General features: G+C 41.2%; 1 protein-coding gene across 1 annotated transcript; it reads right to left on the bottom strand.

The window, feature by feature from the left end:
• Window positions 1-17,142: 17,142 nt before the first annotated feature.
• Window positions 17,143-118,309, bottom strand: hace1 (HECT domain and ankyrin repeat containing E3 ubiquitin protein ligase 1). The gene is made up of 24 exons (XM_087982643.1): window positions 118,070-118,309; window positions 103,731-103,785; window positions 103,187-103,276; window positions 102,377-102,481; window positions 100,150-100,225; window positions 97,959-98,090; window positions 86,840-86,922; window positions 75,013-75,109; window positions 69,300-69,401; window positions 66,239-66,345; window positions 65,250-65,400; window positions 55,144-55,490; window positions 50,591-50,659; window positions 50,423-50,510; window positions 48,318-48,429; window positions 40,619-40,716; window positions 39,591-39,678; window positions 39,288-39,437; window positions 38,260-38,456; window positions 32,182-32,313; window positions 22,549-22,647; window positions 20,785-20,855; window positions 19,278-19,391; window positions 17,143-18,039 (listed from the first exon to the last, which is right to left on the bottom strand). The coding sequence occupies exons 1-24, from the start codon at window positions 118,146-118,148 to the stop codon at window positions 17,937-17,939; spliced, it is 2,745 nt and encodes a 914-aa protein (XP_087838769.1). The 5' UTR covers window positions 118,149-118,309; the 3' UTR covers window positions 17,143-17,936.
• Between the last annotated feature and the right edge of the window lie 25,870 nt (window positions 118,310-144,179).

Below are 144,179 nucleotides of genomic sequence, written 5' to 3' on the forward strand. Positions count from 1 at the left end.
CAATCACTTTACACCTCCATCGGACATGACCAAGGCCTCCAAGCCCTCCGTTTCTTCCTCTCTCGATGTCCCCAACAGTACCCTTCCACTGACACTCTCATTCGTTTGGCTGGACTGGTTCTCACCCTTAACAATTTCTCCTTCGAATCCTCCCACTTCCTCTAGACCAAAGGGGTAGCCATGGGCACCCGTATGGGCCCCAGCTATGCCTGTCTCTTTGTTGGCTACATAGAACAGTCCATCTTCTGTAGGTACACCGGCACCACTCCCCACCTCTTCCTCCGCTACATTGATGACTGCATTGGCGCCACCTCGTGCTCCCACGAGGAGATTGAGCAGTTCATCAACTTCACCAAGACAATCCACCCTGACCTTAAATTTATATGGACCATCTCTGACACCACCCTCCCCTTCCTGGACCTCTCCATCTCCATTAATGACGACCGACTTGACACCGACATTTTTTACAAACCCACCGATTCCCACAGCTACCTGGATTTCACCTCTTCCCACCCTTCCTCCTGAAAAACTGCCATCCCGTATTCCCAATTCCTCCACCTCCACTGTATCTGCTCCCAGGAAAACCAGTTCTACCACAGAACACACCAGATGGCCTCCTTCTTCAGAGACCACAATTTCCCTTCCCACGTGGTTAAAGATGCCCTCCAACGCATCTCGTCCACATCCCGCACCTCTGCCCTCAGACCCCACCCCTCCAACCGTAACAAGGACAGAACCCCCCCCCCGGTGCTCACCTTCCACCCTACCAATCTTTGCATAAACCAATTCATCTGACGATATTTCTGCCTCCTCCAAACAGACCCCACCATGTGATATATTTCCCTCCCCACCCCTTTCCGCCTTCTGCAAAGACCGTTCCCTCCGTGACTACCCTGTCAGGTCCATGCCCCCCAACAACCCACCCTCCCTTCCTGGCACCCTCCCCTGCCACTGCAGGAATTGCAAAACCTGTGCCCACACCTCCTCCCTCACCTCCATCCAAGGCCCGAAAGGAGCCTTCCACATCCATCAAAGTTTTGCCTGCACATCCACCAATATCATTTGCTCCCGATGCAGTCTCCTCTACACTGGGGAGACTGGACGCCTCCGAGCAGAGCGCTTTAGGAAACATCTCCAGGACACCCGCACCAATCAACCCCACGCCCTGTGGCCCAACATTTCAAGTCCCCCTCCCAACCGCCGCTCCATCACCACCCGACGCCTGGAGGAAGGACGCCTCATCTTCCGCCTCGGAACACTTCAACCCCATGGTATCAATGTGGATTTCACCAGGTTCCTCATCTCACCCCAGCTCCAACCTTCCAGCTCAGCACTGTACCCATGACCGGTCCTACCTGCCTATCTTCCTTTACACCTATCCACTCCACCCTCCTCTCTGACCTATCACCTTCATCCCCACCCCCATTCACCTATTGTACTCTATGCTACTTCCTCCCCACCCCCACCCCCCCTCACTTATCTTTCCACTCTGCAGGTACCCTGCCTCTATTCCTCATGAAGGTCTTTTGCCCGAAACGTCGATTTTCCTGCTCCTCGGATGCTGCCTGACCTGCTGTGCTTTTCCAGCACCACTCTAATCTAGACTCTGGTTTCCAGCATCTGCAGTCCTTGTTTTTACTTGTTTTTACCCATTCCAAACAATCCCAAGTCAGATAGTCTTTTACTTTTCTTTCAAACAGGTGGCGAATCTGGGAGTGACTGTGGACTGTTTCATATAAATACGGTAATCTTGTGGAATGTAGGTTATAATATATAAGGTTGCATTAAAACATTAATTAGGTTTATCTCTTCTGCAGCTTAGAGCATTAGTCACCCATTGCAATATTCAGCTTGTTTGTTCTAACAAAAGATTTTAAACTTGAAATCTTGTCTCATCTTGTTCCTTTCAGTGAGTCGGTGGAATTGAAATATCTTTTTAAAAGTTATCAATCTTTAAAGGGATCGTGACAAAATTAAGCTCTCATAAAGAAATTAGATCAGAATTCAGATTTAACTCCTGGTGATAATTTGACAAGGAATATTTATGTAAGGCTGAATTTTACTAAAAGTGTCAACTCTGGTGAGTCGAATGGAGGGATTTTCACTGAGGGCTAGCGAGATTTCTCATGCAACTCCAAGTGTGGTGGCAACCATTTTCTTTCCCATTGTGCATTTACATCTTGAAGGTGTAATGGACTAGGCCAGACCACTCAAAACATTCTTAAGCAGGCAGCACAGACCATTATTTTGCAATTTGTTTTGGTAAGTGTACAGTGAAAATTACCCGAATTATGTTAGCGAGGTTGACTACGAGGTTTAAAACAGACAAAACATTTATTCACAAAATTACACAATGAAACACTAAGAACAGAATAAAGAACCCTTACAGAACTCAGTCTATCCAAATTAGTCTTAAGTATGCTGTTCCGAATATACACAACAGTCCCAACAAGCAAACTTCCTTTAAAACTCAGTACTAAAAAGGGTCAGATGCTTACAGGTTGAAGTTAGAAGGGCAGAAGAGAGAATTTCCACACAGCTCACTGTTGAATTCCCAACCAGTTCTGGACTGAATTAAACTATTTAGCTAGACAGCTGACCACTCCCCTTTCATTCTACAGGTCACTTCTAAAACATGACCACTTTGGCCTGAAGTCTCATCTGTTTACATATAAACAAAAAGCCTCTCAAAATCCTTTTCAACACTGTATCAAACCAGTCTGATTGGATCCCATCTGGTTTATTACTCCGCTGAAAAAAATCAAGGATACAGTATCCTTGAGCAAAGAAACAGCTTTTAGAAAAAAAAGGACTAGCTTTGTGACAAAGGAAGGAAAGAACAGCCATGCTTCATAGAATGAGTCACAGACTCACAGACTCGGCCTCTCAGTGTTCGTAAACCCCCAAAACCTCTCCCCAGTCCCATCCTGCAAATTTTCAGTTTCCCCTTCTTAAGACCATAAGACATTGGAGCAGAAATTAGACCATTCAGTCCATCGACTTTGCTCCACCTTTCAATCATTCTCCCACTTCCTCCCTGTAACCCTTGATCCCCTTGATACTCAGTCTTACATATGATTAGATCAGATTTCCTACAGTATGGAAACAGGTCCTTCGGCCCAACAAGTCCACACCGACCCTCCGAAGAGCAACCTACCCAGACCTATTCCCCTACATTTACCCCTGACTAATGTACCTAACATTATGGGCAATTTAGCATGGCCAATTCAGCTAACCTGCACATCTTTGGATTGTGGGAGGAAACCCACGCAGACACAGGGAGAATGTGCAAAGTCCACACAGACAGTCGTCCGAGGTGGGAAATGAACCAGGGTCCCTGGCACTGCGAGGCAGCAGTGCTAACCACTGAGCCACTGTGCCGATGACCTGAGCCAATGACCTGACCTCCACAAACTTCTGTAATAATGAATTCCATAGATTCACCACTCTTTGGTTGAAGAAATTTCTCCCAGGCCCTCTGGTCCTCGTCTCTCTTACAAATGGAAACATCTTCTCAACATCTACTCTCTCCAGGCCATTCAGTATTCTGTATGTTTCAATTAGATCCCCCCTCATCCTTCTAAACTTTGTCAAGTATAGACCCAGAGTCCTCAAATGTTCCTCATATGCTAAGCTTTTCATTTTTGGGACCATTCTCGTGAATCTCCTCTGAACACACTCCTGAGATATGGCCCAAAACTGCACACAATACTCCAATTGTGGTCTGACCAGAACCTTATAGAGATGGAAATGTGTTGCTGGAAAAGCGCAGCAGGTCAGGCAGCATCTAGGGAACAGGAGAATCGACATTTCGGGCATTAGCCCTTCTTCAGGAAGATCAGAACCTTATAGAGCCTCATAAGTACATCCCTGCTTTTATATTAAAGTCCTCTCAAAATAAATGCCATCATTGCATTTGCCTTCCTAATTATTGAATCAACCTGCAAGTTTACTTTGAGAGAATCCTGGACTAGAACTCTCAATTTTCTTTGCACTTCAGACTTCTGAATTTTCTCCCCATTTAGAAAATAACCCATCCTTTTATATTTCTGCCAAAGTGTATGACCTTACACTTTCCCACATTGTACTCCATCTGCCATTTCTTTGCCCACTCTCCTAACATGTTCAACTCCTTCTGCAGCCTCCCTGCCTCCTCAATGCTACCTGTTCTTCTGACTATCTTTGTACCATCTGCAAACTTAGTCAAAATGCCCCCAGTTTCTTCATCTAGATCATTAATGCATAAAGTGAAAAGTTGTGGTGCCAACACTAAGCCTTGCATAATGCCACTTGTAGTGCCAACCTGAGAAAGATGCTTTTATCCCCACTCCCTGCTTTCTGCCAGACAGCCAAGCTTCTATCCATGTCAGCACCTTGCCTCTCACACCATGGGCCCTTATCTTACTCAGTAGCCTCTTGTGTGGCACCTTGTCAAAGGCCTTCTTGAAGCACAGGTTAATAATATTGATTGTCTCTCCTTGGTCTAACCTGCTTGTTAATTACTCAAAGAACTCTAGCAGATTTGTCAGGCATGACCTTCCCTTGATGAAACCATGCTGACTTTCCCCTATTTTACCTTACACTTGGATTCCAGGATCTTACCCAAACTGAGGTTAGGCTAATCAGTCTGTAATTTTCCCTCTTTTGCCTTACTCTCTTTTTAAACAGGGTTGTCACGTTAGCAATTTGCCAAGCTTCTGAGACCCTCCCTGAATCTAGCGATTCCTGAAAGATCACCACTGTCTCCACTCTGTCTTCAGCTATCTCCTTTAGAACGATGGGGTGTAGTCCATTTGAGCCAGGTAATTTATCCACCTTCAGGTCATTCAATTTTTCTAGCACCTTCTCCTTGGTGATGGCCACCATACTCATCTCTGTCTCCTCACTCTCTTGAATTTTTATTTTTACTCGTATCTTCCATCATGAAAACTGACACAAGGTTTCTCAGCCATTTCGGCACAAGGTAATTATTCAGGTCCTCAGCTATTTTCTTGTTCCCCACTATTATCTCTCCAATGTCTCTCCAGCAGTCCCATGTCCACATTTGTCTCTCTTTGAATCTTTATATATCTAAAGAAACTCTTACAGTCTTCCTTTATATTCTTGTTTGTCCTTCCTGTTGATGCTGTCAATTTTGATCTACTCCACATTCCCAACCTGCAACTGTGCATCTCCATATGCCAATGAGGCAAGATTAACTAACAATGAAAAGTTAATTACAAATAGGTGCAAGTAGGCTCTCAGGGCTCATGAGTAAGATTCCTGTCTTGCTGTTCACTTAGTTAGACAATGGAACATGTTGCTCTTGATGTCAAGAAACCAACTTTCACATCATTGTCTATGTCATTCAGGGGCTGGAAATCACCTCTAGTGACTAAATTCAGTGAGTAGGAAGTTAAAATGTGTTTGGTGTAGCAATTTTCTTGAATGACAAAACATACAAAAATTAAGAGAACGTTAGGTGTTCTTATTGGAAAGCAGGTGCATGCGGAAAGCATAGAAGTTTTCACCATTTTCAGGTATGCAGTCTAATAATTATGAGACAGTGAAGAATGCTACTTTAAATATGCATGAGTTAGCGCCAGAAGTTTAGACATAAAAAATTATATTCAAAGGAACAGAATCAGTGTGCTATGAAATTTGTTAGAGAAAAGCAAAAGATATTATATAGTTGGTAAAGGGCAATGAAGATTGAGCAAGATTTTGAAAATGTTAAAGATGAAATGCTCAGAGGAATTTGAAAATAGTGTCCCTTTAGAAATAAGTTCCTAACGAGGAGACCAAATGTTTCTAAGTTAAAAGCAGCTGAAAGTAAAGCTGATAACCATGCATTATCACACAAACAAGTGAGTAACTCCAGACCAAATTTTGCAAACCCATAAAGAAACTGAGAAGAGGAGAATATTGGTCATGGTAAGATATCAAACGAAAAGACAACTATATCTCAATGTATTAGGAGTAGGAGATGGCTTTTGGATTTCATCAGGGCTGCTTCACTGTTTGAAGATATTTGATTTTAGCCTTAACCTAACTTTCTCTCCTATCACTGATATTATTTACTCCCTTGATCATTTAGGAGGAGAAAGTGAGGTCTGTAGCATCTATAGATGCTGGAGATCATAGAGGGTTGTTTTTCAGACTGGAGGCCTGCGACCAGTGGAGTGCCACAAGGATTGGTGCTTGGTCCACTCCTCTTCATCATTTATATAAATGATGAAAAGCATGAGGTATAGATAGCAAGTTTGCAGATGACACCAAAATTGGAGGTGTAGTGGACAGCGAAGAAGGTTACCTCAGGAACTTGTTCAGATGAGCCAATGGGCTGAGAAGTGGCAGATGGAGTTTAATTTAGATAAATGTGAGGTGCTGCATTTTGGGAAAGCAGATCTTAGCAGGACTTATACACTTAATGGTAAGGTCCTAGGGAGTGTTGCTGAATAAAGAGATCTTGGAATGCAGGTTCATAGCTCCTTGAATGTGGAGTCACAGGTAGATAGGATAGTGAAGATGTTTGATATGCTTTCCTTTATTGGTCAGAGCATTGAGTACAGTAGTTGGGAGGTCATGTTGTGGTTGTACAGGCCCACTGTTGGAATATTTTATGCAATTCTGGTCTCCTTCCTATCTGAAAGATGTTGTGAAACTTGAAATAGTTCAGAAAAGATTTACAAAGATGCTGTCAGGGTTGGAGGATTTGAGCAATAGGGCGAGGTTGAATAGGCTGGGCCTGTTTTCCCTGGAGCGTCAGAGACTGAGGGGTGACCTTATAGAGTTTTATAAATTATGAGGGGCATGGTTAGGATAAATAGACAAATTCTTTTCCCTGGGGTGGCGGAGTCCAGAACTAGATGGCATAGGTTTAGGGTGAGAGGGGAAAAATATAAAAGAGACTTATGGGTCAACCTTTTTCATGCAGAGGGTGGTACGTGTATGAAATGAGCTGCCAGAGGAAGTGGTGGAGGCTCGTGCAATTGCAACATTAAAAGGCATCTGGATGGGTATATGAATAGGAAGGGTTTGGAGGGATATGGGCTGGATGCAGGCAGGCAGGACTAGGTTGGGTTGGGATATCTGGTCGACATGGACAAGTTGGACCGAAAGGTCTGTTTCCACGCTGGACATCTCTATGACTCTATAACATTGCAGAGTAGCAACTAGTTACAGGCTACTTGAATTGATAAACACTATTAGAGATTTTGAGGAGCATCAGATATTAGGACACTCTCCTTCCAGATCCTGAGCTGGTCTGCTCACCATGTCTATCTGACACTATCGTAGTGGTTGCCGCTAATGGTATTCTTCAGTATTAACCCATTCGATCCATGTATGTATAATTTAAGGTAAACTGAAGGGATGAAGAGAGTTGAGACACTTGCTGTGAGTAAGACGCAAAATGTTCACACCTGTAAATGTGTTAAGAGCAGCTATGCTACCTGAGGATAGATTTTTGGTTTCCAGAGTTTTGGACAGAAAGAGATCCAGACACTCGTCTGCTCAGCAACATGCAGAAGGCAACCATTTAGTGCTACATAATGTAATCAAGCAGATTCAGCATGATTTCATGAAGGAGAAATCATACCTAATAAGTTTAGTAGAAATCTTTGAGAAGATAACAAGCAGTGCGTCTAACAAATTTGTGCTGTTTCCATAGTGTAGTGGTTGTCACGTTTGCCTCACACACGAAAGGTCCCCAGTTTGATCCTGGGTGGGATCATCGCGCTTTATCTTTACTGCAGATTATATCTGCCATAAATGCTGTTGGATGCGAATCTTATCAGATCAAATGGATCGGTTGGAGAGATAGATAGAAGGAATAAGGTATTTGCAACAGCAACAGTATGTGATGGATGGCAGTTATAGGAAGGGGTGGGGGGGGGTGAAGTCTCAGATAAAGTAACATAGATGGGTTAACTCCAGGAAGGGTAAGAGAAGTAGGCAGCTACTGCAGGAGTCTTTTGTGGATAAACCCATTTCAAACAGGTATGCTGTTTTGGAAAATGTAGGGGGTGATGGATTCTCAGGGGAACGTAGCACGAACAGCCAAGTTTCTGGTATTGAGACTGGCTCTAATGCAATGAGGGGTACGTCCAAGAGATCAATTGTGTTAGGGGATTCTGTAGTCAGAGGTACAGACAGACATTTCTGTGGCCAGCAGAGAAAAAGCAAAATGGTGTGTTGTTTCCCTGGTGCCAGGATCAAGGATGTCTCAGAGAAGGTGCAGAATGTTCTCATGGGGGAGAGGGGCCAGCAGGAGATCATTGTCCACATTGGAACCAACGACATTGGAAGGGAAAAGGTTGAGATTCTGAAGGGAGATTACAGAGAGTTAGTCATAAATTTAAAAAGGAGGTCCTCAAGGGTAGTAATATCTGGATTACTCCCAGTTCTACGAGCTAGTGAGGGCAGGAATAGGAGGATAGAGCAGATGAATGCATGGTTGAGGAGCTGGTGTATGGGAGAAGGAATCACATTTTTGGATCATTGGAATCTCTTTTGAGGTAGATGTGACCTGTACAAGAAGGACGGAATGCATCTAAATTGGAAGGGACTAATATACTGGCAGGGAAATTTGCTAGAACTGCTTGGGAGGATTTAAACTCGTAAGGTGAAGGGGTGGGACCCAGGGAATAGTGAGGAAATAGATCGATCTGAGGTGGGTACAGCTGAGAATAGAAGTGAGTCAAACAGTCAGGGCAGGCAGGGACAAGGTAAGACTAATAAATTAAACTGCATTTATTTCAATGCAAGGCAGATGAACTCAGGACATGTTTAGGAACATGGGACTGGGATATCATAGCAATCACAGAAATATGGCTCAGGGATGGGCAAGACTGGCAGCTTAATGTTCCAGGATACAAATGCTACAGGAAGGATAGAAAGCGAGGCAAGAGAGGAGGGAGAGTGGCATTTTTGATAAAGGATAGCATTACAGCTGTGCTGAGGGAGGATATTCCCGGAAATACATCCAGGGAAGTTATTTGGGTCGAACTGAGAAATAAGAAAGGGATGATCACCTTATTGGGATTGTATTATAGACCCCCCCAATAGTCAGAGGGAAAATTGAGAAACAAACTTGTAAGGAGATCTCAGCTATCTGTAAGAATAATAGGGTAGTTATGGCAGGGGATTTTAACTTTCCAAACATCAACTGGGACTGCCATAGTGTTAAAGGTTTAGATGGAGAGGAATTTGTTAAGTGTGTACAAGACAATTTTCTGATTCAGTAAGTGGATGTACCTACTAGAGAAGTTGCAAAACTTGACCTACTCTTGGGAAATAAGGCAGGGCAGGTAATTGAGGTGTCAGTAGGGGAGCACTTTGGGGCCAGCGACCATAATTCCATTCATTTTAAAATAGTGATGGAAAAGGATAAACCAGATCTAAAAGTTGAAGCTCTAAATTGGAGAAAGGCCAATTTTGACAGTATTATGCAAGAACTTTCGAAAGCTGATTGGAGGCAGGTGTTCGCAGGTAAAGGGACGGCTGGAAAATGGGAAGCCTTCAGAAATGAGATAACAAGAATCCAGAGAAAGTATATTCCTGTCAGGGTGAAAGGGAAGTCTGGTAGGTATAGGGAATGCTGGATGACTAAAGAAATTGAGGGTTTGCTAAAGAAAAAGGAAGAAGCATATGTCAGGATAGATCGGGTGATTTCTTTGAAGACGATAAAGAAAGTAGGAGTATACTTAAGAGGGAAATCAGGAGGTCAAAACGGGGACATGAGATAGCTTTGGCAAATAGAATTAAGGAGAATCCAAAGAGTTTTTACAAATATATTAAGGACAAAAGGGTAATTCGGGAGAGAATAGGGCCCTGCAAAGATCAGCAAGGCGGCCTTTGTGTGGAGCCACAGAAAATGGTGGAGATACTAAATGAATATTTTGCATCAGTATTTACTGTGGAAAAGGATATGGAAGATATAGACTGTAGGGAAATAGATGGTGACATCTTGCAAAATGTCCAGATTACAGAGGAGGAAGTGCTGAATGTCTTGAAATGGTTAAAGGTGGATAAATCACCAGGACCTGATCAGGTGTACCCGAGAACTCTGTGGGAAGCTAGAGAAATGATTGCTGGGCCTCTTACTGAGATATTTGTATCATTGACAGTCACAGGGGAGGTGCCAGGAGACTGGAGGTTGGCAAACGTGGTGCCACTGTTTAAGAAGGGCGGTAAAGACAAGCCAGGGAACTGTAGACCGGTGAGCCTGACCTCAGTGGTGGGCAAGTTGTTGGAGGAAATCCTGATGGACAGGATGTACATGTATTTGGAAAGGGAAGGACTGATTCAGGATAGTCAACATGGCTTTGTGCGTGGGAAATCATGTCTCACAAACTTGATTGAGTTTTTTGAAGAAGTAACAAAGAAGATTGATGAGGGTAGAGCTGTAGATGTGATCTATATGGACTTCAGTTCGACAAGGTTCCCCATGGGAGACTGATTAGCAAGGTTAGATCTCATGGAATACAGGGAGAACTAGCCATTTGGATACAGAACTGGCTCAAAGGTAGAAGACAGAGGGTGGTGGTGGAGGGTTGTTTTTCAGACTGGAGGCCTGTGACGAGTGGAGTGCCACCAGGGTTGGTGCTAGGCCCTCTACTTTTTGTTATTTACATAAATGATTTGGATGCAAGCATAAAAGGTACAGTTAGTAAGTTTGCAGACAACACCAAAATTGGAGGTGTAGTGGACAGCAAAGAGGGTTACCTCAGATTACAACAGGATCTGGACCAGATGGGCCAATGGGCTGAGAAGTAGCAGATGGAATTTAATTCAGATAAATGTGAGGAAAGCAACTCTTAGCAGGACTTGTACACTTAATGATAAGGTCCTAGGGAGTGTTCCTGAACAAAGAGACCTTGGAGTGCAGGTTCATAGCTCCTTGAAAGTGGAGTCGCAGGTGGATAGGACAGGGAAGAAGGCATTTGGTATGCTTTCCTTTATTGGTCAGAGTATTGAGTACAGGAGTTGGAAGGTCATGTTGCGGCTGTACAGGACATTGGTTAGGCCACTGTTAGAATATTACGTGCAATTCTGGTCTCCTTCCTATCGGAAAGGTGTTGTAAAACTTGAAAGGGTTCAGAAAAGATTTACGAGGATGTTGCCAGGGTTGGAGGATCTGAGCTACAGGGAGAGGCTGAATAGGCTGGGGCTGTTTTCCATGAAGCGTCGGAAGCTGAGGGGTGACCTTGTAGAGGTTTACAAAATTATGAGGGGCATGGATAGGATAAATAGACAAAGTCTTTTCTCAGGGGTAGGGGAGTCCAGAACTAGAGGGCATAGTTTTAGGGTGAGAGGGGAAAGATATAAAAGAGACCTAAGGGGCAACTTTTTCACGCAGAAGGTGGTACGTGTATGGAAAGAGCTACCAGAGGATGTGGTGGAGGCTGGTACAATTGCAACATTCAAGAGGCATTTGGATGGGTATATGAATAGGAAGGGTTTGGAGGGATATGGGCCAGGTACTGGCAGGTGGGACAAGATCGGGTTGGGATATCTAGATAAAAACAATGACTGCAGATGCTGGAAACTAGAGTCATAGTAGAGTGGTGCTGGTAAAGCACAGCAGTTCAGGCAGCATCCAAGGAGCAGTAAAATCGACGTTTTAGGCAAAAAACCCTTCATCAGGAATATAGCTGGGTTGGGATATCTGGTTGGTATGTACAGATTGGACCGAAGGGTCTGCTTCCATGCTGTACATCTGTATGACAATCCACCAATCCTGAGTTTGCATCAAAGATAAACTTCATCCCAGTTAATGAGTATTTCCCACCACGGTGGCACAGTGGTTAGCACTGTTGCCTCACAGCACCAGAGACCCGGGTTCAATTCCCGCCTCAGGCGACTGACTGTGTGGAGTTTGCACATTCTCTCCGTGTCTGCTCTGGTTTCCTTCCACAGTCCAAAGATGTGCAGGTCAGGTGAATTGGCCATGCTAAATTGCCCGTAGTGTTAGGTAAGGGGTAAATGTAGGGGTATGGGTGGATGGCGGGTCGGTGTGGACTTGTTGGGCCGAAGGGCCTGTTTCCACACTGTAATGTAATGTAATCTAATCTTAAAAAAACCATAGCAGCATTGGGAAAATAATTCCAGTCTTCAGATAGAAACCCGAAAGGGTCAAAGCTAATTACTTCTGCTCATCTTGCAACAGGATTGACTCTGAAACAAATAAAATGCAGATGTTTCTTTTTAAGAAATAAATGTTGGATCATGACATATCTATTACAGGTATACGAGGAAGCATAGCAACATATTAGTGAATATCTGTGACTTATAGGTTTCTCAGACAGTGAGTAGAGGTTTTAACGTAATAAACACAGACACTGATTAGATTTTGGTACAGTTTTCTGTTAATTACTAGTTTTTTTCTATTTCGTTGCATATTTATTGGTAAAGTGAATTTATTATCAGATTTCTTAATACAGTATGGAGTTATAATCCATGTCTTTGTTGTGACAGTTCAACATTTATAGGCTATGCATTTTCCAGGATTGTTGCAAATTCAATTGCTAAAAGCAGTTCATGTTTATATAGCACCTTTAACATAAATAATACCTCATGGGGCCACACAATTGAGCATAGAGAAAATACAACAGCGAGGGTAAAAATTAGAGGGAATGTGTGAAAGATAAAATGAGGATTTGAGAAGAATTAAGAATGTAGGAACAGGAGTATGGCATATCTGTATCCTAAATCTAATTGTTTGTCTTACTCTGTATCCATCATTATTGTTGGCTAGGCGCAACCTGGCAACTCAAATTTAAAGATTATTTATCAAACTGGCACATATTTGTATCACTCCTCTTATGAAGAAATTTTCCCCAACTTTTCTCTCCTCTAAGACCGGTGTTATTCTAGGCTCTTCCACCACTGCAAGCATTTCTAGTTACTAACAAATCCTTTCAAAATTCTAAAAATCTCAATCAGCGTCAATATGTAAGGAAACGTGAAGCTCGTTTGTGGTTTCAATTCAAAAGTTAACTTATATACCATTTGTAATATTTTGCTGAATTGGTGCAGCATTCCTTCCAAAGCTTAAATTATCCTCTATCAAGTGCAGTGCCCAGAACTGCATATGTTATTTCAGATTTGGTCTAGATTTTTTTTGTTATGAAACAACCAAAACATATTTCCTTCTTTATATTTCTGTTTGCCAAACATGGGGCTCTTGTTCCTTCAGTCTTTGTCAATTAGATTTTCATGACCTATATGCATAGGCCCTCAAATCTCTTTGGAATAACACAGTTCTTCGATTTTCATCGTTTTAAAAATAATTCAAAGTGTGTGGCCCCATATTTACTTGCATGAAAATCAGTCCCAAAAAGTTTGTCTCCAATTTTATACTCAAATCAGCATGATTTACTATGCCGGGGAGAAAGTGAGGACTGCAGATGCTGGAGATCAGAGTCAAAGTGTGGCGCTGGAAAGCACAGCAGGTCAGGAGGAGCAGGACAGTCAACGTTTCGGGCATAAACCCTTCATCATTAGATAACACAACAGCCGATCCCAAGCCATTGATTAAAAAACAACCCAAGACTCATTTCTAGGGCCTGATAGAATGCACAGGAGTGAAGGGAGTAAATCAATGATGTTCTCACTGGCACCATGTTCTCTGTTATCTCATACAAACACATGAGCTATCATGTTCTTTATGCAGTATTTCCACTCAACAATGGCCACCAACCTCATTCTTTACAACAACTAACCCTTCTGGCTAAAATGCTATGCTATGCAATCCACAGAGGCTGATGTGAATAAGCACAAAGAAATGAAGGCACGATCCAAAAGATGCATGAGTTGGTTTTTGTGTCCCTCTATACAAAGCAACAAGGAAGGAACATGAAAGTCAAAGGAGTCACGAAGCTCTAAAGTGATGCTCTGAAGGTCAGAAGTGGATTTTGAGTTAGTCTGAGAATAGCCATGAGAACATATTGAGGAAAATTACTTGCAAATGCCAACTTCAGTGAATATAGGATTGAGGAGGTGGTCCATAGGATGTGCAATGAGATACTGATGAATGAATCTTAAGATGGAAGCCCTGAGTAGTAAGCAGCCAGCTGCTACAGTAACTGCTCTTTCAAACTGGGAATTATCATCTAGTCTCTCAAAAGAAAATTGCAAGTGGCATATAAATGAGGTGGATTTGGATACTAATGAGACAAAAATGTATGGAAATAAGGTAAATAATCACTTATCAGAAAGATTCGGATCTCATCATTGGAACCTCAGAGAAAACTTGATATTTTTCCTAGACATGGAGAATCAAATTTTTCTCAAAGCCTGAGAAAATTCTCCTCAGTGCTGCTCGTGTGGAACCTTAGGTATCTTCACAAAGGCATAAATTAGCCCATAGACTTTCACTGGATTTTACTAACAGGATTAGGCCCTTCAGTCAGTAAAGTCTACCATGCCATTTAATACATTCATGACTGAACAATCACTTCAATGACTTTCACCTACTCGATAATTTACCCCATCATCGAATTTTATAAATCACTTTCTAACTTTAACATACACAATGGCTGAGCATCCACAGTCCACTGCATTACAGAATTCCAGAAGTTCATAACCCTCACAGTAAAAGAATTCTCTGCTTCTTGGCAACCCCTTACACTTAAATTGTATCCGTCTCTAGCCTCCCCAACCAAGGGAAATAGTTTACCTGCATTAATCTTGTCTATCCCTTTTTGTTAGATGTAATGAGATTGCCTCACTTTCCATGAAACTCTACAGATTATAGCCCAGTTTGCAAAATTTCTCTTCAAAGGATAATCCCACCATCCTGAGAACAAGACTAATGAACCTTTGTTGCACCCCTTCCACTGCAATAACATCTTTCCTGAAATAAGTAGACCAAAATTGCACAGTATTCCAGATAACCAGGTTCCCCTGCAATTGAAGCAAGAATTCATTAGGCCAGTGCTCAAATCCTCTTGCAATAAAGACCAATAAACCCAAGACTTATGTTGGTCCTTTTGATTTCAATTTAGTACTTTTCCAAAAATTCATCTATTAAGTTTGTTAGACATGACTTACTCTTTAGAAATTTTTATTGGCTATCTTTCATCCACTCAACTAATGAGTCAAATTGTTCATATAGATTCAAAGATCTTACTGGATTCTTGCTCTCACCTTAAAAAGTCACGTTTTCCAAATGTTCAAACTTATGGGATCAAGCATGCTTTGGAAAGTTGAAGTTGAAATATTTGAAATGGCCATCTCTACTTCCTTTAAAACAATTGGTCCTGTGGATTTGACAGTTGCTGGTGGCACCATTGTTTTTCTTAAGAGTCATAGAGATGTACAGCATGGAAATAAACACTTCAGTCCAACCCGTTCATGCCGACCAGATATCCCAACCCAATCTAGTCCCACCTGCCAGCACCCAGCCTATATCCCTCCAAACCCTTCCTATTCATATACCCATCCAAATGCCTCTTGAATGTTGCAATTGTACCAGCCTCCACCATTTCCTCTGGCAGCTCATTCCATACACGCATCACCCTCTACGTGAAAAAGTTGCCCCGTACGTCTCTTTTATATCTTTCCCTCCTCACCCTAAACCTATACCCTCTAGCTCTGGACTCCCCAACCCCTTTGCCTATTTACCCTATCCATGCCCCTCAATTTTGTAAACCTCTATGAGGTCACCCTTAAGCCTCTGACACTCCAGGGAAAACAGCCCCAGCCTGTTCAGCCTCTCCCTATAGCTCAAATCCTCCAACCCTGGCAACGTCCTTGTAAACCTTTTCTGAACCCTTTCAAGTTTCACAACATCTTTCCGATAGGAAGGAGACGAGAACTGCACACAATATTCCAACAGTGGCCTAACCAATGTCCTGTACAGCCACAACATGACCTCCCAACTCCTGTACTCAACACTCTGACCAATAAAGGAAAGCATACCAAACACCTTCTTCACTGTCCTATCTACCTGCGACTCCACTTTCAAGGAGCTATGAACCTGCAATCCAAAGTTTCTTTGTTCAGCAACACTCCCTAGGACCTTACCATTAAGTGTATAAGTCCTGCTAAGAGTTGCTTTCCCAAAATGCAGTGCCTCGCATTGATCTGAATTAAATTCCATCTGCCACTTCCCTGCCCATTGGCCCATCTGGTCCAGATCCTGTTGTAATCTGAGGTAACCCTCTTTGCTGTCCACTACACCTCCAATTTTGGTATCATCTGCAAACTTACTAACTGTACCTCTTATGCTTGCATCCAAATCGTTCATGTAAATGTCAAAAAGTAGAGGACCCAGCACCGATCTTGGTGGCACTCCATTGATCACAGGCCTCCAGTCTGAAAAACAACCCTCCACCACCACCCTCTGTCTTCTACCTTTGAGCCAGTTCTGTATCCAAATGTATTCTTCTTGAACCTTGGTGAATTATTACTAGTGATTAGCTTCCTTAACATATCTGTTATCTTATCCTCTTCAGTGAACAGTCAACAAGACTGCTTCATCCTAGTTTTAAATTGCAAGGTAACCTGCAAACGTTTTTAAAACAGCCATCAAAAAGTCTAACTTCTATCGTTCTTCAACCACACAAGCACTTTGCGACCAATGATATTTTCATTTTTTAATTTATATTCCTTTATTAAACCCAGACCTTGTGCCTTCCAAGGATATTCTTCACATTTTTCCTGGTCGTTGGATTTACTCTGCATGCTCTTTCTTTAGTTTATCATCACCGCACTTCATTTGTCAATCATGGCTGTCTCGTTTGGCGAGGAAAAATTTTACTCCTTAGGGATATATATTAGTTCTATCAAAGTTTATTTCTTTTTTTGAACTCTTACTGCTCACTACAGTTTTACTGCATTGAAGCTTTGACCAGTATGCTGTAAACTGTTAACCTAAATGCTTAATCATAGCAGTGTTAAATTTCGCTTTCTAAACCTAACATTAATTATAATGATTAATAAATTCAATCTAACAGAAAAGCCATTTGGAAATCCGATCCTTTGCAAAATCTAATATGTCTAGTGTTCTTAATTACAAAAGATGGAGAAGCAAATAAATTGAGAGGGAGCCTCAGTGTAGGAGCAACTCGACAAGAGGCTTATGACTTGATATTAATATACTACAGACCATCACAGTAATATTATCCTACTAGCATTAAAAAGTAAAAAAAGGAATTAATTTTGTAATAAGTTTAATAGTTTAAAAAAGACATGCACAACAGGAAGATACATAAGCAGCTGCATCATTCTAGAAATACAAATATACAGGACTTCAAGCGATATATACAGTGCATAATTTTCACAATGTACAAATACTTAATATGAAATTTTAATCTCTAAATAGCTGATATTGCATTGTGGAAATTGTGCAAAATAATTTGGCTGTTAGGGTAGACCACACTATACATTCTGTAATTTTGACTGACAATGCCCTCTATTTCAATGATGTTAAATTATGAAGTCTGAGTAATAAACTAAACTTTGTATCTTCACAAAAAATATAAAATGTCTGTTCCCTATCTTACAAAAAATAGAATGAGATCCTGACTTTGGTGAACCACTGACTTTCTCATTTTCCTTCCCTACCTTTAACATATGAAGCTTGGCAAATAGAATTTGTATACCCCAACCAACGATTAAAGAGTATAGAGTGCACCTGCAGGCATGGCATTTTAAATTTCATAATGCCAAATGTTTGGCAATGTGCAGAAAAATTCCTATAGTTCATCACATATACGTGATTAGTTGTACCAAAACATAACATTTTTTAAAAATGTAAATCACTAAAGTACACACACAGGCATAATGCTTGACATGAATATTCAGTGTATGCCATGCATATACAGATTGGCTACTTGACAGAAATTTGCATATGAACCTAGACAGAGTACTTAAAAATCAGAAGCATTATTTAAAATAGTTAAGCGGTGAAGGCCTCTTCAGAAGCCATTTTCAATTTTCCAACTTCTTTATGCCATTGTGTAACCATAGCTCCCACAGTGCAATGCAACAAGAATTCGATCCTTCAAGTTCTCTTTGCTGGGATATTCTGGCAATTTTAACATATTGATGCTGAAAGACATTTTTTTGAAGCAAGCATCATTATTACATGTCACAATACATTATTTTGGAACAATTAATCTAATAAAATAATATTTACAAAGTAGGCATGTAAGTAATGTGATGAATGCATGAAATAACCTGATATTCTATGTGCTCTTGTGTTATAAAGTCTTAGTCAAGCTATACCATAACAATGAAGGAAATGAAGTCATAAAATGTACCAATCTTCTGGTCATTATTTTATTGAAAAATTACATACTGCACTCAACATTTCTGGAATGCTCAAATGATGAAAGATGCTCCCTTAGAGAAATGCAAACATAGAAAGTTATCCTAAAACACTTGGTACAAAAAGCCAATATTTGATAATATATTGCTGCATTGTTTTGATTACAATTTGCGTATGTTTCACATGCCCAAAGATCACAAGCTGATTTAAAAAGGATAAAACATTAATACACATAAGAAATTGTGTTCCTTCTCTCCAAATGTTTCTTTTCTATTTATAGTTCCAAAAGTGCTCTTTGATTATCTCACATAAGTGGTAACCATGCAAAAAGTTGTAAAGGTGTCTACAGTTCCCTGAAATAGCTCAAAGAAAGATCAGGACTCCAACTTAAACTTGTAAGAACTGATTGAAATGCATGATGAAAACTCTAAAACATTCTATCCGGAACTAAAATAAACCTCAAGACTTGTGTTTCATGCCTTATGTGTTACCCTGATCTGAAGATATTTAATAATGTGTATTCTACAAATATCATAAATATGAATAATTACTGCATTGAAATATCTATTAGCTATTTTAGCCATGTGACAATCCACATGACCAATAAATACTCTGAGTAATCGAAGTATATACACGTTAAAAGGATACTAAAACTGAAAACAAAATGCAAATACAGTTGAATGTTTCATTTCCTGATGGAACTTGGCTGAACTGTTAAGCATATTTTACTGGAGACGTTCTACATGAATTCAGAATTTTGAACACTTCCAGTACAACATTCAGTACTTTGTGATGTGGATCTACTTTATTTGCATTAATTCTGATGTCTGCATTTGTCTTCCTTCACAGTAATCTAAAGGCTGAAATCTCATGAAATTATCAGCTCCACCTACAGCAAACTGTACAAGGTACAATATTGCATTCCATAACAGATGAATTTGAAGAAAATCTTTGCTTTGCCTCACCTCAGTTTACATAAAGGCATACTATATTTTGTCTTGCATGTGAACTTACATACCAAGTACTGGATGTTGGTAAGAGGTTTGAAGTGTACGGTACAGCAGCTATCGTGAATTTTTGCAACCCACTGCCACCCATGAGATATGCGAAACCACCATGAGGGACTCTAGAGCTTTGAAAATATAAACATAGAAATTCATCAATAATGTCAGTGAATAAATGCGCTAACATTGTCATAACAGCTCATAGAAGTATACTTCAGATTAATATAAAAATGTCACTTAAATTTAGAGTATCAGCTATCATTATCCTTATTACCGACGAACAGTGATGAGCCCTATTCTTTTAATGTCCAAATTTAGGCACAAAGCCAATAGTAACAGGTAGGACAACAGCTTTTCACTCCAATGGAATTTTAAGAACACCAAAAAGGGGCTTTCTGAAAGTGTACAGAGATCTGAAATGATAAAATAACCCTTATCATTCAAAAGTTATCTTTTCTAGTGAAAGCTTCATAATTAAATGAGCTTTTAATGCTGTTACTCATAATAAATTTGTTTCAACAGGATTTCATCCTCTTATTAGGTGGAAAAACCTTACAAAAGGATTGGTTATCCCTGACTTTTGAATACTCTGCTGTGCATTTAGATTTATATGCCTAAAACACTAGGAATTCTTTCCCTAAATCTCTCCATTACTTCTTCCCTTATAGTACTCATTGAAACCATTCACTTTGTGCCAACTTCTGGTCTTCCATCTTACAATCTCAATGTGACTCTGCAGCAAATTTTGATTAGTAATGCTCCTATGAAATACTTTGAGTTGTTTTACTATGTTCACAAGTACCATACTAATATATGAAAACATTAAATTTATTCCAACTTTTTTGGTAGAAGTGAACATCCAGCACATTCATATTTCACAAATCTCCAGAGAGTCATAGAAACAGATCTTTCTGACCAACTTGTTCATACTGACCAGATATCCTAAATTACTCTAGTCCGACTTGCCAGCACTTGCCATATCCCTCTAAACCTTCCTATTCATCTACCCATCCAGATGCCTTTTAAATGTTGTAATTGTACCAGCCTTTACCACTTCCTCTGGCAGCTCATTCCATACATGTACCACCCTCTGTGTGAAAAAGTTGCCCCTTAGGTCTCTTTTAAAATCTTTCCCCTCTCACCCTTGTAGAAATTTACAGCACATAAGGAATCCATTCATCCCATCAGGTCTATGTCAGTTCTTTACTAGAGCAGTCCAAAATTAATACCACTGCCCTGTTCTTTCCACCTACATCTTGCTCTGTTCCAAATCTATCCATTTTGTCCTGAAACAATGATGTCTGCTCCATGGCTCATGAAACAATTTCACCAACTGCATCAGAAATGAATTTGAAAATAAAACATCACATTAAAGTCTACATTGCAGCAGTTTAACTGATTCATCTGGAATAACTCCAATATGGTACTTTGCACCAATAATACAAATTAAATCACACCTGCAGATCTTCAAATACATTATAGCCTCAGATCAAATTTTTTTTTAAACAGAGAACATCTTACCTGCCTGTAACAAATTGCAATAATAAAACACATTCTTCTTGGGTAAGTGCTTCCACAACCTCCCAGAACCACTTGAAAAATAAGACAAGATTAACAATGACTTAAAATGTAACTTGCATGCAGAATTTGTGACATATCTGATCATTCACATGTTCATTTTTATCAATACTATAACATACTTCCAGATTCAAATTTTCAAACCACTATTGAGACATTCAAACTTGTGTTCTCTGGAGAACCAGTCCAGTATTATAACTACTACATCATTATAATACCAAAGGCAAAATACCATGGATGTGGAAAATACAAACTAAAATGTTGTGAACAGATCGCATTCTGCTTTTTGCTAAAATCACACCTACCTTCCATCCAGAGCATTACTTTTGCTTTTCCTTTTCAACTGTTAGAACTGTAACTTTTTCCAGATTTCATAAAAGACTGCAGGCCTGAAACGCTAATCTGTTTGTCTTAACAGATCCTGGACAGCAGCTATAGAGTAGTTCCAGCATTTAGTGTTGACATGATAGTAGTGCACCACATGAGTGTGATGTATAAATGAAAACAGCTTGTTTTCAGAGTACAAAGTTGTGCACGGCCATTTGACAGATCAGGAGAAAGTGTGGATTGCAGATGCTGGAGATCAGAGTCAAAAGTGTGGCGCTGGGAATGCACAGCAGGTCAGGCAACATCCGAGGAGGAGAGTCGACGTTTCGGGCATGAGCTCTTAATCGGGTATGACTTGATGAATAGCTTATGCTCGAAACCCCAATTCTCCTGCTGCTCAGAAGCTACCTGACTTGCTGTGCTTTTCCAGTGCCACACTTTTGACTCCGACATTTGACAGACCATTCAACTATGAAACCTACCATTGGTATTTTGAATACGGATTAAGAATGCTACTTTATTAAACAGTGACTACACTTCAAATGTACTTCATTACCTTGCAAAGTGCATTCAGATACTTGGTGATCAGAAGTGCTAAATTTTTAACTTGGATTCTTTTCTAAACTGTATTATAACTTAGAATTATTATTCAGACTATTCTTGAATAGAATTCAACCAAGGCTGCAATCGTATAATACAGTCAAATTACTCTATACCACTAGTGATTTATGCACAATCATAAATACTAAATTATTTCACTATAATGTACAATAGATCAGAAATATCATTGTATGGTTAAGTTGCTTGTTGATGCATTTCTATGTCCAATCTTGTCTTTGATTCTTCTAAAACTATTAGTCATTTCTCAAGTGTGGTACAATGCATGAGACAAAAAACTTCAGTTGAAGTCACAAAACAGTGTGGCAAAGTACAAATACAATTTGTCACCAAAGATTTGCAAGGTTTCCAGAATTAAATTTAGATTATCTTTTGATCAGTGAACTAGAGGAACCGCAATTATCTGAACAGCACGAGCAGGGATAATCAAATGCCGGATAACACAGTTTAGCCAAGCATCGGGACCTTGCTGGATTATCCAAAGTTCAGATAATCGAATGCCGGATAATCAAGGTTCCAGTGTAATCTGTTGCACTTTATTGATTATTTGTTTACTATTGTTTATTCTTAAAAGGATTTTTGTTGTGTTGTGTGCATTCTTTGTACAATTTATTTTTCCTGTGATTTCCATTAGTACTTGGTTCTGGCATTGATATAATATTGATGCCTAAATATCAAGGTAAGATGCCTAAGAATTAAGGAACACATATCAAATAGATTCTATTTTAGGTTTTCCATTTTTCGAGCTGATACTAATGATACCTGTATCACCGGGTCATCTTTTTCATAGCCACTTGTGTATTCTGTATTCCGTTTCCAGTCAGCCACATCAATTTCTGGCATCCCAGAGAGGAGCAACTCCTAGAGATAAGAGAACAACAGAGATGGATAAGAAATACTTTTAAAAGCATGCCAATTTTATTTCTTGTTGAAATTATTATTCTGGTTCTATTGTAGATTTATTTTTACTCATCTATCCTTTCTTCACACCTGGTTCAATCAACTCCCCAAAGCTATTGCTCTTATCTTTTCTGGGGTTTCTTTTGCCACTCTCATAGCCTATTCTAATTTAAATCGAAGCCAATTTGTTTGACATTCTTTCTTGAGTCTGCAGTATCACTGATCTCCAGAAACCTGCATACTGTAGTTGGTTTTGATCAATTGCAACTGTCCTGAAAAGCTTTTAATTTTAGTTAATTGGGCTTCAATTGTCCATAGACTGGCACACTTAGGAAAACTGGTGTTTTCGATTTCAAAGTGGAAGGAATGTTTCTAACAGGCTGAATGTGCAGACCACAAAAGCTCAATAATCAAGCTACAAGTTGCAAAATTAACCACTGTTCAAAAGGCCCAACTACACTTATTTAGTTGCAAAATAAAGTTTATTTCAATTAGAGGCTAACTAGATTATCCACTGTTTTCACTGTGCCTGTATTTGTTAATCTAGTGCTAAAGAGATGCAAACTGATGTTTTATTTCCCCCCAATTTATTGCATGCAGGAACTACTGTGTTCAGAGGACAATTAAGAGTCAAATCATATTGCTTTGTATATGAAGTCACATATGCGCCAGAATACAAAACTGTTCCTTACTCCTTGCTAGTCAGTGGAAGAATGAATTTTTTGCCCAATTCTCAGATATGACTTTGGTGTTTAGACCATTTAACTAGGAACAGAAAATAAACTGAAACTTCGAGCCTCCACATTCCATTCTAGAAAAGGACCCAAGGCGTTTGAAAGGGGAACAAGCTGTATCTACAGAGGACTCAAACTCGCATCCATTCGCCAAAAGAACACAACACAAATCAACATACCCCAATTCACAACAAACCCAAATCAGGAAAATAAAATAAATGGGCTATTTAAATGCTCAGATTGTTGTTTTCTCCCCATCATATTATGGTTTCCAATCCTACATCAAGTATTCGATGTTTGAAAACATTTTATTAAAATCCCTTTATTGTTTTAAAGGGAAAAAAACTGCAAATAATTCAACCAAGGTCAGAGTTCAACGGAATTTGAGACTCTCATCTATTGAAATTTCTTGACCATATCTCTGTATTGCTTAATGAATCCTCAAAAGCACATTTTACATAGGAAGCAGCTAACAATTTCATTAAAAGATCTAAGTAAAATAGATAAAAGAACTTGCCATTGGGCTGCAGAGATCAGAAAACATGAAACTTGAACTTAGCCTGCTTCAAATATAGCACAATTAGCAAATAAAAAAAAAATTTGGGTCTGTTGTTATGAGAAAATTGTTAATGGGGAATAAGGAAGTGGCATAAAAACTAGAGGAAGTACTAAAATAAATCTGAGAAATAATGAAGAATCGATGGGCTAGTGTGAATGAGGAACTGCATTAGTAATTAATTTTTAAATCTATTGGAGAAATTTAATGGGACTTAAAGTATATAAATCCCTTCGACCTGATACTCTGCATTTCAGACAATGTCCTTTTTATTCACTTGTTGGACATGGGAATCATTGGTTTGTCAGCATTTGTTGCTAATCCCTAGATGCCATTGAGAAGGTGATGGTGAGCTGCCTTCTCGAACTGTATTCCACGTGCTGCACCCCACAATGTTGTTAATGATTTTGATCCAGTGACAGGAGAGGAATAGTGACATCTAAGTCAGGATAGCGAGTAGCTTGGCAAGGTATGTACAGGCGGTGGTCCCATGTATCTACTGCCCTTGTCCTTCCAGATGGGTCATGGCTTTGGAATATGCTTTGAGGATTCTGTGGAACTTCCGCAATGCATCTTGTAGATCTTACTGCTACTGAATTTTAGTGGAGGGGGGAGTGGATGATTATGGATGTTGTGCCAATCAACCTGGTGTCGAGTCTCATGTGTGTTTCTGGGAGCTGCACTCACCCAGGCATGTGAGGCGTCAGGTGGTGAGTTGCTTGCTGCAGTATTCCTGGCCTGTGACCTGCCTTTCAAGTCACCATATTTATGGCAACATCATTGAATGTCAAGAAATCATGGTTAGACTGCTTCTCATTAAGGACAGGCATCATCTGGTATTTGTGTGGCATGAATGTTACATTTCGCTTTTCAGCTCAAGAAAGAATTAGTTGAAGAAATGGTGGATGCGGGATGCATTTTCTGAACTTTGGAATGGTTCTTGCAGTTTGGAAGGTGGAAAATATAACACTATGAAGTGAGGACAGACTGAGAAAATAGAGATCTGCAGACCTTAACTATTACATTAACAGTCATAGGGAAAAAGACAGAAATTTATAAAACGTGATAATTGAGAAATTTAGAAAATAATAATAGGATTCGGTAAAATTAACATGGATTTATGAATGGAAAGTCATGCCTGACAATTTTATTAGATTAGATTACTTACAGTGTGGAAACAGGCCTTTCGGCCCAACAAGTCCACAGCACCCCGCCGAAGCGCAACCCACCCATATCCCTACATTTACCCCTTACCTAACACTACGGGCAATTTAGCATGGCCAATTCACCTGACCTGCACATCTTTGGACTGTGGGAGGAAACTGGGAGGAAACCCATGCAGATAAGAGGAGAACGTGCAAACTCCACACAGTTAGTCGCCTGAGGAGGGAATTGAACCCGGGTCTCTGGCGCTGTGAGGCAGCAGTGCTAACCACTGTGTCACCGTGCCGCCCACAAATATATTTGAGGTAAAAAATTCCCCCTCCTACAGGCAGCATCCAAGAAGCTTCGGAATCGACGTTTCGGGCAAAAGCCCTTCGTCAGGAATAAAGACAATGAGCCTGGAGCGTGGAGAGATAAGCGAGAGGAGGGTGGGGGTGGGGAGAAAGTAGCATAGAGTACAATGGGTGAGTGGGGGAGGGGATGAAGGTGATAGGTCAGGGAGGAGAGGGTGGAGTGGATAGGTGGAAAAGGAGATAGGCAGGTAGGACAAGTCCGGACAAGTCATGGGGACAGTGCTGAGCTGAACGTTTAGAACTAGGGTGAGGTGGGGGAAGGGGAAATGAGGAAACTGTTGAAGTCCACATTGATGCCCTGGGATTGAAGTGTTCCGAGGCAGAAGATGAGGCGTTCTTCCTCCAGGTGTCTGGTGGTGAGGGAGCGGCGATGAAGGAGGCCCAGGACCTCCATGTCCTCGGCAGAGTGGGAGGGGGAGTTGAAATGTTGGGCCACGGGGCGGTGTGGTTGATTGGTGCGGGTGTCCCGGAGATGTTCCCTAAAGCGCTCTGCTGGGAGATGCCCAGTCTCCCCAATGTAGAGGAAACCGCATCGGGAGCAACGGATACAATAAATGATATTAGTGGATGTGCAAGTAAAACTTTGATGGATGTGGAAGGCTCCTTTAGGGCCTTGGATAGAGGTGAGGGAGGAGGTGTGGGCGCAGGTTTTACAGTTCCTGCGGTGGCAGGGGAAAGTGCCAGGATGGGAGGGTGGATTGTAGGGGGGCATGGACCTGACCAGGTAGTCACGGGGGGGAACGGTCTTTGCGGAAGGCGGAAAGGGTGGGGAGGGAAATATATCCCTGGTGGTGGGGTCTGTTTGGAGGTGTCAGAAATGTCGGCGGATGATTTGGTTTATGCGAAGGTTGGTAGGGTGGAAGGTGAGCACCAGGGGCGTTCTGTCCTTGTTACGGTTGGAGGGGTGGGGTCTGAGGGCAGAGATGCGGGATGTAAATGTTGCAGCTGTACAGGACTTTGGTTAGGCCACAGTTGGAGTACTGTGTGCAGTTCTGGTCGCCTCACTTTAGGAAAGATGTGGAAGCTTTGGAGAGGGTGCAGAGAAGATTTACCAGGATGTTGCCTGGAATGGAGAGGAAGTCGTACGAGGATAGGTTGAGAGTTCTCGGCCTTTTCTCGTTGGAACGGCGAAGGATGAGGGGTGACTTGATAGAGGTTTATAAGATGATCAGATGAATAGATAGAGTAGACAGTCAGAAACTTTTTCCCCGGGTACAACAGAGTGTTACAAGAGGACATAAATTTAAGGTGAAGGGTGGAAGGTATAGGGGAGATGTCAGGGGTGGGTTCTTTACCCAGAGAGTGGTGGGGGCATGGAATGCGCTGCCCGTGGGAGTGGTAGAGTCGGAATCATTGGCGACCTTTAAGCGGCATTTGGATAGGTACATGGATGGGTACTTAATCTAGGTTAGAAGTTCGGCACAACATCGTGGGCCGAAGGGCCTGTTCTGTGCTGTATTGTTCTATGTTCTATGTAAAAGAGATGCGTTGGAGGGCATGTTTAACCATGTGGGAAATTGCGGTCTCTAAAGAAGGAAGCCATCTGGTGTGTTCTGTGGTGGAACTGGTCCTCCTGGGAGCAGATCCGGCGGAGGCGGAGGTACCTCTTCATACCATGGTGAAGAGGTATGAGATGGCATTTTTGCAAGAGGTAGGGTGGGAAGAGGTGTAATCCAGGTAGCTGTGGGAGTCGGTGGGTTTGTAAAAAATGTCAGTGTCAAGTCGATCATCATTAATGGAGATGGAGAGGTCCAGGAAGGGGAGGGAGGTGTCAGAGATGGTCCAGGTAAATTTAAGGTCAGGGTGGAATGTGTTGGTGAAGTTGATGAATTGCTCAACCTCCTCGCGGGAGCACGAGGTGGCGCCAATGCAGTCATCAATGTAGCGGAGGAAGAGGTGGGGAGTGGTGCCGGTGTAATTACGGAAGATCAACTGCTCTACGTAGCCAACAAAGAGACAGGCATAGCTGGGGCCCATACGTGTGCCCATGGCTACCCCTTTGGTCTGGAGGAAGTGGGAGGATTCAAAGGAGAAATTGTTAAGGGCGAGGACCAGTTCGGCCAAACGAATGAGAGTGTCGGTGGAAGGGTACTGTTGGGGACGTCTGGAGAGGAAAAAACGGAGGGCTTGGAGGCCCTGGTCATGGCGGATGGAGGTGTAGAGGAATTGGATATCCATGGTGAAGATGAGGCGTTGGGGGCCGGGAAAACAAAAGTCTTGGAGGAGGTGGAGGGGGTGGGTGGTGTCTCGAACCTATGGGGAGTTCCTGGACTAGGGGGGATAGGACAGTGTCAAGGTAGGTAGAGATGAGTTCAGTGGGGCAGGAGCATGCTGAGACAATGGGTCGGCCAAGGTGGTCAGGCTTGTGGATCTTGGGAAGGAGGTAGAACCGGGCAGTGCGGGGTTCCTGGACTATGAGGTTGGAAGCTGTGGGTGGGTGATCTCCTGAGGTGATGAGGTTCTGTATGGTCTGGGAGATGATGGTTTGGTGATGGGGAGTGGGGTCATGGTTGAGGGGGCAGTAGGAAGAGGTGTCCTCGAGTTGACGTTTGGCTTCAGCGGTGTAGAGGTCAGTGCGCCAGACTACCACTGCACCCCCTTTATCCGCTGGCTTGATGGTGAGGTTGGGATTGGAGCAGAGGGATTGGAGGGCTGTGCATTGTGAGGGTGAGAGGTTGGAGTGGGGGAGGGAGGTAGACAGGTTGAGGCAGTTAATGTCCCAGCGGCAGTTGGAAATGAAGAGATCGAGGGCAGGTAATAGGCCAGCGCGGGGTGTCCAGGTGGATGCAGTGTGTTGGAGGTGGGGAAAGGGGTCCTCAGAAGGTGGGCGGGAGTCCTGATTGTGAAAGCAAGCTCGGAGGCGACGGAAGAATTGTTCGACGTCACAGCGTGTATTAAATTCATTGATGCGTGGACGGAGGGGGATGAAGGTGAGTCTTTTGCTGAGGACTGATCGTTCGCCCTCAGTGAGGGGGAGGTCTGCGGGGATGGTGAAAACTCGGCAGGGCTGGGAGCTGGGATCTGGTGTGGGTGTAGAGCTGGGAGTGGGGGTGGAACCTGTAACTGGAGTGGGTGTGATGGTGGGGGAATGGGGGTGGAGTCATGAGCATGGGTAGTGTTCCCCTTGGGGTTCTGGGGGTTGGGGATAGTGACAGTGGGGTCTGTGAGGGGCACGTCAGCAGTGGTGTACCACAGGGATGAGTGCTTTTGGCAGATGATGAACTAAGTGGCAGAGGGAGTTGAGAGGATCCAAGGAGGACTAAGTTAATGGGCAAATATTTGGCAGATGGAATACAGTGTGGAGAAATGTGGGATTATCTACTTCAATAGGAAAAATGAAATACAGCATATGGACGTAAATGGAGAGAGAGTGGGAAATGTTGAATTTCAAAGGACTGGATCCCTTGAGGGGTCATAAGTTATTGCAAGTTGACGTGCAGGTACAGTGAGCACTTAAGGTGACAATGGGATATTTGCCTTTCTCACAAGAGGGATTGACAAAAGCAGCAAAAATGTCTCATTGCAATTACAGAAATTGAGACCACAAACGGAGCACTGTGTCCAGTTTTGGTATGTCTTTACTCAACAATAGAAACACTTACCAGAGAGGGAATGCAACAAGGAGGTATAAGGAAGGATGAAATAGACTTTACCTTTATTCCCCAAGAGGTGATCTTATTTAAACATACAAATTTCTTCTCGGGATTAACAAGGTATATGTAGTTAAAAACCACAACACCAGGTAATAGTTCAACAGGTTTATTTGTAAGCACTAGCTTTCGAGGCACTGCCTCTTCACGGGTGGTTGTGGGACATGACCATACGAGACAGAATTTACAGCAAAAGGGTTACAGTGTCACGGAGTTGTAATGATATATTAAACAACTTCAGTTAAAAATCACACACCAGGTTATAGTTTTTAAAGGTAAAGTCTGTACCAATATTGAGTCAATTCTATTTCTAAAGTGGGGCTTACAGAATCTTATATGGATTTATGCAGTTTTTGAGCAAAATAAAATGCAATTCTGCACACACAAATTCACCCCATAACCTTGTGTGTATGCACGGACAGGAGAGACAGAATGGGTGTTAGTGCATATGGAAGTGTGCGTGTATGTGTGTAAGTAAGTTTGGTCAAGTATGTGAATGTGCAGGAGTGTGTTGGGTATAAGCTTGTGAGAGGGTGAGTGCGTGTGTGTGCAGAAGAGAGCGCCCTTGTGTATAACAGTCTGTGTGAGAATGCGAGTAAGTGCATGCATGAGCACGTGCTCGGTCACGTATTTTTTAGCATCTGTCTCATTCTTGGACACATGCATCTCCAAGAATGGGCACCTCAGCACCTCACTTGGCCGCAAACCCACGAATAACCACACAATGCTGTGTGATTCTCCAACTTCCAACCAAAACATATCAAAACAAGAGGAGGAATGCGATGGACACCTGAAAGTGCTCAAGAATGCTCTCATAAGAGCAGGATACGATGCTCAACTTGTCAACCGCCAGTTTCGACGTGCCACAGCAAGAAACCGCAATGATCTCCTCAGGAGACATGGGCTGCAACTGATAGGTACCCTTCATTGTCCAGTACTTCCCAGGAGCCGAAAAACTACACCATGTTCTTTGCAGCCTGTAACACATTATCAATGTAGAGGAGCACCTTGCCAAAATCTTCCCTACACCTCCACAACCACCAAACCTCAAATAGATCACTGCACACAGATAACTGCCCAGCCTTCAGGACAACATTGACCACAACACCATATAACCCTGTCATGACAGCCACTGCAAGACGTGTCAGAGTGTCAACACTGATACCACCATGACACGTGGAGACACCTTCCACCATGTACTCATGTTTCTTGGCCAACATTGTCTATCTCATACGCTGCAGGGAAGGAGGCCCTGAGGCTTGGTACATTGGCAAGACTGAACAGACATTACGATGAATGGACATCGTGCAACGATCACCAGACAGGATCCTCCCTGTTGGGGAACATTTCAGCAGTCTGGACATTTGGCCTCGATCTCCAGGTGAGTATGCTCCAAGGCAAATTTTGGGACAAGTAACAACGCAAAGTGGCCAAGCAGAGACTGATAGCCAAGTTGAATACCCATAAGTAAGGCTTTAACCGGGACCTTGGGTTCATGTCACACTACAGGTGATTCCACTGCAACACACACCCCAATGTCTCTCCTGTACGTGCAGAATTACATTCTTTGTTCAAAAACTACATAAATCCATGTAAGATTCTGTAAGCCTCACTTTAGAATTAGAATTGACTCAACTTTGGTACAGATTTTACCTTTACACATTTCATGCATTGTCTGAACTGAGATGACACCTATTGTTAGATGAACTGACACTATCTTGAGAATATAATTCTGGGATTTACATATTAAAGAATCTAAACCACCATTTCCCATTCTAAAAGATGAAAGACAATTTAAATTTGTTTAAGAACTATAACCTGGTGTTGTGTGATTTTCAACTAAAGTTGTTTAATGTATCATTACAACTCCATAACACTAACTCTTTTGCTATAAATTCTGTGTCATTTGGCCATGTTCCACAACCACCTGACGAAGAGGCAGCACCATGAAAGCTAGTGCTTCCAATTAAACCTGTTGGACTATTACCTGGTGTTGAGATTTTTAAACTTTGTCCACCCCAGTCCAGCACCGGCACCTCCAAATCAAGAAAGATGTAGGAAGACTCATGGGGGTGACGTAGATCAAAAGGTCTGGAGGTTATTCGGAATAAGGAAATACAATCTCAAGATAAGGAGTAGGCCATTTAGAACTGTGAGGAGGAGGTATTCCTTTCCTTTGGGGTGGTGAAACTTTGGAATATTCTGTCCCAGAGGACTGTGGAAGCTCAGTTTTTGAGTATGTTCAAGATTGAGACTGATAGATTTTTGCGTGTGGTTGTGTGGTGGGTATATCAAGGAAAACAGGGATAATGTTCAAGTTGAAGAGCGGCAATGATTTCATTAAATTGTGGAGCATGTTCAGAAGGCTGACTGGCCCTATTTCTTACTTTGTTATGTAAGCCAACTTGCTGATTTTATTGCAGCCAACTGATACTGCAAATATGAAGGAAATCCTGCCCCTCATGGTGCAGCATAAACAAGTACAGCCTATTATAAAATCTCAGTTTTTAAACACAACCATTAGTTGCGTGGTCACCTGTACTGATACCAACCTTTTACTTCAAATCTATTCAATTAACTGAAATTGAATTTTTCAGCTGCCCACATTGAATTTCAACTCACATTAGGTTCATTAGCCCAGGTCTCTGATTGTTAGCCCAGTATTTTAACTGTTGTCCTACCCTACTCTCCAATATCATTGTGTTTATTTGTTTGGTTTCTTCAGAGAGCAATTACAGGGAGGCTATATGTGTTGCTTTCCACATTGGCTGAAACAATTTAATATTGATCACCCTAAACAATTAACTTGACTAAATTACAGTTAAAAATCTGTGCAAATTCAGTAACATCATGCTTTCTAACCTAATTATAAAATACATTTTCAATTCTAACAAAAATATGGAAATTCTGCATGTTATATTGAGCAACCACCTCAGAACTATGATCGTTCCTCATTTCTATCATGTTCTATCCTACACTCATTTCACATTTTTAATCAGCACCAACATTCAGTGTGCTGTATATACTAGAGTTCTTACCAGCTCATATTCGTCAAAAAGCTGAATGAGAGAGGGTGGAATGAACAGATGGAAGCCTTGCAGAAATGCATTTATCTGGGGTTGAATAGCACGAGTCATACGTAATTCAGTGACAAGTTGGACATATTCATCCTGAAAAGAAAGTTAGCCATTTAATCTTCAAACATTCACAATTTTACCAAAACATTTAACTGAATGAAATAACATATGCAAATATTGCTAGTAATTTACTTAACACATTTAAATATAAAGTTCTTGCAATTTATTTAAAAAACTTCTGGAAAGGAAAGGAAACAATTTACCAAAAACTTTATTTCAAAAGCACTTTTAAAATGGCACCTATTGAAATTCTGAATTACTCAATTTCACATAATAATGTCTATTGAAACATTAGCATGACAGCCCCTCAAAGCTTTGGAAACTTAACATTCACACATTTAGCTGCCGCTTCATTCTATTACAATTAGCAGGAAGAAGCAAATAAATGCACTACAGCTGATTTTGCGGACAATGCTGAAATAGGTAGAACGGCAGGTTGTAAAAGAGATATATATAGTTTACAGAGCGAAATTGATAAATTAAATAAATGGACAAAATGTTAGGAAGTGGAGTATAACATGGAAAAATGCATAGTTTTTCATTTTGGAAGGGATAAAAAAGGTGTATTATTTAAATAGAGAAAAACTGCAGAAAGTTGTACACAAAGGGACTTGGGGTTCTTATGCACGAAACACAAAGCTAGCACACAGACAGCAGACAATTAGAAAGACCTAATGGAATTGTGGCTCTTATTTCAAGGAGTTGGAATATAAGAGTAGGGAAGTCTTACTGCATTTGCACAGGGTGCTGGGTGAGACCACATATGGAATGCTGTGAGCAGTTTTGGTCCCTTTATTTAAAGAAGGATATTGCTTCATTTGAGGACGTTCAGAAAAAGTTCACTAGGATGACACCTGTATGGAGGGATTGCCTTATGAGCAAAGGCTAAATAGGTTGGGACTCTACTCATTAAAGTTTAGAAGAATGAGAGGTGATCTCATTGAAAGGATTCTTCAGGGCTTGACAGGGTAAATGCTGACAGGAAGTTTCCCCTCATGGGAGGCCAGAGGACATGATCTCAGAATAAAGGGGTGCCCAATTTAAGACTGACGTGAGGAGGAATTCTTTTTGAGGGTCAAGTATCTTTAGAATTCCTTGCCACGGAGAGCTATGGGGTAAAGTCCTTCGTATATTTAAGACTGAGATGGACAGATTCTTGAAAAGTAGGGAAATCAAGGGTAGGAAGGTGGACATGACAAATATCAGAACAGGCTAGAAGGGCCAAATAATCTACTCCTGTTCCTATTTCTTAGGTTACCTGCCATTTTATTTCTGGATAAATCCTACATCAGAGCAGAAAGACTCAATGGTAGCAGTGAATTAAAAGGGCAGCCAATAAAATAGTCCAGAACCTGTGAAGTACAGGAATTATCAAATTATGGACCAAGATATGTGTAGGGATGGTGGACAAAGGACACGATCTGGTGAAAGAGAGGAGAAGGCTATTATTCAATCAAGGATGATCAATACATCTGTGAAAATTCCCTTTGCTCAGTAGCACTTCTAACTGTAGTAGTATTTAAAAAGGAACAAATTTATAGTTTTACTAGAAACAGCAAACACAAGAAATCTTCTTAAAAGCACATCTAATTCTGAGATATAAATGACAATAGGAATTCTTAACAGTTTGGCAAAATACCTGTGTATACATGTAGTCCTCACTTTAATGATTAAAACACAATTGATTTCTCTGCGCTCCACCAATTGAACAACTTGAGATTTCTGGATTTTAACTGCTCCACCAACAGCAGTCATGCTTTTGGTTGCCAAAGCCCTGAACTTCTCTGCATGGATCCCTTTGTTCTGTCTTTTTACTAAAGATGCTCCTTGAAACATACTTTACACTAAGCTTTGGTCTTTTTTTTTTAAATTCCTTCACAGGATGTGGGCATTGCTGGCTAGATCAGCATTTATTGTCCATCCCTAGAAGGCTGGAGAATAGTTAACAACCAACTACATTGCTGTGGGTCTGGAGTTACATTTAGGCTAGAGCAGGTGAGGACAGCAGATTTCCTTCCCAAACCCCCACCCTGCCAATTTCTCATACATCACTGTTGGGGTATTCAGCTTCCAGTTCAAACTGAGCTGGAGAAAGTGCAAAGGCAATTTACAAGAATGGTTCCAGGAATTACAAACTTCACTTGAGGATAGATTGAATATATTAGGACTAATCTTGAAAAGAAAAAGATTTTAATTAAAACAAGATTTGTTGTGGTTCTGTTCGCTGAGCTGGAAATTTTTGTTGCAAACGTTTCGCCCCCTGTCTAGGTGACATCCTCAGTGCTTGGGAGCCTCCTGTGAAGCGCTTCTGTGGTGTTTCCACCGGCATTTATAGTGGCCTGTCCCTGCCGCTTCCGGTTGTCAGTTTCAGCTGTCCACTGTAGGGGCCGGTATATTTGGTCCGGATCGATGTGTTTGTTGATGGAGTTTGTGGGTGAGTGCCAAGCTTCTAGGAATTCCCTGGCTGTTCTTTGTTTGGCTTGCCCTATAATGGTAGTGTTGTCCCAGTCAAATTCATGTTGCTTGTCGTCTGCGTGTGTGGCTACTAAGGATAGCTGGTCGTTTACCTCTATTGACAAAACCCTAGCCAGAGAAACAATAGCCAACCTACTGGACATACAGAACAGACAATAGGACGTTGAACCTATCAACAAAGACAGCATACTTAAACTACTGGACTTGTGCTTCACAACACACTTCACATTCAACAACCAGATATACGAACAAATCAACGGAACACCCATGGGCTCACCGATCTCTGGACTCATAGCAGAAGCAGTAATGCAAAGGTTAGAACAAACAGTCTTACCACAAATTCAACCAAAACTCTGGGTCAGATATGTTGATGACACCTTTGCAATCATTAAAAACACAGAAATAGAGAAAACACACCGGATCATCAACGCCACACTAACAGGAATCCGATTCACGAGAGAAGAAGAAAAGGATAACCAACTCCCATTCCTAGACGTGATGGTACAGAGAACACCGAACGGAGAATTCACCACAAAGGTATACAGGAAAGCCACACACACAGACCAAGTCCTGAACTATGAAAGTAACCACCCCAACACACGCAAACGAAGTTGCATCAAACACTATTCAAAAGGGCCACAACACACTGCAGCACACCAGAACTGCAAAAAGAGGAAGAGGAACACCTGTACAAAGTATTCGCCAAAAACGGATACCCGCGCAATTTCATCAACAGATGCCTAAGAGAAAGACAACGGAACGAGGACATGCCGCAATCCAAAGGACTAGCCACACTACCATACATCAGGAGCATTTCAGAACTGACAGCCAGACTACTGCGACCACGAGGACTTATAACAGCACACAAACCAACAGCCACCCTCAGACAACAACTCACCAGAACGAAGGACCCGATACCCAGCATGAGCAAAACTAATGTAGCGTGCAAAATCCCATGCAAGGACTGCACAAAACACTATAGGACAAACAGGAAGACAGCTAACAATCCGCATCCATGAACATCAACTAGCCACGAAACGCCACGACTAGCTATCCTTAGTAGCCACACACGCAGACGACAAGCAACATGAATTCGACTGGGACAACACTACCATTATAGGGCAAGCCAAACAAAGAACAGCCAGGGAATTCCTAGAAGCATGGCACTCATCCACAAACTCCATCAACAAACACATCGATCTAGACCCAATATACCGGCCACTACAGCGGACAGCTGAAACTGACAACCGGAAGCGGCAGGGACAGGCCACTATAAATGCTGGTGGAAACACCACAGAAGCGCTTCACAGGAGGTTCCCAAGCACTGAGGATGTCACATGGACAGGGGACGAAACGTTTGCAACAAAAATTTCCAGCTCAGCGAACAGAACCACAACAACGAGCACCCGAGCTACAAATCTTCACCCAAACTTTAAAACAAGATTTAGTAGAGGTTTTCAAAATCATGAAAGGTTTGGCAAGAGTAGATAGGGGAAGCTGTTCCCACTCACAAAAGGAATATGAACAAGAGGGCAAAGAGTTAAGGTGATGTGCAAAAGCAGCAATGGGCCAAACTGTGTCCTTCTGTGCCATAACAATTCAGGGATCCGGTCATTGTGAACATATTGGTGGGTATTCTCAATGCAAATATGGGACTTAATCTCAAGGACTGTCTGGTGGTCACCGCTATTGATATCATCATGAACGATTGGATAGATTTGCAGTGAGGACAATGGCAAGTAGGCTTTTCCCCACTAGATACTGCGTCATGTCACAGGCACAGCTTAGCAACTCTACTTTCGGCCTCAGCCTGCTCGATCATTTTGGTGCCACTGTGCCATTCTCGGTGATGGACATTCAAGTCCCTCAAGAAGGGGGAGGCTGGTAAACTAGAGAACAGCTAACATTTGATTAATTATAAAACTAATAGGTCACATATGTAACTTGTGGCAAGTCACTGAATTTCAGAATGCCTAGTTGTGGTCTGTGAAAACAATTTGATAAGTCCTTTCCAAGTCTGATCAACTTTCCACAAATATCCTGAGTTCTCACAACCTGCAGATTCTCAAACATTTCTCCTTATTCAGAAGGTACCTTATAGAATGAGCATGCTATGATAACAATCCAAATCTTTTTGTTAGAAGACTTCAAACAAGTAAAAGTAAACCAATAAATGGCAGATCTGTACAACATATGGAAGAGTAGAGATACATTGCATTTCATGCCTCCAACATGCCATTCAACAAGCTTATTCTTCATTTGGATGAAGCAGAGGGAAGGCTAGTTGTGCTCATGGCCATAGGGTGGTGGGGTTAGGAGAGAAAAAAACTTTTAGAAACCCTGACACTTCATTAGCTGTTCCGCACCCATCAGTTGCCTAAAATATAGCATGTAGAATATATGGCTTTTCTGAATTTAATATTAGTTCCTTAGGCAGTGTAAAGCTCCATTTATATGCAAAAGAAACCTCGTAAAGGTTGTCACATATCTAATTCTGAAATCAATGCTTCAGAAGTGACCCTACATTATATCAATATCAACATGTTGGGTTTGGAATCAGCCAAAGAGATTGCAGTTTTGTACAGACAATAATTAATTCTTCTTTCCTCAGTTTTTACTTTTGTGATCCCAACTAATGGCACTACTCAACAAGTCAGAATTCAAAGTAAATCTTAGCTTGATTGATTTTTTTTGTTTTGTTAGTTCATATGGTATTTAGTTGCCTAGAGACGTCACACAAAGTTCCAGATTTACTTTAACAGAACAAAAGTCAATTACACAAAATAAATTTTAAAACAAACATGGTCTTTAGAATTTTACAGAAAATGTATTGTGATGCATTTATATTTTCCAATTACAAGCCATTTAGTCAAGATCACAAAATAGTTAGTGCCTTTTTTTGAAAACATTGTCTTTTGAATATTAATAATATTTAACTAAATTAGATCAATCTAAAGCACAGATGGAGAGCAATGTATCAGAAGGACAAAGTATTTGACTAAAAAAGATCATTCAGTATTCTTTGGTGTTGTCTCAATTCCTGTACCAAAATACGCTTGACTACAAGTAGTGTTAATCATAACTAATTAAATTGCATACTTTTGCTAAAATCCAGATGTATTAAGAATCATATTGAAAATGGCATAGCATTTAACACATTTTTAGATCTAGTAACTGTGAAACTGATATATAGAAACAATGCTTCTGGTGCTGTATGACAGATAGCATTAAACCTAATTGTTAATGTGCTATCAGGCAGACAATATTGCCATCCTTTTTAACACCACCACCTTTAATTGAAACTACATATGAAGGCACTGACTAAGGTCAGCTGCAGTGCACAACAGATTTCTAAAACACAGTGCCCAATGGAAAGGCTTGCTCAGCTGGAATTCTAATTCCACTTTCAAACAAAAGAGTCATTGGACCTCAGTGCCAAACCTCTCATATGAAAAAGGGGCTGTTTAAATAATATAGCAGGGAAAAGATTAAAGATTAACTTACCTTATTTTCCTGGGTGACAAGTATACTTATTCCCCCAGGTTTCAAAGGCACCTCTTCCATTGCACCAAATACATCAGTCTCAACAGAAAAAGTAAGTTCTAGGCCAAGATCACTAATATCATTGTCCAGAATCCACTGAAGATTTTTAGCATACTCAGGATCAATGGAGGCCACATCCTGATAGTTTACAGGGATACCTGAAAAACATGTGGACATCAGAAAAACGTGTAGCACAGATGCTGCAGGGATTTAATGCAAGTATTTTAAAGGCTAAGCAATAAATATATTAAAATATATAACAAAAAGCAATAAATATATTAAATATATAACAAAAACCAAATCACTGTGTATACACAAGCCAGAATACCACACCTGCAGCCACTACTGGGACTAAGTTAACTGAAGATTTCGGTTTTTTCCCCCAATAATACTAGATTTAGAGAAATAGATGCTTCTTTGTTTTCATCTTGCCTTGCTAGCTATTCTTGTATACGCGCCTAATTTCATTTCCATAGTCTTTATCCTTTTACCTTTTCAAATGCAAAGAAAAGGAAACAAGGTGGGAACGGAGAGGTGTAGGGAGACAATGAGGGGACAAAGGAAGAAAGATTACAATCTTAAATTAGACACAGTCGCAGGATAGGAATTTGATAGTTTCTCCTCATTTAAGTTCTAAATTAAGGGGTTTGTGAATTTTTGGATTTGTCCACCAAAGGGTTGTAGATCAAGGGATTTGGGACTAGGGAGTAAGCACTGAGAGCCATAGATTCACCTCCTGATCCTATTTTATATTTAGTCAAAACATTTTATTTCTCCATTCTGATTTCAAAGGACATAATTTTCCTGTATTCCCTTATATCACATTTTCCTTCCACCTCCCAGCATCCCTCTAGACCAAAGTCTTAAAAATGAACCATCTGTAGCACAGTTAATGTACAGCTTTCTCCCACTTCAAATGTTACTATAGGAAACCAAAGAAAAATTGCACAAATCAAAATCTAAAAATGTGTGATTTAAACAATTCTTACCAAGGATATGTTTGTAGAATGAACGTGTGAAGTAGATGTTAACCAACTGTCGGTGATAAAGTGCCAAACCTAGAATCTGCCCTGCAAACCGAAAATAATTTAGGTGGTCTGGATTCACAGAAGAATTACTGTTAGGCTGGAAGGTAGTTCCTGTAAGAACAGACAAAAATCAGTTTGCACTGCAAGATAAGTCAACAACTTTAATTGAAAGTAAGATGGAAAAGATTCCAGTTTTGGATTTTAAGATTTCAGATTGGCTCTGTACATGAAACTATTTCCTGGCAAACCCACAGAGTCACTTACCATCAGCTGACTGAGTGAAAAGCGCATAGTCTGGATTAATTATCTCACTGGAAAGGATGTCAAACCATTCACGTACCACACCTTGACCCTGAATATAGAGAAAGGAACACAAGACTGAAGGTTACAATACTAATCAATTTAAAAGTATACAGATACTAAAGTTTAGCTGCCCATTCTCCTATCTCTCCCATCTTTGTGTCAAATGTGTTTCACAACCAAATTTATTGCAAAGCTCTCTCAATATCATTTAGAGCTGGTCACTTGGTGTGAATGACAATAACTTGCAAGAGTCTCCCAGTTATTTTGTATCTTCATTTGTGTACTCTCTCCTCCGTTTCACTGACTATGAGGGCATCTACACATCTAAGGCACCAGGAATCCATATTGCACTACTTCATAGCATGTTGCGAGAACTAGAAATAAACTGCCACACGAATAGCAAATTTTACCACAAAAATCTTAAGTGGATTCATTGGAACAAAAGTAAAACAATATTTTTATAGGACTGCAGTGACAGCAGTCAGAAGAAACTAATAAGCATTGTGCAGATACATTTCAAGCAATTTCATCTGATTTCAAATTTCTTTTCACTACTGTCTAGCTCCCATTCTTGGCCACCACATAGTGAGCATTCATTTTATACTTCCATTTGACTTTTTGACATGGTTGACTAAGAAAATCTCCTTGAAGGATTCAAGTGGAATGCAATATAACAACACAAAACAACAATTTGCTCAACAAAAATGTTTTTGTTCACTGATAATGTTGAAAAGAGTTAGCAAAATGGACCTGGGAAAAAACACAATTCGGTATGTCTGGTATTACTGAACAAAATTGTCATTCAAGGGTGTCTCAAAGATCTTCATACTTTCAGAGAAAACCTTTGAATTTTACAGTACTCCTAAATAGTTGCAGTATGGATTTAAATATTTTTATATTGCTACCGGCATAATTTGAATCAGTCATGTGTTAATCTCTTCAGAACAATTATTTATCAAGTTTATTTAAAATTATGTACAGTAACATACCATGCCTTCTTCACCATGAAAACGTACAGCTACACCTTGTTTCAATTTTTCATAGCTTGCTTTTGACACAACTTCACAGCTGCTCTGGAAAATTGAATCTGCAAACACAAAGTCTGTGTGTTATTAAGGTTATTCCTCAACACACAATATACAAAATATAATTCACACAAAGCATTACAAGGTGAGTTTTCATTGCTCTCATACTCTTCTCACCCTTTTCTTCATGTACAAGCCCGATCTTATAAAAGTAATGCAAAATGTCATTGCATTTAGCCCTCTCACTCAGTCAATTCAGACAAGCAGCAAGAGTTCTCCAGTTTCTACTAAATAATTTGAAGGAAGAAAGTCAGCATATAACAATGCAGCAAACTCTCCACTGCTGGCCTAATCATTATTTATGTATGAACTTCTGGCAAATGCATTTTTGCTCTGAAATAGGGAAATTCAGGCACCTGATGTCAGAAATTCCCTACTCCTCAAAATTGTACAATCGCTCCTTGCCATCTGACACACCATTCAAACCCAATGAAATGTATGCAGCACTCTTACTTAACTAATTCAGAATAAACTCACCAAAACCAAATCTTGTTCATTGAATTGAATCATTTATTATCACATATATTCAATATAAAATACAGTGAAAACTTTATACTGTCACCTTACATAGGCGCCATTCACATTAACTTAGAATAAAACAAAGATAACCTGAAGAGAGTCCAACTTTTTCTTCTTTACTGTTAGTCTTACTCCAGGCTTCCTAGCCCACGCCATGCCGCCACGAGTGGCTGACTCTAGGCTTCACAGGCCAGCCAACTGTCGTCATGCTGCTTCTGAAGACACACTGCCACTCCAGAGCAGTACAAATATTTCTTAATAGCATGGTTAAGTCTTTATTTTTGCCAAACAACCCCTCTGGTATTGAAAATTCATCTTAACTCTAGTATTATATCAGTTCAGGTTTTAATTTTTGCTTGAAAATTTTAAGAAAAAAAGTTTATCTGCCTTTTTTTTTGCTAGTTTGATTCTCTGTATCTGATTGGACACCAAATTCAATATTTTAACTAGCATTTGTTACTTCCAAGTCTGCTATTCAGCAGCAATTTTCAATCAAACTATTTGCCTTATTCACACAAGTCTCTACCCTCTACAAAAGTGCTGTGAATTTTAGATGGATTTAGGGAGCAAGTTTCAAAGTGTACAGAAGAGAAGGCATGGTCTGCCTATTGATGGTGGATTCAAGAAAACAAAATCCACCGAGTGTGGATAAGTAAAACAAAGGGAATAATATTACATTTAAATGGTGACGATGTATTTGGCAACTTGAGACTAAACCAGACTATTCATAACCTGGTCTCATATTTGGCTGTTATGAGTTTCTAAACACATATTTAGATCAGTCAGACTGTCCATTTCTATCTTCATAATATTGGTGGAGTGTGCCCTACCGCAATTCATTGACCACTGATGTTACCATTCAAACTTTTGTCACCTCTCGACTCAACTATTTCACACTCTCCTGGTGGATCTCCCATTCTACCCTCAATAAATTTGAGATCAACCAAAATTCTGCTATCATTGACCTTTCTCACTCCAAGCCTGTTCTCAATCAAATGCTTTGGCTAATGTACATCAACTTTGGATTAAGCAATGTTTTAATTTTAAATTTTTTATCCTGGTTTTCAAAATTTATCTATGGCTGCACCCATGCCCACATCTGATCTACTTCAACACTACAATCCTGCAAAATATATGTACTGTACTCACCAATTTACAGCCTCAAGCCGCTCCGATCTTAATCGCTCCACCACAATGAGATCGAGTTTTCAGTTGCCAATGCCCAAATTCCAAATCCCTCTGACTCTTTCCTCCTTTAAGAGGTTCCCTAAAAACCTCTGACAAAGCTTTTGACCATTATTTCCTGATGTAGCTCAGTTTATTCATGAGATATTTGTGAAGTACCCAAGAAAGTTTTATTTCACTAAGTCCCTGCTTAACATCAACTCATCTGACATTGTTAATAATGTTGAAGCGAATAAGTGTCAATTACATCCATTTAATATAGTGAATTTCTCTTTAGTATTATACATCACAGACAGTTCTGTGGCCTGCAATTACGTATTATCTTTTCCTTAGTGATCCCATTCCCACTCCCCTAGTCCAGTCTCTCATCACCCCGGTTCAGATTCTAAGGCACCCAGAGTCCATTACAATAATTGGGGTTGTTAGTTGCACCTTCAGCACTGCCCTAGCACTGGCTCTGACCTGCCAATCTTACCATAGACAAAGAGCCCAGATCCGTTCTTGAACTGCCCTTCACCTGGCCCTGTCAACACTCTCAAATAGAATCCTGGGCTCCATCTAGTGGCAGACATTTTTGGTGCCAGTAGTGTTATCCAGCTGATGTGTACACTGCCACTGAAAGCAGCAGTCTCTACATTCTGCACTATAGTCAAGTAACTTTTTGTGTGTTCTGCTTGATATTGTATTTCTTAGATAATGTGTGAGTTATTTAATTGAGCAAGTTATTTCAACTGAGGGATGCACAGAGCTGCCTGTGAATTGTACAGAGTTCGTACTTGTATACTCAATTGAATTCAATTCAGGTAAGTGTGAGGCGATGCATTTTGGGAAGGACAAACAGGGCAAGGAAATACAATGAAGGGTAGGATCCTGGGAAGCACCGAGAGTCAGAGGGTCCTGGATGCTCATGTCCACCGGTCCATCGAGGTATTAGGGCAAGTGGATAAAGTAGTTAAGGTGGCATACAGAATACTTACCCTTTATTTGTCAAGGCACAGAATTTAAGAACAGGAAGGTAATGCTGGGACCATCTAAAATATTAGTTAGGCAACAGCTACACCACTGCATCCAGTTCTGGTATTCACATTATGGGAGGAATGTGATTGCACTAGACAGGGTGCAGAGGAGATTTACCAAGATGTTGCATGGGCTGGAGAGTTTTAGTTTTGGACAGAGATTGGACAGATTAGGATTGCTTCCACTGGAACGGAGGAGATTGAAAAGGGATATGATTGAGATGTATAGATAATGAGGGTTAAAGACAGGGTGGACAGGAAACTTTCCCCCTGGGTTGAAGGATCAATGATCAGGAAGCACAGATTTAAGGTGAGGAGATGAGGACTTTGTTTTAAAACCAAAATCTGGAATTCATGCCTGGAAGGGTGGTGAGGCAGAAACCCTCATAACATTTTAATAGTATTTAAATGTATACTTGCAATGCCAAGGGATAAAAGGCTATAGGCAAGTCCTGGTGGCACTCCATTGATCACAGGCCTCCAGTCTGAAAAACAACCCTCCACCACCACCCTCTGTCTTCTACCTTTGAGCCAGTTCTGTATCCAAATGGCTAGTTCTCCCTGTATTCCATGAGATCTAACCTTGCTAATCAGTCTCCCATGGGGAACCTTGTCAAATGCCTTACTGAAGTCCATATAGATCACATCTACTGCTCTACCCTCATCAATCTTCTTTGTTACTTCTTCAAAAAACTCAATCAAGTTTGTGAGACATGATTTCCCACTCACAAAGCCATGTTGACTATCCCAAATCAGTCCTTGCCTTTCCAAATACATGTACACCCTGTCCCTCAGGATTCCCTCCTACAACTTGCCCACCACCAAGGTCAGGCTCACTAGTCTATAGTTCCCTGGCTTGTCTTTACCGCCCTTCTTAAACAGTGGCACCACGTTTGCCAACCTCCAGTCTTCCTGCACCTCACCTGTGACTATTGATGATACAAATATCTCAGCAAGAGGCCCTGCAATCACTTCTCTAGCTTCCCACAGAGTTCGCGGGTACGTCTGATCAGGTCCTGGGGATTTATCCTCCTTTAACCATTTCAAGACACCCAACACTTCCTCCTCTGTAATCTGGACATTTTGTAAGATGTCACCATCTATTTCCCTACAGTCTACATCTTCCATATCTTTTTCCACAGTAAATATTGATGCAAAATATTCATTTAGTATCTCCCCCATTTTCTGTGGCTCCACACAAAGGCTGCCTTGCTGATCTTTGAGGGACCCTATTCTCTCCCTAGTTACCCTTTTGTCCTTAATATATTTGTAAAAACTCTTTGGATTCTCTTTAATTCTATTTGCCAAAGCTATCTCATGTGCCCGTTTTGACCTCCTGATTTCCCTCTTAAGTATACTCCTACTTCCTTTATACTCTACTAAGAATTCGCTCGATCTATCCTGTCTATACAGAATATATGCTTCCTTCTTTTTCTTAAGCAAACCCTCAATTTCTTTAGTCATCCAGCATTCCCTATACCTACCAGCCTTCCCTTTCACCCTGACAGGAATATACTTTCTCTGGATTCTTGTTATCTCATTTCTGAAAGCTTCCATTTTCCAGCTGTCCCTTTACCTGCGAACATCTGCCTCCAATTATCTTTTGAAAGTTCTTGCCTAATACCATCAAAATTGGCCTTTCTCCAATTTAGAGCTTCAACTTTTAGATCTGGTCTATCCTTTTCCATCACTATTTTAAAACAAATAGAATTATGGTCGCTGGCCCCAAAGTGCTCCCCCACTGACACCTCAGTCACCTGCCTTGCCTTATTTCCCAAGAGTAGGTCATTCACTAGTAGGTACATTCACTTACTGAGTCAGAAAATGTTCTTGTACACAGTTAAAGAAATTCCTCTCCATCTAAACCTTTAACACTATGGCAGTCCCAGTCGATGTTTGGAAAGTAAAAATCCCTGACCATAACTACCCTATTATTCTTACAGATAGCTGAGATCTCCTTACAAATTTTTTTCTCAATTTCCCTCAATTCCCTCTATAATACAATCCCAATAAGGTGATCATCCCTTTCTTATTCCTCAGTTCCACCCAAATAACTTCCCTGGATGTATTTCTGGGATTATCCCCCCTCAGCACAGCTGTAATGCTAACCGTTATCAAAAATGCCACTCCCCCCTCCTCTCTTGCCTCCCTCCTCCCTTTCTATCCTTCCTGTAGCATTTGTATCCTGGAACATTAAGCTGCCAGTCCTGTCCATCCTTGAGCCATGTTTCTGTAATTGCTATGATATCCCAGTCCCATGTTCCTAATCATGCCCTGAGTTCATCTGCCTTCCCTTTTAGGCCCCTTGCATCAAAATAAATGCAGTTTAATTTATTAGTCCTACCTTGTCCCTGCCTGCCCTGACTGTTTGACTCATTTCTGTTCTCAGCTGTACCCACCTCGGATCGATCTCTTTCTTCACCATCTCCCTGGGTCCCACCTGCCCCCCACACCACCCCCCCACCCCCCACCTTACTAGTTTAAATCCTCCCAAGCAGTTCTAGCAAATTTCCCTGCCAGTATATTAGTCCTCTTCCAATTTAGGTGCAATCCGTCCTTCTTGTACAGGTCACTTCTACCCCAAAAGAGATTCAAATGGTCCAAAAATGTGAATCCTTCCCCCATACACCAGCTCCTCAGCCATGCATTCATCTGCTCTATCCTCCTATTCCTGCTCGCAATAGCTCGTAGCACTGGGAGTAATCCAGATATTACTACCCTTGAGGACTTCTTTTTTAAATTTCTGCATAACTCTCTGTAATCTCCCTTCAGAGCCTCAACCTCTTCCCTTCCTATATTGTTGGTTCCAATGTGGACAATGACCTCTTGCTGGCCCCTCTCCCCGTGAGAGCATTCTGCACCCTCAGACATCATTGATCCTGGCACCAGGGAAACAACACACCATTCTGCTTTTTCTCTGCTGGCCACAGAAACGTCTGTCTTTACCTCTGACTACAGAATCCCCTAACACAATTGACCTCTTGGAAGCCGACGTACCCCTCGTTGCATTAGAGCTAGTCTCAATATCAGAAACTTGGATGTTTGTGCTAAGTTCCCCTGAGAATTCATCAGCCCCTACATTTTCCAAAACAGCATATCTGTTTGAAATGGGTATATCCACAAAAGACTCCTGCCCTAGGTCCCTACCTCTCTTACCCTTCCTGGAGTTAACCCATCTCTGACTGTATCTGAGACTTTCCCCCTTTCCTTTAACTGCCATCCATCACATCACTGTTGCAAATTCCTCATCGCTTCTATCTGTCTCTCCAACCGATCCACTCGATCTGATAAGATTCACATCCAACAGCATTTATGGCAGACATAATCCACAGTAACCCTTAAACTCTCTTTAAACTCCCACATCTGACAAGAAGTACATATCACTGCAAAGGCCATTTTTGCTCCTTCACAACCCAGAAAATAACATCGTCTTATTCCTCTACAAAACACTGCACCAGGTTAAATTAATAGCTATGGCTTATATTTTAATCTTAATCAAGAGACTTATCTCCAAAACATATAATCAAGAAAGAACCCACTGTACTCACTAATACAGCCTCTCTCTTGGACAGACTTAAAACAAACAATTAACTTATTTGATTGTGTTGTGAACTTCGCCCCAAACTGGTTCCTCCAAGATTAATTGTGAAATTCACTGCTTGTTAATTTTCCCAGATACATTCCGATGTCCAGCAACACATGAATTCAAAAACAGCAAAGGCACCAACTGTGCAGGTTCTCTCTCTCTCCTGCACGGACCTCACCAAGTGCTTCCTTTGTCTGTTCTTCTCCCTTTTAAAACTGCTGTTGTTTGACTTTTTTTCCCCCCCAAAGTTCCAAAACAATGCAACAGCAGTTAAAACAGTAATTGCTGCTCCTGGAATTCGAGGAAATCATCCCCAGCTCCTAAAATACCCCAAAAAAGCAACTCTTACAACCAGAAATTTTTCCCGTCCTACATCTTGGATTACCCAGAATCCTTGTAGATCTCTATAACTCAATGACTATGACATTTGATTCTCCAGGTGTAAAATTTTGAAGAGACTCAATTCTGGCTTTAACATCAATTCCTATTTACTGAATGCAAATCCCTGGAGCCAAGTAACTGCCCCCTTGTTTTGCTGAGTTATAGATAATTAATCCCCTATATGTACTGTCGAGGATACATTCATTGGTCACACGAAGTTGGTGTCTCTCCATTTATACATAAGGCATTTGTGCTGGAGCCCCAGCACGAGGGGTTTGTTTTGCAGGGGCTCTGGCTTACCCTGAACCTGCTTACTAAGGACCTTTTCATGACACTGCAGCTGGACACCTGTTTTGATAACCCACATTTCCTTTGTAGGCAGCAGTGAGCTCCTTCCATGCAACAGGTTCTCCTAGGGGAGTATCTGCATACAAAATAGTTCAATTTCACAAAACCTGCCAAGAAACCCTATCCCAGCCTTGCTCTGGTGGTTAACCTAATCTAATGGACAATTTGATAATTCCAATCTTTACAATGGGAACAATAAAACAATTTGTCATACTTTAACCAGGCATAAAGTCAAATAAAACTGAGAAGGAACAAATTATATAATTTCTTTGAAGATCCATGGCCTTCTTACTGTTCACTATTTTGTAATTTATATTTGAAAAAAGCATCCTGTCATCATGTTGAAGGGTCATTTGCAATAGTACAGTTTTATTTGCAATCATGATATTTCTAAAAGGTGCAAATCCAATGTTAATTTGACAAGATTTCTAAAATAAAAGATAGATGATTGTTTCTTTTGTTCTTGCACACTTCATTCAGAAAAGAGGGAAGACATGAAACATTGCTGCTACAAGATGAAGTTTTCAAAGGAACTACTTTTGTACAGTTAACATAATTCAAACTATACCTCGATGAACCAGTAGGATATCATTTTCATGAACTGGCCTGTGCACCATATCAGAGTCAGGATGATTAGCATGAAGGTGTTCATAGAACCACTCACATCTATCCTTGAAGGGCTAAAAAGTGAGAAAAGAACCCAATTGATTTTTTTCTTATAAAGTACAAAAAAAATTAATAAAAATATAGGCTACTGCATTGAAGATGAAGACAAATAGAAAGTGTTGATGCTCCCCTTATCATTGTAATACTAGACCTCAATCAATAGCCTCTTATCCCTGTGCACTAAATGCTAGTCCAGAATAAGGATACAGAACAGAAAGGTTTCACACCATGAGGCAATAATAGCAAGATTAAGTAGTGGAAGTAAGGACACAGATAGAGGTAATGATTTACTTAACAAGGATATTGCTCAAAAAATAAGAGACATGCTGTCAAAGATTTCTGTCTTGCACTCATCAGGACAAACGCAAAAAAGCCAAATTTCAAAGACAGGAGCAAATAAAGGGCAGAGCAACTCCAAGCACTGCCATGAAGAATGTGCAAGGGATTTACTGTCCCCCAAGACTTTATTCAAAACAAAGCTCAATGTTTGGTCATGTGGTTTGTTTTTTCCAGACGACAGGAACCTGTGTATGGATATACTTAACAGTGAATAAGTTTAAGTGATCTGAGTTGCAAGCCCAATTGACAAGAGTTTTTTTGTGTTATGCTTATAATTCGTAACATTTGATTGGACAGCAAATGCTGTCCAATCCTGGACTTGATTCTAATATCAGGCAATATGGTGGCACGGTGGCTAGCACTGCTGCCTCACAACGCCAGAGACCCGGGTTCAATTCCCACCTCAGTTAACTGTCTGTGTGGAGTTTGCACATTCTCCCAGTGTGTACGTGGGTTTCCTCCGGGTGCTCTGGTTTCCTCCCACAGTCCAAAAATGTGCAGGTTAGGTGAATTGGCCATGCTAAATTGCCCGTAGTGTTAGGTGAAGGGGCAAATATAGGGGAATGGGTCTGGGTGGGTTGCTCTTCGGAGGGTCGGTGTGGACTAGTTGGGCCGAAGGGCCTGTTTCCACACTAAGTAATCTAATTCAATATTAGATGTACTGAGTTTTGCATGCTTGTGATTGTAGACAGTAAGTGTTCTCATTGGAAACTGCCAAAAAGATGTGCTATTTAATACAATTCACTAGTTGTTGAGGTATACGAAGTACATAGTTAACGCTGTATTAGGACTAAAGTTCATATACCACATTACTTATTTTTTCGTATGCAGAATGTCTTTGCAGTTTGACAGCAGCATCCTATTAGTGAAAAATACCACTCGTCTTGCTTTATTTTGAGAAAAACTTACTTTTCCAGGGTAAATTCAGACACACTGGACAGTTTTCAGATCCAAAAGTGGCAGCCTCAGGCCCATTTCAGAGTACTTGTGATACTCAGTGACCAATGATCAGAATTGGAGCAAGAGCTATTTTAGAAACAAAATTCCTATCCTACCTTCCTTTCCCCCACCCCTCCACCACTATAGACAAAATGCAACAGCAATACAGTGTGACGACAATCTGTAATCACATGCTAAAATAATTTACTGCTGTACTTGAATATGGCAATACCTGTTAGGGATAAGAACTTATCAACAAGGTTATCCAATGTTACTTTGTGTAAGGCAATTAGTAGTCAAGCCATATACAATGAAGGATGCATGCTTGATCACTCAGTATTAACAAAATTAACTTCAGCTAGAGTGACTGTAGGCACGCACGAGCTAGACTGGGCTCTCAACATCGATTCACAAGAGTGGAGTTTCACGAGCAGTAGTTGTCCTCCAGTATTTTAAGGGGTCATATTGTCAGCACTACACAATCTCATCTTCACAAGGCACGCAACATTTCTAGCAGGAAATCACTATATTTATTAGTATGACCTCAATCAATTGCCCCCTTGTAAACAAATAACCGATTGGCTAACTGTAACAGCTACTTCAAATGACATCTAACATTCAATGACGTTCAGAATCGGAACATGATACATCACTGACTTGCAAACTCATGATTTCAATTTACTGAGTTCTTATATTAAAGTTAAATTTATAAGCTTTAACAAAGCCTACCTGTGCTTTGATGATATGCATAAATCTTGACATCAGCTCTGGACACTCCAGAAGAAAGTGAAAGTGGTCAAATATTATTATAGGGTTTCTGTAACAAAATATATATTTTTTTGAATGAGCACTCAATAATGCTACAGTGAAGCTGCATTGAAAAGCATGTATGCTCACCTTGTCACAAAACACTTCAGAACTTCATCATGCTTGCACACAAACTCTATAAAGCGAGGTGATGTCATTCTGTAAAAGAAAAGTGATGTATGTTCTTTCTCATGTTCACCAATGTGTTCTATGTGGGATGTGAGGAAGAGCTTTTTTTTTAAAACCAAAAATGATAACAACATCTAACTCATTGCCTACAATGGTAGTGGTGAAGGGGAGACAATCAATGATTTTAAAAAGAAATTTCATGAGAGAATTAAGAAAGAAAAACTTGCAAGGTTGGAATGACTGTATGTGGGTCTGACTGTATTAATCTCAAAAATGGCATGGATTCAACTGGGCCAAATGACCTACTTCTACGTGGTTATGAATATCACTTCAATTGAAAAGCTGATCATATATACATAATGAAAGCCTACATTTCAGAACACTTAAATCTCAATCATGTGAACAAGATAAAACAGTTTCACACATTAAACCAGCCATTTTTAAATATAATAGCTCTGTGATCAAACTATTTCATGTTAAAATCCTTAGTGTTATCATATAATCACTGAATGCTCCCAAAAAGGATAATACCCCATTACAACTATATCTCAATCACAAGCTATTAACCAAGAAAGTTGCCTTGAAATTTACTTCAACATTCCATTGCAGCTTATGCAAATGCTAACTCTGTACTGACATCATTTGGCAAATGTATATGGTTCAAACCTATTCCCTGCGCTGAGACCAAGTAAGTAAAGATCATACACCCAGCTGAATAACTAAACTAACATCAGAGTTAGGCTCAAAAGAGCATGGTATAACCAAAACAAAATTGGCCAGTCTTAGCATACGCAAAGGATGAATATGATGCATTTCAACACTCACCAGTTCCTGGATGAAAAAAAAAGCATCTGAACACTCATGTAATCTCATACTTTAAAGGCAAGTTGTTCAAGTCAAAGCACAGTTTAAGATGATCATACTCTACGTTCCAGGTCTGGCTTGAACTTTAATGTGCAGGATAATTAATGGGCAGCACGGTGGCACAGTGCTTAGCACTGCTGCCTCACAGCGCCAGAGACCCATGTTAAATTCCTGCCTCAGGCGACTGACTGTGTGGAGTTTGCACATTCTCCCTGTGTCTGCGTGGGTTTCCTCCGGGTGCCCCGGTTTCCTCCCACAGTCCAAAAGTGTGCAAGTGAGGTGAATTGGCCATGCTAAATTGCCCGTAGTGTTAGGTGAAGGGGTGAATGTAGGAGAAGGGGTCTGGGTGGGTTACGCTTCGGCGGTCGGTGTGGACTTGTTGGGCTGAACGGCCTGTTTCTACACGATAAGTAATCTAATCTAATAATAACAGTACCTGGGTACTGGTCACTGTTGCACAAAACCTACCTCCAACCATACACACAAAAATGTGAAACACCTTCCATTTCATGTATGTTCACATTAATTTAGATGAATATTTGAACATTGGACAACTACACTGTAGTGACCTACAAACCAATCAAATCAGTCTAGTTCAAGAAAAAGTGGTCACCTGAATGTAGAGTTGATTCCAATCAGCACTAACCATAAAATTGTCACAAATGCAGGTCAACACATCTCTAACCACATTAAGGCATTAAAATTAAAATAGTGGATAAGTTCTACTCACTTTATTAATTCTTAACCACTTTAAGAAAAATTAATGATAAGTTTAGTTTCTACTTACTCCTTTTAAGGTGCCAATATTGCATTTACCGTTCATATTTTCCATGAGAACCATACATATTACATAATCCCATAAGAATAGCATTAATAGCCATTTTCAATGACAAACTTGACTACATTTGTTCCTGTGTATTTTCCTTCAATATCCCAGGAATCTTGTTGTGACGTTAAGCTTACTACTGTGATAATTAAACTAAGGTCAGAGGCTGGGAATTCTGCAAGTTCACTTTCTGACTCCCTAAGCATGTTCACAATATACGAGGTGTGATGTAATGTATTCCACCTGCCTGAATGGGTAGAGCTCCAACAACACAAGAAATTTAACACCAAGGATAAAACAGTCCATTTGCTCGGCACCTCGGTCACCTTAAATATCAACTCTCTTCACCACCTGCACAGTGGCAGAAATGTGTACCATTTGCAAAATGTACTCCAGTAACTCACCAGCCTCCTTTAAAAAAGGTTCAATGGAGAGTCCAGGAGGGCAAGGAGCAGAACCAAACTTATTTAAAAGTCAGATGTCAACTTAGCGAAAATAGGACCACTTGCACGTCGAGTGTCTAAGCGATGCAAATACATGATTCCACAGCCAATGAATCAGACTGTGGCTCAACAGGTCTGTCAAATCCAATTGTGAATGGTAGTGAACAATTAAACAACTCACTGAAGCAGACAGCTCCACAAATATCCCCATCCTCAGTAATGGAGAAACCCAGCCCAGCAATGCAAAAGACAAGACTGAAGCATTTGTAGCTATCTTCAGCCAGAAGTGCTGAGTAGATGACCTATCTGGGACACTCCAGAGGTTCCCAAAATCACAGGTGCTAGTCTTCAAACAATTTCATTCACTCAACCTCATACCAAAAAAATGCTTGAAGGCACTCAATGCTACAAAGCATACAGGCCCTGACAAAATTCCAGCAACAGGACTGAGTGCGGCATCAAGGAGTCCTAACAAAACTGGAAAACAGGCGAAATTCTATGGTTGGTGCCATATCTGACTTAAAGAAAATGGTTGCAGTTATTGTATGTTAGTCATCTCAGTTCCAGGATATCTCTGCAGACGTTCCTCATCTTCGGCTGCTTCAATGACATTCCCTTCATCATAAACTCATGAAAGAGGAGATGCTTGCTGATGACTGCACAATGTTCAACACCATTCAGAACTCTTCAGATACTATGTCCAAATACAGCTAGATCTGGACATTATCCAAGCTTGAGCTGAAAAGTGGCAGAAACATTCACACCACACAGATGCCAAAGCAAGGACCATCTCTGACAAGAGAGAATCTAAACATTGTCCTTCTACATTAAATGGCATTCCCATCACTAAATCCTCCACTAACAACATTCTATGGGTTACCATTGACCAAAACTGACTTGGACGAGCCATATAAATACAATGCCTACCAGAGTGGGCCAGAGGCTAGGAATCCCACAGAGAGCAATTCATCCCTCAACTCCGCAAAGCCTGTCCACCATGTACAAGACACAAATCAGGATGGTGATGGAATACCCCACATTACAGAATTATTACAGTGCAGGAGAAGGCCATTGACTTCACTTGCCAAGATGAGTGTAGTTTCCAACAACATTCAACATGCTTGACACCATACAGGACAAATTAGACCGTTTAATTGGCACTCATCCACAAACGTCCACTTGCTCCACCACCAGTGCTCCATAGCAGCAGCATCTACCAAGATTCCTTAGACAGCTCCTTCTAAAACCATGACCACAACCATGCAGAAGGACATGGGAATTAAATACAGAGGGAACCCCCTCAACCCTCAAATAATATTGATTCGAGTGACCAAGAGGCCTACCCCTCTTTCCTTTGGTTCCAATAGTGAACCATGATCACAGTCCTTTACTGTCACTATTCAAAAATCTGATCTCCCTTCCTAATAATACTATTGGTACACTTATGCCTGATCAACTGCAGTGGTGCAACAGAACAGCTCACATCACCTGGGGATGAACAACAGTTTGCCGGATTTATCAGTGATGCTCACATACCATGAATAAATAAGAAAAAAAGAGAGAGGACTGGATTTCAAACCTGACAGTCTCAATTGAGTCAAGAAGTCAGAAGCGATTGTGGCTGCACATTTGCTGCAATTTTCCCAAGAATTCTTGGAAGCAAGAACAACAGGCAAACTAGAGGGCTGTAAAGTATAGAAGGTTTGCAGTGGTACGCCAGCAAAACAGTTGGGTGCTGCATAGGCAGGCAGGAACTGGAATGCTGCAATAGAATGGACACCTGCGATGAATGTATTTCTCGCTGAGAGAGAAAGTGTTACTTGATCTCTCAGGAAACAGAGGGATATGGGAATGGGAAAGAAAGTGGAGTTGAGCCTTCAAACAGCCATGATCATATTGAAAGGCAGTGGTCTGTATGGTCTACTGCTCCCATTACATTTTCTTGCATGCCCTCTGATTCAGTATGACAACCTGCGGCATCTATCTTACCCCCTTCTGCCTCAGCCGCACATTTTCAAAATCCCTCCTTCTGCACTTAGACTTCTAAAATGATTACAAAATCCTCAAGCTATCAGTCACTAGTTCACTTACTGTACCAATACCAATGTTCTTTAATGTTTCTATCTCGGTCTAAAAAAGTCCATGTTTCTACATACCACAGTAGAGGAGATAGAAAGAATTTTAGTTCTAACGTCAAAAATGGGAGCTACCTGGTCTAGATAATTTGAGCTTCTTATTTGGAGAAAAAGATACTTGACGTCAAAGCTCCAGTGAAAACCAGTTGAAATTTTCACAATCGAACTATTTTATCCTGTAGACAGATGAAGATAACAATAGAAAGGCAATGACTGAAAATAAACCAAAATTTGAATTTTTCTCACCCCTGAGGCATTTGACAGGAACAGCACATATAAAAAGCCTGGATGACTGCACTCAGTCGATTTGCTGTCATAGAAATTACATCTAGACAATCTGAACTGGCATCCTGTGTAGTGTTGTCACTATCTTCAAGCTTCTCTAAGCTGGCATGTTGGTCTTCCAAGATCTCTTTGCTAACAGTCTTAAACACTCGACTAGTGACAACTTCTTGCTGTTCTTGGGCTCTTTGTTTCAGTAAAATTGAAGTGATGTTTTTAGCATCCATTTCAGAGTCCTCTTTATTTTTCTTCAATTCTGTGGCAATAAGAACTAACCATTCATCCAGCGAATGCCATAGTAGTTCCAAAGGCTGTTAAAACAAAGAGGAAGCAAAAAATAATACAGTTATGTTATTATTGAACTATCACCTGGGGAATTGCTTTGTAAAAAATATAAATATAAAAATACCAATCAACTTAAGTACTATATTGGATTCTATTTGCTCGTATTGCTTCAATCTTAGCAAGTATAGAATGGGCCAATTAGAATCATAAAAGTGATACGATGGGAAGAAACAACTGAACAGCCTGCAGCTCTTCATAGTTTGGCCACAAGTAAAATCTCAATCTTGAATTGCTTTTCAGCCAAATATATTTTGAAGAAGGAAGAGAACTAAATCACAATAACCATTACCAGAAGTCATAACAATATTGCTTTTTTGATATTGCTTAGCAAATGTAGATCCCAGCCAGGTAAACCAAAGGCAGCACAGGTCCAACATATAACTTATGGGGTACTGCAAGGATCAGGACTCACGCCCAAGCTGTTCACAAATTATATTAATGATTTGGATCTGGGGAAACAAATATAATATTTCCAAGTTTGTGAATGAAACAAAACTAATGGAAATATATCTTGCGAGATCACAAAGAGGTTTCAGGATAGGTTGAGTAAGTGGACAAGAAAATAGCAGATGGAAGGCAATGTGCTTACGAGCGAGGCTATCCATGTTCGTAGGAAGGATGGAAGTGAAGAGGTTTCTTAAGTGATGTGATATTGAGGAGTGTTGATGCCGAAATGGATGTGTGCCCTTGATTACAAGTTGCTGGAAAACTACATGAAGGTATAAGTGAATCAAGTACCAAAATAAAGATGTGCAGGGATGGTGCAGGAGGGAGGGATTCAGGTATCTGGATAACTGGGGTTCTTTCTGGGGAAGGTGGGACCTCTATAAACAGGATGGTCTACACCTGAACCTGAGGGGTACCAGTATCCTTGGCGGGAGGTTTGCTAGTGCTCTTGGGGGGGGGGAAGATTTAAACTAACTCTGCAGGGGCATGGGAACCGAGACTGTAGCTTTAGGGTGCAGGACCTGGAGTGTAGGGAGGTTAGGAACATGGCATCAATCTCAAAGGAGGGTGCCTGTAAACAGGAAAGTGTCTTGAAGTGTGTATACTTCAATGCAAGAAGTATACGAAATAAGGTAGGTGAACTTGCAGCGTGGGTTGGTACCTGGGATTTCGATGTTGTGGCTATTACGGAGACATGGGTAGAACAGGGACAGGATTGGCTGTTGCAGGTTCCAGGGTTTAAATGTTTTAGTAGGGTCAGAGGTGGGGATAAAAGAGGGGGAGGTGTGGCATTGCTTGTCAAAGATAGTATTAGAGCGGTGGAAAGGACGATGGATGAAGACTCGCCATCTGAGGTAGTTTGGGCTGAGGTTAGGAATAGTAAAAGGTGAGGTCACCCTGTTAGGAGTTTTCTACAGGCCTCCTAATAGTCCTAGAGATGTAGAAGAAAGGATTGCGAGGATGATTCAGGAGAAGAGTGAAAGTAATAGGGTGGTTGTTATGGGGGACTTTAACTTTCCTGATATTGATTGGGAAAGCTATAGCTCGAGTTCGTTAGATGGGTCAGTGTTTGTCCAATGTGTGCAGGAGGGTTTCCTGACACAAGATGTAGACAGGCCAACAAGAGGTGAGGCCATACTGGATTTGGTTCTGGGTAACGAACCAGGCCAGGTGTTAGAATTGGAGGTAGGTGAGCACTTTGGGGATAGTGACCACAATTCGGTGACTTTTACTCTAGTGATGGAGAGGGGTAAGTGTGCACTGCAGGGCAAGAGTTATAGCTGGGGGCAGGGAAATTATGATGCGGTGAGGCACGACTTAGGATGCGTGGCTTGGAAAAGTAGGCTTCAAGGCATGGGCACAATTGATATGTGGAGCTTGTTCAAGGAGCAACTATTGAGTGTCCTTGATAAGCATGTACCTGCCAGGCAGGGAGGAAAGGGTTGTGTGAGGGAGCCGTGGTTTAATAAGGAATTGGAATCCCTTGTTAAATGGAAGGGGGCGGCCTATGTAAAGATGAGGCGTGAAGGTTCAATTGGGGCGATTGAGAGTTATAAGGTAGCCAGGAAGGATCTGAAGAGAGAGCTAAGAGCAGCAAGGAGGGGACATGAAAGGTCCTTAGTTGGTAGGATTAGGGAAAACCCCAAGGCTTTCTATAGGTATGTCAGGAATAAAAGAATGACTAGGGTAGGAATAGGTCCAGTCAAGGATGGTAGTGGGAAGTTGCGTGTAGAGGCTGAAGAGATTGGGGAGACACTGAATGAATACTTTTCGTCAGTATTCACTCAGGAACAGAACATTGTTGCCAATGTGAATACTGAGTCACAATTAAGTAGAATGGATGGCTTCGAGGTATGTAGGGAAGAGGTGTTGGAAATTCTGGAAAGGGTGAAAATAGATAAGTCCCCTGGGCCTGATGGCATTTATCCTAGGATTCTCTGGGAAGCAAGGGAGGAGATTGCAGAGCCATTGGCCTTGATTTTTATGTCCTCGTTGTCTACAGGAATAGTGCCAGAAGACTGGAGGATAGCAAATGTGGTTCCCTTGTTCAAGAAGGGGAGTAGGGATAACCCTAGTAACTATAGGCCGGTGAGTCTCACTTCTGTTTGTGGGCAAAGTCTTAGAGAGAATTGTAAGGGATAGGATTTATGAACATCTGGATAAGAATAATGTGATCAAGGATAGTCAGCATGGTTTTGTGAAGGGCAGTTCGTGCCTCACAAACCTTATTGAATGCTTTGAGAAGGTAAAGCGGTAGATGTGGTGTATATGGATTTTAGTAAGGCATTTGATAAGGTTGCCCATGGTAGGCTACAGCGAAAAATACGGAGGTATGGCATTGAGGGTGAGTTGGAGGTTTGGATTAGGAATTGGATAACTGGAAGAAGACAGAGGGTAGTAGTTGATGGTAAAGGTTCATCTTGGAGTGCAGTTACTAGCGGTGTTCCGCAAGGATCTGTTTTGGGACCATTGCTGTTTGTCATTTTTATAAATGATCTGGAGGAGGGGCTAGAAGGTCGGGTGAGCAAGTTTGCGGATGATACGAAAGTTGGTGGAGTTGTTGACAGTGAGGATGTGTCAGGTTACAGCGGGATATAGATAAGTTGCAGAGCTGGGCAGAAAGGTGGCAAATGGAGTTCAATGTAGCTAAGTGTGAGGTGATTCACTTTGGTAAGAGTAACAAAAAGATGGGGTACTGGGCTAATGGTCGGATACTTGGTAGTGTGGATGAGCAGAGGGATCTTGGTGTCCATGTACACAGATCTCTGAAAGTTGCCACCTAGGTAAATAGTGCGGTGAAGAAGGCATATGGCGTACTGGCTTTTATTGGTAGAGGAATTGAATTCCGGAGCCCTGAGGTCATGTTGCAGTTGTATAAGACTCTGGTGCGGCCGCATCTGGAATATTGTGTGCAGTTTTGGTCGCCATATTATAGGAAGGATGTGGAGGCACTGGAACGGGTGCAGAGGAGGTTTACCAGGATGTTGCCTGGTATGGTAGGAAGATCGTATGAGGAAAGACTGAGGCACTTGAGGTTGTTTTCATTGGAGAAAAGAAGGTTTGGGGTGACTTGATAGAGGTGTACAAGATGATTAGGGGTTTAGATAGGGTTGACCATGAGAACCTTTTTCCACTTATGGAGTCAGCTATTACGAGGGGGCATAGCTTTAAATTAAGGGGTGGTAGGTATAGGACAGATGTTAGGGGTAGATTCTTTACTCAGCGAGTCGTGAGTTCATGGAATGCCCTGCCAGTAGCAGTGGTGGACTGTCCCTCATTATGGGCATTTAAACGGGCATTGGATAGGCATATGGAGGATAGTGGGCTAGTGTAGGTTAGGTGGGCTTGGATCGGCGCAACATCAAGGGCCAAAGGGCCTGTACTGCGCTGTATTTTTCTATGTTCTATGTGCGATGCAATTGAAAACACTGGTGAGTACTGTGTGCAATTTTGGAGCTTTCAGCTGAAGATGCTACATACTTGCCATAGGAGTAATGCAGTAGAGGTTCACCAGACTATTTACAAGGATGGTGGGACTGTACTACGAGGACAGATCGCTGTATTCTCAAAAAGAATAACAAAATGTGATCATATTAAAACTTGTAAAATTCTTTAAAAGGGTCACACCAAACTGAATAAAAGATACTTCTGCTGCATGTTTGATGGGTGTGATTGGGGAAGAGGAGAGGGAGTTCTGGAAAGAAATACAGACACAGTCTCGGAATTAAGGACCAAGACATTCAAAATGAGATATGATGGAAGTTCTTTGGACTCTTTGAAATTCTCTACACAGAAGGGCTGTGGAAGCTAAAAACATTCAGTTTGTCAAGACAGACTTTACCAAATTTCTAGATCCTAACGACATCAAGGGATATGGGACAGCGTGGGAAAGTGGTGTTGAGTTAAATGATCAGCCATGATCTAGAATGGCAGAGCAGAAAGAGGAACATAAATGGACTACTGTTTTTTGACACTCTCATCTCAAAGAATAATTGGCAAGGCAACACTTGTTGTCCATCTTCAAGTACCCATGGATTGCATTGAACGTGTCAGAAGACAATTAAGAGACATGATTGAGAGGCTGGAATTACATGTTGACCAGACCAAGTAAAGACAGAAAATGTTTTTTCCTTTAAGGAGAAAACATTAGCAAACCTGATGAACCTTTAAAAACATAACTATTACAGAGACTAGCTTTTAATTCCACATCTGAATTCTGAATTTGAATACCACCAGACGACATGGTGAGATTTGAACTGATGTGGACAGAATATTGAGCTAGAGCCTCTATATTACCACTACACGTCCAACTCCAGATCTTTTCACCCATGCTCTATGAAGCTACCTAACGGAGCATTAATCAGAAACAAGCAAGAATCATCTTTTCTTTATTTAGCCATGGATGTGGATATTGCGAGCTGGGCCAGTATTAATTGCCCAAACTGCCTTCTTGAATTACCGCAATCCATTTCTGTAGGTACAGCTAAAATGCTATTGCAGAGGAAGCCCCAAGGTTTTGACCTAACAACACTGAAGGAGCAGCAGTGTATTGCCACATCAGGCTAGTGAGAGTCTTAGAGGGGAACTTGCAGGTCTTCAACACAAAAATCAAGGTTGACACTCCAGTCAGGGAGGGTGTGCTGCATTGCCATTTGGAATGAGGGTTAAACCTCCCCTATTACAGTCTACCTACGCACAGATGTAAAAGATTACATTCCACACTTTTTAAACAGTTGAGTCAACCCCAGAGTCCTGGCCAATAGTTATCCCCCAAATAACATCATGAAAATGGTTATCATTAACACATTGCTATTGTGGAAGTTTGTTGTGCACAGTTTGACTGCAGTGTTACCAACAATGCAATTATGATTCTAAAGAAATATTTCATTGGATGTCGAGTAGATATAAAGACAAGTCTTCCTTTTTCTCTACCACTGAATCCAAGCTTTTGAGTAGAAAATTAATTTATGTCACAGAGTTTATAAAAACCTTAGTATTCCTGACGTTTAGTTAGTTACATTGTTTGGAACCTTGTGTGCATATTGGCTGCTTCATTTTTTTTCCCCCAGAGAAATGAAATGCTGACCAGTTAATCTGTTTTCAGTGATATTGGTTGCAAGGAAAATGTGAGCACAAGTGCCAAGAGAATTTCCCTTTTCTTTAAAATAGTGGTGTGAATATGTCCTCCTGAAAAGACAGGTGGGGTTTCAGTTTAACCTCCTATGTGACCAGTGGTGTGCCACAGGAATCAGTGCTGGGTCCACTGCTTCTTGTCATTTACATAAATGACCTGGATGGGAATATAGGAGGCATCTTTAGTAAATTTGTAGATTACACCAAAATTGGGGCTGCAGTGGATAGCGAAGGTTACCTCAAAGTATAACAGAACCTTGATTAGCCGATAGGTGGAGGAGTGGCAGATGGAGTTTAATTTAAATAAATGTAAGGTGCTACATTTGGTAGGGCAAATCATTTTGGTAGTACTTGCATACTCGTCCTGGGATGCATTACTGAACAGAAACCTTGGAGTGCAGGTTCATAGTTCCTGGAAGGTGGAGTTGCAGGTTGACAGTAGTGAAAATGGCACTTGGTACAGTTACCTTTATTGGTCAGTGCATAGAGTTAAGGAGTTAGGAGGTCATGTTATGGCTGTGCAGGACACTGGTTGGCCACTTTTGAAATACTGCATTCAATTCTGGTCTCCCTACTATGGGAAACTTGACCAGGTTCAGAAAAGATTTACAAGGATGTTGCCAGAGTTGGAAGGTTTGAGCGATAGGGAGAGGTTGAATACAATGGGGTGATCAACCGTGGAGCGTCAGAGGGATGATCTTAGAGGTTTACATAATAATGAGGACATTGATAGGGTGAATAGCCAAGGACTTTTTCCCTCAGCACGGGAGCCCAAAACTAAATGACACACACGTTTACAGTGACAGGAGAAAGATTTGAAAAGGGACCCAACGGGAAACGTTTCATGCAGAGGATGGTGTGTTTACGGAATAAACTGCCAGAGGAAATGGTGGAGGCTGGTACAACTACAACATTTAAAAGGCATCTGGATGGGTATACAATAGGAAGAGTTGAGTGTGATATGGGCCAAATACTAACAAATAGGACTATGTTCATTTAGGATATCTGGTCACCATGGACTGAAGGGTCTGTTTCCACGCTGCACATCTCTATGCCTATCTGAAAATCAGACATCAGACACGGCTGCATTCCTTCAAAATTCTGAACTGGCAAGCTTTGGACTTACGTTCTGCTTCAGAGAGGAGACTGATAGATGTAAGCAAAGTCTCAGTGCATTGTTAAAATCTGACTAAAAATAAAAGATAAAACAAAGCTCAAGTGTTGTCTATGCTCTCCATATCGAATCAAAATGGGAAAAACATGCCTGGTATTATATACAGAAAAGCTGAGTATTAGCTAAGGATTAGAAATCCTTAAAAAGAGAAATTGCTTCAAAGTTTCCTCTGCCTTTACCAAGAACTCTAAGAGAATTTAGTTGAAAAATTAACAGAAAAGGGCATTTATCCATAAAAAAAGGTAAAACACTTGTGAAATCAATAAACTGATTTGGGAATTTTCAGCTCAAAGCTGAGAAAGAATAAAGTACAGAAAAGGGAGGCAATTCATCTTGCATTAATCTAGACAAACACAAGAATGATCATAATACCTATGCTAGAAAAAAACAGTACTAATTGGCTGACAAGTTCACACTGATTTCTCAATGACAAAGTCTTAACCAAGAGCTATTTTCCACACTCAATGTTGCCATCAGTCCAAAATAATGCTCCAATAAAAAATTAAGCGACTTGCATGTGAATTTAGTGCATTTGAAATGCGATTTACACGTCCTAAAGATTAGCTAAACAAATCATACATCACTGAAAATGATGGAGAAATTCAGCAGATCTGGCTGCATTTGTGCAGAGACAAACAGAGTGAATGTTAGTGGGTTTTGAGAAGATTTGTAGCTCAGGTTGAGTTCCTGGATGCAAGTTTGCTCGCTGAGCTGGAAGGTTCATTATCAGACGTTTCGTCACCCTACTAGGTAACATCTTCAGTGGGCCTCAGACGAAGCACGGTACATGATTCCTGCTTTTTATTTGTGTGTTAGGGTTTCTTTGGGTTGGTGATGTCATTTCCTGTTTTTTTTTCTCTGGGGGTAGTAGATGGGTCCAACTCGATGTGTTTGTTGATAGAGTCCCAGTTGGAATGCCATGCTTCTAGGAATTCCCATGCGTGTCTCTGTTTGGCTTGTCCTAAGATGGATGTGTTGTCCCAGTCGAAGTGATATCCTTCCTTATCTGTATGTAAGGATATTGGTGAGAGCGGATCATGTCATTTCATGGTTAGCTGACATTCATGTACCCTGGTGGCTTGTTTTCTGCCTGTTTGTCCAATGTAGTGTTTGTTACAGTTCTTGCACAGTATTTTGTTTTGCTTGTTGTCTGTATAGGGTCTTTCAAGTTCATTAGCTGCTGTTTTAGTGTATTGGTTGGTTTGTGGGCTACCATGATGCCAAGGGGTGAACCAATTTCTGAGCAACAAACCCAAACAAGCAGACAAAACACATCCAGAAACCCTAACCACTCTCCCCTACCTCAAAGACATCCTGGAAATGACTGCCAGACTACTCGGACCCCTTGGCATCATGGTAGCCCACAAAGCCACCAACACACTAAAACAGCAGCTAATGAACTTGAAGGGAGCAAAACTAAATGTCATTTACAAAATACTGTGCAAGAACTGTAACAAAGACACTACATTGGACAAACAAGCAGAAAACTAGCCACTAGGGTACATGAACACCAATTAGCCACAAAACGACATGACCCACTCTCACGAGTATCGTTACATACAGATATGGAAGGACACCACTTCGACTGGGACAACACATTCATCTTAGGACATGCCAAGCAGAGACACATACGAGAATTCCTAGAAACATGGCATTTCAACTGGAACTCTATCAACAAACACATCGAGTTCGACCCCCATCTACCACCCCCTGAGAAAAAGAACAGGAAACAACATCACCAACCCAAAGAAACCCAAACATATAAATAGAAAGCAGGAATCAGGTACAGTGCTTCACCTGAGGCCCACTGAAGATGTTGGACGGAAATGTGTTGCCGGAAAAGCGCAGGTCAGGCAGCATCCAGGGAACAGGAGAATCGACGTTTCGGGCATAAGCCCTTCTTCCTGAAGAAGGGCTTATTTCCGTCTCTGATCTCCAGCATCTGCAGACCTCACTTTCTCCCCACTGAAGATGTTACCTAGTAGGGTGACAAAACGTCTGGAAATGAACCTTCCAGCTCAGCGAGCAAACCTACATCCAGAGTTAATGTCTCAGGTCTAATATGACATCTTCAAAATAGTCATACAAGACTTGCCCTCTCCACAAATGCAACGAGATCTGTTCAGTTTTGCTGGCATTTAATATCAGTTTCATCCAACATCTGCAATATTTTGCTTTGATTAAAATCAAACATCATTCTCCTTTGGCTGTTCATAACAGACTTAACTGTAAATCACTCATTCCTAAAGGGCTTATGTCCTAAACATCAATTCTACCACTCCTCGAATGTTGCCTGGTCTGCTGTGCTTTCCCTGCACCACAATTTTCAACTCTAATTTCCAGCAACTGCAGTCCTCACTTTCTCCTGTAATCACCCAGCCCAAGCTTGCAAACCCCAAAGCAAAACGTCTTTGCTAATTGCGATTTCGACCTTGGCACTGCATGCTGAATAATTCCAAGTGTTAACAGCTAAACTAACAATCAATTTAAAATATTCAGTCAAATTCATAAAACTACATATATATGCTTCTTAGAAGCAGCGTGCATTCATACTAATTCCTTGCAAAGGACCTTATTTTCCCCAAACAAAAGGAATCTATTCAAGTACCTTCATTCTTGCATTGTCTAGAAGCATGGGGAAACTATGACCTCTTTCTCCATGGCAATGCTTTGGCAAATCAGTGTTGACATGCCCAATAATCAGCATCCTTTTCTCCTACAATATAAATTGCTATGATCGTTTGAAATTAGGCTTTTTTTTTAACATTTATGATGAATGCAAGATAAAAGCAGGAGCAACATTTCTCTCATTTTAAGCAGGATACACAAGTAACAGATTTTGTAAACATCTATATACTCTGTCAACCAAACCTACTTCTCTTTCAAGAGTTGCCTGATTAATGTTTGTATGCTTTGTGAAATACATCTCTTTTACTTCAATGTTCCTAATAAAATTATATATTTTTCAGACCTTGAAAACTTGGCTTCGCGGTGTTTTATTCCCATTGTAAGCCATGTCATTTCCATTACTGGGAGAGGTTGGGCCAATGCGAAACACATGACAGAATATACGCACTATCTTCAACAAACTCTTCATCTGTGCTTCATAGTTGCTTGATAGACTGAGGACAGAGGAAAAGTAAAATCTAATATTTTGACATACAACAATTATTTTGCAAAACAGTAAAAGTACTCAATAAACAACCAAAAGAACTGGAAATCAGAAACAAAATTAGAAATTGCTGGAAAAAGTCAACAGTCTGGCAGCATCTGTGGACAGAAATCAGAGTTCACATTTCAGATCTTCGATTCTTCTTCAGAACTTAAAACCTTAACTCTGATTTCTCCCTACAGATGCTGTCAGCCTTGCTGTTTCCAATTTTTAAATTCCTGTACATATCTGCAATACTGTTAAATCTCGAGTTTGGCCATTTCATTCATGTTTGAAAGATAATTTGGCATTAAAAACCCCTCATAATAACCTCACAATACTACATATTCAGTTGTCTGTCAGAGTATTCCTGACGGAGGTGGCGGCAATGAAACAAAAATCACTTTCTTGCTCAATGTCAGCCTTAATATTCAATGATTCACAGACAACTCTGCAGCAAATATTTACTAATACTTCATTAAACCCCAACACCATAATTTCATTTATCACAATAATTTCAGCCAGAAGGGTAAGTAAACCAACCTTGATTCTTCATTACTCTGGAGAATGGATAATTGTTTGACCATCCAGCACAAAAATACATTTTAAGAATCAGTGGCCCAAGCGTGCACATGAGGCTTGATCAAATGAGAAAAATTTAGCTACTTCCCAATGGAGGAACTAAATAATTAATGTTAACATTTAACTTTACACTAACAACTTTCCTTTAAAAGGATCTGAAGTTGTGCTGAAGGGACTGAAATTCGAGTCCACGCTTAATTTGGATTCCATTGCTGTTGTCAACTTACCTAAGCAACTTGTGACCATTTGTTGTAGCAACTTCAGCAAGACTGATCAGGATCTTCTGATACAGACTTTCATTCTGCGGACATAGGTGCTCAAGGACTTGCCGCAACTAAATGCAAAATAAACCACACCTAACTTAAAATGCTTATTCAAAAGGCTATCATACACAACATGAATGACTAATTGTAGTGCTATCTACAATATGGTAGGGAATGCAAAATTAAAATTAGCTTGCGACTTTTCATGCTGATGCATCTTGGCCATTTCTACAAAATCCATACTATTAAGCAGAAGATTTATTCTTCTCTTAATTCAAAAGAAATGTCCTCATTACACAAAAACAAAGGAGCCAAAGAAAGCTAAACTACAACAGTAGCAAGGTTTTACAAATGAACAATTGCAGTATCTTTTAAAGTTATTTTGAGGCTTCTCTTCCCTTGAAGAATGTGGAACTAAATTATATGAAAGGGATGGATGACTGTCAGGATAACCACCCACAAAAGTTCCATTTCCAAAAATTTAACTTTCAATGTTATTAATTAGATTTTACCTTTTTTTTTAAAAAACTTAAATTTCAAAAAAGTATTACAAATGTCAACATTAAAGATTTGAGCAAACAATTCATTTTTTTCATTGCTAAAAGACTTTAAAAATGTGCAATACTAGATCATAATAAAAGCTTAAAATTACACAGATCAATAAGACCAATTTACAGTTCATATGAAGTCTTGTAATATACTATGCAATGCCATCATAATATGTTGCCAAGCGTTCTACCACATATGTTTAAGCTTTTCATAAAAGACACAAAAAAGTTCCACACACAAGGTGGAAGCCTCTGATATTACGGTTACAACTGAGCTGGACACAAGTCTGTTTGGAAGAATGTAAGAAGAAAGTAATTATAAATTGATTTGCACTGGTTTAGGACTGGTTACCAGCGGTGACCCATAGGCATTTGTTTTGAAGAACTTTTGTTCTTCCCTAATTTTATTCATATTTTGTATGTAGTCACTGGAAACATGATTGACAAATTTGCAGATTGATTGTTTCCATTCTAACCCATGCAGACGATCCAATGTTCAGCCACTGCAGGCAGATCTAGTTATTTTGGGGGAATTTTGACTCATGACTGTGAAATGATGTTCAGATTGGTAGCATGCTACTTTAAGCCGAAGATGAAGGACTACGCTCAACTTGCGTTCACATTTTAGCATTAAAAGAAGCTGGAAATAAAGAAATATGTTCTAGAAAGTAGATTTCTGAAGATTCACGAATAATGTCATAATATCATAATTAAAGCACACAGTTCCTTGTACAGTATTTATTTATATAGGATAATTGACTAAGACAAAGCATACTATTTTGCCCTTGGTAATTTTATTCAAAAGCAAATTCTACATATATACTAAAGATGTCCACTACTAGCCCAGCACAACCTGCTTGACTCACCCACTGTCTACATATCTTTGGACTGCTTATTCAACATGTCCAAGCAGAAATATTGCCAAACTATATATGGGGAAGACTGAAGCCACTGTTTTCAGTCCCCAGCATAAATTTCCCTTCTTGGCAACTGTCCAAAGATAAACAAGTTAAGCTTTAACCTTGGTGTTATATTTGACCCTTGGGTGTGCTTCTGACCACACTATTGACCACTACGAAAACCACCTACTTCTCCTTCCCAAATATTGCCCATTTTGGTTGCTACTTTTGCAAAGTTTCCTGGTCGAACCTTTATCCACATCTGTAACTTCTGGGTTTTTTCTTCACTTGACTATTCCTAAGCCTTCTGCCTTGCATTCTCCATAAAAGTTAAGCTCATTTAAATCTCTGTTGCTCATAACCTAATTTGTACCAAGCTCCATTCAGCTACCAACTCCATGGCTCACGGCTCACTGCTTCTAATTTATGCAACCTCTCCCAGCCCTATACTCCTTGATATGCTGCGTTCCAATTCTGACCCGAGTGTCCCTAAGTTTAATCACTTCATCACTACTGGTTATGGATTCAGCTATCTAGGCCCCAAGCTCTGCAATACGGTCCCTATTCTTTCCTAATTTTTTACACTGCTCTTTCAAACCTTCATGTAGCACAGTTTCAAATTATATTTGATAATAGCTCTGAACAATCTGGGTAAGCCTCAATTTTAGAATGCTTTGTTATGAGTAATTTATTTTTGTGCAAGACCTTGGTCATGACTCCACTGAAAAACTATTAGTCTCCTGACATGGTGTCTGATGTGGAGGCTTAAAAAATTCTAGGAGACTAATTCAGAACAGATGGACTTAAAACACATCAAAAAAAGTCAGAGTAATTTGACCCATGTTGAAAAGATGATTAAGATGACAACAACATTTGGGCTTGAATTAAGAACTAGCTTAAGTTAATGCTTGTAGGTGAGAGATGTTGAGGGAATTGCAATTTTAAGTTGCATTAATTCAGATTCAGATACTGAGGTTTTCAGAAAAGTAGACTCTTGAAATAGGTGACTGCCTTGTTCAGCTGGCACCAATCTTGTTGCAGTTCTTTAGACAAGAATTGAACTTGTCAGGCTGAAAAAAAAAAACGGCAGACAATACAAAGAACGATGAGGCTTGATGGATTTGTTTACATCTCCATATTTTTGTTTGGGGTAAAAGGAATGCCCTATTTCATTCCCCTGCCCAATGGGCCTGAGCTTTTTTTAAAAAAGGACCAAGAACCATAAATGCTGGAAATCAGAAACAAAATCAGAAATTGTTGGAAAATCTCTGGCAGTATCTATGGAGAGAAAGCAGACTTAAAGTTTGGGTTCTGTGACTCTTCTTCAGATGCTGCCAAGCCACCTGAGTTTTTCTAGCAATTTCTGATTTTGGCCTGGGTTTAAATTGGTTTTTGTGCCCCTTCCAGGTAATGATGCAGTGTTTAGATGCATATGTTGATAATGAATGGGACCAGGATGATAGGCCAGAGGATTTTTGTCTATCATTCGATATTCATATTTTATTCTGCACTGTAGTATTAAAACTATACTTTTAAAATTCATAACTGATCTAGTGAATTAAGTTCAAAGAACATTACCATGTTCTCCTTGATATCTTCATTCTGTGTCATCTGAATCAGTGTTTGGAAGAGTCTGGGATGGTGCTGGATCAAAACTTCACACGTCTCTCCATAGCCTCCCTAAACAAGCAGAATAATTACAAGAAATCACATCTGATTAACAAAATAAGGTGACCAGACAATGAAATAAACAAAAGATTATATTTTGTTTACAGAACCATTGAATCCTTCACTGCTTAAAACTATAAAGCAGGTTAAAAGGAATTCAGCAACACCTATGGGACAGATTAAACTTATGCCTGATGTTCTTCTCACAAGAGGGGAAGTGAGAATGTTCTAGAAAGCATTTCTGTGAACCAATCAAAAAATAGTTCTTGTGTGGAAAAGGGTACCTGCGGTACCTGCGGTGCTTTCCAACATATTAGAAACATAGCAAAGTTACTTGTTTTTTTTTTAAACAGATCTGCTTTATTATCCATGCCCAATCAACTTGATAGCATACAATGGCCAAGATCTTCCAAACTGCCAATCACCATTTTGGTCCATATTGAACCTTTCCTATTCATATACCCATCCAGATGCCTTTTAAATATTGTAATTGTACCAACATCCATCACTTCCTCTGACAGCTCATTCCATACATGCACCACCCTCTGCGTGAAAAAGTTGCCCCATAGGTCTCTTTTATATCTTTCCCCTCTCACCCTAAACTTATGCCCTCTGGTTCTGGACTCTCCCATTCCAGGGAAAAGACCTTGTCTATTTATCCAATCCATGCCCCTCATGATTTTATAAACCTCTATAAAGGTCACCCCTCAGTCTTCGACGCTCCAGGGAAAACAGCCTATTCAGCCTCTTCCTCGAAGTCAAATCCTTCAACCCTGGCAACATCCTTGTAAGTGTTTTTTGAACCCTTTCAAGTTTAACATTCTTCCGATAGGAGGGAGACCAGAAATGCATGCAATATTCCAAAGTGGCCTAACCTATTCCCTGTACAGCCGCAACATGACCTCCCAGCTCCTATACTCAATGCTCTGATTAATGGAGGAAAGCATACCAAATGCCTCTTTCACTATCCATCTATCTGCGACTCCACTTTCAAGAAACTGTGAACCTGCCCTCCAAGGTCTCTGTTCAGCAACACTCCCCAGGACCTTACCATTAAATGTACAAGTACTAACCGGATTTGCCTTTTCAAAATGCAGTACCTCATTTATCTAAATTAAACTCCATCTGCCACTCCTTGGCCCATTTGATCAAGATCCCATTGTAATCTGAGGTAACCTTCTTCGCTGTCCACTACACCTCCAATTTTGGTGTCTGCAAGCTTACTAACCATACCTCCTACGTTCACATCCAAATCATTTATATAAATAACAAAAAGCAGTGTACCCAACTCCAATCCTTGTGACACACGCTGGTCATAGGTCTCCAGTATTAAAGGCAACCCCCCAACACCCCGCTGTCTTCCATCTTTGAGCTGGTTCTGCATTCAAATGGTTAATTCTCCCAGTATTCCTCGAGATCGAGCCTTGCTAAATCAGTCTATCCTGAGGAACCTTGTCAAACTTATATTGTATTCCTTGAGGTTGTTTTGCTGTTTATTGATTGGCACTGGGTTTTTAAATGGAGCTAACATCCTCCAAACTATACAACCTTCACTCCAAGAAACCAACCCCATCCCCACCTCCAATGCCATCATGCTGACCAGATCTTCTCAACCCACCCATCAGCACTCCTGATCATGCTCACCAGTACTACTTAGCCATGCTGGCTACTGCCCAGGAGTAATGCTTCCATACTATGCTTCCCACTACCCAACAAACCACACCCCCTATCATCAGGCTCATCACCTCCCCTCGTTATCACCTAATAAGAGTTGGCAATGACATCTGTTGAGGTATATGCAGTATGTGTACAAAGTAACATTTAAAAGGAAAAAAAAAAGAAAGTACATATGAGAACTTAACACCATAAAGCTGTTTGCGATTCGTTGTTCAGTTAAGTCTTATTCCTGCTTGGTGACACTGCTTGTTGTTTTGAAGAGCATTCATTCAGGTGAAAATTATTGACCCGAATTTTGCATTATAAGGAATTATAGAATCCCTATTGTGTAGAAACAGGCCATGCAGTCCAACAAGTCTACAATAACTCTCAGTCCCTACTCCATCCTAGCGTCTGTCAGCTTAGGTTATTTAACTAAGATGACAAAAAGTTTGGAGCAAAACTTCACAATGCTCGCATTTCCTAACTGAAAGTAAGATGAAAGATCTTAGAGTGCAAATAGTAAGCAGCAATTAAACACAGTTTGAAGAGGAGGGCTCAAAATGGAGTCAGAGAAAACTGCAAAGAGAATGGAATGAATTCCTGATGGAGTGAGATGCCAGGAAGGTAGATAGCATCATAAAAGTATACAGCACAGAACAACCCAGCCAGTCTGCACCAGTCAAAAAAAAAACCTAACTATTCTAATCCCCAATTTCCAGCATTTGGCCGATATCCTTACATACCTTGGCATCACAAATGTCAATCTAAAAACCTCTTAAATACATGAGTTTCAGCCTCTACCACCTTTACAGGCAGTGAAGTTCCATATTTACACCACCCTCTGGTGTAAAAAAACGTTTCCTCACATCTCCTCTAACTTTCTATCCCTTGCTTTAAATGTACTTCCCCATTGTCGCAGACCCCTTCACCAGGGAGAAATGTTTCTTCCCATGTACCATATCTATGAACCTCAGTCTCCTCTTCTTCAAGGAAAAAAATCCAATCTTTCAAACTCTCCAACCCAGGCTACATTCCTGTAAATCTCCTCTGCTATTGCATTCGTTCTATAATGTGGATGCTGCCAGACCCGAGTTTCTGCCAGACCCGAGTTTCACCAGAAAATTTGTTTTGCTTCAGATCTTCAGCATCCGCAATTCTGTTTTATTTTGTTTAAACTGTTAAAATATAGTATTCAATTTCCAAACTAAAATTTAAAATAAAAATTTGCCACAAATATCTCATACCCAAGTCTTTACAAAGTTAGGAAGAAACATCTTCACCCTTTGTGCGGTTGAAATGACGGAAGACAAAATTGAAGGACACAATAAACACTGATTTAGATGAAGCTCAGGTTGTTTCCTTTGAAACAGAGAGGGCTGAGAGGAGACCTGACTGAGATGTATTAGATTAATTTGATCGAAACTTTCAAGGACACAACCATGTGTAAATGAGAGTAGTGCAATTTATAGTTTATAGGATTTCGGCAAAAACTTGTAAAAGATTCCACATGAGAGACCGATAAAGAAAGTAAAAGTACATGGGATCCACGGCAAGTTGGATCCAAAATTGCCTTAGTTGCTGGGGGACAAAGGGTCATGGTGATAGAAGACCTGGATAGAAGGTGGGTCACAGGGGTCAGCGCTGATTTCATTTTTGATCACGATATGAATACGAATGATGTAGAAGAAAATGTGGGGGTGGATGGTAAAGTTTGGGAAGGCTGTGAGTAGTTCAGCTATGAAGAGTCTAGATAAGCAAAAGAGGCCGAGGGTAGGGAACACAATGAGGGGAATGAAAAAGGATAGATAGAAAGCAGCTATTCTCTGTATTTGAAGAGTCAAATACAAAGTGGCATAATTTTAAGGTGAAAGGCAGAAGGTTTAGAAGGGAATTGAGGAAATTATTGTCACCCAGAAGTTGATGTGAATCTGGAATTTATTACTTGGGTGGATAGAATTTTTAACAGGTTGGGACGAAACCTCACAACTTTAAAAATTACTTGGATGTGCACTTGAAATGTCACATTATTCTATGGACCAAGTACCAGAAAGTGGTAGTACTGTAGATTTAGTTATTAAATCGGTACAGGTTCAATGGGACTCTTCTGTACTTTGAAATATTATGATTCTAAGAAAGACAGGGAATTTAGTTTTAGATTAGATTAGATTTCTCAGTGTGGAAACAGGCCCTTCGGCCCAACAAGTCCACACCGACCCGCTGAAGCACAACCCACCCAGACCCATTCCCCTACATTTACCCCTTCACCTAACACTACGGGCAATTTAGCATGGCCAATTCACCTAACCTGCACATTTTTGGACTGTGGGAGGAAACCGGAACACCCGGAAGAAACCCACGCAGACATGGGGAGAACGTGCAAACTCCACACAGACAGTAGTCCGAGGCAGGAACTGAACCCAGGTCTCTGGCACGGTGAGGCAGCAGTGCTAACCACTGTGCCACCGTGCCGCCCAGTTCTTAGAAATGTAAATACTAGCATGGAAGAGTTGGGATGAATGGCCTGATGCTGTACTGTATATACTATGAACTGAATGGCACATAAAGTCATCAAAGGGCAAAGCAGCCCATTTGATTGGCACCACACCTATAAACATTCATTCTCTCCACCAAACCTCAGTAGCAGCAATGCATTCAAGACATTCAACAAGGCTTCTTGGACAGCAACTTTTAAACGTCATGACCTCAACCATCTAGAAGGTCAAGGGTGGCAGATACATGAGAACATCACAATCTGCAAGTTGCCCTCCAAGCTGCCCTCCAAGCCATTCGTCATCCTGAGTTGGAAACATATCCTTCAGTGTCATTGGAACAAAATCCTAGAACTCCCTCCCTAACAGGATCGTGGGTCTACCTACTACACATGGAACACAGCAGTTCAAGATGCAACTCACCATCACAAGAGTAACTAGGGATAGTAATAAATGCTGGCATAGCCACGACACTCATGTTATGAATGAATTTTAGAAAAACCAAAAAAAGAACATTGGTTCACTTTCTCAACCAGAGTTTGAGTGAAATCTTTGAAACAAAAGATAATGTACAGCAGTATTAAATAATCTCGCCAAAAATGGGCTGAAAACTGGAGATGGGGAATTGCATGGGGCAGTGGTAAAGTCACTGGGAATTGAGAACGCTATTGTTCTGGGGACACCGGATGCAATCTCAACATGGCACATGGTGAAATTTGAATTCAATACAAAACATCTGGAATAAAAATAGTTATTCTCATAGATGACCATGTAATCATATATCTACAAACCCAAATGTTTCACTAATGTCCTTTCGGGAAGAAACTGTTGTATTAGTCTGTCCTGCCTGCAGACACACAGCAATGTATCAGACTCTCAAAATGCCCTCTAAGCAATTAGGCTTGGGCAATAAATGCTGGCCTCATCACTGACACCCATACCCCATGAACGAATTAAAAAATACATACAGATTTTACTGCGGAATGGGATCTTTATTACCAATAAGATGTTCAAGTAGAGAAAAGAGGCAAAGTGGGGTGGGGGGGACGGTCTGGGGATTCTAAAGAAAGAAGGGACAAAGAATAATGCAATGTTTATATATTATCAAGCTTGCTACATACACTGGAAAACACACCAAAACAAGGAGAAGCTCTTTCATTGAAAAGGTTCTGTAGTGAAGAGCAGAAAATGAAATCACAATAAGGTTGCCTGATCTACCCAGAACAAATTGTACATATATAATTTATTCCAATAGGTAATGTGAAATTGCTAGTGAGAGATGGACAAAGATTTGAAAACTCCTCCGCCAGTTATTTCAGAATTCAAATTCATTACAAATATACCCAACAGAATTCATTCTACTCCAGAAAAATAAGCTTTGTTTAGTCTAGAACAAACTTTCTATTCCTCCTTTGGATGCAAAAAAAGGAGCCAAGAACATTTTCTAAGTCATAATACCAGAACCAAAGTTGTACCTGTACACAGAGATCCAGTGGAGTAACACCATTTTTGTCAGCTAAGTATTTGGCTCCCCTTGAAATCAAAATTTGCGCTGTATCTCTTTGACCATGACTGCAAAAGATTGATAAATAAATTAGTCAACTTAAAAATTTACAACTAATAAATGTACTCTGTATCAAATCAACTCAGTTCTTTTCTCTTGGAACATAGCAGTACAGATAGGTCATTCACCCCTTCAGCGTCATCACTCTATAAAGAATAATGCACATCTGGTTGTTACCTCAACTCCATTCTCTACCTGTTTCTTAAAACCAGGGCTGCCCTTGACTGAACAGCACAAAATGGCCATAGACTGCCCATAGTTAATGCAGCAGATACTGGCTGATAGTAATTCAAGTTAGCAAAAGATATTTGCTTAATGTAGTCTTCATAAATAGAACAATAGCAGCTCAGTAGACTCACTGTTACTGAACTGAGATAGAATATGCAGCTGCAGTTATTTACAGATAAAAATACAGATAAGAACATTACACGCTAATTAGTGAATCCCTCAAATTATTTAATCAATCTGTTACAATATGACTCATTGGTTTTAGTGAAGATTCTTCAGATCATACATATCAGTTCTGAAGTAGTCATAGATTCACCAACTACGAAAAGCATTAGGGAAAAAGTTTCAAATAAAAATTGAGTGCACAAACCAGTCTCAGTGGTTTCAGTGCATAAAAATTGTCAGTGACTTTGAGTAAACAGAATTTCAAATTTGAACAAATTTACATAGAGATAGATCAAATATCTAGAATGGCTTATCAAGTAACTTTATAAAAAAAAAAGTGGATCATCTTAAAGAATGAACAAACTATGTTTTGCCGGACTCAAACAGAAATATTATGTTCCAAGAATTACAAATCTCGCCAGAGCTCTGGGATTAGATAGGTGGTAATAATTAAATTGCAAAATTGGACAAAGTAATTAAGGGTGGAGACTAATGGCATGTACACAGAAAACAAATGAGGATCCATTTGATTATTGAGAGTTTAAGGTGGCATGGTCAGCTTACTCAGTATTTGACATTAGGGAATCTAATGACCTGGACAACAATAGTGAGAGCCTACTAAAGGCTGTCTTCGTGGCAGGGCTGAAGCCAGAATTAGCCAAAATGCTGCAAGTAGCGCATCACGCCTGGGAGGATGACTGGTGACAGTGGAAAATCTGGCCTCTTGATGCAGTTGGCTGGACAGGGACATGAGAGCTATGCAGACCACAAGGAGAAAACCAATGGTGAAACAACTGCTGGGAAGGCCCCCTGGCAAATACTACTATTGCGGCAAAGGAGGGTATTAGGTGAAGACTTGCAGGACCAAGTAATTAAACCACCAGGGTGGGCCACAAGGCAACTCTGAACCAGGATCAAACCACCTGAGAACAGTAGTTATAGACAGGATCAAGAATATGACCGTGGACTATCGTAGGAAACGTTGAACACAAAAAAAGAGGACCCCCGCCCTCTCCCTCAGCGTACCTGATAGCTCAAGTACAACATGAGAGGACAGAATTTATATCCTTATGAGGATAAGCAACCAAGACATAAACTGTCTTTTGGATACTGGAGCAGAATCAACATTTTTATCATTTATGGAAAATTGCTACCCTTGGACAGGAAAATACAAACAGCACGCGAGTAGAAGACGAAGGTCTCACTATTAAAAGAACTTCCCAGTGCTCATTGAATTGAAGACACAGCTTGGGTAGGACCAGTGGTACAAGCTCTCTTGGGAATGGACATTCTGACCCAGGTAAATTCCTCTTTGCACTGAGGATGATAAAGTGACCTGGTCCATAAGACGTATGAAAAAGGAAAGAGTTCAGAGACCATCAAATCTAGGCGAAGAATAAGAGCTATTGTGGCTTGTTCCAGATGGAACCAGCATCAATCACCAGAGTCATCCTTCCATGTACCAAACAATACTCCATTACCCCAGCCTCAACTGCAGGAATCTTGCAGTCATCCGACAATTGGAAGAACAAGGCATATTGGTGAAAACACACAGCTCCTCCAACAGCCCCATATGGCCGGTGTGAAAACCTGATGCAACTTGGCACTTGGCCATTGCCTATAGAAAGGCCAACAAATGCCCGATCGATCAAAAAACTCCTTTGGTCACAGATCCCACTACTAGTTTTAATGCCCTCACACCAGAATATAAATACTTCTGTGTTAGATACGGCCAAAGGATTCTGGTCGGCACCTTGGCCTGAAGTTTGCCTTCACTGTCCAGGAACAGTGGTTACCGTAGCAGTTCTATTGTATTTCACTAGGTCCTGCATAATCATTTATGAAAAGCTGGGTTTTTTTCCTTTACGGTTCCAGAGACTGAGGGGGCATCTGATAATCATATATTTCTATGACAGGCATGGATAGGGTGAATGCACTCAAGTCTTTTTCCCAGGGTTGGGGAATCGAGGACTAGAGGGCATCAGTTTAAGGTTTGAGAGCAAAGGATAAAAGAAAACCTGAGCGGCAACTTTTTTTTTAAAACAGAGGGTGGTACACATTTGGAATGAGCTGCCAGCAGAAGTGGTTGAGGCAAGTACATTAACAACATTTAAAAGGCATTCCGACAAATACATGGATGGGAAACGTTTAAAAGGATATGGGCCATATCCAGGGAAATGGGGTTAGTGTGGATGGACATTTTGGTCATCATGAACCTGTTTGGGCCTAAAGGCCTGTCTCTGTGCTGTAGGGCTCCATGACTATATGACTCTAATTACTGGTTTGTCTTTTATAGTTATTCAGTATGTGGATGATATTCTACTCGCCTCGAATACAGAGGAACAGCAGGAAGAGGATCCGTGAATTCTACTGGACCACTTGCACTCCCGAGGACATAAAGCCCATTTTAACAAGGCTCAAAAGTGTTTCAGGAAGGTGGTGTGTATATAGGGCAGAAGATTTCAGAAGCGAAAAAAAAAAAAAGAGAACTTACTCAAAACAGAACTACGCAATTTGGAAGGCCCAAGAGCCCACTACTATCCAGGAGCTCAGATCCTTTTTAGGACTGAGTAACTTTAACAGGAATTAGATTGATTCCTACACACAACTAACACAACCACAACCACAGAACAATCTCAAAGGGCAAGAGAGCATCAAAGAAGGTTATCACTCCCACAGAAGAGCAACAAGAGGCTTTTAGGAATCTAAAAAAAAGGTATTATTCTAGACATCAGCTTTGGGAAATGTGGAAAACTATTTAGCCTTTTTGTAAATGAAAAGTAAGGATCCATGACAGCCAAACTGATGCAAAATCATGGAAGTTTACAAAGACCCATGGATGCCACTGAGCAAAACTAATTGCAGTAGCCCTGGAATGGGGAAGTTGCTTGAGGGCAGCAGGAGTCACAAGTTAGGCTGTAATGTCGACCAAAACTGGTCAAGTTTCCCACACAGTATATGCCTTACTGTCAACTAATAGAATATTGCAAGTAAGTGCAGCCAGATGGGTCCAACTCAAGCAGAACAGCCTCTGCAGAACCCAGATTTCATTCTTTGTGCGGACAGGTTCTCTTCCGTTGAAAAATTATAAGAAAAGCAGGTTGTGTCGTAACCATTCTACCTGAAGTCGTGGCAAAAAGTAGTCTACTTGTCAGAATATCAGTCCAACAGGCCAAGCTGTGTGCTCTAATCAGACGCCTGCAAGATAGCAAAAGGACAGATGGCAAAAATCTACATAGATTCCCATTATGCATTTGGAGTAGCCCACAATTTTGGGCCACTTGGCAAAGGAGGGGATTCCTTACAGCTGCAGGACATAGAGATGTACAGCATGGAAACAGACCCTTCGGTCCAACCCATCCATACCGACTAGATAGCACAACCCAATTTGTTCCACCTGCCAGCACCTTGCCCATATCCCTCCAAACCCTTCCTATTCATATACCCATCCAAATGTCTCTTAAATGTTGCAATTGTACCAGCCTCCACCACTTCCTCTGGCAGCTCATTCCATACACGTACCACCCTCTGCGTGAAAAAATTGCCCCATAGGTCTCTTTTATATCTTTCCCCTCTCACCCTAAATCTATGCCCTCTAGTTCTGGACTCCCCGACCTCAGGGTAAAGACTTTGCCTATTTATCTTGTCCATGCCCCTCATAATTTTGTAAACCTTTAACTTCACCCCTCAGCCTCCGACATTCCAGGGAAAACAGCCCCAGCCCGTTCAGCCTCTCCCTATAGCTCAAATCCTCCAACCCTGGCAACATCCTTGTAAATCTTTTCTGAACACTTCCAAGTTTCACAACATCTTTGCGATAGGAAGGAGACGGGAACTGCACACAATATTCCAACAGTGGCCTAACCGATTGTGGTGTAAAATTCCAAGCAGTGGAATGTGGTGAAACGGTTAAAAATTATGTCCCAATACATGTGTGAATCTAACCGGAATGGAGGTGTTGCTTAGTCCCGTGTGAATCTTCTTATCTGTATGTAACCGGAATGGAATGTGTTTTTTAGCCTTGCTCTGCTGTTCACATGAATGTTTATATCTGGAAAAGAGTATATCAGCTGGAAAAGTCTCCAGTTCGGTGAGTCTGCTCCGGGGTTACGTTTAACCGCCGAGCGTGGGTTGTTGGCAACCGCTCTACGAGAACTGACGGCTCCCAGTTTTGGTAACATGTAGAGTGAGTATAAGCCAGACCCGTTGTGGCGACGCTGCGGGGAATAAAATGCCCATTATTCTAGCAGACTCGCCTCTTGGTCGTTTGTTCTGTGTCAGACTACTCTCCTACGAACCTGACCTTGAGAATTTTTTAAAACACCGATGTCCTGTACAGCCACAACATGACCTCCCAACTCCTGTACTCAATACTCTGACCAATAAAGGAAAGCATACCAAACGCCTTCTTTTCACTATCCTATCTACCTGCGACTCCACTTTCAAGGATCTATGAACCTGCACTCCAAGGTCTCTTTGTTCAGCAACACTCCCTAGGACCTTACCATTAAGTGTATAAGTCCTGCTAAGATTTGCTTTCCCAAAATGCAACACCTCACATTTATCTGAATTAACCTCCATCTGCCACTTCTCAGCCCATTGGCCCATCTGGTCCAGATCCTGTTGTAATCCGAGATAACCTTCTTTGCTGTCGACTACACCTCCAATTTTGGTGTCATCTGCAAACTTACTAACTATACCTCTTATGCTTGCATCCAAATCATTCATGTAAATGACAAAAAGTAGAGGACCCAGCTCCGATCCTTGTGGTACTCCACTCGTCACAGGCCTCCATCACCACCCTCTGTCTTCTACCTTTGAGCCAGTTCTGTACCCCTATCTGAAATGGGAACAAAGTCTGAAATCTACTTGAAGCCATACAATTATCCCATAGAAACCCAAGAAAATGCTCTGGCTGGCCAAGCAGCCAGAGAGGCTGCCTCACAAGAATAGCCTCCATTGGAACCCACCTTAAAGTATAAACTAAAAACTCTCAGGACTTTGACACAAGACCTAAAGATTTCAGGACGGCACTGTGGCTCAGTGGTTAGCACTACTGCCTCAGTGCCAGGAATCCAGGTTCAATTCCAGCCTCGGGCAACTGTCTGTGTAGAGTTTGCACATTTTTCCCATGTCTGCATGGGTTTCCTCCCACAGTCCAAAGATGTGCAGGTCAGGTGAATTGAGCATGCTACTTTGCCCATAGTGTTAGGTGCATTAGTCAAGGGTAAATGTAAGGGGATGGTTCTGGATGGATTGCTCTTTGGAGGGTCGAATTATTAGGCCAAATGGCCTGTTTCCACACTGTAGGGAATCTAACCTAAAAAAAAATCTAATCTAAAGGATATGCAGAGTCAGTGCTGAGAGAGGAAAAAATGGACCTGGATTAAGGCAGGACTTTACCTGTACAAAGACAATATCTAGCGACAGAGAGACAACAAACTCATTGCCCTAAATTCATTAATGCCCCTTTTTAGGGCAATAGATCCACTCATTGAGATATTTGGCTCTGCAACAAACAACAGCACAATTCCAGAAGAGCTGGTGAGCTCGGGGTTTTAAAAGGCATGCACAGGTGGTGGCAGACTGTTGCACGACCTGCTGCAAGAGCAACTCCAGACCCATCATAGCTATGCCCCAAGTGAGACCCCCCGCTTCTGCAGGACTTTTCTAATACCTACAAGTTGATTACAAATCCCTCTCACAATGATGAGGCTATACTGAAGTCCTAGATACCGTCAACAAACTCTCCAGTTGGGTGGAAGCCTTTCCAACCTGATGAGCCACAGCCAATCACACACAAACTTTAGTTATAAGGATCACATTCCTCAGTGGGGAGTCCTGACCAGTACAAATGCTGACCAAGGGACATGCTTCATAGGTGCTGTCTGCACGGAAGTTTGCAGGTTGCTAAACATTAAACGGGCCTCCACTGCCCTCATCACCCCCACTTCAGGGGGAGCGGAACAAACCAACCAGATGATAAAACAAAGATTCACTAAGCACCACCCAGAGGGAGTGCCCTGGCCACAAGCCCGGTCAACAGTACTATACAGCATCTGGGCAACCAACAATCAATGGGACTAAGCCCTTTTGAAATCATCACTAGAAGGCCTATGTCACCCCCCCCAGGAACAATTGATTTCCACAAAGCTAATTGCCACTTAAATGATTGACATATTGTTGAAGCATTGTCATGACATAACCAACTCCATCAGGTCAACTTCCCAGAAGATATCAGCCGCTTGGGGTAATCCACTAAAGGGAGGGCACAATATTGTCTGGGAATGTGGATCTACCTGAAGAAAATTCATAAAGAACTGTTGGGGGCCAAATGGGAAGGACCCTACCAAGTGCTGCTGACCACTCCAGCAGCAGTAAAAGTCCAAGGAAGAAAACTTGGATCCATGCATCACACATAAAACAAACCACAAATAATTCAAGTATTAAGAACTGTTACATCTAGCCAAAGATGGGGAAATTGATTGTATTATTAACCATACATATTTTATGTGTCTGCTTTCTAGTGAGTTGCCAAACTCCTGCACGAGAGTGAGGACAAAGAAAAAGGGAACTGCATGTAAATGGCTTTTTATACAAGTCTTGCACATATGCCAAACAAGCTATGCCACACAGCCATCCACTCGAAAGAGGGCGTCCCCATAAGACCCATCCCTTTAATGCATCCAAAATGGCAGAATGGGTAATTCGCCAGAATGCCTTTTTAGAGAATCCAGCACTAGGCATGGCAGACCTCAGCAGGGTCAGGAGTGTAATGGGGCAAATATAGGATAGGGGAATGGGTCTGGGTGGGTTACTCTTGAGAGGGTTGATGTAGACTTGTTGAACCGAAGGGCCTGTTCCCTCACTGTGGGGATTCCAATTCTAATTAAGACCCATTTATCCCTAATCTGCACTTCCTGTTAGCTAACCAAATCTTCATTCATACTAATTTACGACTCCCTTGCAGTTGATGGTCTTATGTGCAGCAACCTTTGATGGAGCAGGTTATCAAGTGTCATTTGCAAAACCAAGTATACCACATTTGAAAGATCCCACCAGCTTTGCCCAGTTTCCCTGTTTCTCTGAATGTCAAGTAATCTTCAATATTTAAAGCCTCTGTCATCCTCCACCATACTGCTAATAGTTATCCGGTCATACACCTTCATTTCTATCAATGATATAGTGGAGCTGATGTTGGACTGGGGTGGACAAAATTAAAAATCACAACGGCAGGTTATAGCCCAACAGGCTTATTTGGAAACACTAGCTTTTGGACTTCTGCTCCTTCTGTAGCAGCGCTCCAAAAGCTAGTGCTTAGAAATAAACCTGTCAGACTACAACTTGGTGTTGAGTGATTTTTAGCTTCACAACTAGGTAGCGTGTGTGTATTTGTATAAAATATAAAATTAATGATGATCCTTAAAAAGGGTGGCCTGATTTACCAGTAATGAGCAGCTTATGTCCTTTGAATGAGTTAAACTGATGCCCCAGCCAATGGAGGCAACACCAGTTAAATACTGCCATGACACTTTCAGTTAAAAAGTTGCAGTACTTATGCAATGCTGTTCATTGTGTAGTATACTGTCACTGGCTCCGAAGACTATTCTGAAGTGACATACGAAGCCCTCCACCATACCGCTAATAGTTATCTTGATTTCTATCAGTACGAATAGCTCATTCATTTTGTTACAAATATCACGTGTATTCAGATTCTGCCACCTTCCTGCTTCTGATGCAATTCAAGTCAACTTTCCATGGAGGTATTATAAATTCATAGTCACGTGGCTATTGAAAGGCAAGAATTCTTCCCAGCTCACCAAATGCTGCAGCTCAGCCAGGATACATTTTTTTTCAAGCTTAAATTCAACAGCCTCATTTTAAATTAAGTAGCTGGACAGAGTGGAGAGAAAGTAGCTGTTCCCCTTCATTGAAGGGTCAGTAACAAGAGGGACACTTTTAAAGGGGAAGGCAGGAGACAGAGGGGTTTCCACTCAGACACTTTGGGCAGGGGTTGGAATGTTCTACCTGGGAGGATAGTTGAGGCAGGTAACTTCACAACCCTTTTAAAAAAAATGGATGAGCACTTCAAAACATCTATTCAAACCAGGGACCTTGCGTTGAAAAGTCAATTTAGCATAGTTAGGTGGTACAGACTGAATGAGCCACAAGACAACTTCTGTACTGTGCGATTCCATGGAATTCATATACGTCAAAAATCTGTTAAATTACCTTTCAAAAATTATCAAATGTATTTTCTTCATTCTTTTAAGGAGTGCTTTCCTGATCACAGGTTATTGCACAAAAACAGTTAACATTTCACATCTGCCTCGTCTGAAATTTATGTCCTCTGATTACTAACACTTCTACCACCGGAAACAAATTGATTTTCAATACCAAAACCCTTTATGACTTTGAAGATTTCCATTTCGTCTCCTTTAACCTTCAGTTCTAGAAAAAAAAACACCACCAGTTTCTCTAGTCAAGCATCTGAAGATACCATTCTCACTCCCCTTTTGTGTTTTTATAATTTGTGCCAATTGATAAGACAATCAAACCTTGATTTTCCTTAAGCAAAAAAAAAGATAAATTACCCTTCAGCACAGTTATCATCATTTGGTTAACAATGTACTTCCAGTAACCACAGGTAAGTTGCATAAGCAAATTTACAAAAAGAAAATACATGCTGCTTCTTTCAGCCTGTACTTCAGGTCATCACTATGCTGGTTGGCTCGCCACGTTACCACCTCAATTCCCTTCTTTGATTCACCCATTCATCTTCTAATTCCACTTGCAAAAAGGGCATACGTTTTATAATCGCAGATTTTGTTCATCAACTTTCACTCCTCCTTTACCTGGGTTTGTTGGGTGCAAGGTCCTTATATCAAGCATCCATGACCAAGTTACCATTCTACACGCAGCTACACTGGCACCACCCCCTACCTTTTCCTCCGCTACATCGATGACTGTATCGGCGCTGCCTCGTGCTCCCACGAGGAGGTTGAACAGTTCATCCACTTTACCAACACCTTCCACCCCAACCTCAAATCCACCTGGATCGTCTCAGCCTCCTCCCTCCCCTTCCTAGACCTTTCCATTTCTATCTCGGGTGACCGAATCGACACGGGCATTTACTATAAACCGACTGACTCCCACAGCTACCTAGACTACACCTCCTCCCACCCTGCCCCCTGTAAAAACGCCATCCCATATTCCCAATTCCTTCGTCTCCGCCGCATCTGCTCCCAGGAGGACCAGTTTCAAAACCGTATAACCCAGGTGGCCTCCTTCTTCAAGGACCACAATTTCCCGCCAGACGTAGTTGACGATGCCCTCCACCGCATCTCTTCCACTTCCCGCTCCTCCGTCCTTGAGCCCCGCCCCACCAAACGCCACCGGGACAGAACCCCACTGGTCCTCACCTACCACCCCACTAACCTCCATGTACAACGTACCATCCGCCGTCATTTCCGCCACCAGTGATATATTTCCCTCCCCTCCCCTATCAGCGTTCCAAAAAGACATCTCCCTCCGTGACTCCCTCGTCAGGTCCACACCCCCCACCAACCCAATCTCCACTCCCGGCACCTTCCCCTGCAACCACAAGAAATGCAAAACTTGCGCCACCTCCCCCCTTACTTCCCTCCAAGGCCCCAAGGGATACTTCCATATCCGCCACAAATTCACCTGCACTTCCACACACATCATCTATTGCATCCGCTGCACCCGATGTGGCCTCCTCTATATTGGGGAGACAGGCCGCCTACTTGCGGAACATTTCAGAGAACACCTCTGGGACACCCGGACCAACCAACCCAACTACCCTGTGGCTCAACACTTCAACTCCCCCTCCCACTCCACCAAGGACATGCAGGTCCTTGGACTCCTCCATCGCCAGACCATGGCAACACGACGGTTGGAGGAAGAGCGCCTCAACTTCTGCCTGGGAACCCTCCAACCGCAAGGGATGAACTCAGTTTCCTCATTTCCCCTCCCCCACATTGTTTCAGTCAAATCCCTCGAACTCAGCACTGCCTTCCTAACCTGCAATCTTCTTCCTGACCTCTCCGCCCCCACCCCACTCCGGCCTATCACCCTCACCTTGACCTCCCTCCACCTATCGCAATTCCAACGCCCCTCCCCCAAGTCCCTCCTCCCTACCTTTTATCTTGGCCTGCTGGACATACTTTCCTCATTCCTGAAGAAGGGCTTATGCCCGAAACGTCGATTCTCCTGTTCCTTGGATGCTGCCTGTCCTTCTGCACTTTTCCAGCAACACATTTTCAGCACCATTCTACATGAGGCCAGACTCAGAATTGGCAGGTCATTTATTTGTAAGAAAATACCACATCAAAGCCTTATCCAGACAGTTCATTTTCTGGTGACCTCTGCTGACAACACACAATGAGGAATGGGAATGACAACTGGATCCAAGCTTAAAACAGGGAGTTTTGACCAACTGTGGCACTATCACTACAGCAGTTCATTAATTCAAGAGAGAAAAAACAATTTGAATCCTTTCAGCTGAATAGACTAGTCAACCTAGAAGCCTTCATTAAGAAAACTGAGAAAAAAACAGACCAAGTCCATTTTCAGGTATTGGAACGGTGATACGATTATCCTGTTGAAGCAGGCTTCACACAACAAACATTGTGTTAGCTAATCATCTAAACTATTTCAGTGTGGAACAAAATCATTGTTGACTGGTTAGGGTCCTTGCTGTCACGCAGCTAAACTGGACCTCAAGATAGCCTTCCCTCACCACACTCCTGCAATAGGAACAGCTGCAACCATCTCTTGACAGGTTGCCAGGAAGGAAAACTAAAACAAATAGAACAACAAGGCAGGAAGGAATCCCAGGCTTGATGACAAAGACATTCTTGTTGGAGGTGAAGATGGCAGGAGAGGTGCCAATTCTCAACGGGGAGCTGAAAGAATTTTAAGGGACTGTCTGAGAAACAGCTGGGCAGGAGGGAATTAATTCCTGGAGATTTTGCTCAAAGATCTGGCTGCAGTGCCAGAAAATGTAAAATGAACTCTAACAGGCAATCAAGATTAGTCACTGCAACTTCTCATGACACCATCCATAACATCTCACAATACTTAATTCAAAGCTCGCATTCAGCAACCATACCCAACACCCAGATAGATACCCAATATCAGTAACTGGAATTATTCACAATTCCAGCTATTCAACTTCAAGCATTTATTCCATTTCAGTGAAAATATATTCCATTTAAGTGTTCTAAAACCCAAGTCAAAATTCTTCCACAACCTACTAAGTATTTGGAGAGAAATTAATGAACAGATTTAAATAAATTTGTGGGCAGTTTAATTCAAAATACCTGCAAGCAAAGTACAAAGGGGTAGCTCCAGAAACATTAGGCCGGTTGATATTTGCACCACTTTCAAGAAGGCAAAGAACTGTCTGTGAAGAGAAAACAAAAGATGACAATGAAGATCTCAACGGGCTGTCAAAAACATTCACACAATACATGCACCAGAAATTAACCACCTCCCATCTACTTTCAAATAGTATTAACATTGGTGGATCCAACAATAACTAGGGGTCACAATTAACCATAAACCTAACTCACCATATTATGCAACTGAAAAGCAGGTCAGATGTTGCGAAATCTGCTGACTGCAACTCACCTTAGGATACCCAAAACCTTTCCGGTCACGAAGACAAATCAGGAGTGCAGGTAAAATACCCTCCACTGATCTGGATAATTGAAACTTTATACAAGCGAAAGTAGGCCATCCACCACTGAAACATTCTCTGACACACAAACTGCAGTATGGACCATCAATAAGATGCATTGCAGCAATTCACCAAGGATCCTCTGACAAGCAAACCCACAATCCCTACCAGTAAGGAGAACAAGGCCAATAGGTGCACAAAGCAACAAACCATCCTGGAAAAGTGCTGATTTTGTACTGTAGAAAATTTGGGGCAGAGATAGCAAAATAGAAGGGAAGGTCATAGGAAGATTAGATAATAAAAGAAACAATAGATTGGAGATATCAGAGAACAGGCAACAGATGCAGTAATGGTTTTAAAGAAGGGATAGGCCCAGAGAAGGTGTTAGCACAACCAGGTGACAGGGAGAAATCAGTTTGCCTCTTTCTTAACCCCATTTTATGTTAGTTACAACAGGCATTTTCACCAGTTTAGCACATAGCTATCACACTAAAATATGATACTGGTCAAAATTTTTTAAAAAAGAGTCAATTTTAAGATGTTCCTGAGTACAAGATTTAAAAAGGAGTGGATCTGATACAGACAGGAAGATTAAAAAGTATACAGATCAAAAATGTTGCATGGAGCAAAAACAGAAACAGCTGGAAAAGCCCTGCAGGTCTGGCAACATCTGTGGAGAGAAATCAGAGTTAACGGTTCAGTCCGGTGACCCTTTCTGAGAACTGATGGTAGCTAGGAAAAAGTTGTATTTTTTAATGCACAAGAAAGAGTAGACGGAAGGGTTAAGGAGGAAACGATAGGGGAAGATAGAGCCCAAAGAGAGAGAACAGTTGGACAGACAAAGGAGCAGATAGCAATGAGCCTAGGAGAACAAACAACAAATGGGGACAATTAGTGGCTAACAATGGATTGTGTGTAATAGCAGATCACGTTAGGGTAAGGTACCGGAATCCCTAAAATTGTTGAAATCAATGCTGAGCCCAGGAAATTGCAAAGTTCCCAATTGGAAAAATGAGGCGATTTTCTTCCAGCTTGTGCTGAGCTTTGCTGGAACACTGCAGCAAGCCTGAGAGAGAGAGATGTTGGCCAGGGAACAAGGTGATGTGTTGAACAGGCAGGCAACCAGAAGCTCAGGGTCTTTTTGCAGACAAAACATAGGTGTTCTGAGAGAGAGAGAGAGAGAGAGAGAGATGTCGGCCAGGGAACAAGGTGACGACCCAGTCTACACTTCATTTCCCCAATGTATAGAAGACCACATCTGAGCAGCGAATGAAGTAGACTAGGTTGAATGAAGAGCAGGTAAAGTGATGTTTCACCTGGAAAGTGTTTCAGTCCTTGGATATTGAGGAAGGAAGTAAACGGGCTGATGTCACAGCTTCTGCGGTTGCAGGGAAAGGTGTAACAGAGCTGATGGAGTAAGGTGGAAACGGGGGTAAAAGAGAGGGTGTTTGGACGAAGGACAAGTGGACCAGGGTGTCCCAGAGAGAATGGTCCTTGCAAAAGGCTGACAAAGGAGTGGAGGGGAATGGGTATCTGATGGTGACATCTCACTGGAGGTAGCGGAAATAGTAGCTAATGATTGTCTGGATGTAGATGCTGGTGGGATGATAGGTAAGGACAAGGGGGACCCTATCGCTGTTGTGGGAGGAATAAGGGGTGAGGGTTGAAGTGTGGGAGATGGATTGGACCTGGCTGAGGGCCCTGTCAATTACAGCTTTGGGAACCCTCGGTTGAGGAATAAGGTGGACATTTCACAGGCCCGGTGTCAAAGTTGGCATCATCAGAACAAATGTGATGGAGACTGGAAACTGGGAGAATGGAGTAGCATCTTTCCAGGAAGCAGAGCGTGAGTATGTATAGTCAAGGTAACTGGGGGAGTTGGTTGGTTCTTAGTGAATATTGGTGGCCAGCCTATCCCCAGAAATGGAAACAGAGATATTGAGAAAGGGAAGGGAAAAGTCAGAAATGGACCAGGTAAAGGTGAAAGCGGGGTGATAATTGGAAGCGAAACTGATAAACTTTTCCAATTTCACAAGAGAGAGGGAAGCAATACTGAAAATAGCGTCAATATATGGGAGAGAGAGTTGCAAGTGGTGGCCGGAATAAGACTGGAACAAGGAATGTTCCACAAAGAGACAGGCACACCTAGTATCCATTGCCACCCCCTGACGTGAAGAAAGTGAAAGATACTAAAAAGAGAAGTTGGTCAGCATGAGGACAAGTTCGGCCAGGTGAAAGGGGGTGGTGGTAAATGGACAGTTCAGGCCTTTTGGTTTTCCAGGAAGCAGCGGTGAGCCCAAGGAAGACATCCTGGGGAGGCAGATGGAGCCTGTAAACTGGAAATTCTGAAACTAACAAAGAGTCAAAGGAACTTTGGATGTAAGTGGGAAGGGACTGGACAAGGGGAGAGAAAAAAAAGAGTTGCAGTAGGAACAGATGAGTTCTGTGGGGCAGGAGCAGGGAGAAATAATGGGGCTGCCCAAGCAGTGCTGTTTGTGGAGCTGTGCAGGGTTGGGAGACTATGAGCTCAGAGGCAGTGTGGGGGCACTGGGGGAGATCAGTAAATGAAATGAGGTTAGTGACCACTGTACTCACCATGGCCTAATGATCCATGGTAGGGTCATGGTCCAAGGTGAGATAGGAGAAGGCATCTGAGAGCTAGTGCGCAATCTTTGCAATGCAGAGGTCAGTTGACCAGACACCAGCCTTGTCAGCAATTTCCATAGAGTCCTTGAGATGTTTGATTGTTAATCTGGATCTCAGTTGTTTAATGGTCAACCTCTATATTGAGCATTGCAAAATCTGGAGATATCTTTTAGTGCTCAGTGAATGAAATCTCTTGAATTTGAGACAGACTTTGAGTCCTTGCTGTTGCAAACAAACATTTTTCTCTCTCTTCCGGTGCTCAAACTGGCTGCAAAAATAGAGTTGTCTTGCGTATTCAAGAATCTAGCCCCATTGTACTTCCAAGCTGGATACTCTGCAAGCAACCTTACATGTTTAGTATGTGCCACTCACAAGGCATGTGCCTGGAAATCAAATACACTCTTGATTGCTCTACAAAACCTCTCCACTCAGTCTGCAAGTACAATTCCAATCTTTATGCACTTGTCATCTTATTGTACCAGCTTGCTTTTATACTCACACTTCTATCCTAGGTCAGTCTCAGTATTCCAGCAAAGACCAATCCAAGCTGCAAGAACACTAACTCATTTTCTGTTTAGGTACTTTATGGCTTTCTGGACTTAATATTGAATTGAATAAAGTCAAATCTCATTCCTTGATTTTGCTTTGCCCCACCTTACCCAACATTCACCCCTTCCATCAAACTGTTAAAATCTACTATGAGCATCTCTCTGGACCGCTCTCTTTTCTTTATAACATTACTACTCCCCTCATTTTCTGACCTGTAACACTTTGAACTCTAATCATTTGCACCATCTAACATTTCCCTGACCTTTTTGTTCCACCCTCTCCTCCTGACCTCTCTCTATAGAATAAAACTAAGCCAAGTTTACCAGACAGCAGGAATTAACCTATGAAGACAGACTGGATCGATTTAGACCACACTCACTGGAGTTTTTTTTTAAAAAATGGGGGATGGGGGGAAAGAGAGAGGTCTCAGACATTTATACGGTTCGAACAGGATTACCACAGCAAGATGCTTCTGATGACTGGGGTTTAGAAAATCAGGGATTAGAGTCTAAGGATATGAGGTAGACCATTTAGGTAGCAATAAAAAAATTGTTTTGCAGCTCTTTGACAAGCTATCACTTTGGTAATGTAGCTAAATGTGACAGACAGTTGGCAACCACAAGTTCCACGAGGAAATAAAACTGATTATGTCATCTGTCAATTCTAGTTGAAGGATAAATATTAGCCAAAAATTTGGGAGAACTCCTTTTACTTCATAGAAAGCTGTGAATGTGTTATCCCCACTGGAAAAAGTCTAAGTGTACTGACAAACTGGAGAAAGTTTAGCATTACACCAAAAAGTAATTTCTGATTTAATTGAGATCTTCATAATCAAGAAGAATTATGATACAGTAAATAAACAGAATTTGTTTCCAGCAGCAGTGGTATCTGGAAGAGACAGATTTAAGAACCAGAGGTGGAATGAGGGAAAATAAATTTGCACAGCATGATCTGGAACATGCAGCTTGGAAAGGGTGATGGAGCTGATTCAATAGTAATTTTCAAAAAGGAACTAGGTAACTTTTTGAAGAAAAAAATTGCAGGATATTGGGAAGGACAGGGGATTGAACAAATTGAATACCTCTTTCACTTACACAATAGGTCTAATGGTGACCCTCTGCACTTCATTACTCTACGGCTTCGCGTAGTGAGGGACAAGTACTGAAATTGAATTGGATTCTCAATTCTGAATGCCAACAGAGTTCTCAGCATTTTGATTTGGGCAAATATATTATCAGAGCTGAAAATGTGTTGCTGGAAAAGCGCAGGTCAGGCAGCATCCAAGGAACAGGAGAATCGACATTTCGGGCATAAGCCCTTCTTCAATATATTATCACACAGCTAAGGGTGATACAAGGAAACACATTTTACTCAAATCAGAGCATCACTTCTGCAAAATTCCAAAAAGCAACTGTGTTTGATTTTAGGGTAGTGCATGTAGATCTGTGCTATCAGATAAATATATATCATTTTATGATATGTTAGCAATCACAAATATTATATTTTTGCTGGGGAAATACAATTTGTCAAAGCTGTTTGTCTTACACTAGTCAGAACAATTCACAACAATGCAAGGTCAAGGGGAAAATCAACACTTATACTACATGAGAGGAGTGTGCTGATTTATTGGCCAGTGAACTCTGATTCACAGAGGTATCGCCACACAGAATACATTAACTATTGTTGATTGACAGCTGTCAGGCTATTTACATGATTAAGGATTCCTAAATACTTGCAAAGATCATAACTGACTTGCATATCAGCAGTAATGTAATTTTGAGAAGATTTGTAGCTCAGGTTGAGGCTCTGGATGCAAGTTTGCTCGCTGAGCTGGAAGGTTCATTTGCATCACCATACTAGGTAACATCAGTGAGCCTCTGGTGAAGCACGAGTAGTATGGCCTGCTTTTAAATTTGTGTTTAGGTATCCTTGACGCAGTGATGTCACTTCTTGTCTTTTTCTCAGGGGGTGATAAATGGGATCCAAGTCAATGTACTTGTTGATAGAGTTCTGGTTGGAGTGCCATGCTTCTATCAACAAGTACATTGACTTGGATCCCATTTACCACCCCCTGAGAAAAATAACAGGAAATAACATCAAAGGAAACCGAGAGACAAGTAAAAAGTGGGCCACACCACCAGTGCTTTACCGGAGGCTCACTGATAATGTTACCTAGTTATGGCAACAAAACGTCTGAAAACGAACCTTCCAGCTCAACGAGCAAACATACATCCAGTAATGTAATGTTCAAATGCTCATTTGACATTGTTAGCCTACTTACCAAGGCATTACTCAAGAAATCCATTGATATCTGCATTGCAGTATTATAACATGAAGATTTGGATTGCTCAGATGTCATTAAAATTATGAGCTCAGCAACTCAAAAAGAAACAAAGAGAGAAACAAAAAATTTACAGCTCAAGAACAGGCCCTTCGGCCATCCAAGACTGAGCTGATCCAAATCTACTGGCTAAACCTGTCAGTCAATTCCTAAGCATCTGTATCCCTCTGCTCCCTACCTATTCATGCATCTGTCCAGACACATCTTAAATGAATCTACAGTATCTGCCTCTACCACCTCTGCTGGCAACGCATTCCAAACGCCCACCACCCTCTGTGTGAAGTACTTACTGCGTATTTCCCCTCTAAACTTTCCACCTCTCACCTTGAAAGTGCGACCTCTCGTTATTGAATTCTTCACCCTGGGAAAAAGCTTGTCTCTATCTACCCTGTCTATACCCTTCACGATTTTGTAAACCTCAGTCAGGTTCCCCCTCAATCTCTTTTTATCTAATGAAAAACAATCCTAACCTACTCAACCTCTCGTCATAGCTAGCACCTTCCATACTAGGCAACGACCTCGTAAACCTTCTCTGCATCCTCTCCAAAGCATCCACATCTTGTACAATTTTAACATGACTTGCCAGCTCTTATACTCAATACCCCGTCCGATAAAGGCAAGCATACTATATACCTTCTTGACCAATATATCGACCTGTGCAGCAAACTTCAGGGTACAATGGATTTGCACTCCCAGATCTCTCTGCACATCAACTTTTCCCAAGGCTCTTTCGTTCATTGTTTAATTCGCTCTAGAATTAGTCTTGCCTAAATGCATCACCTCACATTTTTCTGGATTGAAAACATCTGCCACTTCTCTGCCCAACTTTCCAGTCTATCTATATCCTCCTGTATTCTCTAACAGTCTCTAACAGTAGCTTTCTGCTACTCCACCAATCTTCGTGTCATCTGCAAACTTGCTGATCATACCAACAGTGCCCTCTTCCAGATCATTTATGTATATCACAAACAACAGTGGCCCCAGCACTGACCCCTGTGGAACACCACTGGTCACCTTTCTCCATTGAGAAATTCCCTTCAACTACTACTGTCTCTTGTTGCACAATCAGTTCTTTATCCACCTAGCTAGAACACCCTGCACACATGTCACTTCACCTTCTCCATTAGTCTACCATGGGGAACCTTATCAAACGCCTTACTAAAGTCCATGTATATGACATCTACAGCCTTTCCTTCATCTATCAACTTGGTCACTTCCTCAAAGAATTCTATTAAGTTGGTAAGGCACGATCTCCCCTGCACAAAACCATGTTGCTCATTATTTTCTAAATATAAATAGATCCTATCCCTCAGTAGTCATGCAGTTCAGTCCTGTTTAACAACACCATGTGATTCCCAACAGTCCAGCACTCACAAACAGCTTTGCTAGATTTTGGATGTAGATTTGCTCGCTGAGCAGGAAGGTTCATTTCCAGACATTTCGTTACCCTGCTAGGTTACATCTTTAGCGGGCCTCAGGCGAAGCAATCCTGAAAATTCCTGCTTTCTATTTATGTTTGGGTGTCTTTGGGCTGTTACATCAAAGGAGACCATTATTTCATCCTCTTCTATCTTAGGGTCCTTGATGGTCTTCAGGAATTCTTGAGTGGAGTGGATAGAGTGGTGTGAGTCTTCTACTAAGTGTTTTAGTCTTTGGTGTAGCTCCTTGGCCAATCTGTAAGTTGGTGTTCCAGGTAGTAAGACTAGGGGTCTGAGGGGGGCTCCTGATTTTTGAATTTTGGGCAATCCATAGAAGCGTGGTGCGTTGGATCTATCTGGTTTCATTTTTCGGAAGTCAGTCTTATTTATTTCTCCAGATTTCTGAAGATTTTTTTGAGTTGGGCTGCGATTCGGTTCTATAGTCGTGGGGTCGGGTCTATTGCCACTTGTTGGTATCTGTAAGTAGTGCATTCGCTTTTTCAGTGTAGTCTCTTCGATTTAGAATGACTGTCAAGTGTTGCTTGCCTGCAGATAGGATAACAATGTTTTTATCTTTTTTTAGTCCTTTTAGTGCTTTCCTTTGTGTATTGAGTGTGTTTTCTTCCATTTTTCTGCTTAATGTTGGTGCGACTACCTGTCTGATGGTTTGCTGGGTTTCTTCTGTGAGTTGGTTGTCTTTTAGTGTCGTTTCTAATCCTGCTAAGGAATCTTTCTTGTCCACATCCTGGCAGTTGTAATTTAATCTTCTTACTAAGACAGCTTTTTCAGTGTCTGTTAAGGGTCAGTCAGATAAGTTTTTTATCCCTGCTTCTGAGTTGTCAGTATTGTTACTTTGTGTAAGTTTGTCTAGTTTTTTTTCTATTTTCTGTGTTTGTCGCTGTCTAATTTCTATGGCTTGTTGTACTGTGTCTATCTATTCATGGTCTGTTGCATGATGAGTAAAGACTTTTGATGCAAAATTTCCTGGTTGTATTTACGGAGTCGGTTGTGGGCATCATTAATCATTTCTCTAAGCAATCTGCAGCCGTTTTGCTCTGCTATGCTTATGGCTGTTAAGGGGAGATTTTTATTGAAGACATTTAGGTAGTACCTGCTTCCTTAGGCATTTGTGCAGGAAGTACAGCTGTTAGAGGGTGGCAATCTGTCGGATGGCATTCGTTTCCCATTTTCAGGCCAGTTTTAGCATATTGCACTCACAGGTCTTAGCAATGTTACCTAGTAGGGTAACAAACCGCCTGGAAATGAACCTTCCTGCTCAGCGAGCAAACCTACATCCAAAACCTCAACCTGAGCTACAAATCTTCTCAAAACTCGCTAAGCTTTGCTAGATTCCATGAGAAACATGACTTGAAAAGATTGACAGATAGCCCAGCATAAGAGCATAGGGAATAGGAACAGAAGTAGGCTGTTCAGTCCGCAAGACTGCTTTGCTATTCAATAGGATCAAGGCTGATCTGATACTCATGTCTGCTTTCTTGCCTTTTCTTAGCATATTTCTGACATGCAAATGATACATTGGATATCCTCATATACGTTAATGGTCTCCATACGGTGTTCCAATTCACTTCTGAAATGAAACAGACCCTTTCCTGGATGCCCTAGTTGAAAAATCAACCTTCTAGTTCTCTACTACTGTCAAAACCTGTCTTCGCTGGTCAATATAAATGTTGGGATTTGTACAGTTCCACATGCTCTCAGATTGGCCGAGATGCGGATAAAACCAATCGCTAACCATACAAACTTGATGTCGATAAAAGGATGCATCCAAGCCATCCTGTAGGATGACTGCTACCTTGATCAGATCATTACTCACCATCTATTGCCAAACTCAGTAAAGCCTCTTTTGAGCCTGACATGTGCCTAATTATTTCAGATTATCCTGGAAGAGAAGATACCTCAAAAAGATTGAGCAACACGTGAAGTTAGCACTTTGTCGTCACTACGATGCAGTAACAAAAATGATGCTTGCCACTAACAGAATGCTGTTGGCAAGCCAAAAAGGCATCCATCACATAAGTGATGCAGCGTATGAATTTTGGTGTTGCTATGATGCCAGGTGTATAGGTCAAATATCCTAAAGACCAATGGATCATATCAAACAATGTCCCTTGCACTATTTACAATGAACAAGGTACTGACTGTATCAAACCAGCCCATACTTGCAAAACTTGCAAGTATGGGCTGGTTTGATACAGTCAGTACCTTGCAAGCATCCAAAATTAGATTTAATTCTGCATAGAACATTTAACAGGACAGCACAGGAACACTCCCTCTGGCACACTATCTACACCAATCGTGATGCCATTCCAAACTTGTTATGTAACTGAACAATCAGAACTAGATAACCCTGAGTATGAAACTAATTGAACTGAGATGTAGTATGGTGCACTTCCGTGTACTGGAAGCTATATATTACTATGCAAAGAACACGTTCTCACACTGCATCTGCTTTAATGTAACAAGATGGGTGACAGCCATTCACTGGTTCATTTCTCAGGGCACCGGCCAGTGTCAATCTGCATTGAATAAAATTTAAAGAAAGTTTGGCAGTTAACTGAGAGACAGAACATTCTCCATGACAATGCCTCTACCCGAGTCCACTTGCTGCTCAATTTGCTCGCTCATCCCAGGCTGTTCAAGTGCTGGTTTATCCCTGGAGTTGGTACTGTCACAAATTCTCATGTCTGCATGATGGAGTTTCAATAAATTGGCAGTAGGTGACTTAGTTTCTGTTGACAATTTTGATCCGTGGTCCCATACAAATAAATTTGATACATACAGGGAGGTCTAAAAATGTGGTCTGAGATAATGAATCAGATAAAACTGAAGTGAAAACGATAAAACTGCCATAATCAAAATGCTAATCTAGCACATTGCAAGCAGGTCATTGGGGTCATTTGATTAAATAATTCACTGGGTAGATATAAAAAGGGGAACAGATAAGACTGGTGCATACACAAAGCTGAAAGAACAAGCAGTTAATTAATGCTACGCATGAAAGATACCCATTTCTGTCTCTGCCTTCACTCCAAATTGACAGAACAGGGTTGAGCAGAAAAATGGGATCTTTGCAAGTTAGTTGCATGACATCTATAAAGATCAAACTTTTCTATTTTCCTTGTTGACACCAAGAGCTAAACCTGATCTACGAACCTTTTCCTTGCAACATATACATGGTATCCAGTTGGCATTCTATCCTGAGCACCAATTTACAATACGTAAAAGACCTATGGTCACACCACACATTAGAGTAGACAGTGACAAAGAAATGCATGAAGTAGCAAATGAATCATTCCTATTTATGCTGGAGCATGCATAAACAAGTAAAGCAAACTGTAGCAGGTTTGACAGCAAGCACAACAGTAATGATCAAGTAGTGTTTTTTCTCCTCACCTCCCCCCCCCACCCCCACTCCCTCCCTCCTCATAGGATGAAGAAAATGCATCTGTTATAACAGTTATGGGCTAGGGATAGTAATATGATTTAGCAAGTTAAAACAATTTCAGACCATATTCTTGATGTGCGCAACTGGTGAACTGACAGAATATACTACCCTTTATTCAAAGCAGCAAATAAAAAACAAAAAATGCAGTGCAAGAATTTCAGCTTAATATTTGAAAATATTTAAAATCAATACTTTTATGCTCTTTGGTGTTGCAAGAACAACTGAACTGATTCCAAACCTAATTGAGTGTGATAAGTCAAACACCATAAAAACTTATTAAACGTTTGAACAAAAATTCTGAATGCCTGATAGTAATTTCTTTCAAGACGTGTACACTCACCGTTTTATGCCCATTCTGACAGGCTACATGTAAAGCTGTCTGACCCATTGCATCTTCAACATCCACATTAGTAACATGTTGCACCAGATCGTGAAGAAGCTCAGTGCGCCCATTTACAGCCAACCAATGAATCTGTGTTAAGAGATTTGTTTCATGCCATGACTAAGCTGAAGTCAACGTTTCGACAGCAAGGTCTTCAGTTGAAAGAATCATGCTCATTCTACTTTTGTTGATAATTAAATAAAACTATCACAACAACCCCCTTCCCTCAACTTGATTCAATCCCTGTCCAGAAGACCACCTGAGGAAGAACTCAGCTCTTTTTAAAATAAACCTGACCATTAACAAATCAATAAACTATATAAGTACTGCCCACCAGTGAACAGTGACCCAAAATCTCAACAGAGAAAAGAACGGTTGGAGGTAGCATCCTTACCTCTGGGCCAGGAGGCCCATGATCAAGTTCCACCTGCTCCAGAGATGGGTCTTAACACCTCTGAACAGGTTGATTACAATATATCTTAAGAAAAGAAAAAGGAAAACTTGGAGAAAGAGGGGTACAGAAGCAGACTGACAAAAAAAATCAAAATAATGTTGAAGGGAGAATAATAAATAAACAAATCCAACCATCAAATTAACCAATCATCCAGCTAACAAGTAACATAAAAAAAAAGGTGCAGGAGCACATCATTTGGCTCTCTGTGCTTGTTCGGCTATTTAATACAATCACAGTTGATTAGCTAACTGAGCACCATTTTCCCCTCACCCTCCTAACTACTTCTTGAAAACATTCAATGCTTTAACTTTATTTGCTTTCTGTGATTCCTGGTCATCAGGAATATCCTGTGTTTACCCTATCTAGTCTTGTCAGAATTTTATGGCTTTCTAAGAGATTCCACCTCCCACCCCACACCATCATTCTTACTGTGTACTTCAGGTTTAACTCCATCCCACAGGATTTACATTGCTTTGTTCAATATTTCCAATTTTGTTGAATTTTATTTTCACTTTCTATCATCTGCAGTATTTTGTTTTGTCAGAAATTCTAACTTCAGTACAATTTCCTGGAATTGGGTAGCTTTACACTGACTCCCAGATATCCCTTTATAACAGATTATATTGAAACAGGGGAATTTCTGTCAATATCAAATGCTCAGAGACATCAGAAGCCCTTCGAGTTGGGAAGTCATTCTGAGGTTGCACAGGACATTGATGAAAAATATTATTAAGCTGAAGAGGGTTCAGGATAGATTTACCAGGATGTCGCGGGACATGGAAGATCTGAGTTATAAAGAACGGCTGGAACTTTTTCCTTGGAGCATAGGAGGTTGAGAGATGATCTGATGGAAGTTATAAAATAATGAGAAATGTATATATAGAGTTAATGGTAGTTGTCTTTTCTCTTGGATAGGGGATTTCAAGACGAGAAGGCACATTTAAGATGAGGAGAAGAGATATTTAAAGAATACATATGAGGCAACGGGTGGATTTGCGTATGGAATGAACTTCCTGCAAAATGGTGGATATGGATACAATTACAACGTTTAAAAGACATTTGGACAGATACATGAATAGGAAAGGTTTAGAGGAATTTGGGTCTGGAGCGGTCAGGTGGGACTAGTTTAGTTTGGGATTATATTTGGCATGGATAGGTTGGATTGAGGGGTCTATTTCCATGCTGTATGACTCTAAGTTTACCTGAGTACTGCATAGAAATAGCTCCCAAAGCTTGTCTTTCAGTTTACTAAAACACAGATGTTATAATTTTTGAACATTCCTTTTTAAAATAGGGCTCCCATATTTCCAGTTTTTATAATATTCAACTCACAGCAGCCATCTTGGAAGAAGTTTAAAGTTTAAAACAAATTTACTCAAATAGAAAACAGTATAGATTAGGTGAGAATAGACAAGAATTCTGAAATATATTTCAAAAGGTCAACTTTATTTTAGGTTGCAGAGTGAAACAAGGGGCTTAACTGAAATCTCTTACATAAGTGTTATAGCAGTGCCTAAACATCAAAAGTACTCAATTGGACTATAAAGCACTTGTGATATTTGGAGGTTGCAAAAAGAATACGATTCAAAATTGATGCTAAAAATGGATAACGAAACTTGCACCATTCCACATTGAACATTGCCTGCCAAAACAAAAGGCAGGTAAAAATAACAGTCCTGAAGAGTCCAACCTTACCGCAGTCAGTCCTTCATTGTTGCAGATGTTCACATCAGCACTATACTCCAATAATTTTCCCATACATTTCTTCTGCCTACAAACAGAATACAAGTTTTATCATCCATGCCAAGTGATAGAAGCTACTTTACACTTGGGTCATGGTGCTGGCTTCCACACATTCAAGGACACCAAGATTTAATCAGTATTTCCTCCATCAATGCAAAGACCATGATTCCATTCATCTACAAAACCTAAATTAATCAAAAGATTAATCACAACATCAGTCAACTGAATCCTACCATCTTGAGCATCTTCTTGTACCTACATGGAACTAACCTCAATTTCACCAAACTGGGTACTCAGTCTTCAAGTCCAGGCTCTGCATTCTACTTGATGACCAGCATCAATCACCAATAACATTCAAAACAACGAAGGGTCTGGACAAAGCAGATAGGAAGAAATGCTCCCATACATGTAAAGGTCAAGGAATCAAAGGAGGCTGATGTAAAAGCAGCGAAAAAAAAAGTGACATGAGAAAAGGTTTCATCGTGCAATGAGTTTTAAATGTCTGGAATGCACAGCCAGAGACTGGTGGAGGGAAGTTCAGTTGATGAAATCAGGAGGGAATTAAAACAATTACCTGAAAAGAAAGAAATTGCAGGGTTATGGGGAGAAGGTCAGAGCATGGCACTAAGCGAATCATTCATTCAGTAAGCCAGTGCAGACCCAACAAGTTGAATGTCTGTTTTAGAACAAAGAATAAAGAAAGTTTATAGCTCAGGAACAGGCCCTTCAGCCCTCCAAGCCTGAGCCAATCCAAATCTACTGCCTAAACCTGTCGCCCAATTCCTAAACATCTGAATCCCTCTGCTCCCCACCTACGCATGCATCTGTCCAGATGCCTGCCTCTACTACCTCTGTTGGCAACGCGTTCAAAACAGCTATCACCCTCTGTGTGAAGTATTTGCCAAATGTATCCCCCTTAAAATTTTCACCTCTCACCTTGAAAGCGTGACCTCTCATCATTGAATCCTTCACCCTGGGAAAAAGCTTCTCTATCTACCCTGTCTATACCCTTCATGATTTTGTAGGCCTCAATCAGATCCACACACCCCCCTTCCATCTCCTTTTTTTTTTAAAATGAAAACAAACCTAACCTACTCAACCTCTCTTCATAGCTAGCACCTTCCATTACCAGGCAACATCCTTCTAAACCTTCTCTGCATCCTCTCCGAAGCGGCCAATTCCTTTTGGTAATGTGGCAACCAGAACTGTACACAGTATTCTAAATGTGGCTGAACCAATGTCGTGTTCAATTTTAACATGACCTTCCAGCTCTTATACTCAATACCCCATTCGATGAACGCAAGCAAACCATATGCCTTCTTGACCACTGTACAGCAACCTTCAGTGAACAATGGACCTGCACTCAGATCTCTCTGCTCAATTGTAAATATTGGGTGAATGCAACAAAAAATTCACTTTCTCACTCTCCACAAAATAATGTCCCTTTACATATTCCTCAGGTGATGGAAATTCTAATATCCACCCATTCTCTTGGAGAATCACTTCCTCAAATGGTCACCTAGTTATAGTCCATTCTTTACAAATTACAATTCTTTGAGAATGCTGCAGCCCATGCCCTTACCTAACCTACTCTAATCAGGTTGACTTGGCAAGCCCCACTGGTTCCACCGAATTATACATATTAATTATATTTTGTTACTTTCAAACTTCTTCCCCAATCTTATCAGTAATGTACAGTTATATGTAAACTCCATTTTACTAACTGTGATTGAATTCTCACCTCTGACTAATTTAAGTCAGTCCTCTGGCACTCTCCTCTCTTTGCCTCAATAACTAATTTTCAATCCTTAAACTTCCTGTTTGACTGTGCTTTTATTTACATATTTGAAATGTTACTATTCTTCCTCTTCCCCTCTTGTTCAATGCTCACTTCTTTATCTTACAGCATTTAGTGCCTTCTTCTATCATTTAAATTATTAAACAATTAATTGTTCCACCAATATAAACATCTCTGTACAACTACTAGGGTGGAAATTTCTAGTAATGTGATTAAACATGTTGCATGACAATAATATTTTGACCCATTTTACCCAAAAACACAACCTTCAGCATTACAAAACTACCTGGAAGTTGCATTGATTTACTTTTAATATTCGAAGTAGGAAAACTAATTATTTCTTAAATAATTCAAAGGATTGACATCATTTAGCAAACTCACCCATTTCTCGCTGCTAAGTGAAGGGGTGTACACCCAGAAATGTCTTGATAATTTGGATTTGCTCCTTTCTTCAGTAGTAGAATAAGGCATTCAACAGAGCCACAACTGCACAAGATATTTAGAAAACCAAATCAATCAGTTGGCAAAACTTGATTTTAGGTGAATTTTATCACTGAGATAATGAACAGAGTTTACACAACTAATGCTCATATCCCCTTGCATTAAATTGCAACTAAATCGTAGAGTTTGAGATGTCAAAAGGATTTTTGCTTTCTTACAAACCAACAACTAATAACAGCATTAAATGAAGCTTTACTATCAAAGCAAGCTCAAATTCGTAATCAAAAGCGAGATTTCCTTTACTCAATCATGGCGACATATTTGCAGCAAAATGTATAAAGGAAACGGCACACAATAAATAAACAGATGCTTAACAGTTAACATCAACAGCAAAAACAAAAACTCAAGATAAATCTTCTTTCAAGCTATATTAGCTATACTAATCCATACTGTAACTGAACGTTTGACGTACTTCATCTCAGAGATTAAACTTTAAACAGACTAACCTCGTCAGTTTTGAGAAATTTGCAACAAGATCCAAAGTGCCATCGTTCAAGTAAAACCTTACGCCAAAGCCCAGATGCCCTCCACACCAATAAAGGTAATTGCAAGGCAGCATCCTACACTTACTCATCAAAATACCCTGACCAACATTCACGCTGTGCATATGGCCCATGATTATACCACATCAATAATGTTAATACCTCTATCATATAATTCAGTCAACTTATGAGCAATAAAAAGTCTTACTTTGCTGCTATATGCAGTAAGCTTCTCTTGACACGACCAAATGCATAATTGACATCAAACTTGGAATTTGTCAGCAACTCTGAAACAGATCTTAGAAAGAAATATGTCGCAGAGTGTGTCAGGAAATAACTTGAGATTAATTTCATTATTTGTCACAACTAAATGCCATATGACTAACAACAAACTACACATGAATGCAAATGAAAAACATATTCTGAAAGGACTTTAAATTAGAAAAATGCAGATCTGTAATACAAGAAATAGAACTGGTTTATATACAATGAGTTGGTTTTATGGTCAGCAATGAAGCCAAGGTGCTCACTATTCCTCAAAAGGAAGTCAAACACAAAATATCTGGCCTTCGCAGTGACATAGAATTTCCCTTTCTCAACGGCAGTTTTACATCTGAATAATGAGATTAAAAAGTTCCAAACAGTGGCCTACACTTAATTACATTTCGACTTCTTACCATTAGATTATTCTATCAGAGATAACCTTCTGTTCATTATTTCTTTATCGATTTGCAACTGGAAACAAAGCTCACCTGTGCTGATCAGCCATTACCATTGGCATCAATGTATAAACTGCAGTTTCGTTATCTGTGGGACATAGTGAAAAGAGGTTTGTTAGCCTGCCTATGATGATCCACTGAATATCCTGACGCAGCAACATGATAAACGTTCATTTTCATTTCCTCAAAGCGGAGACAGAGTTCAATAAGACAAAGAGGAAAAAATTGTTACTTAGTGATAAATGGAATGGTCCAATTGTCTAGGAGGTAAAAAAATGACTGCAGATGCTGGAAACCAGATTCTGGATCAGTGGTGCTGGAAGAGCACAGCAGTTCAGGCAACATTCAAGGAGCAGCAAAATCGACGTTTCGGGCAAAAGCCCTTCATCAGGAATAAAGGCAGTGAACCTGAAGCGTGAAGAGATAAGCTAGAGGAGGGTGGGGGTGGGGAGAAAGTAGCATAGAGTACAATGGGTGAGTGGGGGAGGGGATGAAGGTGATAGGTCAGGGAGGAGAGGGTGGAGTGGATAGGTGGAAAAGGAGATAGGCAGTTAGGACAAGTCCGGACAAGTCATGGGGACAGTGCTGAGCTGGAAGTTTGGAACTAGGGGGAGGTGGGGGAAGGGGAAATGAGGAAGCTGTTGAAGTCCACATTGATGCCCTGGGGTTGAAGTGTTCCGAGGCGGAAGATGAGGCGTTCTTCCTCCAGGCGTCTGGTGGTGAGGGAGCGGCGATGAAGGAGGCCCAGGACCTCCATGTCCTCGGCAGAGTGGGTGGGGGAGTTGAAATGTTGGGCCACGGGTCGGTGTGGTTGATTGGTGCCGGTGTCCCGGAGATGTTCCCTAAAGCGCTCTGCTAGGAGGTGCCCAGTCTCCCCAATGTAGAGGAGACTGCATCGGGAGCAACGGATACAAAAAATGATATTAGTGGATGTGCAAGTAAAACTTTGATGGATGTGGAAGGCTCCTTAGGGCCTTGGATAGAGGTGAGGGAGAAGGTGTGGGCCAGGTTTTACAGTTCCTGCGGTGGCAGGGGAAAGTGCCAGGATGGGAGGGTCGGTTGTAGGGGGGGCGTGGACCTGACCAGGTAGTCACGGAGGGAACGGTCTTTGCGGAAGGTGGAAAGGGGTGGGGAGGGAAATATATCCCTGGTGGTGGGGTCCGTTTGGAGGTGGCGGAAAGGTCGGCAGATGATTTGGTTTATGCGAAGGTTGGTGGGGTGGAAGGTGAGCACCATGGGGCGTTCTGTCCTTGTTATGGTTGGAGGGGAGGAGTCAGAGGGCGGAGGTGCAGGATGTGGATGAGATGTGTTGGAGGGCATGTTTAACCACGTGGGAAGGGAAATTGCGGTCTCTAAAGAAGGAAGCCATCTGGTGTGTTCTGTGGTGGAACTGGTCCTCCTGGGAGCAGATCCGGCAGAGGCGGAAGAATTGGGAATACGGGATGGCATTTTTGTAAGAGGTAGGGTGGGAAGAGGTGTAATACAGGTAGCTGTGGGAGTCGGTCGGTTTGTAAAAAATGTCGGTGTCAAGTCGATCATCATTAATGGAGATGGAGAGGTCCAGGAAGGGGAGGGAGGTGTCAGAGATGGTCCAGGTAAATTTAAGGTCAGGGTGGAACGTGTTGGTGAAGTTGATGAATTGCTCAACCTCCTCGCGGGAGCACGAGGTGGCGCCAATGCAGTCATCAATATAGCGGAGGAAGAGGTGGGGAGTGGTGCCGGTGTAATTACGGAAGATCAACTGCTCTACGTAGCCAACAAAGAGACAGGCATAGCTGGGGCCCATACGTGTGCCCATGGCTACCCCTTTGGTCTGGAGGAAGTGGGAGGATTCAAAGGAGAAATTGTTCAGGGTGAGGACCAGTTCGGCCAAACGAATGAGTGTCGGTGGAAGGGTACTGTTGGGGACGTCGGGAGAGGAAAAATGGAGGGCTTGGAGGCCCTGGTCATGGCAAATGGAAGTGTAGAGGGATTGGATATCCATAGTGAAGATGAGGCGTTGGGGCCGGGGAAACGGAAGTCTTGGAGGAGGTGGAGGGCGTGGATGGTGTCTCAAACGTATGTGGGGAGTTCCTGGACTAGGGGGGGAATAGGACAGTGTCGAAGTAGGTAGAGATGAGTTCAGTGGGGCAGGAGCATGCTGAGACAATGGGCCGGCCAAGGTGGTCAGGCTTGTGGATCTTGGGAAGGAGGTAGAACCGGGCAGTGCGGGGTTCCCGGACTATGAGGTTGGAAGCTCTGAGTGGGAGATCTCCTGAGCTGATGAGGTTCTGTATGATCTGGGAGATGATGGTTTGGTGATGGGGGGTGGGGTCATGGTCGAGGGGGCAGTAGGAAGAGGTGTCCTCGAGTTGGCGTTTGGCTTCAGCGGTGTAGAGATCAGTGCGCCAGACTACCACTGCGTCCCCTTTATCCACTGGCTTGATGGTGAGGTTGGGATTGGAGCAGAGGGATTGGAGGGCTGCGCGTTGTGAGGGTGAGAGGTTGGAGTTGGAGTGGGGGAGGGGGGTAGACACGTTGAGGCAGTTAATGTCCCGGCGGCAGTTGGAAATGAAGAGGTCGAGGGCAGCATCCTTAAACACAGGTGAGGTGCCAGAGGACTGGAGGGTTGCACAAGGTAGTAGGATATTCCAGGTAGCAACAGACCAGTGAGCCTGACGTCAGTGGTGGGAAAGTTGCTGGAGAAGATACTGAGGGATAAAATCTAAATATTTGGAAAAGAATGGGCTTATCAGTGATAGACAACATGGTTTTGTGCGGGGGAGATCATGCCTTACCAACTTATTAGAGTTCTTTGAGGAAGTGACCAAGTTGATAGATGAAGGAAGGGCTGTAGATGTCATATACATGGACTTTAGTAAGGCATTTAATAAGGTTCCCCATGGTAGACTAATGGAGAAGGTGAAGTGACATGGTGTGCAGGGTGTTCTAGCTAGGTGGATAAAGAACTGATTGTGCAACAAGAGACAGTAGTAGTTGAAGGGAATTTCTCTAAATGGAGAAAGGTGACCAGTGGTGTTCCACAGGGATCAGTGCTGGGGCCACTGTTGTTTGTGATATACATAAATGATCTGGAAGAGGGCACTGTTGGTATGATCAGCAAGTTTGCAGATGACACGAAGATTGGTGGAGCAGCAGAAAGCATAGGGGACTATTAGAGAATACAGGAGGAAGAATCACCATCTGTAACAGAACTCGGGCTATCCAGCTGTAGATACTTCATAGGGCCCATATAGCACCAGATCGATTGGCAAAATTTAAGGCAGGGGAATCCCCAATGTGTCCCAAATGTAAAATAGAGGTGGGCACACTTGTACATTGTCTATGGACCTGTCATAAGATCCGTAGATACTGGACTAAAGTAGCAAGTGCCCTGACAGAAATTTTAGGAACGGAAATTAAAGTGGAGCCTGTATCTCTCCTTTTGGGCTTTTCGAACTTATCCTCCTTGGACATGCATGGGAAGAGACTATTTTCTATTCTCTCTTTCTGTACAAGGAAAAATATTTTGGTAAACTGGGTGGCTGAGGGCCCCCCTGGACTTTCAAATTGGCACAGATTAATTATGGAATGTATTCCCCTTTACTTCCTTACAAGACCGAATTATTTTATAAAATATGGCAGCCCTTCTTGAATTATATGAATACAGATATTTCGGCTATCCTAACAAGGGCTTTTATGTAATTGAGATTACGACCCTGGCTGGTCCGGGGCCCCTTGGGAGAGGAATCCCACACGAATACGCGTTTTATTACATTTGATGTTAACACATTCCGAGCATGTATCTCACTACCCAATTTCTATGTTATCCGCTGTTTTTTTTTCTCTTTCTCTTATTTGAATAATGTGAGAGACTTAAATATACACTCTGGTTAGTTGTAGGTTAGATTAGTAGTTAGTTGAGTTTTGTTTTTTTTCCTCGGTATTTTTCTTTTGTTAAATTTTGGTTATTATATATTTAAGATTTAATTGTATATCAATGTTTGTACTTGAGTTTTGTTTATTTTTGTAAACTTGTTAAAATGTTAAATTTTTAATAAAAGTATCTATATAAAAAAAAGAGAGTACAGGAGAATATAGATAGACTGGAGAGTTGGGCAGAGAAGTGGCAGATGGTGATGCATTTCGGCAAGTCTGATTCTGGACCGGATTATACAGTAAATGAAAGAGCCTTGGAAAACGTTCATGTGCAGAGAGATCTGGGAGTTCAGGGCTATTGTACCCTGAAGGTTTCTGCACAGGTGGATAGAGTGGTCAAGAAGGTATATGGTATGCTTGCCTTCATCAGACGGGGTATTGAGTATAAGAGCTGGCAGGTCATGTTAAAATTGTACATGACGTTGGTTCGGCCACATTTAGAATATAGTGTACAGTTCTGGTCGCCACATTGCCAAAATGATGAGGACGCTTCGGAGACGGTGCAGAGAACGTTTACGAGGACGTTGCCTGGCAGTGGAAGGTGCTATTTATGAAGAGAGGTTGAGTAGGTTAGGTTTGTTTTCATTAAAAAAAAAGAGATTGAGGGGGAATCTGATTGCATGTAGAAAATCATGAAGGGTATAACAGGGTAGATAGAGATAAGCTTTTCTCCCAGGGTGAAGGATTCAATAACAAAAAGGTCACGCTTTCAAGATGAGAGGGAAATGTTTAAGGGGGATACATGCGGCAAGTACTTTGCACTGAGGGTGGTAGGTTCCTGGAACACGTTACCAGCAGAGGAAGTAAAGGCAGGCACGATAGATTCATTTAAAATGTGCCTGGTCAGATGCATGAATAGGTGAGGAGCAGAGGGATACAGATGCTTAGGAATTGGGCGACAGGTTTGGACAGTAGATTTGGATCGGCTCAGGCTTGGAGGGCCTGTTCCTGGACTGCAAATTTTCCTTGTCCTATCTTCCACTTTGGGACCCTCCAACCCCATAGCATTAACGTCAATTCCACCAGTTTCCTCATCTCCTCTCCACCACCGCATCCCAGATCCTACCCTCCAACTCCGCCCTCTTGAACTGTCCGATCTGTCTGCCTTCCTTCCCACCCATCCGCTCCACCCTCCACTCCGATGTATCACCATCACCTCCCCACTTGCATCTACCTATTACCTTCCCAACTACATTCCCCCTAGCCCCACACCCCCTCCCATTTCTGAGCCCCCTTCCCCTCCACCCCCACATTCCTGATGAAGGGCTTCAAAACATCGATTCTCCTGCTTGTTGGATGCTGCCTGACCTGCTGTGCTTTTCCAGGGTCACACTTTTCGACTTTGCTTTATTCCAGCCTTCTCCTGACCAGCCTTCCACACTATACCTTCTGGAAACTTGGAGGTCAATACTCCACTGTCCATACATTTATTGTACAATGACCCATTCATCTATTATCCTTGTGCTGACTGACCAATGATAACTCCCAGTTAAACAATACCTTGATTTTAAAACAATCCCGGTTTCCAAATCTCCCCTTGGTTTCATCCCATCATCAAAGATCTCCAATTCTACAATCTTCAGAGCCATTGTGTTCCTCTGATTATGAGGATTCTTGATCCTTATTGCTCCAGCACTGGCAGATATTCCTTGAACTAACTCAGTTCTGAAATTCCCCCTCTATTGCTCTCCTGTCTACATCTACCTCTGATCAATGTTTTGATCCCTAACTCCAAATGCTTGACTTTGGAGTCTTTTTCTTAGTATCTATCCCGTAAATGACCTTGAGAGGTTTTATTCTGTCAAAAGCACACTATGTATCATCGTTGAGACTAAAGAGCGATTTGAAAACAAAAAATGAGAATCTTAAAAATCACAAGAATTTACTCAACTAGAAGTCAGCGTGGAAAGGGGCAATAGATTCTGATTGATGAATCCTCTCTCCAAGTGATCTTGCATCTAATAAATTTAACAAATTAACTACTGAATACAAACACTTTTGCAAAAGGTTTTCATTGACAGACATCTTTGTATCCTCTTTGGTCATAGGTGAGGTCACAGAGGACAAGAGAATAGCCAGTGCAGTTCCTTTGTGTAAGAAGGGTGGCAGGGATAATCCAGGAAATTACACACGTGGACCTCACATCAGTGGTCAGGAAATTATTGGAAAATTTTCTCAAGGACAAGATCTATAAGCACTTGTAAGCAAATGGACCTATTATTGATGGACAGCGTTGTTTTGAACAGGGGAAGTCATGCCTCACTAACTTGATTGAGTTTTTTGAGGAAGTGACGAAGATGAGTTATGAGGGAAAAACTGTTGATGTTGCCCACATGAACGTTAGTAAAGCCTTTGGCAAGGTTTCTCATGGCAAATTGGTACAAAAGGTGAAGTCATATGGTTCAGGGAAGAGCTAGCAAGATGGATACAGAACTGGCTTAGTCATAGGTGAGAGGACAGAGATTGAAGGATACTTTTCAGAATGGAGGGTTGTAACTAGTGATGTTCCACAAGGATCAGTGCTAGGACCTCTACTATTCATTCTGGATTAGTGGTGCTGGAAGAGCACAGTAGTTCAGGCAGCATCCGAGGAGCAGCAAAATCGACGTTTCAGGCAAAAGCCCTTCTACTGTTCTTAATCGACAGAAATGATTTGGAGGGAAACGTGGCTGGTCTAATTCGTAAGTTTGCGGACAATACAAAGATTGGTGGAGTTGTGGATAGTGAGCATTGTCAAGAATTCAGCTGGATATAGATCAGTTGGAGCCATGGGCAGAAAAATAGCAGATAAGGTTTAATCCTAACATGTTAAGTAATCCATTTTGGAAGGTGGAAATTACACAGTGAATGGCAAAACCCTTTGGACTTTTGATATGCAGAGAGATCTGGGTGTGTAGGTCCACAGATCACTGAAGGTAGCATTGCGGGCAGAGAAAGTAGTAAGAGAGGCCTATGGCTTGCTTGCCTTCATTGGAAGGCACTGAGTATACGGGTGGGCAAGTTATATTACAGCTTTATAAAACTTTAGATAGGCCACACTTGGAATATTGTATACAGTTCTGGTCATGACACTAGGATGTGGATGCTTTGGAGGAAGAACCTTAAAGGTTTACCAGGACGTTGCCTGGTATGGGGGATTTTAGTTATGAGGAAAGGTTGGAAAGACTGGGTCTGTTTTCACTGGAATGCAGCAGGTTGAGGGGTGACCTGATAGAAGTTTAAAAGATTGTGAATGGCATGAATTGAGTGGAAAGGATGGGGGGCGTATTTTTGTGACACCGGGCCCTGTTAGCTCAGAAATGGCTTCTACAGTCAACAGAACCCCTGCCAGTCCTGTTTATGTGTCAGCCAGGACTCCTTGATTGGACTGGGTTAACAGACCCAGTCAGGAAATTCCTATTGAATGAGATCTACTTGGCTGACCTCATTCCAATCACTACATCCCTTCTCCTCCGAGTCATGGGACACCGGCCCTTTTTGTCCGGAGGCTTTTTTGCACCAGGATGCTACTAATGTGTATCAGACTGTAGCCCGTCTCTTCTGTCCAGAGCATCTCGGCTAAAATTAGTATTCTTCAGGGCAGTAGTGGTGTCATGGCTGCAATATCTGCCATGACACTTTCATCGTTAGAAGTTTCTTCAATGGGAGGCAGAGGGGGAGAACCCACGGGCTCTGACACCCTTGCCAGATGTTCTGATGGGCCTCATATGTTTTGCTACTACCCAGTTTAAGAGGTTGAAGCTTTCATCTGGTCCATGTGCTTGTCCAGGACCCCCTCTCCTACCCAAATTTGGTACCATGCGGCCATGCGACCACTAGCAGGGCTTTGTCATCTGTTACTATTACAAATTTACATCCATAAAAGCATTGGAGAAACTTTCTCACATCTAACCTTCCTTCTCGACCTGGGTGTATCTCTGTTCAGCATCAAATTCTGTGAAGTATATGCTAATCGGGAGTTCCTCTCCATTGAGCCATCTGTGAGCCAACACTACCCCAATACCATACAGTGAGGCATTGCATCTCTACACCACACCTCGCTTGGGATCGCAATTTTCCTAAGCCAATGATAGCTGTTTCTTCACTTCCCTAAAAGCTACATCTTGGTTAGGACAGCATTTAATAAGACTGATGCTTTTTCAATAGTGGATGTAGGGTGCCAGGATGGAGGCCAAGTTATGTATGAGTTTACATCATAATTCACCAGCCCAAGGCAAGACCTGAGCTCTGGTATAGACGGGGGAGCCAGGGCAACTTTGACTGCTCTCAATATCTTGTAATGTAACCCAGTCTTGTCGACTCTGCAGCCAACATAGGTCACTGGAGGCGCTTGGCACACACACATTTCCTCCCTAAGGCCTACCCCTGTCTTGGAGAAACATTTAAGCATTATGTCCAAGTTATCTCAAAGCTCTTTACTGGTCTTTCCAGTTATTAGCACATCATCCAAACAAATGGCAACCTGGGGTAGACCTTCTAAGATGTTCTCCATTGTCCACTGGTATAGGGTCTCGGCCTTGCTGAGATCTTATGCAAACTTACGGTTGGAGTCCAGTGCGAATTTTGGTAAAGACTGATTCCACAATTATTGGTATGGCCACGCCAGTATCAACCTCCATTCGAACAGGGTGACCATTTAACTAGACATTTATTTTGATTGGTTCAGATTTGAATTTGCCAAGTAATTTTATTTCCAAACCAGCAAGAGATGGACTTTCCAGGATGCGTACTCTCCTGATACCAGCCTAGTGGGACTCATTTTCTGTCTCAAGTCTGCGTAATGGCAGCAACCAAATGGCCTGCTGGTCCAGATCCCCGAGAAAATTTTTAACTGTTTGGCTGAGGCTTACCTTTGCTTTGGGGTTTTGTTGTGGGCTGACCTAGAGCCCCTTTGTTTAGCTATATCCTGAGTGAGGCTCTGCAATGGTCTTCATTCAAGTGGCGTTCCCCAAGCTCAGTCGGTCTGGGCAGGGTGTCCACTTCCACTGGAGTACCCTGTAATGCCTAGGCTTCACTTGCCACATTTTGTAACGACAAAGCTAGCTGTAATACCCGTTTGAAGTCCAGTTGAGTTTCAACTAGTAGGTGCTTTTGCAGTCACATTATTAATCCCACATACCAAACTGTCTCTCAGCATTTCACTTAGGGTCAAACCAAAAATCATAAGCCTCTGCCAGTCACCTTCTCACCTCATCAAAAAATTCCAATATGGATTCCCTGATTCTTGAACTACTGAGTAAATCCGATAATGTCTCGGAATTAGTGGTGGCTTGCAGTCATAATTTTCCTCAGCTAAATTCATCATCTTTTGAAAGGTTTTAGTTTCTGTTGCCTCAGGGAAAATTAGACTCCTAACAACCGAGAAAGCTGCAGGTCCACAAACTGTCACTGGAATTAACCGTTGCTTTGCATCTGCTGCAATGTCACTTGTATGGAAAAAATAATGCATTATTTCCACACACTGGGCCCAGTGTTCAACAGCAGGATTGAACAAGTCAAGCTTCCCAAATAGCAGCAGGATGCTAGAGACACTTCCACCAGCACAAAGACAACTGATGCAAGCAAATCACTTCAGGAATATATTTTTTCTCTCATTGTCATTCAAATAACTCCTCGAAGGCCAGTAACCCATTACCAAGTCACCTTTAATTTACATGCGCATTGTACATTCCATAAAATCCAGCTAAATCAGAGCCAGTTCCAAAAGTGAACAGAAGCATTAACACTCCTATTTACAGTATATCTGTCAGCCACAATTCACTGAATGAACTGGGTTAACAGCCCCAATCAAGAAACTATTTTCTATGAGATACAACTGGCTGACCTCATTCTAAATCATTCAAAAGAGAAAGAGTAAAAGCAAGCTCGCAGTTTGAAACAGTTGAGACATGGTGGACAAAACAACTTTTTTTATTACCAATTTAAAAATCAAATCAAAAAGTTAAATGGCAGTGATGTGATTCTTCAGTCAATGTAAAATTTGTACAAGTATTAACCAAATTCAAAATAATCATAAATTGCACTGATAATTTTCCATTTCAGTATCTTAAAAGAAGATGCTACCACAAATACTCTCTATAAAATATTTAAAATGGTTTGGGGAAGGACATTAGGCGAAAGTGAGGACTGCAGATGCTGGAGATTAGAGTCAAGATTAGAATGGTACTGGAAATGCACAGCAGGTCAGGCAGCATCCAAAGAGCAGGAAAAATCGATGTTTCGGGAAGGAGCCCTCCATCAGGAAAGAGGCTGGAAGCCTTACGTGTGGAGAGATAAATGGGAGAGGGTGGGGCTGGGGAGAAGGTAGCTGAGAGTGCAATTGGTGGATGGAGGAAGGAGTAAAGGTGATAGGTTGGAGAGGAGAGGTGGGACCAGAGAGGTGGGAAGGAAGATTGACAGGTGGGACAGGTCATGAGGATGGCGCTGAGCTAGAAGTTTGGAACTGGGGTAAGGTGGGGGAGGGGAAATGAGGAAACTGGTTAAGTCCACATTGATTCCCTGGAATTAAAGGGTTCCGAGGCAGAAGATGAGGCGTTCTTCCTCCAGGCATCAGACAGTGAGGGAGTAGCGTGGAGGAGGCCCAGGACCTGCATGTCCTCAGCAGAGTGGGGAGTTGAAATGTTCGGCACGGGGCAGTGGGGTTGATTGGTGCTGGTGTCCCAGAGATTTTCTCTGAAGTGCTCTGTGAGAAGGCATCCAATCTCCTCAACGTAAAGGAGACCCCATCGGGAGCAACAGATACAATAAATGACATTTGTGGAAGTGCAGGTGAAACTGTGATGGATATGAAAGGCTCCTTTGGGGCCATGGATGGAAGTGAGGGGGGAGGTGTGAGCGCAGGTTTTGCAATTCCTGCAGTGGCAGGAGAAGGTACCAAGAGGAGAGGGTGGGTTGTTGGGGGGCATGGATCTGACCAGGTAGTCAGAGGTGAAAAATGTGTTGCTGGAAAAGCACAGCAGGTCAGGCAGCATCCAAGGAGCAGGAGAATCGACGTTTCGGGCATAAGCCCTTCTTCAGGAATGAGGAAGATGTGCCAAGCAGGCCAAGATAAAAGGTAGGGAGGAGGGACTTGGGGGGAGGGGCTGCTCAACTGAACTGCTGAACTGCTCAGCCTCCTCATGGGAGCATGAGGTGGCACCGATGCAGTCATCAATGAAGCAGAGGAAAAGGTGGGGAGTGGTGCCGGTGTAACTATGGAAGATGGACTGTTCTACGTAGCTGACAAAGACAGGCATAGCTGGGTCATTGGCTATAAGTTCACTCAGTGATAGAATATCTATTGCACATCACTTAATTGTGCAATGATTGAAACAGCAATAAAATGGAGTCAGGTTAAGAACATAAAAGGATAATAATATTAAAAGTCAATTGTACATCAATTATCTCCGAAGGCTGCAATAGCATGCAACATTATTGTTGTTGCACCTCATTATAAACGGACTCAAGGATCGCTACAGTAGAGAAAGTTTCAAATGAATTCAAAGGTTTTCATGGCCTCTGATGAATCATTCGACCTGCTAGGTCTTTTTTTATTTCTAATCATCATTTTGTCAGAAATGATTTTTTTTTCCCCAAATAAAGGCACGTTCTTTTCATTTTTTGCAAAATAAACTTTCACCTTCAATTCTCTGGTAAGTAGTAATTTTACATTTCTAATGATGGCAAAAAAATGTGAATTATCATGATACTTCTTGACATTGGTAACGGACAGCAGAGGCACTACTCTGCTTTGGATTCTATGGTTGTTCAAAACAAAAAATTTAAAATTTAGACTTGTGCAAGATGCCAGAATTGGAAGTGTGTGGACATCTCGGAGGGAGCTAGGCCTGAAGAAGGTGACAGAGAAGGAAGAAAGCCTTTTTGAGAATTAATATAGCTCAAAAAGCACATCAGCAATGATGGGGGGGTGGGGGGAGTTTTGGATAAGCTCAAACAGAGGTCTATATGGTCTTCCAAGTGCAACCACAAAACATCTGAAAGACCAATGAGTTCCCAAGAATTCAAAATGACGTGTCAGATGGTCCAAAATGATAAAAATATTTACTTACACTTAAAAAATAATTAATTGGTTATGAAGCACTTTAGAAAGTTCTGAGTGTGTGAAAGGCATTAAAAAATTCTAGTTGTTTTAAAAAACAAGTTCATGGGGTATAGGTGTTACTGACCAGGCCAGATTTGTTGCCCAGCCCTAACTGCCTATGAACTAACTAGATTCTGAGGTCACTTCAGAGGACAGCTAAGTGTCAGCCACATTGCTGTGGGTTTGGAATCCAAGGTCATAGGTAAGGATGGCAGATTTCCTTTCCTAAACGAAAGGAGTGAATCAGATTAAGTTTTAGAACAATTGTTTCATATTGAATTTAAAGTATCAAAGTCCAATCAGTACAAAGAACTCATATAGGTTTCTGAGATAGCACAAACATTTCCCAAGGTGTTACTCATGGAGGATACAGAAATTAGGGAGTTATCAAAGAGGAGCAAGGAATATCACAGACCACAATATTCATGGATTGCCAAATTATACACAAAATTGTAAGAAAAATAAATAACATTACAACTGCCTGTTCTACACACATAGATATCTCTCTGCGATGAGAGGCAGCCCATTGCATGATAGCATAGACAAATTAATAGCTTCCCATTGATTACATCACTGAAGATACTGAATGAAAAGAAGAGCCCATTTAGGTGGGAAATAAATTGTTGGCATCACATATGGATACCGTGATTAAGGTGGCATTTAGCATGCTCACCTTCATTGCCCAGATCTTTGAGTATAGGATTTCAAACATAGTTATAGGGAGGTTGCACAGGACATTGGTGAGACTTCTTCTGGAATACTGTCCAGTTCTGGTCTCTCGGTTTATAGAAAAGGTATTAAGCTGGAGAGGGTTCAGAAGAGATTTATCAGAATATTGCCAGGGATGGAGAGAGATTGAGTTATAAGGAAAGGCTGGGACTTTTTTCACAGGTCCATAGGACCTTACAGAGATTTATAAAACCATGAGAGGTGTAGATAAGGAGAGTGGCAGGGGTCTTTTCCTTAGGGTGAGGGATTTCAAGACTATGGGATATATCTTAAAGGTGGCAGGAGAAAGAGTTTAAAAAAGATGAGGCATATTTTTTTCAAAAAAACACAGATTGGTTCGTGTGGACTGACCTTCCAGAGCAAATGGTGAATTACAACTTTTAAAGGACATTTAGAGAAGTATATGAATAAATGTTTGGAGGGATTTGAGCAAAGTACAGGCAGGTGGAATTGGTTTAGTTTGGATTATAGTCAGCACGGACTGGTTACACTGAAGGATCTGTTTCCATGCCGTACGACTCTGTGTCTTTATGAAGAGTCCATTATCAGCAGGAATCTTTATGGCAGCATTACAATTGGTAATTGCAATGAACCAAATATAAAGACCTCAGCACCTACCAATAGAGCAAAAGATGATTTTAAAAATAGCTCATGATCCCAATATCTGTCATGGATAAAATTTTACTTATGGTGTCATAGACAGACTTCCCAAAGTGACTAAAACCATGACATCCATCAGTAGGCCATGCTCAACAAAAGTACTTTTTTTTTAGGATGTTAGAGATCGTGGTTGAAGGTAACATTATTGATTTTGTTAATTTGGACTGCAAAATATCTGGTACAACACTACACTCAAGATTGGCTTAAATGCAGACAAAATGTAGCAACGAGGGTCGTCAATGAAATGATTTAACAAGTAGAATCAAAGGAGAGAGTCGGAATGCACTTAGCCACAAATAAATGTCAAGAATCAGAAAATGAGTGTAGAAGTGAAAATACAGGTTAAAAAAGTTGCATATTTTCAACTACAGTAAGATTAAAACAATTAACAGCCGATGAGGTGCAAAGGCAAAATGGAAACGTGAAAGCCAAGATTAAGTAATACAAAAGGGAAGGCAAACAAACAGATGACTGCCAATCAATAAAATTCAGCATGGGACCAAGAAATTCAGCACATTAGTAACAGCAAAACAGACTGATTAAATGCACAGCAGCCTTAATACATGGCTAATGTAAGCTCAAATGGTCTGATACTTCCACTAACAGCAATATGTTGGATATGGGAAATATGGCCTTAGCACGTGAAATTTACAGGAATAAATCTGTATTTATTCCTTACTGCAACATCATGAGTGAAAGTAAGAAGGATGTGATGCATGATTTGATTTTATTTGACTTTATTTATGTGAAATGGTGCAAAGGGCTAACCCACCCTCACCTGGCAGCATACATCAGGGCTAACTTTATTTACATTGCAAAAAACACCAAGGAAATTGATCTGATAGAGTAAGGTGCTTAACGAGATCCTTTGAAGCTATTAACAAAAGGTGGCCTCTGATAAACTTTCCACTTCGAATCGACATGAGATGATTATATGACATAAGGTTAGATTGACCCACCCTCCACATTAAAAACCTGGACTCACCTTCAGGTAGTTCCACAGTCCGAGCCCGCCTCAGAGAACGGGTCAGTCGGTTCAGCTGCTCCATCGCCCGTTCCATCATCTATGGCCACAACGGGGGACAGAGGACTGAGGACAGCGTGCAGGGCCGACCTCGGTCCCCCTCCTTCCTCCCGCTCCCTCCTACTTTCAGCAGCGAGGCCGCCAGCCAGCCGGCCGGCCGTCCGCGTGCTATCGCTCCTCGCCGGTCCACATCGCGCGACCACAGCTGGCTTCACCCCCTCCCGCGCCTCCCCCACCAAAGGGCAATCCGAATCCCCGGCCGTTAAACCGTCACCCTCTTCCAATCCACTTCCGGATGAGGGGCGCATCCAATTGGTCCGCCGGGAATACCGGAAGCGAGCCATGTTGCATCCTGGACGTTGTAGTCCCACCTCAGATTACATTGGGATGCCCGTCTGCCAGGACGGTATCACATGTTTTGATTTCATTTTTTGCTGCAGAGACTTTGGGGGATGATGAAGAGCAGGACTTGCGATTAAACAGACTTTCAAAGGACGTTTATAAATCCTATTTTTCCTTCATTGTAATGTATCCCAAGACGCTTCATGAGAACATTAGTAAAATTGACACTGCAGCATAAGGAGATTTTAGGACAGGTGAGAAACAGCCTTGTTTGGAAGAAAAACTTGCGTTACGCGTCTTCCCTGACCTCGAGAGGTCTTCAAGCAATTTATAGTAATTATATTTTACAAAACAAATAATTGCCTGTTGTAATATGGAATTGCCAACAAGACCTAGCGTACTTATAGCAAGGTCTGAAATGTAATACAGATAATACAATAAATTCAAGTGATCTGTTTGAAGTGTTGAGTCAAAGAAGTGTGGCGCTGGAGAAGTACAGCTGACCAGGCAGCATCCGAGGAGCAGGAGAGTCGACGTTTCGAGTATAAATCAGCCCTTCATCGGGGTTTATGCCCGAAACGTCGACCCTCCTGCTCCTCGGCTGCCTGACCGGCTGTGCTTTTGCAGCGCCACACTTTTTGACTCTCCAGCGTCTGCAGCTTTCAACGTTTATTGTTTGAAGTACTGTTGATCGGGAGGGAAACATCGGCTAGCAGGCCAGGGAGAACCCCTCTTCAAATAAAGGTGGGGGCTTGAGAGGCAGGTGGGTCTCCTTTAGAAAAAAAAATCTGATGAACGGTACGCCCAACAGTGCAGAACTTGCCCGTTACGGAATTGCAGTGTCAGTTGTGTTTTCTTCTATTCATTCACGAGGTGTGAGCATCTTTGGCAAACTAGCATTTATTCTGCCATCCCCAAATACCCTTGCAAACTCGAGGGTGGCTGGGAGTCAAAAGTAGATCCAGGCTGAGTGAGGTTGGCAGATTTCCTTTAGTGAACCAGATGGAATTTACAACATTAAATGATAACGTCAATAATGGCAACGATGGCGCTAGCTTTATATTCCAGATTTATAAATAGAATTTAAATTCCCATCAAAAGCCTCAGAAATTGAATCCTTTTCCCCATGGGATTAGCTTGGACCTCTGGATTACTTAGGTTAAAATGTATTTCTTTTTCTTTTTAGATTACTTAGAGTGTGGAAACAGGCCCTTCGGCCCAACAAGTCCACACCGCCCCGCCAAGGCGCAACCCACTCATACCCCTACATTTACTCCTTATCTAACACTACGGGCAATTTACCATGGCCAATTCACCTGACCTGCACATCTTTGGACTGTGGGAGGAAACCGGAGCACCCGGAGGAAACCCACGCAGACACGGGGAGAATGTGCAAACTCCACACAGTCAGTCACCTGAGGCGGGTATTGAACCCGGGTCTCTAGCGCTGTGAGGCAGCAGTGCTAACCACTGTGCCACCGTGCCATATTACGTGTAGTAAAAGAAAAGGTTAATTACTTAACACTGAATATGCCAGTACAGGTGATGTGCTGCATTGGAAAGATGAGAGAATACAAACACATCAGGTAGGGGAAGTTGCTTGGTCACTAATCCTAGAAGCAGTCATGCTTCTCAGAATAGAACTTTCTGAATTGGTCGGTGGTCACAGACAGGAGAATATGACTGAGAAAAGCAGGAAAGGAGATCTAGAAGGCTGCAACCTTAGCAATTGTCAAACAAATTTGAAGATCTTTTAGCTTGTTTGGATGAGAGTTGGAGCTAGAGGGTGGATGAGCTGACTGACCATGACACTGATACAAGTAATTCAAGTGGGGGAACAGAGATCAAAGAACTGACAGTGCAGAACAATACAGTGATGGTAGTTGACACTTTACTGCTCCAAATGGGCAAGAGACCAGAAGGCTGTGTTGCTATATAGTGCAATTGTTCAGGACATTTGCTCAGAGATGTAAAGGAACTTATAGTTAGAGGATGGGGATTTGATCACCGGGATCCTTACAGGTAGCAGCAAAAGGCAAGTCAAAGGAGGAGTTCTGCATAGGTCAATATGAAATAGGTGCCAAATTCAGAAGCAATACTTGAAAATAATAATCTCTGGATTGTTACTCAAACAACTTTTTTTTTGTTGATCTTTCAGGGTGCAGACCATCAAGGTTTGAGAGAGGTAGCAGCTTCTGGAAGCGGAATACAATATTGTATTGGCACTCTGATAAGCATGCACAGAACCTTCCAGCAACCTTAGAAGGAATTTTGCTGAGTCATGTGAAAATTGGCATAAAACCAATAGGATTAGAGAAATGAAAACATGGTTTAAAGACTGTTCCAGTAGAAGTGGTTCTGGTTTGTGAAACAGTGGCTAGGGGTAAGTGGAATCTGTATTGTTGAGACAGTCTCAGCTTGAACCATGGAGGAGAAAGTGAGGACTGCAGATGCTGGAGTGCCAGAGTTGAAAAATGTGGTGCTGGAAAAACACAGCAGGCCAGGCAGCATCCGAGGAGCAGGTGAATTGACGTTTCGGGCATAAGCCCTTATTCCTGAAGAAGGGCTTATGCCCGAAACGTCGATTCTCCTGCTCCTCGGATGCTGCCTGGCCTGCTGTGTTTTTCCAGCACCACATTTTTCAACTCAGCTTGAACCATGGTGAGGCTCATGTTCTGCTGAGCTATCCAATTAGGAATTTGAGGAAGGTCTATTTGAGAAAATGTGATAAAGCAGAGAATACAGACAAAGGCAAGAATGGGATATAATAAATGGACCAGGACAGAAGCAATCATACAATCCAAAGTGAATCAGCAGATATGGATAGAGGTTAAAAGATAAAAAAAAAAGGACAAAACTGAAGGCTGTATATCATTGCAGTTAGCTTTCAAAATCAACCAGATGAATTACAAAACAACAAATAAATATGATCGATTGGTATTTCACAGACATGACTGCAGAATGGGACCTAGATGTTGAAGGGTGTGCAACATGTAGGAAAGATAGGAAACTAGAAAAGGCAGAGACATTACTCTGTTAACTAATAATGGTAGTAATACAATAGAAAGGGATACCAAGCTCAGAATTACAGGGTATACAAGCAGTTTGGGTAGAAATTATAAATGCAATAAATCACTTGTTGAAATGCTATATGGGTTCCCTTACAATAACTACATATTCATACAGAGTGGTAAAGAAATATTAATGGGTCCTTGAGAGATGCGTATGACAGTAATCATGGGGGAATTTTAATCTACATGTAGACTGGAAAAATCAGATTGGCATAGTGCATAGAAATGCTTGAAAATATCCTTAGAACAGGAAGTTCTTGAGCCAACCAGGGAGCAGGTTATACTCTACCTGCTAATGTGCAACAAGATCAAATTAATTAATGAGCTCATTTAAGGCACCCCTATGTATAAAGAGTGGTATTTTAAACTTTAATAGAGAATGTTATGAGGGTGTGAAAGCAGAGCTAATTTTAAAAAGCTGGCAAATTAGGCCACAAGATGGACCATTAGAGTGGCAGATATTTAAAGGGCTATTTCAGGATGCACAATAGATAAAAATATTTGGGGAAGTCCCACAACCTGGTTAACTAAAAAACATATCAAGTTGAAAGCAAATAGCTCCACAAAAATAGGAAGAAGGTCATAAGATTAGACAATATTAAAAAAAGATTAATAAGGAGGGGAAAGTTAAATTACAAGAGAAAGCTATCTGTAAATAAGAAAATGATGGAAAGAGTATCTATAAATATTTCAAAAAGAAAAATATTAAAGTAACATTGGTGCTATGGAAAGCAAATTTGGCGATTAAAAATGAAGAAGGAGACATTAGACTAAATGAACACAAGTCTTTACTACAAAGGATACAAATAATGTCTCAAGAAGAGCTGCAAGTCAGGAAGAGAGAGAAAGGAAGGAATTAAAGATTGTTACAATCAAGAATGGTGTGGAACTGACCAAATTGTTGGAACTATGGTCTGTCAAGTCCCCAGGTTTTAAAATAAATAGTTGATATGTTGGTTTAATGTTCCCCAAATTCCAGATTGCAGTAAAGTTCCATTAAGTTGAAAGATAGCAAATTTAACTCCTTTTTCAAGAAAGGGACTGAGATAAAATGGGAAACAACAGATTAATTAGCTTAACATCTGTCATATGGAAAATGTTAGAAGCTATTATTAATTATGTTATTGCAGAACAGTTAGAAAAAAATCAACGTAATTAGTTAGGAGCAACATTGTTTGAGAAAATGATATATTTAAGCAATTTATTGGAGACCTTTGAAGAAATTATGCACTGTACCTAAAGGGGAACAGGTAGAAGTATGGTATTTGCACTTCCAGATGACATTTAATAATGTGCCACAACAAAGGTTATTTGCACCGAATAAAAGTCAGGAGTTAATGGTGTAGGGACTAACAAATTTCATAGATAGACGACTGGCTAGCTAACCAGAAATAAGGCATAAATGTGCCATTTTCTGGATGGCAATAATTAACAAATGCTGTACCATATATCTCAGCCTCTTAAAATTTCTATAAATTATTGAAGCAACCAAAGGTGTGGTTGCTAAATTGCTGGTAACAGAAAGACTCGTCAGAAAATAAATTCTGAAGAGGATAGAAGAAAACAATAACAGAATACAGACAGTTTAAGTGAGTGGGCAAAGATCTGGAAAATGGAATGTGAAATTTTCAATTTTGGCAGGAAGAATAAAAAAAGCATATTATCGAAATGGAAAGAGATTACAGAGCTGTGAGATACAGACAAATCAGAGTATCGTAGTACATGAATCACATGTACTGGTTAGTATCAAGTACAGAACCCAATTCAGAAAATTAATAGGATGTTATTTATATTACCTAATATGAATTGAATACAAAGGTAAGAAGTCTATACTTCAATTATATGACATTGGTGAGACCACACCTGGAGTACTGTATATAGTATTGCCTTCGTTACTTAAGTATGGTGTAAATACACTAGAAGCAGTTCAGAGAAGGTTTAATACACTAATGCCTGAATGGGTGGGTTGTCTTTCTGTGGAAAAAGTTTAGACAGGGAGGCTTGTGCCTGATGGAACTTAGAAGAATAAGAGGAAAATTGTTTGAAATGTAAAATTTTGAACGGTTCTGAGAGATTAGATGGGAAAATCTAGAACTAAAGATCATTGTTTAAAAATAAAGACTTGCTATTTATGACTGAAATTAGAAATACTCTTCTCAGTCATGAATCTTTAGAAATCTTCTTCAAGCAGTCCTTGAATAATTTAAGGCAGAGGTTGATAAGTTCTTGATAAGAAAGTGAAATGCTTTTTGAGGTATGCAGGTATAAGATGTTTAGATCAGCCATGATCATATTGAATGGCAGCACCGGCCCAAGGGGTAAAGTGGCTTATTCCTGCTTCTAATTCATATGAGCAAGTACACTGAATATTTCAAAATATGTTTGGGAGTTGTAAAAATATGCAATTTGATGCGCTGGTTTTGTTCAATGGGACCATACCATATAGATTTGGAAGTGTAGTATTACATCTCACCCTGGAGAAACATTATACAGATAGAGTCATAGAGATATATAGCACAGAAAGAGATCTTTCAGTCCAACTTGTCCATGCTGACCAGATATCCAAGATAAATCTAGTTCCATTTGCCAGCATATGGCCCATACCCCTCTCAACCCTTATGATACATCTACTCATCCAGATGCCTTTTAAATGTTGTCATTGTACCAGCTTCCACCACTTCCTCTGGCAGCTCCTTCAATACATGAACCACCTCTGCATGAAAAGGTTGTCCCTCAGGTTCCTTTTAAATCTTTCCCCTTTCACCTTAGACCTATACCCTCTAGTTTTAGACTCCCCCAATCCAGGGAAAAGACTTTATCTGTTTACCCTATTCATGCCCCTCATGATTTTATAAGCCTGTATAAGGTCACTCCTCAGCCTCCAATGCTCCAGGGAAAATAGCCTCAGCCTCTTCAGCATCTCCCTATAACTCAAACCCTCCAACCCTGATAACATCCTTGTAAATCTTTTCTCTTCCCTTTCAAGTTTCACAACATCCTTCCTATGGCATGGAGACCAGAACTGCAAGCAGTATTCTAAAAGTGGCCTAACCAATGTCCTGTACAACTACAACATGACCTCTCAACTCCTCAACTCAATGCACTCAGCAATGAAGGCAAGCATACCAAACGCCGCCTTCACTATCCTATCTACCTACGACTCCACTTTCAAGGAGCTATGAACCTGCACTCCAAGGTCTTTTTGTTCAGCAACACTCCCTAGGACCTTACCATTAAATATACAAGATCTGCTCTGATTTAGCTTTTCCAAAATGCAGCACCTCACATTATACTCCATCTGCCACTCCTCGGCCCATTGGCCCATCTGATCAAGATCCTATTATTCTCTGCAGTAATCTTCTTTACTGTCCACTATACCTCCAATTTTGGTGTCATCTGCAAACTTACTAACCATACCCCCTATGCTCACATCCACATCATGAAAAGCAGTGGACCCAGCACTGATCCTTGTGGCACACCACTGGTCACTGGCCTCCAGTATGAAAAGCAATCCTCCACCACCACCCTATGTCTTCTACCTTCAAGCCAGTTCTGTTTCAAATGGCTAGTTCTCCCTATATTCCATATGATCCAACCTTGCTAGCCAGTCTATCATGAGGAACCTTGTCAAACGCCTTACTGAAGTCCATATAGATTCCTGAAGGGCTTTTGCCCAAAACATAGATTTTCCTGCTCCTCGGATGCTGCTGTGCTTTTCCAGCACCACTCTAATCTTGACTCTGTATAGATCATGCCCACTACTCTGCCCTCATCAATCCTCTTTGTTACTTCTTCAAAAAACTCAATCAAGGTAGTGAGACATGATTTCCCACACACAGAGCCATGTTGACTGTCCTTAATTAGTCCCTGCCTTTCCAAATACATATAAATCCTGTCCGTCAGAATTCCCTCCAACAACTTGCCCACCACCGATGTCACGCTCATCGGTCTATAGTTTCCTGGCTTTTCCTTACCAGTTTTCTTAAATAGTGGCACCACGTTAGCCAACCCTCAGTCTTCCAGCACCTCACTTGTGGCTATCGATGATACAAATATCTCAGCAAGGGGCTCAGCAATCAATTCCTTGGCTTTGCACAGAATTCCAGGGTACACCTGATCAGGTCCCAGGGATTTATCAACTTTTATGTGTTTTAAGCTGTCCTGCACCTCCATTTCTGTAATATTTTTAAAAATGTCGCTATTGATTTCCCCACATTCTATATCTTCCATATCATTCTCCACAGTAAACACTGATGCAAAATGCTTATTTAGTATCTCTCCTGCGGCTCCACACATAGGCAGCTGTACTAACCTTTAAGGAGCCCTATTGCCTTCCGAGTTACCCTTTTAACCTAAACATACTTATAAAATCCCTTGGATTCTCCATAACCCTATCTGCGAAAGCTATCTCATGTCCCCTTTTTGCTCTCCTGATTTCCTTCTTAAGTATACTCCTACTGTTTTATACTCTTCTGGGCAATCACTCGATTTCTGCTGCCTCTACCTAACATGTGCTTCCTTCTTCTTGACCAAAACGGCAATTTCTGGATTAGTGGTGCTGGAAGAGCACAGCAATTCAGGCAGCATCTGCTGCCTGAATTGCTGTGCTCTTCCAGCACCACTAATCCAGAATCTGGTTTCCAGCATCTGCAGTCATTGTTTTTACCAAAACGGCAATTTCCCTAGTCATCCACCATTCTCTACGCCTTGCCCTTCTCCCTAACAGGAACATACTGTCTCTTGTTAAGAAGGGCGGTAAAGACAAGCCAGGGAACTATAGATCGGTGAGCCTGACCTCAGTGGTGGGCAAGTTGTTGGAGGGAATCCTGAGGGACAGGATGTACATGTATTTGGAAAGGCAAGGACTGATTAGGGATGGTCAACATGGTTTTGTGTGTGGGAAATCATGTCTCACAAACTTGATTGAGTTTTTTGAAGAAGTAACAAAGAGGATTGATGAGGGCAGAGCAGTAAATGTGACCTATGTGGACTTCAGTAAGGCGTTCGACAAGGTTCCCCATGGGAGACTGATTAGCAAGGTTAGATCTCATGGAATACTGGGAGAACTAGCCATTTGGATACAGAACTGGCTCAAAGGTAGAAGACAGACGGTGGTGTTGGAGGGCTGTTTGTCAGACTGGAGTCCTGTGACCAGTGGAGTACCACAAGGATCGGTACTGGGTCCTCTACTTTTTGTCATTTACATAAATGATTTGGATGCGAGCATAAGAGGTACAGTTAGTAAGTTTGCAAATGACACCAAAATTGGAGGTGTAGTGGACAGCGAAAAGGGTTATCTCAGATTACAACAGGATCTGGACCAGATGGGCCAATGGGCTGAGAAGTGGCAGATGGAGTTTAATTCAGATAAATGCGAGGTGCTGCATTTTGGGAAAGCAAATCTTAGCAGGACTTTTATACTTAATGGTAAGGTCCTAGGGAGTGTTGCTGAACAAAGAGACCTTGGGGTGCAGGTTCATAGCTCATTGAAAGTGGAGTTGCAGGTAGATAGGATAGTGAAGGAGGCATTTGGTATGCTTTCCTTTATTGGTAAGAATATTGAGTACAGGAGTTGGGAGGTCATGTTGTAGCTGTAAAGAACATTGGTTAGGCCACTGTTGGAATATTGCGTGCAATTCTGGTCTCCTTCCTATTGGAAAGATGTTGTGAAACTGGAAAGGGTTCAGAAAAGATTTACAAGGATGTTGCCAGGGTTGGAGGATTTAAGCTATAGGGAGAGGCTGAACAGGCTGGGGCTGTTTTCCCTGAAGCGTCAGAGGCTGAGGGGTGACCTTATAGAGATTTACAAAATTATGAGGGGCATGGATAGGATAAATAGGCAAAGTCTTTTTCCTGGGGTTGGGGAGTCCAGAACTCGAGGGCATAGGTTTAGGGTAAGAGGGTAAAGATATAAAAGAGACCTAAGGGGCAACCTTTTCATGCAGAGGGTGGTGCATGTATGGAATGAGCTGCCAGAGGAAGTGGTGGAGGCTGGTACAATTGCAACATTTAAGAGGCATTTGGATGGGTATATGAATAGGAAGGGTTTGGAGGGATATGGGCCGGGTGCTGGCAGGTGGGACTAGATTGGGTTGGGATATCTGGTTGGCATGGATGGGTTGGACCGAAGGGTCTGTTTCCATGCTATACATCTCTATGATTCTTGACTCCTGTTGTCTCATTTTTTAAGGCTTCTCATTTTTCAGCTGTACCTTTTACTGCAAACATCTGCCCCCAATCAGCTTTTGAAAGTTCTTATCTCTTAAAATTCACCTTCCTCCAATTTAGAAGCTTAACTTTTAGATCCGGTCTACCTTTTTCCATCACTGTTTCAAAAATAATGGAATTATGGTCGCTTACCCCAAAGTGCTTCCCCACTGACACCTCAGTCACCTGCCCTGCCTTATTTCCCAAGAGGAGGTCATGTTTTGCACCTTCGCTATTAGGTACATCCACATACTGAACCAGAAATGTTTTTGTATGCACTTAACAAATTCCTCTTCATCCAAGCTCTCAACATTATGGCAGTCCCAGATAATGTTTGGAAAGTTAAAATCCCCTACTATAACCACCCTATTATTCTTACAGATAACTGAAATCTCCTTACAAATTTGTTTCTCAATCTCTGGCTGACTATTAAGGGGGGGGTGGTGTCAATGGTACAATCCTCACAAGGTGATTGTCCCTTTCTTATTTCTCAGTTTCACCCAAATAACTTCCCTGGACGTATTCCCAGGAATATCCTCCCTAAGTACAGACATAATGTTATTCCTAATCAAAAATGCCACTCTCCTTTCTATCCTTACTATTCCATCTATACACAGGAATATTAAGCTTCCAGTTCTGTCCACCCTTGAATCATGTCTCTGTAATATCTATGATATCCCAATTGCATGTTCTCAACCATGTCCTGAGTTCACCTGGCTTCCCTGTTAGTCCTTTGCATTGAAATAAATGCATTTTAATTTATCAGTCCTACTTTGTTCTCTGCTTTGATCTTGCCTGGCCTGACTGTTTGACTTGCTCCTTTTCCCATCTGTATCAGTCCCAGACTGATCGCGTTCCTCACTACCTTCCTGGATCCAAACAGCCTCTTACCCGCACCCCACCTCACCCCACCCCAACTTTACTAGTTTGAAAATCCTGAAATGCAACAAGGCTGATGTCCTGAGGGGTGTATTTGCTACAATGGTTGGGGAGATTTTAAACTAAAATGACAATTCAAACCAATGCAAGGAGTCAGAGGAAGTGAATCAAGGACAAGAACAAAATAGGGGAATAAGAAAAAAGTGGTTGGCAGAGAAATCAAGAACCTGAATCAAATAGGCCACAGTAAAAACAAAAGGACAAGTAATATTAAAAAGATGAGCTTTAAGGTTTTGTGCCTGAATGCATGGAATACTTGCAAAAGTGTTGATGAATTAATTCTGCATATTGATAAAAACAGATTTGATATAGTTGGGATTAGGGAGATGTGGCTACTGGATGGCCAGGGATGAGTACTGAATTTGCAAGGGTAATTAGTATTTGGGAAGGACATACCAAAAGGAAAAGATGGGTGGAGTTTCATTGCAAGTTAAAAGGGAAATTAATGCAATAGTGAGGAAGGATATTAGCCCCAATGAAGAAGAACCTGAAGGAGTACAGCTGAGAAACACCAAGGGCAAAAATAAATAGTTGTATATAAATGCCCAAACTGTAGGGGTGATGTTGGGAATGACATTAAACAGGAAAATAAAAATGTATTCTGAGCCTGGGGTCCTGAATCTAAGTAGAGAAAATTACAATGATATGAGGCACACATTGGCTATGACAGATTGGTGGACTTCCTTTTAAGTAATGTCCATCACAAAACAAAGGCAAATAATCAAAGAGCACATGGGTGAACTGCAACAATTATCCATTCCGGTCTGGCACAAAAGTAAAACAGGAAAGGTGGCAAAACCATAACTTAAAGAGAAACCAGAGATAGCATTAAATCCAAGGAAGCAGCATACAAATTCGCCATTAGAGACTACAGACCTGAAGGGTGTATACAGTTTAGAATTCAGCAAAGGATAACAAAGAAATTGATAAATAAAGAGAAAATAGATTACACGAAGGGGCTTGTGGGGAACATAAAAACAGACTGTAAAAGTTGCTCAGACCCCCTGCTATTGATAATACATATGAATGATTCAGATGAGGGAACTAAGTGTCATATCTCCAAATTTGCAGGCAAAACAAAGCTCGGTGTGAGGGTGAGCTATCAGGAGGATGCAGAGATGCTTCAGTATGATTTGGACAAGGTCAGTGAGTGGGCAAATGCATGGCAGATGGCGTTATAATGTGGATAAATGTGAGGCTATCCACTTTAGTAACAAAAACATGAAGACATGTCATTACCTTAATGGTCACAAGTTGAGAGAAGGGAATGTGCAATGTGACTTGGGTATCCTTGTACACCAGTCACTGAAGGTCAGCATGCAGGTGCAGCAAGTGGTCAAGAAGCAAATGGTATGTTGACATTAGAGAGACGATTTGAGTACAGGGCTGTAATTATATGGGGAGGTGATGGCCTCATGGTATTATTGCTGGACTATTAATCCAGAGATCCAGGTAATGTATAAGGGCTTCACGTTTGAATCTCACCATGATAGACGTTAAAATTTGAATTCAATAAAAATGTGAAATTGAGATTGAAATGATGACCATGAAACCACTGTTAATTGCCAGGAAAAGCCCATCTGGTTCACTGATGTTCCTTTTGATAAGGAAACTGCTGCCTTCATCCAGTCTGGCCTACATGTGACTCCATACCCACAGCAATGTGTTTGACTCTGAATTGGCTAATGGGAATGGGAAATAAATGCTGGTCTTGCCAGTGATGCCCACATCCCATAAATGAATCAATAAAATACAGGGTCATAGTGAGACCACACCTGGAATACAGTGAACAGTTTTAGCCTCCTTATCTGAGGAAGGATGTACTTATTATCAAGGTTGTGCACCAAAGGTGTACAAAACTGATTTCTAGAAGAGCAAGACTGATGTATAGTGAAAGGTTGAATTGGTTAGGATTATATTTACTGTAGTTTAGACAGATTGGGGAGGGGGGGTCTCATAGAAACCTATAAAATCCTAACAGGACTAGACAGGGGAGATGCAGAATGATTCTGCCCGATGAGAAGGATATCCAGAACCAGGGTTCACAGTCTAAGGATGTAGGTAAGGCCATTTGGGACTGAAATGAATAAACATTTCTTCTCCCAGTGAGTGGTAAGCCTGTGGAATTTGCTACAACAGAAAGTAATTAAGGCCAAAACATTAATGATTTCAAGAAGGAGTTAGATATAGCACTTGGAGCTAAAGTGGTCAAGGGATATAGGGGAAAAGCGGAAACAGGCTATCGAGTCAGATGATCAGCCATGATCACAACAAATGGCACAGCAAGCTTGAGAGGCTGAATGGCCTAATCCTGCTCCTATTTTCCCTGGTTTGATGCAAAACATGAGATAGATTGCAGCTATTTTTAGGTTCAATTATTATAATTATTGAAAATATATCATTCCCGGTAGAACTGGATGTTAAAGTAATAAGTGTGATGAGGAAAAAATGGCTAAAATAAATCTGATTAATATATTCACAGAAAACAAACTTCTGCTCTTGAAGTGTTTGTTATCTATCTTCTACACATGACGATGTGCCCAAAATGTTAATTTTTTTTTTAAGTCAATCAGTTGTAGACCTAAATGTGAAGGGCTGGAATTCATTCCCATACAGAAATCTCTGTAAAGAGTAAGTATTCCTATCTGAACAAGCAACAGAAAGCTAACCAATAACCTGACCTGATATGGCGCATGGTTTTAATTGTTGCTTTCCAGTGGTGTTGAATCTGTTATTCTGCGCCATGTGGATTTGGGTAAATGATATGAATTATCTGGGAGGAAGTGAGTGTATTCCACACTAGTCTAAAAGAAACCCAGCAATCCATTTCTATGATACATGTAGATTTATTAACAGTTTTGAGTTAGACAGATTTTTAAACAGGAAACAAGAAAGTGACAAGTGGTTTAGGTATGATATTCATGGGGCTGCTTCTAAAAGTGGTGACATCAATTCTAAGTTTTAAAAGAAGTTAAAACTTAATGATATTGAAATTTTATCTTGGACCCTCATGAAAAAAATTTGCAAGTCTGCCTTCACCACTTATGGCATTTGTTTTTCAATTGTTTCAATTGTTATCTCGTCCAGATAATGGAGGATCCATCCAGACAAGTATCAAAGGTACAAGGTTATTACTTAAGGCTTGGAAACCCAAACCCCACATCAAATATACAAAGTATTTCATCCAAATGAAGCAGTTGGTTTCTCCCATTTGAAAATCCTCAAAATGTTATGAAAATACAACTCTTCAATTAAAATCAATGCCAACATCTTTAGTTTCCCCTTTGTTCATTTCAAATACCAGTTTAAAGCATGTCACTACTAATTTCTATTCTAATAAAACAGTTAGGGAGTAATTAAGAACAAAACCTGCATCTCTTTGCTGGACAGTATTTTGAATTACGCTCATTTTCCATCTTTATATTTTTCACATCAAAATTTGACAACCAGAAAGATTACAACGTTTGAAAAGAAATAATTCACAGCCATGAGTTACTTTCGTAATAGATAATAGGAAATTGATTAAGTTAAATATTTGCAAGTCGGTTAGACTGATCTGGCCAAGCTAAGGATGAATTAAAGTTTTGAATAAAAATTATATTTTGACAGGCAATAATTTACTTTCTTTTTTTTGTCGGGGAAACCAATTATTGGCCAAATGATTGTTAGCAGTTGACATCCATTATAGTAGCTACATAACTAATCAGGTTTATCAACACTCACTTCTTTGCTGTCCAAGAAGTGATTGAAATTGCTTTAAGAAGATCAAGAGCTAGCTAATCTCATTAATTCCAATGTTTGACAAATTATTTAAAATAAACATACAGAATGTTCTGGTGAATACTACTGAAAAGCAGCACAGAATAGTGCAGCTGGTGACAATTCTAACAGGTCTCTTTGTGTCTGACTTTGCAGTTGCTAGCAGTACCAAAAAGCCAGAGGAATGAATGCAGGCAAATTACTACCTATTGTATTTCATTGGCTGTAAAGCACTTTACAATTTCCTGATGTTGTGAAAGGCATTATATGAATATAAGTCTTTTCATCCATTGCTTAGGTTCAGCAAATAACAATTAGCATAGCATTTGAACTCATATAGATATGGCAAAATTTCAGATAATGCCACTGACCATAAGGATTCCAAGGGCAAGGAGAGTATTGTGTGAAGCTTCAGATTAGCTATTCCAGCCAGCAAAGTTCATCAACTTACTTAAATTGCATTACTTTGGTACATACAAACTTTATTTCATTTACCATACACTTGCCATCTATTTATTGTTAAAAGAAGGGGGTCAATAGGGGAGAGAAAGACTCTGCTTTTCTATACCTTATATTTCAAAGATAGAAGGAAATCTTCAGACACTTGACCTGAAATGCTAAACCTGGCTTTGTCCACAGATGCTGCCTGAACTGCAGAGATTCTCCAACATTTTGTTTTTATTTCATATTTCCAGCATCAATAGTTTTTTTTTGCATCTATAATAATGCAAATTTTGTTTCTTTCATTTTTTGAAGACACAAATGTGACTCGGTAATCAGTCACTCTGTTTGGAAGGGGGTTGGGCAGCAGTGTTTTCAGAGGATAGAAGACAAGAAAATCATAGGCATGACACACAATTTTCAAGCTGGAAGCAGTAGGTTACAGAATTATCCCTATAGTTTGTTCATATTGACCAACAACTACCACTTCTTGGATCCATAGGAATAGATATGCCATTTTCCCTGATAAATCTTGGAAATCCCTCATCTGTACTTTGAAATTCTTTCTGAGAAGTTTCGTGATCGTCTTTGATAAAAATTGTGGAAAACAAGAGGCAATTGTTAACTCTTCACAAAAACAAGTTTACACAAAACCAAAATATATTGGAAATTTAGTTTGACTCTCTTTCAAGCTCTTGAACAGGATATAAGTCAAGCTTACCAGGGTGGCACGGTGGCTCAGTGGTTAGCACTGCTGCCTCACAGCAACAGGGACTGGGGTTCAATTCCAGCCTCGGGTGACTGTCTGTGTGGAGTTTGCACATTCTCCCATGTATCCAGGCGTCCCTCCCACAGTCCAAAGATGTGCAGGTCAGGTGGATTAGTCATGCTAATATAACCATAGTGTTAGGTGCATTAGTCTGAGGGAAATGGGTCTGGGTGGGTTACTATTCGGAGGGTCAGTGTGGACTTGTTGGGCCAAAGTGCCTTCTCTCTGCTTTAGCTTCCATGATAACAACCTTCTCTCTGCTTTAGCTTCCAACCACTTTCCCTTTTCGTATTTCTCTATTTTATTCATAACACAATGGCTGTGGATATTTTTCTCATGTTCCTTCTAGGTTACAAATCACTTTTCGACACATATTCTCACTTTGTACTCTCAACATCTCGAAGGCAAGACTTACCAGACTTCTAACATTTTTTTAAACCAGACCTTTAAAACATTCAGAATTGTAGATGTTAGTGTTAATCCCCTGGCCCACTACAAATGTAAGAGGTTCAGGATGGGAAATTTTAAAAAGTCAATTACAAAATGGAATTGAAAGCCACAGGATGCTGTTTTACGCTGGTAGGATAATGGTGAACCTCTGTACAAGTGTCAGGAAGTATGACTCTTCATTACAATATTTAATTCAGACTACTCCTGTAGTTGGGAGCCCAATTTTGATTTAAAGTTAACCTGGCAGGTTTCTAAGAGCACAGGAAATCAGACCACCACTGGAATCAGAAGCAACTATATGCACAGGCACGTTCATCTGGAGTACCGCTTGTGAGAATACAAGAAATTGGATCAGGAGTAGACCATATGGCCTACTGAACTCGATTCACCATTCAATACAATTGTGAGTAATCCTGATCTCAGTCACACTTCCTGCCTTCTTCATATATCCCTTGACTTAGAGAGACCAATCATATGTCTATCTCAGCAGTAATTATATTCAAAGATGGGGAATCCATACCCCTCTGGGGTAGAATATTCCAACAGTTCATAATCTTTTACATTAATAGGAACAGAAATGATCTCCTTCTGACCTCTGAGCAAATATCCTGTCAATCCCAGTCTGCTCTTGGTGCAACTATCAGCCAAGTCAGTCATTGTGCCCTTACATTTATCTCTCTCTTTCCCACCAAATTGAAATGTTCCAAATTTCTCCTCTCCACTTTGTCATGTCTCCTGATAGTTGGGCTGTAAACCCCAACCTGTCCCACCCTCTACTCTCAGCCATGCTTTTACTCTTCCGATCTTCCCAGCGGCATCCTTCTACCTGTAGCCCTCCCGAGTGGTAAACAGCTTATTATTTGATCTGGTTGTGGAGAAATCAGAATTAAAAAGTGATTTTAAGGTGATGTCGTTGAATTTATAAATACATCTGCATTCCTGGGATTTCTACTTGCCCCCCTAATCTCCAGAATAGAACTTGATTGTTTCTACCTCAGCAGAATTACCCCCATCCCTCACCTGACCCCAATAAATATCATGGCAATAAACTTTCTAAATTTTATTCATAAAAGCCACAAACATTTGCAACCTTGATATCAACTACTCACTATTTCTTCCTTTACCTTGTTGTCTCTCCTACTCTTTTCATCCTCACCTCTATGATCATAAACCTTTAGTATTGCTGAAAAAAAGACTCACTTTGTCAAAGCCTGACAGTTAACCATCAATCAATGTTAATGGGGCATTTCTCCATACTTCTACCAATCAACGACTACTTATATTCAATCAGTACTTTTCTATCATGTCATATAAATCTTGGTTTTCCCTTTGAATTGGTATTCTTGTAAAAAGTCCAGATAAGTGCAAACTTAAAAGCTTTAATTTTTTTTCCAGCAATATCCAAGTTTGCTACTACCAAACAAATATTCATAAACTTATTTAGGATGATAACTTTCACCAGCGAGCTGGAAACCTGATGGAGCCAAAAACATTTACAGAAGCCTAAGGATCAGCAGGAAATGTATTATCAATGATCAATAAATTCTTAAAAATGACTTTCTGTCACACCTCTGTCTACTATATTTGACCTCCACAATAATTACTGGGTTCTTTTGCAATCCTGACTGCCTATTCTAACGCACCTAATTTACTTTGATTTGAAAGTGCTGGTGTTGGAGCAGCGCTCTGGAAGCTCGTGCTTCCAAATAAGCCTGTTGGACTATAACCTGGTGTTGTGTGATTTTTAAATAATTTACTTTGGACATCTATACACATAGCAGCACATGATGTATAGGGCCCCAAATACACCAATTGATATTAAAGTAAAACATCTACCTGTTTGAAGCTGATATTTCCTGTGGCATTGGTCCCATCCATTGGGAAGATTGTCAGCACATAAAATGTCTTAGCTCCTCAACAGAACAGCCTCCAGCCCAATTTAGGGTACCAGTCTTCAAATTAGACTGCATCAACAGACAATCATCAATGGGAAATCATGCTGTAAATTCCTTTATATGATAAAAAAAATCCTATAAAGGGGCTTTCAATCTTGCACTCGTGTCATTGTGAAATGTAATAAGAAATCTAAACGTAACTGGTACTGAGATTTGGTTGTTAAAATTGGACCTGAAAATGTGTTGCTGGAAAAGCGCAGCAGGTCAGGCAGCATCCAAGGAGCAGGAGAATCGACGTTTCGGGCATGAGCCCTTCTTCAGGAATCATGCCCGAAACGTCGATTCTCCTGCTCTTTGGTTGCTGCCTGACCTGCTGCGCTTTTCCAGCAACACATTTTCAGCTCTGATATTCAGCATCTGCAGTCCTCACTTTCTCCTTGTTAAAATTGGACATCTAGTTTGAGATATTACTAAGTATGTGTATCCCAATAAAAAATTTTAAACTTGATGCAGTTCAGCTGCAATACAGTTGCATCATTCATAAAAGTAAAATATCCGGATGCTGGAAATCTGAAGTAAAAACATAGAGCTGGAGAAACCTGCAGCATCTGTGGAGAGGCAAACAGAGGTCAGAATCTTCCCAGGCATTGAACAGCATGGACATTGGTGAGAGAAGTTGGGAGAGTCACTTTCTTTCATTCATTCAGATATCACTGGCTGGACCAGCATTTATTGCCCATCCCTAATTGCCCAGAGGACAGTTAAGCATCAACTGTGGGCCTGGAGTCTCATGTAGGCCAGACAGGTAAGGATGGCAGTTTCATTCCTTAAAGGACATTAGTGAACCAGATGGGGTTTTTTTTCAACAATCAACAATGGGTGTGTGGTCTTCAGTGGACTCCTAATTCCAGATTTTTATTGAACTCAAATCCCATTATCTGCCATAGCCGATTTCAAACCTGTATCCCCAGAACCTGTGCAGGGTCTCTGAATTAACATTCCAGCAATAAGACTGGGTCTAATGATGACCATGAAGCAATTGTTGATTGTTGATTGACAGAAAAAAAACCCATCTAGTTCACTAATGTCCTTTAGGGAATGAAACTGCCATCCCTACCTGTCTGGCCTACATGAGACTCCAGGCCCACAGTTGATGCTTAACTGCCCTCTGGGTAATTTAGGGATGAGCAATAAATGCTGACCTGGCTAATGACTCCCACATCCTGTAAATGAATTTTAAAAACTATATTTGTGATGACAAGAGTTATAAAATGGGATTAGAATAGTTAGGGGATTGTTTTTGACTGCTGCAGACTCAATGAGCCAAAAGGCCTTTTTCTGAGTGGTAGACCTCTGATTTTATGACTAGTTCTGCCTTCAGCAATTGGGGAGAAAATAACAAGGAGGAGGCTAGGGAAAGACAGCAAACCAGGTAGCATCAGGAGGTAGAGTAGTTGACATTTTGGGTATAACCTTGGTTATACCCGAAACATCGATTTCTGCACCTCCAATTGCTGCCTGGCTTACTGTGTTCTTCCAGCCTCCTACTTGTCTACTTTGGATTCCATCATCTGCAGTTTTTTTTGTCTTGTAGGAGAAAATAACAAGCAGGTCACCATTAGGGCATGGTACATAGGTTGTATTCCCAAGTGCACTTTATTACCTGATTAGAAGTTACTAGGGCTCTTAAAAAGAAATCTTGCATTAAATTTGGCAAAGATAACACTTAGCCAACTTCTACTAAGATTCAGTCCAGAGTTTATGTTTCGCATCCAAATTACTCTTCTTCAGTACTGAATCCAGTTCCAGTTCTGAAGAACACAAGACATTAAATCTACCAGTATTTCTCTCTCCTCAGATGCCAGCAGATCTGTGGAGTTTTTCTACACGTTGAACTTCTTTCACTCATAAAAGTGTTTTGCTAAGTGCTGTCAATATCCTATCCCCTATCAAGGAAAAATGGCATGCCATTGTCACAACCATAATTTATTTTGTTAAAAATCACACAACACCAGGTTATAGTCCAACAGGTTTAATTGGAAGCACACTAGCTTTCGGAGCGACACTCCTTCATCAGGTGATTGTGGATTTATTGTATGATTTTTAACTTTGTACACCCCAGTCCAACACCGGCATCTCCAAATCATAATTTATTTTGAGTAGGAACCATTAAAATCCCATTGCATAGTGTTATTTTCAAGCTTTCATCATCTTTGTGATTGCACTGGATTTGTAGTCCTTTTTAAGTTAGGCAGCTACAAGACGTAGCAAAGCTGCACTGCCAGAACCAAAACAATCCTGCATCAATCTGTATCTAAAATACATTTTTATATTATGCAGGCTTGCTTCCACACAATGTATTTAATTCAGAAGTGGTCATTACGTGGATTTTGGATTCTGCCAGATCACTGGATAAATGAGGAAACCATTCAGAAAAAAACTTTTATTAAATCAAGCTGTTTGCTTTTAATGATTCCAGGGGTTTTATCCACACTATTCTTAGCTTAGGATGTATAAAGAAGAACACTTGAATATCTATCCAAAATTTAAAAATAATTAATGTAAATATTTGTCCTGTTTGCGGTTTAATTGGCAGCAGTTTTCTGGATTTACCTTTTGCATATTACAGACTACTCCTTGTGTATCAACAAGATTCTGCCCAATATGTTCCAAGATCCACATAATTTTAATACATTTCTTGTCTTTCATTTATGCACAAATTAAACTGCACCATTTGTTTTCTGTTCTGAAGAAGATACCTCCTTTCATTTAAAAAATAACTTTGAGAATTTAAGAAAGGACCTTCACCCATTTTGGAATGAGTCTGAGAAAATGTTTCCTCCCACAAAGATTGATTTTGACCTTAACTTTCAACTGAATCTTCCAGCTGAGTTATCTATTTTATCAGAAATACCTGACTCTCATATGCATCTGAGCTAGTGTATGGCACAACTCGTGTTGGAGTAAGTATTTTGTACTGTACTCATATCCAAGTGATCTGATTCATCAGACTCATGATTCTTTCCAACTTTCTTTAATTTTGTGAACTTCTGAAGTTGTAAAATGATGTATACGTCCAAATCTAATCTTTGCACCACAAAATATCTTGGCCAAATATGTGTGCGGACCCTTCCTGGTAACCATTTCAACCACATAATACTTCACTTTTATAGAATTTTCAATGGTTTGAATATTGAATATATTCAAGGTTGAGTTGGATGCTTGATTGAAAAGAGAGTTATGAATGGAAAAGGAAAGTGGATCTGCAGTCTGAATCAGATCAACTGTGATTTTATTGAATGGCATAAAAGACTTGAGGGACTATTTCTGTTTGAAATGGTGTTTCCCTTTGTTCTGACCTTCAGTTACCTCAAACAAGACATTCTTTCATGCGTACTTTTCAGGAATAATTTTGGAATTAGTTTAAGTCAGAAGAGAAGATAGTGCCCCGGATCTTACACTGGCAATCAATATTCCAGCATAGAACTGTCAGAATAAAAGCACAACTCTGCATTTCTGAGGGAACCCTGAACAGAATCTCTGAGATAAGCATAAATTTCCCTTAGAAATTCTTTCCTTGATAAAGAGGAAGGCCAGTGTTGCTATCTGTGTGAGATTTCCACTTTTTTGAAAATTCGATTGAACATTTATTCAGTCAACACCTTGAGTTGTAAACGCAATGTAACATTCATTCCCTCACCCTCCTATACACAAAACATAGAAACATGTCAAGATGATTCTAGAAATAAAACAATTGTTTAAATTGTCAGTAGGAATTCCAAATAGTCACTGGTCAAACTGGTCCATTAAGATGCACTTGTTGACGGCCTGGATGGGTCTTCTCTCATTCTTTGGAAAAATGGAAGTTGAAAGTTTTGAGTTTCCAGCCAAACCCATGGCTAGGTTTTTATGGAGGCAAATTTTTGCAGGCTGTTGCAGGAGGGAGGAAGTAGACTGCAAGAGTTCTGACATTAATTTGCAATTCCTCTCTAGCCACAGGAGAGATACCAGAGGACTGGAGGGCATCTAATGTGACACTGTCTTTCAAGAAGGATGGTAGGAATAAAGCAGGAAACTACAGGCCAGTGAGCCAGGGAAACTATTGGGAAGAATTCTGAGGTAATATCCACTTGAGATGTAAGGATTAATCAAGGATAGTTACCATGGCTTTGTAAGGGGGAGATCATGTGTCACAAATGTGATTGCATTTTTCAAGATGATGATTAGGTGTGTAGGTGAGGGTAGTGTAGTTGATGTGGTCTACATGACTTCAACAACATTTTTGACAAGGTCTCATATGGCAGCCAAGTTAAGAAACGAAGAGCCCATGGGATCTAGGGCATTTTGGCAAATTAGATCCAAAAGTTCCTTTGTGGCAGGAAGCAGAGAGAGATGATCAAACGGTTGTTTTGTATCCAGAAGCCTAAGCCAAGTGGCATACCACAGGATTCAGTGCTGAGTCCCTTCCTGTTTGTTGTGTAGTATTGTGTGCATTCTGGTCACCATATTATTGGAAGAAGCATTACATACAGTGCAGAACAGATTTACCAGGATGTTGCCTGGCCTGGAGTGATTCAGCTATGAAGAGAGACTAGAGAAGCTGGGTTTTCCTGAGAGCAGAAAGATTAGGAGAATCAGATTGAAGTTGACAGAACTCTGTGGGACATAGACAGGGTAGATAGGGAGATACCTTTCCCTTTAATAGAGGGCTCAATAACCCGGAGGTGCAATTTTAAGGTAAGAAGCAGGAGATTCAGAGGGGATTGGAAATTAATTTTTCACCCAGAGGGTTGTGAGTATCTCAAACACATTGCCTAAAGGGTTGGTAGATACAGGGATTTCCAGATACCCACACTCTGAGTTGAAGTGAGGGAAGACTCTTCATGAAATACTCAATAAGTGTTGATCATGAAGATCATACAGCAACTGAAATCTGTACTATGCAAAGATTACAATTCTGGCTCCCTCTGTGACACATTTATTAACTGATGACTCATTTTTCCACATAAATAATTATCTGATTTGTACATCTAGTCACTTTGGTGGCCACCCATTTGTGATATAGTTATACACCCTGACCAATATGGGGTTCCTATGAGTTTTCCACCAGTCTCATCGACTGTGACTGGCAAATCATCGACATTCAAAAAAAAAATCTTTCTTTATTCTTCCTTGCCCATTTTGACTTCCAGCAGACTCTTGATAATTCTGGGAGGGTTGATTGACCAATCTTAAAGCCATGTGTCTGCTGTTCTTGGTTGACTCATTTGTCAAGAGGTGGGAGTGAGGAACAGAACACTGCTGGGAAGGTGAGTAAAACAATTTTAAAAACTTACCTCAGGCGTCGGGGCCTCCATTTGTCGAGAGGTGAGTGAAGAGCACCTCTCTTTTTAAAGGAGCAGCAGAGGGAGAGGCCACAACGAGGAGCAGAGGACTGATGGGTATATATTTGGGCAGCGGCTGAATCCCAATACACTACACTTGTAGTGTCTCCCATCCATCCTCCTCCTGTAACCAAAAAAAGGGGACTCTCCTATGTTGCTAAGGTAAGGCTTTTCAATTTATATAGCTTGTGTGATAGATTAAAAGTTTACTATTAGTTGATTAGTTCAATAAGACCATAGAGAAGTACTAGAAATTATTTAACTCATAAATTTGTCTAAATTAATTAAGTGGGTAGAGATGGCTGGACAGATGATGTGCTGCAGCTGTATGATGTAGGAGCTGGCTGATTCCATTGTGAACGGTTGTGACCACATCTGCAGCAAGTGTTGGTTGCTGGAAGAACTCCAGATCAGAATTGATGATCTGGAATCTGAGCTTCAAACACTGCGGCACATCCGGGAGGGGGAGAGTTACCTGGACACTTTATTTGAGGAGGCAGTCACACCCGGTAGATTAAGTAATTCAAATTCAGACAACAGGGTGTGACTGTAAGTGAGGCAGCAATCTGAGTTCAGGAGTGGAGGAGCCTCAGCCCTTGACCTTGTCCAACAGGTATGAGATTCTTGCTCCTTGTACAGATGAGGGAAAGGGCTGTGGACAAGATGTGCCAGCTGACCACAGCACCATGATGCAGAAGGCCATTCAAGAGGGGGGAGCAAAAAGACAAATAGTTGTTATAGGGGATTCTATAATTAGGGGGACAGATAGTATCCTTTGCGAGCCAGATCAGGATTCCCACATGGTGTGTTGCCTGCCCAGTGCCAGGGTGTAGGACATCTCTGAACAGTTTGAAAGGATATTGGAGTGGGAGGGTGAGGATCCAATTGGTGTTGACACTAACAATATAGGCAAGGCTAGGAACGAGGACCTGTTTGGGGATTATCAAGCACTAGGAAGGAAATTGAAGAATAGGTCTTCAAGCGTCATAATCTCTGGATTACTGCCTGAGCCCACATGCTAATTGGCATAGGGATAAGAAAATTAGGGAAGTAAACACGTGGCTAATAGATTAGTATGGGAAAGAGGGATTCCATTTCATGGGACATTGCCATCAGTTTGGAAAAAAGAATACAGGCATGGACTATTTTTTAAATGGTGAGAAAATTCATAAAGCCAAAGTACAAAGGGATCTGGGAGTGCTAGTCCAGGATTCTCTAAAAGATGATTTGCAGGATGAGTCCGTGATTAAGAAAGCAAATGTAATGGTGTCATTTATCTCAAGAAGGTTGGAATATAAAAGCAGTGATGTGCTTCTGAGACTTTATAAAGCTCTAGTTAGGCCCCATTTAGAATACTGTGTCCAATTTTGGGCCCCACACCTCAGGAAGGACATACTGGCACTGGAGCATACCCAGCAGAGATTCACACGAATGGTCCAATAGTAGGCCTAACATTTAATGATCAGCGGAGGATCCTGGGATTGTATTCAGTAGAGTTTAGAAGGTCGGTGGAGATCTAATAGAAACTTACAAGATAATGCATGGCTTAGAAAGGGTTGATGCTGGGAAGTTGTTTCCATTAGGCAGGGAGACTAGGACCCGTGGGCACAGCCTTAGAATTAGAGGGGGTCAATTTAGAACAGAAATGAGGAGACATTTCTTCAGCCAGAGAGCGGTGGGCCTGTGGAATTCATTGCCATGGAGCGCTGTGGAGGCCGGGACATTGGGTGTCTTCAAGGTAGAGATTGAAAAATTCTTGATCTCGCAAGGAATTAAGGGCTACGGGGAGAGTGCGGGGAAGCGGAATTGAAATACCAATCAGCCATAATTAAATGGCGGAGTGGACTCGATGGGCCAAATGGCCTTGCTTCCACTCCTATGTCTTGTGGTCTTATGAACTCCAGTGATCAATTGAAAGATGTTCAGTGTCCCCTCCTCAGTATTCACAATATACTGACAGTCAGCCCGTTTAAAGAAAATGAGATGTAACTCTGAAAATAGTACTTTACTCACTGTCTGCCTGGTGGATCCCTCATATGTAAATTGATACTATATATATATAGATCCAGTAAACCAAGTATAAACAGGCTAATTATTTCTGCAAGATGTAACTCTGAAGATGGACAAGGGAGATCCAGTGGATGTAGTATACCTGGACTTTCAGAAAGCCTTTGATAAAGTCCCACATAGGGAGTTAGTGAGCAAAATTAGGGCCCATGGTATTAGGGGCAAAATACTGACATGGATTGAAAATTGGTTGGCTGACAGGAAACAAAGAGTAGTGGTAAACGGCTCCCTTTCAGAATGGCAGGTGGTGACCAGTGCTGGGACCGCAGCTTTTTACAATGTACATTAATGATATAGATGAAGGTATTCAAAGTAATATTAGCAAATTTGCTGATGACACAAAGCTGGGTGGCAGGGTGAAATGTGAGGAGGATGTTAGGAGAATACAGGGTGACCTGGACATGCTAAGTGAGTGGACGGATATATGGCAGACACAGTTTAATGTGGATAAATGTGTGGTGATCCACTTTGGTGGCAAGAACAGGAAGGCAGATTACTACCTAAATAGAGTCAAGTTAGGTAAAGGGGCAGTACAACAAGATCTAGGTTTCTCGTACACCAGTCAATGAAAGCAAGCATGCAGGTACAGCAGGCAGTGAAGAAAGCTAATAGCATGCTGGCCTTCATAACAAGAGGAATTGAGTATAGAAGCAAAGAAGTCCTTCTGCAGCTGTACAGGGCCCTGGTGAGACCACACCTGGAATATTGTGCACAGTTTTGGTCTCCAAATTTGAGGAAAGACATTCT

Source organism: Chiloscyllium plagiosum, unplaced genomic scaffold (genome assembly GCF_037043375.1).
Source record: "Chiloscyllium plagiosum isolate Xiang-an unplaced genomic scaffold, Cpla_swu_hap1 HiC_scaffold_3, whole genome shotgun sequence".
In the NCBI taxonomy this organism is placed as follows: Eukaryota; Metazoa; Chordata; class Chondrichthyes; order Orectolobiformes; family Hemiscylliidae; genus Chiloscyllium; species Chiloscyllium plagiosum.

Coding starts and splice junctions, on each gene's coding strand:
- hace1 (XM_087982643.1), bottom strand. CDS start 118,148: ATGATGGAACGGGCGATGGAGCAGCTGAACCGACTGACCCGTTCTCTG. Junction 100,226..102,376: donor CACTTAGCAGCGAGAAATGG/GTGAGTTTGCTA, acceptor TTCTGTTTGTAG/GCAGAAGAAATGTATGGGAA. Junction 19,392..20,784: donor TTGCAATTTGTTACAGGCAG/GTAAGATGTTCT, acceptor ATATTTTCAAAG/CTCTAGAGTCCCTCATGGTG.